Source organism: Eubalaena glacialis, chromosome 7 (genome assembly GCF_028564815.1).
Source record: "Eubalaena glacialis isolate mEubGla1 chromosome 7, mEubGla1.1.hap2.+ XY, whole genome shotgun sequence".
In the NCBI taxonomy this organism is placed as follows: Eukaryota; Metazoa; Chordata; class Mammalia; order Artiodactyla; family Balaenidae; genus Eubalaena; species Eubalaena glacialis.
Genome location: NC_083722.1, coordinates 109,317,356 through 109,452,401, shown reverse-complemented (window position 1 = coordinate 109,452,401; position 135,046 = coordinate 109,317,356). Strand labels below are relative to the sequence as shown.

Below are 135,046 nucleotides of genomic sequence, written 5' to 3'. Positions count from 1 at the left end.
GTATACACGTAGCACCTCCTCTTTATGTATTCATCACTCGCTGGACTCTTTGTTTTTGTGTCTTGGCGATTGTAAATAGTGCCGCAATGAACGTTGGGGTGCATGTGTCTTTTTGAATTAAGGATTTTCCCGAGTAACCCCCAGGAGTGGAACTGCAGAAGGGTAGGGTCGCTCTCTCTTTAGTTTTCTAGGAACTGGGATACAGTGCTTTCTAGTGGCGGTTACCAACGTACTTTCGCACTCCCCGACTGGGAAGGTTCCCTTTTCTCCACACTCATTCCCCATCGATTGTTTGTAGCCTTTTTGATGCTGGCCATACTGCCTGCTGCGAGGTGATGCCTCATACTTTTGATCTGCATTTCTCGAATATTGAGCGATGTTCCGCATCCTGTAGTGGTCGGGGCTTTTTTTTTTTAAACAGTGTGAGTAAACTTTCCCTCTTGAAATTTTGCTTCTTGAAAGTCTGTGTGTTTTGAGTTTTTTATCGGTTACCTAACCCAGGTCATTTTTGAGGACACGTGTCATTAAAAGCCCCACAGACTTTGTGAATATGAGGTGCCCTGTAGCACCGGTTGTAAAGTTGTTGTTACGGGAAACGTCCACAAGGCGGCAGCATTTCTTCGTGTCCGACTCTGGTTCCTCGGCAACCAAAAGCTTTGGGAAGAGTCATCTTACTGGGCTGTGAATTAGAGGGGAAGGTGCTAGAGGCAACACCCACGGGCTTGTGTGTCACTCTCTCTTCCCCGCTAAGCTTCACGCCCCGGAAAATTCCAAACCCTGGCTAATCCACCCTGCTGGGGTTGCTGCGGTGTGTAGGTGGGGTGACTCCTAGCAAGGAGGCAGGATGTGGGAACCCCACCAGCAGCAGCCGTGGAGGCTCGGTCACTTTTTAAAATTTATTTATTTGTTTGTTTGTTTGTTTGTTTATTTATTTTTGGCTGTGTTGGGTCTTCGTTTCGGTGCGAGGGCTTCCTCTAGTTGCAGCGTGCGGGGGCCACTCTTCATCGCGGTGCGCGGGCCTCTCACTATCGCGACCTCTCCTGTTGCGGAGCACAGGCTCCAGATGCGCAGGCTCAGTAGTTGTGACTCACGGGCCGAGTTGCTCCGCGGCATGTGGGATCTTCCCAGGCCAGGGCTCGAACCCGTGTCCCCTGCATTGGCAGGCGGATTCTCAACCACTGCGCCACCAGGGAAGCCCCTGTTTGTAGACTTTTTGATGCTGGCCATTCTGCTGCTGTGAGGCGATGCCTCGTTACACTTTGGATTTTTATTTCTCCGATAATGAGCGATGTTCTGCATCCTGTCCTGGTGGGTATTTTTTGTCTTTAAACAGAGTGAGTAAACTTTCCCTCTTGAAATTTGGTTTCTTGAAAGTCTGTGTGTTTCGAGTTTTTTTTCGGTTACCTAACCCAGCTGATTTTTGAGGGCACGTGTCATTAAAAGCCCCACAGACTTTTTGAATATGAGGTGCCCTGTAGCACCGGTTGTAAAGTTGTTGTTACGGGAAACGTCCACAAGGCGGCAGCATTTCTTCGTGCCCAACTCTGGCTCCTTGGCTACCAAAAGCTTTAGGAACATTCATCTTACTGGGCTGTCAATTAGAGGGGAAGGTGCCAGACGCAACACCCAAGGGCTTGTGTGTCACTACTTCTTCCCCGTTAAGCCTCACGCCCCCGAAAAATCTGAACCCTGGCTATACCACCCTGCTGGGGGTGCTGCGGGGTTTAGGTGGGGTGACTCCCGGCAAGGAGACTGGATGTGAGAACCCCACCACCAGTAGCCGTGGAGGCTCGGTCACTTTTTGAATCTCCTACAGCCAGATGGTCCCCCTTGGTTTCGGTGCACTTGGCTTTCTTTTAGCTCTAGGAAGGCCCACCTGGATTCAGAAGTTTTGGTTCCACCCAGAAAGGAAGAGACGCTACAGCTTTAAGGGGGTGCATTTGCAGGCACATCCTACTCACCTCTCTCCGCTCCACCTCAGTGCTCCCTTGGGACCCTAGGCTGCTCAGGCTGCGGGGATGTGACACCAGCGCATATCACGGAGGCCGGAGGCGAAAAGCGTACCCATTTCTCTCCTTTTGCGTTCATAGTTACTTTAATTCTTATGGTATGTTGCAGTAGAGGTGATTTACAGTGTGGTGTTTGGTGTAGGTGTACAGCAAGCTGATTCAGTTACACATGTAATATATCTACTGTTTTGCGGATTCCTTTCCCATATAGGTTATTGCAGAACGTTGAGTAGAGGTCCTGGTGTTGTACAGTAGTCCTTGTCGAGTGCGTGTTTTATATGTACGTTTATAGGTATTTTACTGTCTATGTGTTCATGTGAACCGCCTAGCTTATATCTCCTCGCCACCTTTCTTTTTTGGTAACCCTAGGTTTACTTTGAAAGTCGGTGGGTCTGTTTCTGTTTTGTAAACTAGTTCAGTTGTATGTATGTTTCCATTCCTCCTATAAGTGATATCATATGCTCTTGGTCCACCTCTGCCTGACTGAGTTCACTCAGTATTTTGGCATCCCAGGTCCATCCGTGTTGCTTCCAATGGCATTATTGCATTCTTTCTCCTGGCTGAGTAACAGTCCCTTGTATACACGTAGCACCTCCTCTTTATGTATTCATCACTCGCTGGACTCTTTGTTTTTGTGTCTTGGCGATTGTAAATAGTGCCGCAATGAACGTTGGGGTGCATGTGTCTTTTTGAATTAAGGATTTTCCCGAGTAACCCCCAGGAGTGGAACTGCAGAAGGGTAGGGTCGCTCTCTCTTTAGTTTTCTAGGAACTGGGATACAGTGCTTTCTAGTGGCGGTTACCAACGTACTTTCGCACTCCCCGACTGGGAAGGTTCCCTTTTCTCCACACTCATTCCCCATCGATTGTTTGTAGCCTTTTTGATGCTGGCCATACTGCCTGCTGCGAGGTGATGCCTCATACTTTTGATCTGCATTTCTCGAATATTGAGCGATGTTCCGCATCCTGTAGTGGTCGGGGCTTTTTTTTTTTAAACAGTGTGAGTAAACTTTCCCTCTTGAAATTTTGCTTCTTGAAAGTCTGTGTGTTTTGAGTTTTTTATCGGTTACCTAACCCAGGTCATTTTTGAGGACACGTGTCATTAAAAGCCCCACAGACTTTGTGAATATGAGGTGCCCTGTAGCACCGGTTGTAAAGTTGTTGTTACGGGAAACGTCCACAAGGCGGCAGCATTTCTTCGTGTCCGACTCTGGTTCCTCGGCAACCAAAAGCTTTGGGAAGAGTCATCTTACTGGGCTGTGAATTAGAGGGGAAGGTGCTAGAGGCAACACCCACGGGCTTGTGTGTCACTCTCTCTTCCCCGCTAAGCTTCACGCCCCGGAAAATTCCAAACCCTGGCTAATCCACCCTGCTGGGGTTGCTGCGGTGTGTAGGTGGGGTGACTCCTAGCAAGGAGGCAGGATGTGGGAACCCCACCAGCAGCAGCCGTGGAGGCTCGGTCACTTTTTAAAATTTATTTATTTGTTTGTTTGTTTGTTTGTTTATTTATTTTTGGCTGTGTTGGGTCTTCGTTTCGGTGCGAGGGCTTCCTCTAGTTGCAGCGTGCGGGGGCCACTCTTCATCGCGGTGCGCGGGCCTCTCACTATCGCGACCTCTCCTGTTGCGGAGCACAGGCTCCAGATGCGCAGGCTCAGTAGTTGTGACTCACGGGCCGAGTTGCTCCGCGGCATGTGGGATCTTCCCAGGCCAGGGCTCGAACCCGTGTCCCCTGCATTGGCAGGCGGATTCTCAACCACTGCGCCACCAGGGAAGCCCCTGTTTGTAGACTTTTTGATGCTGGCCATTCTGCTGCTGTGAGGCGATGCCTCGTTACACTTTGGATTTTTATTTCTCCGATAATGAGCGATGTTCTGCATCCTGTCCTGGTGGGTATTTTTTGTCTTTAAACAGAGTGAGTAAACTTTCCCTCTTGAAATTTGGTTTCTTGAAAGTCTGTGTGTTTCGAGTTTTTTTTTGGTTACCTAACCCAGCTGATTTTTGAGGGCACGTGTCATTAAAAGCCCCACAGACTTTTTGAATATGAGGTGCCCTGTAGCACCGGTTGTAAAGTTGTTGTTACGGGAAACGTCCACAAGGCGGCAGCATTTCTTCGTGCCCAACTCTGGCTCCTTGGCTACCAAAAGCTTTAGGAACATTCATCTTACTGGGCTGTCAATTAGAGGGGAAGGTGCCAGACGCAACACCCAAGGGCTTGTGTGTCACTACTTCTTCCCCGTTAAGCCTCACGCCCCCGAAAAATCTGAACCCTGGCTATACCACCCTGCTGGGGGTGCTGCGGGGTTTAGGTGGGGTGACTCCCGGCAAGGAGACTGGATGTGAGAACCCCACCACCAGTAGCCGTGGAGGCTCGGTCACTTTTTGAATCTCCTACAGCCAGATGGTCCCCCTTGGTTTCGGTGCACTTGGCTTTCTTTTAGCTCTAGGAAGGCCCACCTGGATTCAGAAGTTTTGGTTCCACCCAGAAAGGAAGAGACGCTACAGCTTTAAGGGGGTGCATTTGCAGGCACATCCTACTCACCTCTCTCCGCTCCACCTCAGTGCTCCCTTGGGACCCTAGGCTGCTCAGGCTGCGGGGATGTGACACCAGCGCATATCACGGAGGCCGGAGGCGAAAAGCGTACCCATTTCTCTCCTTTTGCGTTCATAGTTACTTTAATTCTTATGGTATGTTGCAGTAGAGGTGATTTACAGTGTGGTGTTTGGTGTAGGTGTACAGCAAGCTGATTCAGTTACACATGTAATATATCTACTGTTTTGCGGATTCCTTTCCCATATAGGTTATTGCAGAACGTTGAGTAGAGGTCCTGGTGTTGTACAGTAGTCCTTGTCGAGTGCGTGTTTTATATGTACGTTTATAGGTATTTTACTGTCTATGTGTTCATGTGAACCGCCTAGCTTATATCTCCTCGCCACCTTTCTTTTTTGGTAACCCTAGGTTTACTTTGAAAGTCGGTGGGTCTGTTTCTGTTTTGTAAACTAGTTCAGTTGTATGTATGTTTCCATTCCTCCTATAAGTGATATCATATGCTCTTGGTCCACCTCTGCCTGACTGAGTTCACTCAGTATTTTGGCATCCCAGGTCCATCCGTGTTGCTTCCAATGGCATTATTGCATTCTTTCTCCTGGCTGAGTAACAGTCCCTTGTATACACGTAGCACCTCCTCTTTATGTATTCATCACTCGCTGGACTCTTTGTTTTTGTGTCTTGGCGATTGTAAATAGTGCCGCAATGAACGTTGGGGTGCATGTGTCTTTTTGAATTAAGGATTTTCCCGAGTAACCCCCAGGAGTGGAACTGCAGAAGGGTAGGGTCGCTCTCTCTTTAGTTTTCTAGGAACTGGGATACAGTGCTTTCTAGTGGCGGTTACCAACGTACTTTCGCACTCCCCGACTGGGAAGGTTCCCTTTTCTCCACACTCATTCCCCATCGATTGTTTGTAGCCTTTTTGATGCTGGCCATACTGCCTGCTGCGAGGTGATGCCTCATACTTTTGATCTGCATTTCTCGAATATTGAGCGATGTTCCGCATCCTGTAGTGGTCGGGGCTTTTTTTTTTTAAACAGTGTGAGTAAACTTTCCCTCTTGAAATTTTGCTTCTTGAAAGTCTGTGTGTTTTGAGTTTTTTATCGGTTACCTAACCCAGGTCATTTTTGAGGACACGTGTCATTAAAAGCCCCACAGACTTTGTGAATATGAGGTGCCCTGTAGCACCGGTTGTAAAGTTGTTGTTACGGGAAACGTCCACAAGGCGGCAGCATTTCTTCGTGTCCGACTCTGGTTCCTCGGCAACCAAAAGCTTTGGGAAGAGTCATCTTACTGGGCTGTGAATTAGAGGGGAAGGTGCTAGAGGCAACACCCACGGGCTTGTGTGTCACTCTCTCTTCCCCGCTAAGCTTCACGCCCCGGAAAATTCCAAACCCTGGCTAATCCACCCTGCTGGGGTTGCTGCGGTGTGTAGGTGGGGTGACTCCTAGCAAGGAGGCAGGATGTGGGAACCCCACCAGCAGCAGCCGTGGAGGCTCGGTCACTTTTTAAAATTTATTTATTTGTTTGTTTGTTTGTTTGTTTATTTATTTTTGGCTGTGTTGGGTCTTCGTTTCGGTGCGAGGGCTTCCTCTAGTTGCAGCGTGCGGGGGCCACTCTTCATCGCGGTGCGCGGGCCTCTCACTATCGCGACCTCTCCTGTTGCGGAGCACAGGCTCCAGATGCGCAGGCTCAGTAGTTGTGACTCACGGGCCGAGTTGCTCCGCGGCATGTGGGATCTTCCCAGGCCAGGGCTCGAACCCGTGTCCCCTGCATTGGCAGGCGGATTCTCAACCACTGCGCCACCAGGGAAGCCCCTGTTTGTAGACTTTTTGATGCTGGCCATTCTGCTGCTGTGAGGCGATGCCTCGTTACACTTTGGATTTTTATTTCTCCGATAATGAGCGATGTTCTGCATCCTGTCCTGGTGGGTATTTTTTGTCTTTAAACAGAGTGAGTAAACTTTCCCTCTTGAAATTTGGTTTCTTGAAAGTCTGTGTGTTTCGAGTTTTTTTTCGGTTACCTAACCCAGCTGATTTTTGAGGGCACGTGTCATTAAAAGCCCCACAGACTTTTTGAATATGAGGTGCCCTGTAGCACCGGTTGTAAAGTTGTTGTTACGGGAAACGTCCACAAGGCGGCAGCATTTCTTCGTGCCCAACTCTGGCTCCTTGGCTACCAAAAGCTTTAGGAACATTCATCTTACTGGGCTGTCAATTAGAGGGGAAGGTGCCAGACGCAACACCCAAGGGCTTGTGTGTCACTACTTCTTCCCCGTTAAGCCTCACGCCCCCGAAAAATCTGAACCCTGGCTATACCACCCTGCTGGGGGTGCTGCGGGGTTTAGGTGGGGTGACTCCCGGCAAGGAGACTGGATGTGAGAACCCCACCACCAGTAGCCGTGGAGGCTCGGTCACTTTTTGAATCTCCTACAGCCAGATGGTCCCCCTTGGTTTCGGTGCACTTGGCTTTCTTTTAGCTCTAGGAAGGCCCACCTGGATTCAGAAGTTTTGGTTCCACCCAGAAAGGAAGAGACGCTACAGCTTTAAGGGGGTGCATTTGCAGGCACATCCTACTCACCTCTCTCCGCTCCACCTCAGTGCTCCCTTGGGACCCTAGGCTGCTCAGGCTGCGGGGATGTGACACCAGCGCATATCACGGAGGCCGGAGGCGAAAAGCGTACCCATTTCTCTCCTTTTGCGTTCATAGTTACTTTAATTCTTATGGTATGTTGCAGTAGAGGTGATTTACAGTGTGGTGTTTGGTGTAGGTGTACAGCAAGCTGATTCAGTTACACATGTAATATATCTACTGTTTTGCGGATTCCTTTCCCATATAGGTTATTGCAGAACGTTGAGTAGAGGTCCTGGTGTTGTACAGTAGTCCTTGTCGAGTGCGTGTTTTATATGTACGTTTATAGGTATTTTACTGTCTATGTGTTCATGTGAACCGCCTAGCTTATATCTCCTCGCCACCTTTCTTTTTTGGTAACCCTAGGTTTACTTTGAAAGTCGGTGGGTCTGTTTCTGTTTTGTAAACTAGTTCAGTTGTATGTATGTTTCCATTCCTCCTATAAGTGATATCATATGCTCTTGGTCCACCTCTGCCTGACTGAGTTCACTCAGTATTTTGGCATCCCAGGTCCATCCGTGTTGCTTCCAATGGCATTATTGCATTCTTTCTCCTGGCTGAGTAACAGTCCCTTGTATACACGTAGCACCTCCTCTTTATGTATTCATCACTCGCTGGACTCTTTGTTTTTGTGTCTTGGCGATTGTAAATAGTGCCGCAATGAACGTTGGGGTGCATGTGTCTTTTTGAATTAAGGATTTTCCCGAGTAACCCCCAGGAGTGGAACTGCAGAAGGGTAGGGTCGCTCTCTCTTTAGTTTTCTAGGAACTGGGATACAGTGCTTTCTAGTGGCGGTTACCAACGTACTTTCGCACTCCCCGACTGGGAAGGTTCCCTTTTCTCCACACTCATTCCCCATCGATTGTTTGTAGCCTTTTTGATGCTGGCCATACTGCCTGCTGCGAGGTGATGCCTCATACTTTTGATCTGCATTTCTCGAATATTGAGCGATGTTCCGCATCCTGTAGTGGTCGGGGCTTTTTTTTTTTAAACAGTGTGAGTAAACTTTCCCTCTTGAAATTTTGCTTCTTGAAAGTCTGTGTGTTTTGAGTTTTTTATCGGTTACCTAACCCAGGTCATTTTTGAGGACACGTGTCATTAAAAGCCCCACAGACTTTGTGAATATGAGGTGCCCTGTAGCACCGGTTGTAAAGTTGTTGTTACGGGAAACGTCCACAAGGCGGCAGCATTTCTTCGTGTCCAACTCTGGTTCCTCGGCAACCAAAAGCTTTGGGAAGAGTCATCTTACTGGGCTGTGAATTAGAGGGGAAGGTGCTAGAGGCAACACCCACGGGCTTGTGTGTCACTCTCTCTTCCCCGCTAAGCTTCACGCCCCGGAAAATTCCAAACCCTGGCTAATCCACCCTGCTGGGGTTGCTGCGGTGTGTAGGTGGGGTGACTCCTAGCAAGGAGGCAGGATGTGGGAACCCCACCAGCAGCAGCCGTGGAGGCTCGGTCACTTTTTAAAATTTATTTATTTGTTTGTTTGTTTGTTTGTTTATTTATTTTTGGCTGTGTTGGGTCTTCGTTTCGGTGCGAGGGCTTCCTCTAGTTGCAGCGTGCGGGGGCCACTCTTCATCGCGGTGCGCGGGCCTCTCACTATCGCGACCTCTCCTGTTGCGGAGCACAGGCTCCAGATGCGCAGGCTCAGTAGTTGTGGCTCACGGGCCGAGTTGCTCCGCGGCATGTGGGATCTTCCCAGGCCAGGGCTCGAACCCGTGTCCCCTGCATTGGCAGGCGGATTCTCAACCACTGCGCCACCAGGGAAGCCCCTGTTTGTAGACTTTTTGATGCTGGCCATTCTGCTGCTGTGAGGCGATGCCTCGTTACACTTTGGATTTTTATTTCTCCGGTAATGAGCGATGTTCTGCATCCTGTCCTGGTGGGTATTTTTTGTCTTTAAACAGAGTGAGTAAACTTTCCCTCTTGAAATTTGGTTTCTTGAAAGTCTGTGTGTTTCGAGTTTTTTTTCGGTTACCTAACCCAGCTGATTTTTGAGGGCACGTGTCATTAAAAGCCCCACAGACTTTTTGAATATGAGGTGCCCTGTAGCACCGGTTGTAAAGTTGTTGTTACGGGAAACGTCCACAAGGCGGCAGCATTTCTTCGTGCCCAACTCTGGCTCCTTGGCTACCAAAAGCTTTAGGAACATTCATCTTACTGGGCTGTCAATTAGAGGGGAAGGTGCCAGACGCAACACCCAAGGGCTTGTGTGTCACTACTTCTTCCCCGTTAAGCCTCACGCCCCCGAAAAATCTGAACCCTGGCTATACCACCCTGCTGGGGGTGCTGCGGGGTTTAGGTGGGGTGACTCCCGGCAAGGAGACTGGATGTGAGAACCCCACCACCAGTAGCCGTGGAGGCTTGGTCACTTTTTGAATCTCCTACAGCCAGATGGTCCCCCATGGTTTCGGTGCACTTGGCTTTCTTTTAGCTCTAGGAAGGCCCACCTGGATTCAGAAGTTTTGGTTCCACCCAGAAAGGAAGAGACGCTACAGCTTTAAGGGGGTGCATTTGCAGGCACATCCTACTCACCTCTCTCCGCTCCACCTCAGTGCTCCCTTGGGACCCTAGGCTGCTCAGGCTGCGGGGATGTGACACCAGCGCATATCACGGAGGCCGGAGGCGAAAAGCGTACCCATTTCTCTCCTTTTGCGTTCGTTGTTAGTTTAATTCTTATGGTATGTTGCAGTAGAGGTGATTTACAGTGTGGTGTTTGGTGTAGGTGTACAGCAAGCTGATTCAGTTACACATGTAATATAGCTACTGTTTTTTGGATTCCTTTCCCATATAGGTTATTGCAGAACGTTGAGTAGAGGTCCTGGTGTTGTACAGTAGTCCTTGTCGAGTGCGTGTTTTATATATGTTTATAGGTATTTTACTGTCTATGTGTTCATGTGAACCGCCTAGCTTATATCTCCTCACCACCATTCTTTTTTGGTAACCCTAGGTTTACTTTGAAAGGTGGTGGGTCTGTTTCTGTTTTGTAAACTAGTTCAGTTGTATGTATGTTTCCATTCCTCCTATAAGTGATATTATATGCTCTTGGTCCTCCTGTGCCTGACTGAGTTCACTCAGTATTTTGGCATCCCAGGTGCATCCATGTTGCTTCCAATGGCATTATTGCATTCTTTCTCCTGGCTGAGTAACAGTCCCTTGTATACACGTAGCACCTCCTCTTTATGTATTCATCACTCGCTGGACTCTTTGTTTTTGTGTCTTGGCGATTGTAAATAGTGCCGCAATGAACGTTGGGGTGCATGCGTCTTGTTGAATTGCGGATTTTCCCGGGTAACGCACAGGAGTGGGACAGCAGAAATATAGCGTTCCATTCTCCTTAGTTTTCTGGGAACTGGGATACAGTGCTTTCTAGTGGTGGTTACCAATGTACATGTCCACTCACCGAGTGGGAAGGTTCCCTTTTCTCCACCCTCACTGCCCCATCGATTGTTTGTAGACTTTTTGATGCTGGCCATTCTGCTGCTGTGAGGCGATGCCTCGTTACACTTTGGATTTTTATTTCTCCGATAATGAGCGATGTTCTGCATCCTGTCCTGGTGGGTATTTTTTGTCTTTAAACAGAGTGAGTAAACTTTCCCTCTTGAAATTTGGTTTCTTGAAAGTCTGTGTGTTTCGAGTTTTTTTTCGGTTACCTAACCCAGCTGATTTTTGAGGGCACGTGTCATTAAAAGCCCCACAGACTTTTTGAATATGAGGTGCCCTGTAGCACCGGTTGTAAAGTTGTTGTTACGGGAAACGTCCACAAGGCGGCAGCATTTCTTCGTGCCCAACTCTGGCTCCTTGGCTACCAAAAGCTTTAGGAACATTCATCTTACTGGGCTGTCAATTAGAGGGGAAGGTGCCAGACGCAACACCCAAGGGCTTGTGTGTCACTACTTCTTCCCCGTTAAGCCTCACGCCCCCGAAAAATCTGAACCCTGGCTATACCACCCTGCTGGGGGTGCTGCGGGGTTTAGGTGGGGTGACTCCCGGCAAGGAGACTGGATGTGAGAACCCCACCACCAGTAGCCGTGGAGGCTCGGTCACTTTTTGAATCTCCTACAGCCAGATGGTCCCCCTTGGTTTCGGTGCACTTGGCTTTCTTTTAGCTCTAGGAAGGCCCACCTGGATTCAGAAGTTTTGGTTCCACCCAGAAAGGAAGAGACGCTACAGCTTTAAGGGGGTGCATTTGCAGGCACATCCTACTCACCTCTCTCCGCTCCACCTCAGTGCTCCCTTGGGACCCTAGGCTGCTCAGGCTGCGGGGATGTGACACCAGCGCATATCACGGAGGCCGGAGGCGAAAAGCGTACCCATTTCTCTCCTTTTGCGTTCATAGTTACTTTAATTCTTATGGTATGTTGCAGTAGAGGTGATTTACAGTGTGGTGTTTGGTGTAGGTGTACAGCAAGCTGATTCAGTTACACATGTAATATATCTACTGTTTTGCGGATTCCTTTCCCATATAGGTTATTGCAGAACGTTGAGTAGAGGTCCTGGTGTTGTACAGTAGTCCTTGTCGAGTGCGTGTTTTATATGTACGTTTATAGGTATTTTACTGTCTATGTGTTCATGTGAACCGCCTAGCTTATATCTCCTCGCCACCTTTCTTTTTTGGTAACCCTAGGTTTACTTTGAAAGTCGGTGGGTCTGTTTCTGTTTTGTAAACTAGTTCAGTTGTATGTATGTTTCCATTCCTCCTATAAGTGATATCATATGCTCTTGGTCCACCTCTGCCTGACTGAGTTCACTCAGTATTTTGGCATCCCAGGTCCATCCGTGTTGCTTCCAATGGCATTATTGCATTCTTTCTCCTGGCTGAGTAACAGTCCCTTGTATACACGTAGCACCTCCTCTTTATGTATTCATCACTCGCTGGACTCTTTGTTTTTGTGTCTTGGCGATTGTAAATAGTGCCGCAATGAACGTTGGGGTGCATGTGTCTTTTTGAATTAAGGATTTTCCCGAGTAACCCCCAGGAGTGGAACTGCAGAAGGGTAGGGTCGCTCTCTCTTTAGTTTTCTAGGAACTGGGATACAGTGCTTTCTAGTGGCGGTTACCAACGTACTTTCGCACTCCCCGACTGGGAAGGTTCCCTTTTCTCCACACTCATTCCCCATCGATTGTTTGTAGCCTTTTTGATGCTGGCCATACTGCCTGCTGCGAGGTGATGCCTCATACTTTTGATCTGCATTTCTCGAATATTGAGTGATGTTCCGCATCCTGTAGTGGTCGGGGCTTTTTTTTTTTAAACAGTGTGAGTAAACTTTCCCTCTTGAAATTTTGCTTCTTGAAAGTCTGTGTGTTTTGAGTTTTTTATCGGTTACCTAACCCAGGTCATTTTTGAGGACACGTGTCATTAAAAGCCCCACAGACTTTGTGAATATGAGGTGCCCTGTAGCACCGGTTGTAAAGTTGTTGTTACGGGAAACGTCCACAAGGCGGCAGCATTTCTTCGTGTCCAACTCTGGTTCCTCGGCAACCAAAAGCTTTGGGAAGAGTCATCTTACTGGGCTGTGAATTAGAGGGGAAGGTGCTAGAGGCAACACCCACGGGCTTGTGTGTCACTCTCTCTTCCCCGCTAAGCTTCACGCCCCGGAAAATTCCAAACCCTGGCTAATCCACCCTGCTGGGGTTGCTGCGGTGTGTAGGTGGGGTGACTCCTAGCAAGGAGGCAGGATGTGGGAACCCCACCAGCAGCAGCCGTGGAGGCTCGGTCACTTTTTAAAATTTATTTATTTGTTTGTTTGTTTGTTTATTTATTTTTGGCTGTGTTGGGTCTTCGTTTCGGTGCGAGGGCTTCCTCTAGTTGCAGCGTGCGGGGGCCACTCTTCATCGCGGTGCGCGGGCCTCTCACTATCGCGACCTCTCCTGTTGCGGAGCACAGGCTCCAGATGCGCAGGCTCAGTAGTTGTGGCTCACGGGCCGAGTTGCTCCGCGGCATGTGGGATCTTCCCAGGCCAGGGCTCGAACCCGTGTCCCCTGCATTGGCAGGCGGATTCTCAACCACTGCGCCACCAGGGAAGCCCCTGTTTGTAGACTTTTTGATGCTGGCCATTCTGCTGCTGTGAGGCGATGCCTCGTTACACTTTGGATTTTTATTTCTCCGGTAATGAGCGATGTTCTGCATCCTGTCCTGGTGGGTATTTTTTGTCTTTAAACAGAGTGAGTAAACTTTCCCTCTTGAAATTTGGTTTCTTGAAAGTCTGTGTGTTTCGAGTTTTTTTTCGGTTACCTAACCCAGCTGATTTTTGAGGGCACGTGTCATTAAAAGCCCCACAGACTTTTTGAATATGAGGTGCCCTGTAGCACCGGTTGTAAAGTTGTTGTTACGGGAAACGTCCACAAGGCGGCAGCATTTCTTCGTGCCCAACTCTGGCTCCTTGGCTACCAAAAGCTTTAGGAACATTCATCTTACTGGGCTGTCAATTAGAGGGGAAGGTGCCAGACGCAACACCCAAGGGCTTGTGTGTCACTACTTCTTCCCCGTTAAGCCTCACGCCCCCGAAAAATCTGAACCCTGGCTATACCACCCTGCTGGGGGTGCTGCGGGGTTTAGGTGGGGTGACTCCCGGCAAGGAGACTGGATGTGAGAACCCCACCACCAGTAGCCGTGGAGGCTTGGTCACTTTTTGAATCTCCTACAGCCAGATGGTCCCCCATGGTTTCGGTGCACTTGGCTTTCTTTTAGCTCTAGGAAGGCCCACCTGGATTCAGAAGTTTTGGTTCCACCCAGAAAGGAAGAGACGCTACAGCTTTAAGGGGGTGCATTTGCAGGCACATCCTACTCACCTCTCTCCGCTCCACCTCAGTGCTCCCTTGGGACCCTAGGCTGCTCAGGCTGCGGGGATGTGACACCAGCGCATATCACGGAGGCCGGAGGCGAAAAGCGTACCCATTTCTCTCCTTTTGCGTTCGTTGTTAGTTTAATTCTTATGGTATGTTGCAGTAGAGGTGATTTACAGTGTGGTGTTTGGTGTAGGTGTACAGCAAGCTGATTCAGTTACACATGTAATATAGCTACTGTTTTTTGGATTCCTTTCCCATATAGGTTATTGCAGAACGTTGAGTAGAGGTCCTGGTGTTGTACAGTAGTCCTTGTCGAGTGCGTGTTTTATATATGTTTATAGGTATTTTACTGTCTATGTGTTCATGTGAACCGCCTAGCTTATATCTCCTCACCACCATTCTTTTTTGGTAACCCTAGGTTTACTTTGAAAGGTGGTGGGTCTGTTTCTGTTTTGTAAACTAGTTCAGTTGTATGTATGTTTCCATTCCTCCTATAAGTGATATTATATGCTCTTGGTCCTCCTGTGCCTGACTGAGTTCACTCAGTATTTTGGCATCCCAGGTGCATCCATGTTGCTTCCAATGGCATTATTGCATTCTTTCTCCTGGCTGAGTAACAGTCCCTTGTATACACGTAGCACCTCCTCTTTATGTATTCATCACTCGCTGGACTCTTTGTTTTTGTGTCTTGGCGATTGTAAATAGTGCCGCAATGAACGTTGGGGTGCATGCGTCTTGTTGAATTGCGGATTTTCCCGGGTAACGCACAGGAGTGGGACAGCAGAAATATAGCGTTCCATTCTCCTTAGTTTTCTGGGAACTGGGATACAGTGCTTTCTAGTGGTGGTTACCAATGTACATGTCCACTCACCGAGTGGGAAGGTTCCCTTTTCTCCACCCTCACTGCCCCATCGATTGTTTGTAGAGTTTTTGATGCTGGCCATTCTGCTGCTGTGAGGCGATGCCTCGTTACACTTTGGATTTTTATTTCTCCGATAATGAGCGATGTTCTGCATCCTGTCCTGGTGGGTATTTTTTGTCTTTAAACAGAGTGAGTAAACTTTCCCTCTTGAAATTTGGTTTCTTGAAAGTCTGTGTGTTTCGAGTTTTTTTCGGTTACCTAACCCAGCTGATTTTTGAGGGCACGTGTCATTAAAAGCCCCACAGACTTTGTGAATATGAGGTGCCCTGTAGCACCGGTTGTAAAGTTGTTGTTACGGGAAACGTCCACAAGGCGGCAGCATTTCTTCGTGCCCAACTCTGGCTCCTTGGCTACCAAAAGCTTTAGGAACATTCATCTTACTGGGCTGTCAATTAGAGGGGAAGGTGCCAGACGCAACACCCAAGGGCTTGTGTGTCACTACTTCTTCCCCGTTAAGCCTCACGCCCCCGAAAAATCTGAACCCTGGCTATACCACCCTGCTGGGGGTGCTGCGGGGTTTAGGTGGGGTGACTCCCGGCAAGGAGACTGGATGTGAGAACCCCACCACCAGTAGCCGTGGAGGCTCGGTCACTTTTTGAATCTCCTACAGCCAGATGGTCCCCCTTGGTTTCGGTGCACTTGGCTTTCTTTTAGCTCTAGGAAGGCCCACCTGGATTCAGAAGTTTTGGTTCCACCCAGAAAGGAAGAGACGCTACAGCTTTAAGGGGGTGCATTTGCAGGCACATCCTACTCACCTCTCTCCGCTCCACCTCAGTGCTCCCTTGGGACCCTAGGCTGCTCAGGCTGCGGGGATGTGACACCAGCGCATATCACGGAGGCCGGAGGCGAAAAGCGTACCCATTTCTCTCCTTTTGCGTTCATAGTTACTTTAATTCTTATGGTATGTTGCAGTAGAGGTGATTTACAGTGTGGTGTTTGGTGTAGGTGTACAGCAAGCTGATTCAGTTACACATGTAATATATCTACTGTTTTGCGGATTCCTTTCCCATATAGGTTATTGCAGAACGTTGAGTAGAGGTCCTGGTGTTGTACAGTAGTCCTTGTCGAGTGCGTGTTTTATATGTACGTTTATAGGTATTTTACTGTCTATGTGTTCATGTGAACCGCCTAGCTTATATCTCCTCGCCACCTTTCTTTTTTGGTAACCCTAGGTTTACTTTGAAAGTCGGTGGGTCTGTTTCTGTTTTGTAAACTAGTTCAGTTGTATGTATGTTTCCATTCCTCCTATAAGTGATATCATATGCTCTTGGTCCACCTCTGCCTGACTGAGTTCACTCAGTATTTTGGCATCCCAGGTCCATCCGTGTTGCTTCCAATGGCATTATTGCATTCTTTCTCCTGGCTGAGTAACAGTCCCTTGTATACACGTAGCACCTCCTCTTTATGTATTCATCACTCGCTGGACTCTTTGTTTTTGTGTCTTGGCGATTGTAAATAGTGCCGCAATGAACGTTGGGGTGCATGTGTCTTTTTGAATTAAGGATTTTCCCGAGTAACCCCCAGGAGTGGAACTGCAGAAGGGTAGGGTCGCTCTCTCTTTAGTTTTCTAGGAACTGGGATACAGTGCTTTCTAGTGGCGGTTACCAACGTACTTTCGCACTCCCCGACTGGGAAGGTTCCCTTTTCTCCACACTCATTCCCCATCGATTGTTTGTAGCCTTTTTGATGCTGGCCATACTGCCTGCTGCGAGGTGATGCCTCATACTTTTGATCTGCATTTCTCGAATATTGAGCGATGTTCCGCATCCTGTAGTGGTCGGGGCTTTTTTTTTTTAAACAGTGTGAGTAAACTTTCCCTCTTGAAATTTTGCTTCTTGAAAGTCTGTGTGTTTTGAGTTTTTTATCAGTTACCTAACCCAGGTCATTTTTGAGGACACGTGTCATTAAAAGCCCCACAGACTTTGTGAATATGAGGTGCCCTGTAGCACCGGTTGTAAAGTTGTTGTTACGGGAAACGTCCACAAGGCGGCAGCATTTCTTCGTGTCCAACTCTGGTTCCTCGGCAACCAAAAGCTTTGGGAAGAGTCATCTTACTGGGCTGTGAATTAGAGGGGAAGGTGCTAGAGGCAACACCCACGGGCTTGTGTGTCACTCTCTCTTCCCCGCTAAGCTTCACGCCCCGGAAAATTCCAAACCCTGGCTAATCCACCCTGCTGGGGTTGCTGCGGTGTGTAGGTGGGGTGACTCCTAGCAAGGAGGCAGGATGTGGGAACCCCACCAGCAGCAGCCGTGGAGGCTCGGTCACTTTTTAAAATTTATTTATTTGTTTGTTTGTTTGTTTGTTTATTTATTTTTGGCTGTGTTGGGTCTTCGTTTCGGTGCGAGGGCTTCCTCTAGTTGCAGCGTGCGGGGGCCACTCTTCATCGCGGTGCGCGGGCCTCTCACTATCGCGACCTCTCCTGTTGCGGAGCACAGGCTCCAGATGCGCAGGCTCAGTAGTTGTGGCTCACGGGCCGAGTTGCTCCGCGGCATGTGGGATCTTCCCAGGCCAGGGCTCGAACCCGTGTCCCCTGCATTGGCAGGCGGATTCTCAACCACTGCGCCACCAGGGAAGCCCCTGTTTGTAGACTTTTTGATGCTGGCCATTCTGCTGCTGTGAGGCGATGCCTCGTTACACTTTGGATTTTTATTTCTCCGGTAATGAGCGATGTTCTGCATCCTGTCCTGGTGGGTATTTTTTGTCTTTAAACAGAGTGAGTAAACTTTCCCTCTTGAAATTTGGTTTCTTGAAAGTCTGTGTGTTTCGAGTTTTTTTTCGGTTACCTAACCCAGCTGATTTTTGAGGGCACGTGTCATTAAAAGCCCCACAGACTTTTTGAATATGAGGTGCCCTGTAGCACCGGTTGTAAAGTTGTTGTTACGGGAAACGTCCACAAGGCGGCAGCATTTCTTCGTGCCCAACTCTGGCTCCTTGGCTACCAAAAGCTTTAGGAACATTCATCTTACTGGGCTGTCAATTAGAGGGGAAGGTGCCAGACGCAACACCCAAGGGCTTGTGTGTCACTACTTCTTCCCCGTTAAGCCTCACGCCCCCGAAAAATCTGAACCCTGGCTATACCACCCTGCTGGGGGTGCTGCGGGGTTTAGGTGGGGTGACTCCCGGCAAGGAGACTGGATGTGAGAACCCCACCACCAGTAGCCGTGGAGGCTCGGTCACTTTTTGAATCTCCTACAGCCAGATGGTCCCCCATGGTTTCGGTGCACTTGGCTTTCTTTTAGCTCTAGGAAGGCCCACCTGGATTCAGAAGTTTTGGTTCCACCCAGAAAGGAAGAGACGCTACAGCTTTAAGGGGGTGCATTTGCAGGCACATCCTACTCACCTCTCTCCGCTCCACCTCAGTGCTCCCTTGGGACCCTAGGCTGCTCAGGCTGCGGGGATGTGACACCAGCGCATATCACGGAGGCCGGAGGCGAAAAGCGTACCCATTTCTCTCCTTTTGCGTTCATAGTTACTTTAATTCTTATGGTATGTTGCAGTAGAGGTGATTTACAGTGTGGTGTTTGGTGTAGGTGTACAGCAAGCTGATTCAGTTACACATGTAATATATCTACTGTTTTGCGGATTCCTTTCCCATATAGGTTATTGCAGAACGTTGAGTAGAGGTCCTGGTGTTGTACAGTAGTCCTTGTCGAGTGCGTGTTTTATATGTACGTTTATAGGTATTTTACTGTCTATGTGTTCATGTGAACCGCCTAGCTTGTATCTCCTCGCCACCTTTCTTTTTTGGTAACCCTAGGTTTACTTTGAAAGTCGGTGGGTCTGTTTCTGTTTTGTAAACTAGTTCAGTTGTATGTATGTTTCCATTCCTCCTATAAGTGATATCATATGCTCTTGGTCCACCTCTGCCTGACTGAGTTCACTCAGTATTTTGGCATCCCAGGTCCATCCGTGTTGCTTCCAATGGCATTATTGCATTCTTTCTCCTGGCTGAGTAACAGTCCCTTGTATACACGTAGCACCTCCTCTTTATGTATTCATCACTCGCTGGACTCTTTGTTTTTGTGTCTTGGCGATTGTAAATAGTGCCGCAATGAACGTTGGGGTGCATGTGTCTTTTTGAATTAAGGATTTTCCCGAGTAACCCCCAGGAGTGGAACTGCAGAAGGGTAGGGTCGCTCTCTCTTTAGTTTTCTAGGAACTGGGATACAGTGCTTTCTAGTGGCGGTTACCAACGTACTTTCGCACTCCCCGACTGGGAAGGTTCCCTTTTCTCCACACTCAATTCCCATCGATTGTTTGTAGACTTTTTTTTTTTAATTTTTCTTTTTTTAATTTTTATTTATTTATGGCTGTGTTGGGTCTTCGTTTCTGTGCGAGGGCTTTCTCCAGTGCGGCAAGCGGGGGCCACTCTTCATCGCGGTGCGCGGGCCTCACTATCGCGGCCTTTCTTCTTGCAGAGCACAGGCTCCAGACGCGCAGGCTCAGTACTTGTGGCTCACGGGCCCAGTTTCTTCGCGGTATGTGGGATCTTCCCAGACCAGGGCTCGAACCCGTGTCCCCTGCATTGGCAGGCAGATTCTCAACCACTGCGCCACCAGGGAAGCCCCTGTTTGTAGACTTTTTGATGCTGGCCATACTGCCTGCTGCGAGGTGTTACCTCTTTATACTTTTGATTTGCATTTCTCGAATAATGTGCGATTTTCCGCATCCTGTCGTGGTCGGGGCTTTTTTTTTGTAAACAGTGTGAGTAAACTTTCCCTCTTGAAATTTTGCTTCTTCAAAGTCTGTGTGTTTCGAGATCTTTATCGGTTATCTAATCAGGTCATTTTTGAGGACACGTGTCATTAAAAGCCCCACAGACTTTGTGAATATGAGGTGCCCAGTAGCACCGGTTGTAAAGTTGTTGTTATGGGATACGTCCACAAGGTGGCAGCATTTCTTCGTGTCCAACTCTGGTTCCTCGGCAACCAAAAGCTTTGGGAAGAGTCATCTTACTGGGCTGTGAATTAGAGGGGAAGGTGCTAGAGGCAACACCCACGGGCTTGTCTGTCACTATCTCTTCCCCGCTAAGCTTCACGCCCCAGAAAATTCCAAACCCTGGCTAATCCACCCTGCTGGGGTTGCTGCGGTGTGTAGGTGGGGTGACTCCTAGCAAGGAGGCAGGATGTGGGAACCCCACCAGCAGCAGCGGTGAAGGCTCGGTCACTTTTTAAAATTTATTTATTTATTTGTTTGTTTGTTTGTTTGTTTATTTATTTATTTATTTTTGGCTGTGTTGGGTCTTCGTTTCTGTGCGAGGCCTTCCTCCAGCTGCGGCGAGCGGGGGCCACTCTTCATCGCGGTGCGCGGGCCTCTCACCGTCGCGGCCTCTCTTGTTGCGGAGCACAGGCTCCAGACGCACAGGCTCAGTATTTGTGGCTCACGGGCCTAGTTGCTCCGCGGCATGTGGGATCCTCTCAGACCAGGGCTCGAACCCGTGTCTCCTGCATCGGCAGGCAGACTCTCAACCACTGCGCACCAGGGAAGCCCCTGTTTGTAGACTTTTTGATGCTGGCCATTCTGCTGCTGTGAGGCGATGCCTCGTTACACTTTGGATTTTTTTTTCTCCGATAATGAGCGATGTTCTGCATCCTGTCCTGGTGGGTATTTTTTGTCTTTAAACAGAGTGAGTAAACTTTCCCTCTTGAAATTTGGTTTCTTGAAAGTCTGTGTGTTTCGTTTTTTTTCGGTTACCTAACCCAAGTCATTTTTGAGGACACGTGTCATTAAAAGCCTCACAGGCTTCGTGAATATGAGGTGGCCTGAAGCACCGGTTGTAAAGTTGTTGTTATGGGAATCGTCCACAAGGCGGCAGCATTTCTTCGCACCCAACTCTGGCTCTTTGGTAACCAAAAGCTTTAGGAAAATTCATCTAACTGGGCTGTCAATTAGAGGAGAAGCTGCCAGAGGCAACACCCAAGGGCTTGTGCGTCACTACCTCTTCCCCGTTAATCCTCACGCCCCAGAAAATTTCGAATCCTGGCTAAACCACTCTGCTGGGGTTGCTGCGGTGTGTAGGTGGGGTGACTCCTGGCAAGGAGGCTGGATGTGGGAACCCCACCACCAGCATCCGTGGAGGCTCGGTCACTTTTTGAAGCTCCTGCAGCCCAGACGATTCCCCCATGGTTTGGGTGCACTTGGCTTCGTTTAGCTGTCGGAGGACCCACCTTCAGCTGGAGATTGTTGTTTCATGGAGAAGTGACAGACAGTACAGCTCTGTAGGATTCTCCTTTGTGGGCACATTCTCTCCTGCTCTCCCACCTCCACTTTAGTCCAGCTTTGGGACCCAAGTCTCCTCATGCTTAGGGTATATGATACCAGCCTAGATCACCCAGGCCAGAGGGGTTGTAGTAGGCATTTCTTTTCTTTTTTAATTTAACATTTATGGTATGTTGGTATATAGTTGATTTTCAATGTGGTGTTTGTTGTAGCTGTACAGTAACCTGATTCATTTATACGTGTAGTTATATCCTTTTTTGTTTTCTTTCTCATATAGGTTTTTGCGGAACGTGGAGTAGACTTCCCTTTGCTGTACAGTAAGTCCTTGTTCATTATTTTTTGTATATTATTGTGTATACATTAATCTAAAAGTCCTTATTTATTTCTGCCCCTGGGCTTTCCTGTTTGGGAATCCTAAGTTTGTTTTCTAAATCTGTGAGTCTGCTGTGTAAATAAGTTCATTTGTATCATTTTTTTAGATTCTAGCTATAAGTGATATCATATGCTATTTGTCTTCCTCTGACTGACTTCACTTAATTTATGATCATCCCTGTTCCATTCATGTTTCTTCCATTGGCATTACTTAGTTCTTGTTTATGGCTAAGAGTCCATTGTACACAGGTACCACATCTTTATCCATTCATCTATATGTGGGTATTTTGATTGTTTTTGTCTTGGCTATTGTAAATAGTGCTGCAGTCAACAGTGGGGTGCATGTGCCTTCTTCAATCATGGATTTCTTTGGAAATACACCCCCATGTGGGACTGCTGGAACGTAGGGTAGCTCTCTTTTTAGTTTTATAGGAATTTCGATACTGCCCTTTATAGTGGCTGTTACCAATGTACATTCCCACGAACAGTTTAGGAGGATTCTTATTTCTCCACACCGTCTGCAGCATTTAGTATTTGTGGACTTTTTGATGATGGCCATTGTGACTGTAGTGAAGTGGTAGTTCCTTGTAGTTTTGACTTGCATTTCTCTAATAACTAACTAGTGATGTTGAGCATCTTTTCACGTGTCTGTTGACCAGCTGTACGTCTTCTTTATGAAATGTTTATGTCTTCCTATTTTTTTATTGGGTTGTTTTTTTGTTGTTGATTTTTATAAGCTGTTTGTATATTTTGGAAATTAAGCCTTTGTCGTGAGATCATTTCCAAATATTTTCTCCCCATCTCAGGTTGTCTTTTCGTTTTGTATATGTTTTCCTTTGCTGTGCAAATGCTTTCAAGTTTTGTTTAGGTCCTATTTCTTTGCTCTTCCTTTTATTTCTATTGCTTTGGGAGACTGGCCTATGAAAACATTATGTTGTATGTCAGGGAATATTTTGCCTATGTTCTCTTCTTGGAGTTCTGTAGTGTCATGTCTGTCTCATATTTAAGCCAATCTGAGTTTATTTTTGTGCATGGCGTAAGGGAGTGTTCTAATGTCATTGATCGATCAATTTACATGCAGCTGTCCGACTTTCCCAGCACCACTTGCTGAATAGACTGTCTTTTTCTCCATCGTATAGTCTTACCTCCTCTGTCGAAAATTAATTGACCATAAGTGTGTGGGTTTTTTTCTGGGCTTTCTATTCTGTTCCATTGATCCATATGTCCATTTTGTGCCAATACCATGCTGCTTTGATTACTGTAGCTTTTTAGTGTTGTGTAAAGTTTGGCAGGGTTATCCCTCCAGCTTTTTTCTTTTTCCTCAGGATTACTTTGGCAATTCTGGGTCTTTTGTGGTTTGATAGAAATTTTAGGATTATTTGTCCTAGTTTTGTGAAAAATGTCACGGGTAATTAGATAGGTATCACCAGCCTATGTTTTTTTGTTTTAAAAAGCAGACACACTAATCCAAGTACTTTTAAATAATTTTATTTAAAAAGATCATCCCAACAGCACCCCCCGCCCCCCACTCCCACGTCACTGCAAGTCAGTGGGGCAAATGTACACGTGGGCCCCAAGGAGACCCCAAGTGGCCTTTACAGTGCCACCCCTTGGCATGTTGTGCTTCCCGAGAGCCCTAAGAAAACCCCATGTAGAAAAATACTTTACAAGGAATATGCTCCAATCTCAGCCAGAGAAAAATACAGCTTTTGGGGGGTGGAAGGGGCATGTCCCCAGGGCTGTACCCAAAATGCATAGGCAGGCAGGACGCTCACTGGGGGACAGGTGTCAGGAGGTGTCAATTCTGGGGTGAACAATCCCCATGAGAAGACAGAGGAATATTGCATATGAGAAGGCCGACGTGGCCAGGAGATTCACCCACCAGGCCTGGTTGCATACGTCTGGGGGACTCACAGAGGCCTCAGCCCGAGGAGGGCAGAACACTGTTCAGGGTCAGGATGCATCTTCCTCGGCTGCTGTCAAGCGTAGCTTTCCCAAGCCCAGCAGGCAGAGATGGTTCTGCCCTGACAGGCAGGCCAGTACCTGCTCAGAGACTGTCAACCCCTTAATTGTCCAGAGGGGTTCACACAGCAACAAGCAGTGACCCAGGGTGAAAGGAACAGACGTCTTGACTCCCTATCGAGTCCCTTGAGTGGAAGAGCCTTTTTCAGGCCTCCAGGGGATTCAGGGGTAGAGGAGGATGAAGGTGGGAGTGGGTGCCCCCTGTTTTCCTGAGACCCTGTTAAGAGCTGGGCAGGGGCAGAACAGGTCCCAAGACCTGGCTGAATCCTTTCTGCCCACCTCCATCTCAGGGGCCACAGCCCAGACCACCAGGTGGAGACCCCGGGCCCTTCTCAAAACCAAAAGGGTTTCTGGACTGCAGAAAATGAGGAAAGCGATTTTAAGGGATGCTGGTGCTTCCAGGTTTCAAGTGAGAATCAACTTCCTTGAATGACCACTTTGGACACTGTCGCTGCTGGGCATGAGAAAGAATGGCCTGTCTCCCCTGCCTGTCTGTCTGTCTGGCTCTGCTTCTCTCTCCTCCTTCACTGATTTATTTGGCTAGGAGCTCTATCATCTTACATATCCTATTTATTTCCATGGTTTTCCCATCTTCACTGTAATAGCAGCTGAATGGAACCCCCTGGGTCTTTTGTCCTGAAATGACTCCCACCCACCCTGAGGGGCCTGGGCTAAGACGGGTATACTCATATGGTCCAGTGGCCACATGTCCTACTAAAGCAGCAGGAGGGGCTGACAGCCCAAAGCCTGACACCAAGCTCGCCCAACGGGCCCAGAACTGCGGTCTCAAACGACAGAGGCTTCGACCAGAGTCTCAGAAATGAAAGAACCCCTCAAAGGGCCTGTGCTTCCTGGGAATCCAGACACTCCAGTTCAGAGTCTCCTAAGTGGGGATGCTGGTGAGCCCTGAACACCAGACTCTGGAGAAGGGAAGCGGCTGGCCTCTTCCGCTGAGCAGCCTCCTTCCTGGTGGGAGGCTGTGCAGATGAAGTAGCCCCCACCCTCCCCATAAATGCTCCCCCGGGGGACGCTAACCACCTGAGCCCGCACGACGCATCGCCGGGAAGCTGCACACTCCTGCCTGCGACCGCACAGGTGGGATCAGGTCCCGCTTGCTCACCTCCTGAGACAGGGCGCTCCCTCCTCCCTCACAGCCACTCAGGCCCCATAGCTCTTCTGGGAGAACGCTCCTTACGTGAAGCTGAGCCGTCCCCGCACTAGACGCTCTTCCCAGGGGTTCTGCAGGGACTTGGGGCAGCCCCTGTACTCACGGCTGAGCAGCCTGCCTTGATCCCTACTGGGCAGGCCCCGCACTGGGCATCTTGGAGGCCCAACTGGAGAAAGACCTCGATATCACCGCAACTGGGCCTGGCCCCCCGTTGCCGCAGACGTGGAGAAGAGAGTCTGGTCAGAGCCTGCCAGATGACAGATGGACGAGTGGGTGGCCACTTCTTCAGCCTGGCTGCAGGTGTGGGCGCCAGGATCTTCCCAGGTGTCCAGACCACGTGCTGACTTCACAGCATCCGTGGGCCTCTGGGGCCCGGTGCTCGTGGGGCCCGGCTGCTCTGGGCCAGCGGGTTGCGGCTGATGACCAGCTCCACGACATCGCCTGCCTCGGCCAGGAGCGGCACCGTCAGGCAGCAGTCAAGGTCCCGCGTGCGAACGTGGTTGACCTGCACATGCACAGCCATGGGGCAGATGGCGTCAGCTCAGCCTGGGCTGAAGTGGGTGAGAATTTCTTCAAATACAGACCCTGCCCAGCCCAGACACAGGGTGAATCTGAACACTCACACAGAGGAAGGCACTCTCATTTCAGTCTTTCAACCCTTCCATGCATCCTTCACCCTCCAGCACCTGCTTGTCTCCATTTTTTTTTCTCATCCGAAAAATCTAATTTTATTCATTTGTTAAAAATGTTTTTTTATTGTGGTAAAAGTCACATAATATAAAACATACTATTTTAACCATATTTAACTGTACAGTTCAGTGGCACTACGTACATTCACATTGTTATGCAACTCTCACCATCATCCATCTCCTGAATTTTTCACCTTCCTAAACTGAAACTCTGTCCCCATTAAACACTAACTCCCCATTCCCCCCCAACCACTGGCCCCTGGCATCTACCAGTGTACTTTCTGACTATATGAATTTGGCTATTCTAGGTACCTCATATAAGTGGAGTCAAACAGTATTTGTTTGCACCTCCTGTATATTGGAATGCATTTTTAAGGTTAACTTAATATATGTCCTGCAAACAGACTGGACCTTTTTTTTCCCCCATGCTATACAGTAGGCCCTCACCAGCCATCTACTTCATATATAGTAGTGTACATACATCAATCCCAATCTCCCAATCCATCCCACCCCTCTCCCCACTTGGTGTCCATATGTTTGTTTTATACATCTGTGTCTCTATTTCTGTTTTGCAAATAGGTTCATCTCTACCTTTTTTCTAAATTCCACATATATGTGTTAATATACAATATTTGTTTTTTCCTTTCTGACTTACTTCACTCTATATGACAGTCTCTAGGAATAAACCTACTAAGGAGGCAAAAGACCTGTACTCAGAAAGCTATAAGACACTGATGAAAGAAATCAAAGATGACACAAACAGATGGAGAGATATACCATGTTCTTGGATTGAAAGAATCAATATTGTGAAAATGACTATACTACCCAAAGCAATCTACAGGTTCAGTGCAATTCCTATCAAATTACCAATAGCATTTTTCACAGAATTAGAACAAAAAATTTTACAACTTGTATGGAAACACAAAAGACCACAAATAGCCAAAGCAATCTTGAGAAAGAAAAATGGAGCTGAAGGAATCAGGCTCCCTGACTTCCGACTATACTATAAAGCTACAATAATCAAGACAGTATGGTACTGGCACAAAAACAGAAATATAGATCAATGGAACAGGATAGAAAGCCCAGAGATAAACCCATGCACCTGTGGTGACCTAATCTATGACAAAGGGGGCAAGAATATACAATGGAGAAAAGACAGCCTCTCCAATAAGTGGTGCTGGGAAAACTGGACAGCTACATGTAAAAGAATGAAATTAGAACACTCCCTAAAACCATACACAAAAATAAACTCCAAATGGATTAAGGACCCAAATGTAAGGCTGGACACTATAAAACTCTTAGAGGAAAACATAGGCAGCACACTCTTTGACCTAAATCACAGGAAGATCTTTTTTGATTCACCTCCTAGAGTAATGCAAATAAAAACAAAAATAAACAAATGGGACCTAATGAAACTTAAAAGCTTTTGCACAGCAAAGGAAACCATAAATAAGACGAAAAGACAACCCTCAGAATGGGAGAATATTTGCAAACAAATCAATGGACAAAGGATTAATCTCCAAAATATATAAACAGCTCATGCAGCTCAATATTAAAAAAACAAACAACCCAATCCAAAAATGGGCAGAAGACCTAAATAGACATTTCTCCAAAGAAGACATACAGATGGCCAAGAAGCACATGAAAAGCTGCTCAACATCACTAATTATTAGAGAAATGCAAATCAAAACTACAATGAGGTATCACCTCACACCAGTTAGAATGGGCATCATCAGAAAATCTACAAACAACAAATGCTGGAGAGGGTGTGGAGAAAAGGGAACCCTCTTGCACTGTTGATGGGAATGTAAATTGATACAGCCACTATGGAGAACAGTATGGAGGTTCCTTAAAAAACTAAAAATAGAATTACCATATGACCCAGCAATCCCACTACTGGGCATATACCCAGAGAAAACCATAATTCAAAAAGACACATGCACCCCAATGTTCATTGCAGCACTATTTACAATAGCCAGGTCATGGAAGTAACCTAGATGCCCATCGACAGATGAATGGATAAAGAAGATGTGGTACATATATACAATGGAATATTACTCAGCCATAAAAAGGAACGAAATTGGGTCATTTGTAGAGACGTGGATGGATCTAGAGACTGTCATACAGAGTGAAGTAAGTCAGAAAGAGAAAAAGAAATATCATATATTAACACATATATGTGGAACCTAGAAAAATGGTACAGATGAACTGGTTTGCAGGGCAGAAATTGAGACACAGATGTAGAGAACAAATGTATGGACACCAAGGGGGGAAAGTGGCGGTGGGGTGGTGGTGGTGGTGTGATGAATTGTGCGATTGGGATTGACATGTATACAGTGATGTGTATAAAATTCATGACTAATAAGAACCTGCTGTATAAAAAAAAAAAAAAAAACTACAATGAGGTACCACCTCGCACCAGTCAGAATGGCCATCACCAAAAAAATCAACAAACAATAAATGCCAGAGAGGGTGTAGAGAAAAGTGAACCCTCTTACACTGTTGGTGGGAATGTAAATTGACACAGCCACTATGGAGAACAGTATGGAGGTTCCTTAAAAAACTAAAAATAGAATTACCATATGATCCAGCAATCCCACTCTTGCGCATATACCCAGAGAAGACCATGATTCTGAAAGATACATGCACCCCAATGTTCACTGCAGCACTATTTACAATAGCCAGGTCATGGAAGCAACCTAAATGTCCACCAACAGATGAATGGATAAAGAAGATGTGGTACATATATACAATGGAATATTATTCAGCCATAAAAAGGAACGAAATTGTGCCATTTGCAGAGACATGGATGGACCTAGAGACTGTCTCCATTTTTTAACATCACAAGCAGACCACACGCTGAGCCTCCTGCCTAGAATGTGGGGCATGGGAAAGGGTGTGCCAGGGACGCCCCACAGCTTCTATCTGCCCACTCACATTTCCCAGGCTCCCTTGCTGTTAGTGAGATCACGTGACTTAGTTGCCATGGAGTCCGAGGCATTTACTAGAGGGTGGAGCCTCCACCAGTGCAGGTGGAGCAAGGCCCACACTGGCCCACAGTGGACATATCGTATAAGTGATAAATAAATGTTCATGTGTATTAAACCACTGAGATTTGGGATTGTTTGTTCCTGCAGCATAACTTAGCCTAACCTCACCAATACAACTGTGTTGTCATTCCCTTCTCTCAGATGAGAAACCTGGGGCTCAGGGCTTCCCTGGTGGTGCAGTGGTTAAGAATCCGCCTGCCAATGCAGGGGACACGGGTTCGAGCCCTGGTCCGGGAATATCGCACATGCCATGGAGCAGCTAAGCCCGTGTGCCACAACTACTGAGCCTGCACTCTAGAGCCCGCGAGCCACAACTACTGAAGCCCGCGCACCTGGAGCCCGTGCTCCGCAACAAGAGAAGCCACTGCAATGAGAAGCCCGCGCACCACAATGAAGAGTAGCTCCAGCTCACCGCAACTAGAGAAGGCCCATGCACAGCAATGCAGACTCAACACAGCCAAAAATAAATAAAAAAATAAATAAAATCTATAAAAAAATAAAAAATAAAGGATTATTTAAAAATAAAAAAGAAACCTGGGGCTCAGAGAGGGGAGGCAACCTGCTCAAGGCCACTCAGCCAAGGTAGAAGTCAGGCTTTCTCCCCACTCTGGGGCTAGGAAAGGCCACTCCATCAATAGTGCCGCCACCCAGCATTACCTGGAGGACTCTGTCAAAGGGCCGGAGACCCCCACGTTGAGCTGGCCCATCAGGGCGCACAGTGTGGACATAGACGCCCTTCTCCAGGAGGCCATCTGAGACACTAAAACCAAAGTCACTCCGTACGGGGTCCTTGTGCAGTGTCACCTGGGAACAGGAGGAGGAGGAGACCTCTGGAGCCCTCGATCTTTCCCCCTAGCCTCCCACAGTTGCCTAAGCCCCTTGGTCTGGCATCTGATGCCTCCGGGACCCAGCCCTAGCCCACCTGGCTGCTCTTCCACATGTGTTACTGCCTTGGCATCGTGTCTAAGCCTTGGCTTCTGGAGCACCCCCTCCCCTCCACCTCCGCTGACCCTCCATCTACAGCACTCAGTCACAGTGGAAGCTGTAGGAAAAGGAGTTCCTTTCAGTTCTTTTTCAATCTTCCTGCTTCCATTCCAGGAGAAAGTCTCAGTGGGGTGGCCATGTGTTCTCACCACCCTTTGACACTTCCCATCTCCCCGTCCACCAAAGAGCTGGCTTCAGGTTCAGAGCCTTCTGAAGGCTATTATGGGCCGAGAGCTCTTTTTTCTCTTCTGTGTTTTGTTTTCCTAGGCGGTAGCCTATAGATGGCAAAAATGCTGGCCTCTCATTTAAGGTACTGATATGCACGCACACATACATATATATACACACATATTATAAGCCTTTATATTATACACGCACACGATAACTTAAGTGGGGAAAAAGTGAGTCTACTTAAAGTATCGTGTGTGCGTGTGTCGCCCAAATAGCAGGAGTTTTGGAAAACTCTACCTTCTACAAAATCTGTGTTTTATTGGTGAAGGAGAATGAAGCCCAGGGAGGAGCGGGGCCCATCTGGAGCTATGGCGAATACCCACAGCATCAGGACATGCATCCAGGCCTCCTGTACTCCCCAGCACCCACCTTGTGCATCTCCAAGGGTGTCGGCAGCAGCACCTCCTGCATTTCTTCTGGGGAAGCTCGTATCTCCTGGTTCCTCCTCCAGGGCCGGTGGCCAGGCCTGCCCTCGAGGGCCACGTTCTGCACGGTGCCTGTCATGATGGATGCCTGTAGGGACACAGCTCTTCACTCAGATGCTTCCCGCTCTGTGTGCGGTCAACATCTATGGACACCTACAGTGTGCCAGCCTTCAAGGTCACAATGGTGAACAGAATAGATGAGGTCCCTGCCTAGGGGACCTAGGGGACCTAGCCTAGGGCTCTCAGCCCAATGATAAGCAATCAGAATAATAATCATTGGCACTGAATTATTAGCATTTATACTGCGTTGGACTCAGTCCCAAGCACTTTATACACAGAACTCATTTTATGCTCTACAATATTATGAGCCAGGCAAATAACATTCCCCCCGACCCATTTTACAGATGAGGAAACTGAGGCTTAGAAAGATTAAGATTTGAACTCAGAGTCTGGCTCCAGGGTCGAGGGTCTTAACCACTCTGCTAACTTGCTAGTCATAAAAATAAAGAAGATGGAATTACGCATGGCAGTAAATGTCACAGAGGCCAGGGTACACAGAATGTGAGAGGCTGGGACAGTGAACCTGGTCAGTGTGACGGATCAGGGAAGCTTCCGGAGCCGAGATCTGAAAGATGAGCAAGAAATGGGGAGGAAGGAGAGTCCCCGGCAGGAAGAGGGAACAGCATGTGCAAAACCCCAGCGATGGACAGATGTGGACGGAGGCCCTGCATTTGAGAGGGTGCACAGGATGGGGCTGGGAGGGCAGAGGCTTAACCCTGCAGCACGTCCTCGGTGGCAGTGCTGGGGCTCCAGGGCAGTGGTTGGTGCCACGGAATGGGGGGGAAGACGCAGTTAGGGGCAAGCGGGACTGTCAGTGGCCAGCTAGAACAGGGGCAGATGACATGGGGTAGAGAGCGGTGACACAGGACGCCTGGGAAGAGAGACAGACAGACGGAGAGACTGGCGGGGGGGAGATCCATGGTGCAGCCCGAGAGGACAGTATTAGGAATTGAATAGACCATAAAAGTACAACTTAAAGCCTGTGGGAGGCAGGTAAGTGCTTACAGGTAAATTCCTATCTTTAAACCCACGATGTTAGGGAGCAAGAAAGACTGAAGACTAAGGAGTTAAGAAACCAGGAAAAGTATCAGGATTCAAACACAAATAAAGTAGAAGGAAAGGAATATCGAAGCTAGACATAAGAAAGAGTAAGATAGGAAACAATGAAACATGAGACATAGTTAACAAAAACAAAACTTGGTTCTTTGATGAGCCTAGTAATTGGCAAGGCTGCTAGAGAAAAAAAAAGGCTCAATCAATAATTTTAGGAACAAAAATAGGCAAAAGCACAGATAAACAGAGTGTAAATTACTGCTCTCAGAATATGAAGGAGCTTCAGAATTGACCCAGTGAGATCCTCCCTAGGTATCCCCAGGCAGCCTTTTCCATCGTGGGCAAGGCTGACCTCACAGAAAGCCGCATTCACCTCTCGGCCTCTCATGTCCCATGCTGTTACTGATGTTGACATCCACAAGCTTCCACTGGGCATGCTAACGAAATGCACACACAGACACCAAAACTGCCCTTATGCATCCAAATGTGTACACTGACACACGTGTTGTGACAATACTCAGCATTGTGCATGCATGAGCGTGCTCACCTGCATGCACACACACGTGCTCCCAGTGCGCACACACACGTTTTATGCCAAACATGCTCACATGTGCACACACCCCAATTAACGTGCCACGCCACGGTGCTCTCAGTCACACTTGCACACGGGTCCATCCACAGTCTGTATGCATTTGAAGGCACCTTTACACGGAGGGTGCCAGGAGAGTACCCTTGTACGCGTTACACAAGAGCACAATGCCATCAACGTGCCACCTCCCACAGGGGCCTGGTGGGGGGGCAGGGCGTACCTCCAGCTCCCTCAGCAGCTCCGACTGACCACATGACTCCAGGTCTTCGAGGGCTTCCCCGAACATGCGCCAGAAGCCCTCCTCGCAGGCGGGGCCAGGGGTGGGGCTGTAACGTAGGAACCAGAGAGCGTCAGCTCCTGGCGGGCGGGCTGGGGCCTGAGGAGTCTTCCGGGCCCTGGGGCCCTGCGTTGGGCTCAAGGGGCCATTGGGTGGGCGGGCGGGCAGAAAGGCAGGCGTCCTCGGTGGCAGTGCCGGGGCCCCGGGGCGGTGGTTGGTGACACGGAATGGGGGGAAGACGCAGTTAGGGGCAACCAGGACTGTCGATGGCCAGCTAGAACAGGGGCAGATGAGACGGGGTGGAGAGCGGTGACACAGGACGCCTAGGAAGAGAGACAGACGGACAGACAGACAGACACGAGATCCATGGTGCAGCCCCAGAGGACCCCAGGCCCCACCCAGACACAAGGCATTGCAGGACAGTGACAGGGACAGAGCTGGAGCTGGCAAGGACACAGATGGATGGAGACGATGGAGTATTAGGGCTGGGGAAAGGGCTGCGCCACCCTATAACTTCCATCACAGGAGGTATGGCCCGTTATCAGCTCTAAAATCGGGTCTCACCAGAACGGTAACAAGCCACGTTTTCACGCTTCACTGTTTACAAAGCCCTTTGCCGTCTACAAAGCCCTGGACGTTATCAAGTGTGCTGTGGTGTGCAAAGCACTCTCACGAAGGCACGCAGGCTTTCCTCTGAAAGGGAGCCTCCAGGACAGTGATGCAAATTAGGTGCCTCCTTCCCTTCCCATTTCAGAGATGAGAAGACTGAGACTGAAGGCCATTTGCTCCATTCAAGTCAGTTCTACAAATGTTCTGAGCCAGGCCCTCTCCTGGGCACACGGCTATGGAGGTGAATAAGGTGAAGGCCCTGTTCTTAAGGAGCTGAGGGTCACTCATGGAGTGCGTGTGAGCAGCTACTGGATGCCTGGCTGAGCTAGGGATGCCAAGTAGAAGACACGACAGCCAGGTGATTAACAGGTAGACCCAAGGAGGCCAGTGCCACCGGGAGGCTCACGTGAGCAGCTGTGGGTACCAGCAGAGGGAGGGAGGATCAGGGAAGCCTTCCCAAGGCAGGGGAGTCTGAGGCTGGTCTAAGGGATGAGTAGGCATTGGCCAGGAGAGGGGAGGGGACAGCATTCTAGGCAGAAGGAACTGCCCGACCAAAGCAGAGCCGTGGGAAGCTGGTGGCTGGGGTCGCACGAGGAGCAGCATTTCTCCACCGGGTGTGCTCCCCGCAGGAGCATCTGAATTCACCACAGAACCCACCATGTCCCCAGCCCAGGGCTGGCGCTCGTGACCATGACCCGAGGGCCCCTGCAGGAGGCCATCACAATCTGGGCCAAGTCGGGAGGGTGTGGGTCCGAGCCCTCAGTGTCTGGGAATAGCTGATCACCAGGCGTGGGGAGGGCTGGCCAGGCTGCCTCTCCAGCCTCACACCTTTGCACCTGCTGTGCCCTCCGGCCAGCGTGCCCTTCCCCAGCCTCAGCCTTCTGAGATGGCTCTGCTCCACACTTCCTCTCCTCTCCCAGGAGGTGCCCTCCTGAGGCCAGACAAGACTTGCCCATCACCCCCATCGCCTTGGCACAGGGACCGGCTCCCCGCGCCCGTCCTAGCCAAGAGGGCGAGCCGGTCTCCCTCGTGGAGTCCCCGCCACAGACCTAGCTGCTGGCTCCCAGTCCTCCTCCTCTTCCTCCTCGGGGAAGCTCTCGTCGGCAGGGGCTGGGGTATAGCTCGTCCTCCGGGGCTCGGTGGGTGGGGGACTGCTTCTCAGCCGGCTGCACCGCCACTCCTGGGGGGTCATGCCCCGGGCTGCCGCCTGCGGAGTGTAGGAACCTGGCAGGTGGACAGAGGGGGCGCCTATATCCTCTCTGTGCCCTTAGCTTGCCCTCCTTCCTGCCCCATCTCTACCTGTGCTGGGTGGCCCAGGAGAGGTCTTTGCCCTCTCTGGGCCTGCCTGACTACCCAGAGTCCCCTGAGGACCCCTGCCACCCGGACCCCTACCCCAGAACCCCCTGGATCTCCTGATCAACAGCAGAGTTAATGCTGGGGCTCCAGGATCCTGTCCCAGCTCCACGGGGCTCGGCTTGGCCGACCCCTGCCTGAGAGGGAGGTCCACTATGTTAACCATCCCCGTCTCCCTGCCACGGGGAGCTCTGGAGGTCTTGCCCCAGGGGGTGATGCTGAGAGATGCTGACCCAGTTCTGGAGATGGAGAAGCTGAGACCGAGATCAGGCAGATATCCAGTGAGTGAGGACCAGGGCCGAGGGCCACCTGAGGCTACCTAGAGGCCTCACTCCACTACTCCCTGAGCTGGGCCTTGGGGAGTCCCTGTGGTTCGGGGTCACAGAGGCCAGAAGGCCAGCCACCAGATTCAGATGCCCCCCAAGGGCACCCATGGGTCTCAACATGCATAGGCAGGGGAGCTTGTGTCCTTGGGGGCGCCCTGGGGGTGTCCACCCAAGAGGGTCTCACAGGATGGGGTGGGAGGGGGCTTTCTGCCTTCCTGTCTTCGATGGGATGCAATCAACACTGAGCACTTGCTGTGTGCTGGCCATCGGGCTGGGAATGAAGGAGGCAGAAGTAAGACCACTTGGTCCCAGGCCTCATGAGGGGGATCTGAATGGGCAGCTGCAGTGCTGTGGATGCCAATCAAAGCCCAGGAAGGCCTGCAGTCCACACTCTCAGGAGTGAGGGGCCCTAAGAATGGCTAATGGGGCCCAATCAGGTCTGCCTTCAGGAAGTGTCCCTAAAGGATGGGGCTAGCAGAAGGGGAGCAAGAAGAAGGGTTAGGCAGAGGGAACAGCCCCTACAAAGGCCCACGGAGAACATGGTGCTTGTCCAGGGGCCCGAGGTGTTACCTGGGCCCCCAAAGCCACCCTCAGTGGCCAAGCTGCCCCAGGACTCTACTGCGCTGTCCACACTGGGCACAGTGGATGAGGATCGGGCTGCCAGCAGGCCACCTTTCAGCGCCTCTGGCGGGTCCTCATCCGCGTCGCTGGTTTCGCTGAGGCTGCCCGATTTGCGGGGTAGGAGGGGGCCTGGGAGGAAAAGCGGGTGTCACTGCCACTGGCTTCTGACCTTGGAGACAGAGGTGCTCAACCAGCCTCAGTTTCCCCACTTCAGCCTGGTTTGGGAACTCACAGGCCCTGGGCTCCCTGAGCCTCCTGCTGGGCAAGCTGACAGGTGAGATGGGAGGCACGCCAATAGGCAAACCCGTTTCAGAGATGTGAAAACTGAGGCTCAGAAAGGCTGCACAGCATGCCCAAGGTCACATGGTGAGCAACAGTGGAGCCCAGATTAGAAGGAAGGCTCTAAAGCTCAGGCTCCATCCACTCCCTACCAAAGCATGGGGGACAAATTCAGGGGAAACTGAGGAATGTGTGAGTGATGGCCACAAGGCAAAACAAGCAGGCACCTCAAGAGGCAGGAGGTGATGAAGAGCATGGTTCAGGCCCAGAGGGCCCCACACTGGCTGTATGACCTCGGGCCCATCGCTCCCATCACTCTGAGCCTTGTCTCCTCTGTCTCCACTGTCCCAGGTACCCTCCCACCTCCACGGGGTGAGCAACAATTCAGTGAGGTTGGGCCTCACAAAGCTTGGCACAGAGGCTGAGGGATCTCTCTTCCTAAATGGGCTGGACAGCACCCAGGTGTGGGGTGAGGCTCACGGTCTAGCTGCTTCTTGATCTTCAGGGTGACGGTCTCACCAGCCACCTGCAAGAGGTGGATGGCCTCACTCAGTGGCCGGCCCTTGAGGCTAACACTGTTGATGGCCAGGATACGGTCCCCAACGTGGATAGCGCCAGTCCTGGGGAAGGGGCACAGGGTAGAGGATGGGAGTTAGATGGGCCTTGAAGTGGGGGTCTGCCCTTGGGGAAGTCAGGAGCCCCAAAGCACAAGCCTGGCTGACCCCAGTTAAACCCACCTGTGGGGGGGTGGGGGGGGGGAAGCAAGTGTGATTGTATTAACAGAAGTATGAAGACTAGCATCTGGGAGGGGATTTTCCTGCTCGACTCTAAAAGTTAGGTTCTGGAACCAGCGTCCAGCATGAGTTTTGAGGATGGTTTGAATGCCACATACTAGCTGACAAATGCCATGTGGTCTTAGGCCAGTTCCTTAACTTCCCTGAGTCTCAGTTCTTTCATCTGTAAAGTAAGGGTGATAATACTTATTTTATCAAATTATAATTGAAGGATGGATGGGTGGAATGAATTCACATTTCCCTCCAGCTGAAATCCATGTGTAGCCTTTCCCTCTCCCTGGGCCTCAGTTTCCCCACCTAGAGAATGAGCCTAATCCCCAGGGTCCAGCTGACTTCACAAAGGAGTATGGGGGGGCTGAAGAGGCCAAGCAGACGCAGTGTACTAGCCCAGTGGTTTTCTACCTAGATACCATTAGAATTACCTAAGGAGCTTTTTTAAAAGTGCAGATGCCTGGCCCCGCCCCCTGACCAATGAAATCGTACCTCTGGGACCGGGCCAGGGAAGGTGATTCTGAGGAGCAGCCAGGGCTGAGGGTGGGGAGGGGGGTTGCAGCAGGTGCTGAGAATGCACCTGACCTGGGTGGGGGAGAAGGAAGCAGAGGACTGGAGTGGTGGGGGTCCTTAAACTCTAAATGTGGATTTTGCCCCCAGGTGGGAGCTCACGGAGGGTCAAGCCCCTCCACGCCCAGCATTGCCCAGCAAGCTCCCTGAGGGCCTGGGGGAGTGACTGAGTCAGAATATGGTGGATTTGGGGAGGAAGGCCAGAGCTGTGCCGTCCAGTACGATGGCCACCAGCCACATGTGGCTACTGGGCTCCTGAATTGTGGCTGGCCTGAACGGAGACGTGCTGGAGGTGTAAAATACACACCAGATTCTGAAGACATAATACGAAAGAAGAATGTAAAATATTTTGTTAATAATTTTTATACTGATGACATGTTGAAATAAATACATATTTAAGATCTAAAAAATTTCTTTTTACTCTTCTAATGTGGCTGCTAAAAAGTTTATAAATAAATTTGTGGCTCACATTATACTTCAGTTAGACAGCGCTGACCTAGATCAGCCAGGCAAAGGCAGACAGGTTGTCTCTTGTGCCCCGTAGGGCTGGCACACAGTAGGTACCCAGAAAATGCCAGAGTGGATGAAGACATTTGAGGTCAGAACCGGTCCCACTGGCCTCTGCAGTCTGCTAGACACCTAGCAGGGGGCGATCCAGGAGCACAGACGCCAACAGGTTGACACCTCAGCCCCAGAATACCTCCCATCCTCCTGCACCACCCCACCATGGTTTGGCCCCTTGTGCTGTGTCCTCCTCCAAGGGCCCATTCTGCCCGCCAGGCTGGGCAAGGCTTCCCTTTTACAGAAAGCTCTTCTCAGTGCCTGGAGCTCACTGCAAAGCTGTCCAGAGAAAGCCTGTCTCACCCACACTGGGATTGCCTCCCTGTGACCCCCGTGGGGACCAGTTCCACTTCTGGGCCCAGATCCACCTGCTTCCCCCTCCAAACTGGACAGCCTGGACGCCCCTCTTCTCACATCTCTCCGTTCTGCCACAATTCCAGGAAAACTTTCTAGGGGAGAGGATAGCAGGGACCCCTGCCCCAATGCCTCAAGAGAGGTGCCAGCCTGTGCTGGGACCCAGGTACCAGGGACATGGCCCCTGTACTATGAAGGCACATAGCAGGTACTCCAAAAAGACTCACATGCTGACTTTCCGGAAATGGGGTGATCTCCAGGTTTGGGGGAGTAGAGGGATGAGCATACATTTACCCAGCACTTACCTGAAGTCAGGAGATCTGCCAGGGGCTGGCCTGCATCTGAGGAACTGAGGCTCAGAGAGGGATGGGACAGGCCCCATGTCACCCAGGCATCGATGTTGGAACAAAGGTAAGATCCAGTTTGGCTGATCCCAAAGCCCAGCTCCTGCCCCATGGGGTCCCTGGGCTCACCTGTGTGTCCCCACAGAGCCCCGGCTCACCTCTCAGCCAAGCCACGCTTGGTGAGTCCCGAGATGACAATGGGATCGAAAGGCTCCTCTGTGCCTGAGATGGTGATGCCCAGGGGGCCCCCGTAGCGTTTCAACTCCACCGTGTAGCTGATGGCACCCGTGGTCTCCTGTTCATCTGCAGGGGGGGTAAGCATCAGGGCTGGGGGACACCCATCACGGGTAGGCCGTAGGAATGGGCACTCCCAGAGCCCCGCCAAGCTTTAATGCACTTACACTCATCATACTCATCCATTAATTCACCCATTCCCTCAGCCATTAGTTCAACCATTCTCTCAGATTTAATTCAGCCATTCCCTCAGCCATTAATTCATCTATATCCCTCTGCCATTAATACACCCATTGCCTGAGCTATTAGTTCACCCATTCCATTATGCCAATAATACACCCATTCCGTCACCCATTAATTCATTCATTTCCTAAGCCACTAACAAACCCATTCCCTCAGCCAATAGTTCACTCTTTCCTTCATGTCATTAATACACCCACTCCCTTAGCCTTAATACACACATTCTCTCAGCCATTACTTCACCTATTTCTTCACCATTAAGCCTCCATTTCCTCTTATATTAAATCACTGATTCCCTCATCCAACAATACACCCACATTCCCTCAGCCATTAATATACCCATTCCCTCATGCCATGAATTCACCCATTTCCTTAGCCATTAATTCACCCATTCCCTCAGCCAATAATTCACCCATTTTATAAGCCATTAATACACCCATTCCCTCAGACATTAATTCACCCATTCCCTCAGGCATTAATGTACCCATTCCCTCATCCATTAACTGACCCATTCCCGCATGCCATTAATAGATGCACTCCCTCAGCCATTAAATCACCTAATCCCTCAGCTATTAACACACTCATTCCCTCATGCCATTGATTCACTCCTTCACTCACCTATTAATATACACATTTCCACATCCATTACTTCACACACTCTCTCCCATTAATTCACCTATTTCCTCGGCCATTAATACACCCATTTCCTCATACTGTTAATTCACCCATTTCCCTCAGCTCTAATACACATATTGCATAGTCATTAATTCACCCCTTCCCTCAGCCATTAATTCATCCATTCCCACAGGCATCAATACACCCATTCTATCATGCCATTAATACAACCATTCCCTCCGCAACTAATACACCTGTTCCCTAAGCCATTAATTCACCCATTCTCTCAATCATTAGTTCACCCATTCACTCATGCTAATAACGCATCCAATCCCAAAGGCACTATCATACCCATTACCACAGCCATTAGTTCACCCATTCTTTCATGGATTTAATACACCAATTCCCTCAGCCATTAATTCATCCATTCCCTCAGCTATTGATTCTCCATTCTCTCAGCCATCAATTCACCCATTCCATCACCCATTAATTCCCCCATTCCCCCAGCCATTAATTTACTCATTTCGTCAGCCATTAATTCACCCATCAACCAGGCATAATACACTAATTCCCTCATGGCATTAATACACCCATTCCCTCAGCGATTAGTTCACACATTCATTCATGCCATTAATAGACCCATTCCCTCAGCCATAGTTCATCCATTCCCTCAGCCATTCATTCAGTCATTCACTCTGCAATTAATTCACCTCTTCCCTCAGCCATTAATACAATTCCCTCATGCCGTTAACACCCATTCCCTCACCAATTAGTTGACCCATTCATTCATTCATGCCATTAACAGACCATTCCCTCTGCCATTAACATACCCATTCCCTCAGCCATACTTAATCCACTCCCTCTGCTATTATTTCACCAGTTACTTCAGCCATTAATTCACCCATTTAATCAGGTATTAATTCACCCACTTCCGCAGCCATTAACACACTCATTCCCTTTTCCTTTAATATATCCATTCCTTCATGCCATTAATACATCCATTTCCTCATGCCATTAATTCACACCTCTCCTAGCCATTAATTCACCTCTTCCCTCAGATATTAGTTCACCCATTTCTTCATGCCATTAATACACTCATTCCCTCAGCCATTAATTCACCCATTCCCTCAGTGTTTAATACACACATTGCCTCATGCCATCATTTCACCCATTCCCTCGGCCATTCATTCAGCCATTCCCCCAGCCATCAATTCACCTATTTCCTCAGCCATTAATTCACCATTCCCTCAGCCTTTAGTTCACCCTTTCCTTCATGCCATTAATAGACCCATTCACTCAGCCTTTAATTCATCCATTCCCTCAGCTATTAATTCACCCTTTCCCCCAGCCATTAATTCACCCATTCCCTCAGCTATTAATTCACCCTTTCCCCCAGCCATTAATTCACCCATTCCCTCAGCCATTATTTCAGGCTTTCCCTCAGCCATTAAAACACCCATTCTCTCAGCCATTACTTCACCCATTCCCTCAACGATTTTTTTTCAAAGCACTTTACTTTTATTAAACTCACATAACCCTCATAACAACTTTATGATACAGGTGATATTTTAACCTTCATTTTGCAGATGAAGAAACTGAAGCACTGAGGTAAGTTGTTCACAGCCACAACTTAGTAAATGGTGCAGTTACAAGCAATCTGGCTCTAGATTCTGTGCTCTGAAATAGAAGACTCTTGCCTTTCTGGAATATATGTAATCTGGGAGCTCTTACATTAGGTGAAAATTTCAAGTTATGTCATTATTGGGGTAAAATTGAGGATTTTTTTTTTTTACAGTTTCTAAGGATCAGATTTATCAAAGCTGCATTGAATATCTACTGATATCCATTGTTCCTGTTCTTACAGAGACAAAAAAGCAACTGTCCCCTGGGATAGAGAGCCAGGAACAGCAGTGAGAAGACACCTAACCAAACAAACACAAATCAGCAGAGTAACATAAGAAAACTGCTGGGTCCAGCCCTGCCTAACAGCCTCATTAGTGCCCCTACCTAAATATGTCTTATTTTCACTAATAACTTAGAAAATATCTGGTCAGATAGAATGGCTTGCCTTTCAGAGCAGTAAATAGGTATATCTACCAATTATATATATCAGGAGAAACAAAAACATTTCAAAATACATCACTTTTGAAAATCTCAACAGTAATATTTCCTTGTCAAATAGAAATAATCTAATATTCATTTCTTCTATTTTTTTTCATGGAAAGGCACTTTATTATTTTTTTTAATTTATTTATTTAATTACTTTTGGCTGCATTCGGTCTTCATTGCTGCACGCGGGCTTTCTCTAGTTGTGGTGAGCGGGGGCTACTCTGTTGCAGTGCACGGGCTTCTCACTGCAGCGGCTTCTCTTGTTGCGGAGCACGGACTCTAGGTGCGTGGGCTTCAGTAGTTGTGGCACGCAGACTCAGTAGTTGTGGCTCGCGGGCTCTAGAGCTCAGGCTCAGTAGTTGTGGCGCACAGGCTTAGTTGCTCTGCGGCATGTGGGATCTTCCGAGACCAGGGCTCAAACCCGTGTCCCCTGCATTGGCAGGCGGATTCTTAGCCACTGCGCCACCAGGGAAGCCCGGAAAGGCACTTTATTTTAAATATAGCAGTGTGTACATGTCAATCCCAAACTCCAATCTATCCCTTCCTGCCCACCATCCCCTTTGGTAACCATAATTTCGTTCTCTAAGTCTGTGAGTCCGTTTCTGTTTTGTAAATAAGTTTATTTGTATCATTTTTTTGTATTCTGCATATAAGCAATATCACATGATATTTGTCTTTCTCTGCCTGACTTACTTCACTTAGTATAATATTCTCCAGGTCCATCCATGTTGCTGCAAGTGGCTTTATGTCATTCTTTTTAATGGCTGAGAAATATTCCATTGTATATATGTACCACATCTTCTTTATTCATTCTTCTGCTAATGGACATTTAGGTTGCTTCCATGTCTTGGCTATTGTAAACAGTGCTACAATGAACATTGGGGTGCATGTATCCTTTTGAACCATGTTTTTCACTGGATATATGCCAAAGAGTGGGATTGCTGGATCATATGGTAGTTCTATTTTTAGTTTTTGTTAAGGAACCTCCATACTGTTCTCCATAGTGGCTGCACCAATTTACATTCCCACCAACAGTGTAGCAGTGTTCCCTTTTCTCCACACCCTCTCCAGCATTTATTGTTTGCAGATATTTTGGTGATGGCCATTCTGACTGGTGTGAGGTGATACCTCATTGTAGTTTTGATTTGCATTTCTCTAATAATTAGCGATCTTGAGCATCTTTTCATGTGCCTGTTGGCCATCTGTATGTCTTCTTTGGAGAAATGTCTCTAGGTCTTCAGCCCATTTTTTGATTGGGTTGTTTTTTTGATATTGAGCTACATGAGCTGTTTGTAAATTTTAGAGATTAATCCTTTGTCAGTCGCATTGTTAGCAAATATTTTCTCCCATTCTCTGGGCTGTCTTTTTGTTCTGTTTATGGTTTCCTTTGCTGTGCAAAAGCTTTTCAGTTTAATTAGGTCCCATTTGTTTTTGTTTTTATTTCCATTACTCTGGGAGATGGATCGAAAAAGATATTGCTGCAATTTATGTCAGAGTGTTCCACCTATGTTTTCCTCTAAGAGTTTTATGGGATCCGGTCTTACATTTAGGTCTTTAATCCATTTTGAGTTATTCTTGTGTATGGTGTTAAAGAATGTTCTAATTCCATTTTTGTACATGTAGAGGTCCAGTTTTTCCAGCACCATTTATTGAAGAGATTGTCTTTCTCCATTTTATAGTCTTGCCTCTTTTGTTGTAGATTAATTGACCATAGGTGCGTGGGTTTATTTCTGGGCTTTTTATCCTGTTCCCTAAATGATTAATTCACCTATTCCCTCAGCCATTAATACACCAAGTTCCTCATCCCAGTAGATCCACTGCCTCAGCCATTAGTTCACCCATTCTCTCGTGCCATTAATGAACCATTCCCTAATGGGTCACCAATTCCCCCATGCTATTAATATGATTCCCTAAGCCATCAATTCATCTATTCCCTCAGCCATTAATACACCCATTAATTCACTCCTTCCCTCAGCCATTAATTCACTCATTCCCACAGCCACCAATACACCCATTCCCTCAGCCATTAATGATTCCATTTCCTCAGCCATTAATTCACCCATTCCGCCAGCCATTAATTCAGCCATTCCCTCAGCCATTAACTCACCTATTCCCTCAGCCATTAACTCACCTATTCCCTCAGCCATCAACTCACCTATTCCCTCAGCCATTAACTCACCTATTCCCTCAGCCATTAATACATCAATTCCCTCATGAAATTGTTATACCCAACTGTCAGCCATTAGTTCACCCATTCATTCATGCCATTAATAGACCCATTCCCTCTGCCATTAATTCACCCATTCCCTCAGCCATATTTCAAACATTGTCTCAGGCATTAATACAGCCATTCCCTCTTCCTTTAATAAATCCATTAGCTCATACCATTAATACATCCATTTCCTCATGCCATTAATGCGCCCATTCTCTCAGCCATAATACACACATTCCCTCAGCCATTAATTCACCCATGTCACCAACTACTGATTCACTATATCCCTAAGCCATTAATTCACCCATTCGCTTAGTCATTAATTCACCCATTCCCGTCAGCCACTGGTTAACCTTCCCTCTGTTATTAAAACACCCGTTCCCTCAGCCATTAATTCAGCCATTCCAACAGCCATTGATTCACCTTTTCCCTAAGCTATTGATTGAGCCATTCCCTCAGCCATTATTTCAAACATTCCCTCAGCCATTGTTTCAAACATTCCCTCAGGCATTAATTCAGCCATTCCCTCAATTATTAACACACCCATTCCCTCAGTCATTAGTTCACCCATTCCCTTAGCCATGAAAAACCCACCCCCTCAGCCATTAATACACCCATTCCTTCATCCATTAGTTCACCCTTTCCTTCATGCCATTAATACATCCACATCGTCAACATTTAATTCATCCATTCAGTCAGGCATTAATCACCCATTCCCTTATGCCATTAATTCACCCATCCCTCAGCCATTAATTCACCCATTCCATCAGCCACTAATTCACCCATTCCCTCATGACATTGATACACCTATTGCTCGGCCATGGTTCATTTATTCCCTCAAAAATTAATACATGCATTTCCTCAGCCGTTAATTCACCCATTGCCTCAGCCGTTAAACCACACATTCCCTCAGCCCTTAATACACCCATTCTTCAGACATTAATTCATCCTCTCCTTCAGCTAATAAACCCATTCCCTCAGTGACTAATGCACCCATTTCTTCATGTCACTAATTTACCCATTCCATCAGCCTTTAAATTACCCATTCCCTGTCCATTAATTCACCACACCTCTTAGCCATTAATTCATCCATTTCTTCACACATTAATATATCCATTGCCTCATGCCATTAAAATACCCATTTCCTCAGCCATTAATTCATCTATTCCCTCACCCATCAATACACCCATTCCGCCATCCATTAATTCACCCATCCCGCCATCCATTAATTCACCCATCCCTCAGCCATTAATTCAGCCAATCCCTCAGCCATGAATTCACCCACTCTTCTGCCATTAATTCACGCATTCCCACAGCCATTAAAACACACATTCCCTCATGCCATTATAGCTCACCCATTCATTCAGCGATTTTTTCACACATTCCCTCAGCTATTACTTCAACCATTCCCTCAGCCATTCCCTCATCCATTAATACACCCATTCCTTACGCATTTAAATCACCAATTCCCTCAGCCACTGATTGTCCCATTCTTTTAGCCATTACTCAACCATTCCCTCAGCCATTAATTCTGCCATTCCCTGAGCCTTTGAAACACCAGTTGCTGCAACCATTAATACATACATTCCCCCTTCCATTAATTTACCCATTCCCTCAGCCATTAACTCAGCCATTCCCTCAGCCATAATTCACTTATACCCTCAACCATTAATACACCTATACTTTCAGCCATTTTTACACTAATTTCCTCATGCCTAATACACCCATCCCCTCAGCGATTTGTTCACCCACTCCCTCAGCCACTAATTCACCACTCCTCTCAGCCATTAATTCACCCATTCCCTCACCATCAGTTTACACCTTCCCTCAGCCATTACACACCCATTCCCTCTCTCATTAGTACACCTATTCCCTCCCGCATTAACCCATTCTTTCCACCATTAGTTCACTCATTCTCTAATCCACTAATTCACCTAGTCCTTCAGGTATTAATTCATCCATTCCCTCAGCCATTAGTCACCCATTCCCTCAACCACCATAGAACCATTTACTAGGCCTCTAATGCACCCATCTCTCAGCCATTAATTCAACCATATTCTCAGCCATTAACTCAGTCATTCCTTCAGGCTGCCATACACCAATTTCCTCAGCCATTAATACACACATTTCTCCATCTGGTTTAATTCACGCACTCCCGCATCCATTAATTCACCCATTCCCTCAGCTATTAATTCAGGCATTCCCTCACACATGAATTCATCCAGTCCCTACACCATTAATTCACCCATTTCTTGAGTCATTAATTCACCTAAACCCCCAGCCATTAATACACTAATTTGCCCATGCCTAATACACCCATCCCGTTAGTGATTAGTTCACCCATTCCCTCAGCCATTAATTCACCCACTTCCTCAGCCACTAATACCTCCATTCCCATAGCCATTAAATCACCCATTCCCTCAACATTAATTGATCCCTTACCACAGCCATTAATTCACCCATTCCCTCAGACCCCAATACACCCATTCACTCGGCCATTAATTCTCCTATTCCTTAGGCACTAATACACCTATTCCCTCAGTGATTTGTTCACCCATTCCCTCATGTCATTAATAGTCATTAGCTCGGCCATTAATTCACCCATTTCCTCAGCCATTAATACACCCATTTCCGCATGCTATTAATTTACCCATTCCCTCAGCCCTATACACACATTCCCTCAGCCTTTAATTCACCCTTTTCCCTAGGCCATTAATTCAGCCCATCCCTTGGCCATTAATTCACCCATTACCTGAGTCATTAAATCACCTATTAATTTAGCCATTAACACACACATCCCCCCATCCATTAATTTACTCATTCCCTCAGACATTAATTCAGACATTCCCTCAGCCAATAATTCAGCCAATCCCTAATCCATGAATTCAGCCAGTCCCTCAGCCATCAATTCAGCCACTTACTTAGCCTTTGATACACCAATTCCCTCAACCATTAATGCAGATTCCCTGATCCTTTTATCACCCATTCAGGCCTCCATAATTGACCCATTCCCTTAGCCATTAATTCAGGCATTGCCTAAACCATTAATTAAGTCAATCCCTCATTCATTAATTCAGCCCATCCCTCAGCCTTTAATTCCCCATTCCCTCAGCCATTAATTCACCTATACCCTCAGCCATTAATTCACCCATTCCCCCAGGCATTAATTCACCTATTCCCTCAGCCCTTACACCACCCATTCCATCAGCCACATTCACCAATTTCCTACGACTTAGTTCACCCACTAGTTCACCTGTTCCCTTAAACTCTAATACTCCCATTCATTCAGCCATTAACTCACCGTTTCCCTCAGCTATTTAACTAAGCCATTCCCTCAGCCATTAATTCAGCCATACTCATCACCATTCAGTAAGCCATTTTCTCTTCCATTATTTCACCCATTCTTTCAGCCACTAATACACTTATTCGGAAGCTATTCACTTATCCATTCCTTCAGCCATTAATTCACTAATTCTGTTAGGAGTGTAGTTCACCCACTCCCTCAGCCAAAATTCACCCATTCCCTCAGCCTTTAGTTCATCCATTTCCTCAGCAATTCACCCATTCCCTCAGGCAATAATTCACCCATTAACTCAACTATTAATTCGCCTTATCCCTCAGCCAGTAATACACCTATTGCCTTATCTGTAATACACCCATTCCTTCAGTCATTATTCATCTATTCCCTCAGCCATTGATACACCCACTTCCTCACGGAATTAATTAACAGATACCCTCAGCCCTAATACCAACTTTCCGTCAGCTATTTTTAAAAATTAATTAATTAATTAATTTTATTTTTGGCTGCTTTGGGTCTTCGTTGCTGCGCACAGGCTTTCTCTAGTTGCGGCGAGTGGGGGCCACTCTTCGTTGCGGTGAGTGGGCTTCTCATCGCGGTGGCTCCTCTTGTTGGGGAGCTCGGGCTCCAGGCGCACGGGCCTCAGTAGTTGTGGCGCTTGGGCCTCAGTAGTTGTGGCGTTCGCCTCTAGAGTGCAGGCTCAGCAGCTGTGGCGCACGGGATTAGTAGCTCCGCGGCACGTGGGATCTTCCCGGACCGGGGCTCGAACCCACGTGTTTCACACCGGTAGGCGGATTCTTAACCACTGTGCCACCAGCGAAGTCCTAATTCACCCATTCTTTCTGCCATTAGTTCAGTCATTCTCTAAGCCACTAATGCACCCAGTCCTTCCGGCATTAATTCACCTATTACCTCAGCCATTAGTCCACCCATTCCATCAGCCACATTCACCCATTTCCTAAAAAATTAGTTCACCCAATCCCTCAAACAGTAATACACCCATTTTCTAGGCGACTAATGCACCCATTCTCTCAACTATTAATTCACCCATTCTGTCACCCATTAATTCAGCCAATGTCTGAGACATTCTCTCGGCCATTCATTATACTATTTCTTCAGCCTTTCCCCCATTCTCCCAGCCATTAATACACCCATCCCTTCAGCGATTAGTTCACCCATTAGCTCAGCCATTATTTTACCCACAACCTCATGCCGTTAGTTCACCCACTCCTTCAGCTATTATTTCAACCATTCCTTCAGCCATTAATTCAGCCATTCCTTCAGCCGTTAATTCAACCAATCCCGCGGCATTATTTCGGCCATTCACAAAGCCTTTGATACACCAGTGCCCTCAACCATTAATACCACATTCCCCCATCCATTACTTATCCATTTCCTTAGCCATTAATTCAGGCAATCCCTCAGCCATTAATTCACCCATTTCCTCAGCCATTAATACACCAATTCTTTCTTTCCTAATACACCCATTCCCTCAGCCATTAAAACACACATTATTTCATCTGATAATTCACCCATCCCTCAGCCATTAATTCAGGCAATCCCTTAGCTCTTCATTCACCCATCCCCTCAGCCATGAATTCACCAATTCTTTTCGCCACTAATTCACCTATACCTTCAGCCATTTATACACCAATTCCCACAGGTCTAATACATCCATCCCCTCAGCGATTAGTTCACCCATTCCCTCAGCCATTAACACACCCATTCCCTCATGCCATTACTTCACCTGTTAATTCAGCGATTATTTCACCCTTTGCCTCAGCTATTATTCAATCATTCCCTCAGCCATTAATACACCCATTCCATCCCCATTTAAATCACCAATTCCCTTAGCTGTCATTACACTCATTGCCTCAGCCACTGATTGCCTCTTTCTTTAAGCCATCACCCAACCATTCCCTCAGCCTTTGAAACACCAGTTACCCCAACCGTTAATACACACATCCCCCCATCCATTAATTTACCCATTTCCTCTGCCATTAATACACTCATTCCCTCAGCCATTATTTCACCCATTCCCTCAGCCATTAATACACTTATTTCCTCATGCCATTAATTCATGCACTCCTTCAGTCCCAATACAACCTTTCTGTCAGCTATTAATACTTCCATTCTCTCAGCTATTAGTTCACCATTGTCTCAATTATTACTTCACAGATTCCCTCAGACATTAGTTTAGGGATACCCTCAGTGTTTAAAACACGCATTCCCCCAGCCATTAATTCATCCATATCCTCAGCTATTAACACACCCATCACCCCAGGGACTAATACACCCACTTCCTCAGTCATTATTTCTCCCTTTCCCTCAGCCATAGTTCACCTATTCCCTCAGCCATTAAGTCACCCAACCCCTTCACCATAAATTCACCTATTATCTCAGCTATTAATACACCCATCTCCTGAGCCATTAAAACACCCTTTCCCTCAGCCATGATTCACCCATTTCTCAGCCATTAATCTACCCATTTCCTCAGGCCATTAATTCACGCAATCTGTCAGCCCTAATACAAATTTTCTGTCAGCTATTAATACATCCATTCACTCAGCCATTAGTTCACCTGTTCTCTCAACCACCAATACACCATTTCTGGGAGTCATTAATTCACCCATTTTATTCCATCAGTAGTTTACTCATTGTCCAAGGCATTAATGCACCCAGATCCTCAGGCATTAATTCAGACATTCCCTCAGCCCATAATTCAGCCAATCCTGAAATCATTAATTCAGTCATTCCCTCAGCCATTAATTCACCCATTCCCCCAGACATTAATTCACCCATTCCCTTAGCTGTTATTCAACTATTCCCTCAGCCATTTACCCAGCCATTCCTTAGCCTTTGATACACCAATTCCATCAGCCATTAATACACACAACCCCCACATCCATTTATTCTCCCATTCCCGCATCCATTAAATCACTCTTTCCATCAGCCATTAATTCTGGTATTCTCTCAGACATTAAATCAGCCAATCTCTCAGCCATTAATTTACCCATTCCCTCAGTCATTAACTCACCTATTCCCTCAGCCATTACTTCACACATTCCCTCAGCCATGAATTCACCCATTCTCTCAGCCATTAGTATACCCATTTCCTCATGCCATGAATTCACACAAGCCCTCCGTCCTAATACGAACTTTTCGTCAGCTATTAATACATCCATTCTCTCAGCCATTAGTTCTCCCGTTCTCTCAGCCATCAATACACCATTTCCGGAAGTCATTAATTCACCCATTACTTCTGCCATTAATTCACCCATTCTTTCTGCCATTAGTTTACTTTTTGTCCAAACCACTAATGCACCCAGTTTCTCGGGCATTAATTCATCTGTTCCCTCAGCCATTAGTTCACCCATTCTGACAGCCATATTCACCCATTTCCTAAGACATTAGTTCACCCATCCCTCAACCACTAATACACCAATTTTTCAGCCACTAATGCAACCATTCTCTCAGCCATTTATTCACCCATTCCCTCAGCCATCAATTCATCCATTCCCTCAGCCATTAATACACACATTTCCTCAGCCACTACTTCACACATCCCCTCAGTCATGAAATCACCCATTTCTCAGCCATTAATATACCCATTTCCTCATGCCATTAATTCATGCAATCCATCAGTCCTAATACCTTTTCGTCAGCTATTAATACATACATTCTCTCAGCCATTAGTTCAGCCGGTTCTCTCAGCCACCGATACACCATTTGAGGAAGTCATTAATTCACCCATTACGCCTGCCATTAATTCACACATTCTTTCTGCCATTAGTTCACTCACTGTCTAAGCCACTAATGCACCCAGGTCCTCAGGTACCGATTCACCCATTCTCTCAGCCATTAGTGCACCCATTCTGACAGCCATATTCACCCATTTCCTAAGACATTAGTTCAACCATTCCCTCAAACACTAATACACCAATTTTTCAGGCACTAATGCAACCGTTCTCTCAGTCACTTATTCACCCATTCCCTCAGTCATTAATTCAGCCAATCCCTCTGCCATTATTACACCCATTCCCTCAGTCATTAATACACCAATACTTTTATGCCTAATATACCCATTCGGTCACTGAGTAGTTCACCCATATCCTCAGCCATTAATTCAGCTAATCCCTCAGCCATTAATACACCCATTCCATCTGCATTTAAGTCACCAATTCCTTCAGCTCATCGCGTTGGCTCCTCTTGTTCGGGAGCTCGGGCTCCAGGCGCATGGGCCTCAGTAGTTGTGGCTCTCGGGCTGTAGAGTGCAGGCTCAGCAGCTGTGGTGCACGGGCTTAGTAGCTCCGTGGCACGTGGGATCTTCCCGGACCTGGGCTTGAACCCACTTGTTTCACACTGGTAGGCAGATTCTTAGCCACTGTGCAACCAGCGAAGTCCTAATTCACCCATTCTTTCTGCCATTAGTTCAGTCATTGTCTAAGCCACTAATGCACCCAGTCCTTCTGGCATTAATTCACCTATTACCTCAGCCATTAGTTCACCCATTCCATCAGCCACATTCACCCATTTCCTAAAAAATTAGTTCACCCATCCCCTCGAATTGTAACACACCCATTTTTTATGCGACTAATGCACCCATTCTCTCAAGTATTAATTCACCTATTCTGTCACCCATTAATTCAGCCAATGTCTGAGACATTCTCTCGGCCATTCATTATACTATTTCTTCAGCCTTTCCCCCATTCTCCCAGCCATTAATACACCCATCCCTTCAGCAATTAGTTCACCCATTAGCTCTGCCATTATTTTACCCACAACCTCATGCTGTTAGTTCACCCACTCCTTCAGCTATTATTTCAACCATTCCTTCAGCCATTAATTCAGCCATTCCTTCAACCGTTAATTCAACCAATCTCTCGGCATTATTTCGGTCATTCACAAAGCCTTTGATACACCAGTTGCCTCAACCATTAATACCATATTCCCCCATCCATTACTTATCCATTTCCTTAACCATTAATTCAGGCAATCCCTCAGCCATTAATTCACCCATTTCCTCAGCCGTTAGTACATCAATTCTTTCTTTCCTAATACACCCATTCCCTCAGCGATTACTTCACCCATCCTCAGCCACTATTTCAGCCATTCCCCCCAGCCTTCAATACACCAATTCCCTCACTCATTAAAACACACATTATTTCATCTGTTAATTCACCCATCCCTCAGCCATTAATTCAGGCAATCTCTTAGCTCTTCATTCACCCATCCCCTCAGCCATGAATTCACCAATTCTTTCCGCCATTAATTCACCTATACCTTCAGCCATTTATACACCAATTCCCACAGGTCTAATACATCCATCCCCTCAGCGATTAGTTCACCCATTCCCTCAGCCATTAACACACCCATTCCCTCATGCCATTACTTCACCTGTTAATTCAGCGATTATTTCACCCTTTGCCTCAGCTATTATTCAATCATTCCCTCAGCCATTAATACACCCATTCCATCCACAATTAAATCACCAACTCCTTTAGCTGTCATTACACTCATTGCCTCAGCCACTGATTGCTTCTTTCTTTAAGCCATTACCCAACCATTCCCTCAGCCTTTGAAACAGCAGTTACCACAACCGTTAATACACACATCCCCCCATCCATTAATTTACCCATTTCCTCAGTCATTAACTCACCTATTCTTCACCCATTTCCTCAGTCATTAATACACCAATACTTTTAAGCCTAATGTACTCATTCGGTCACTGATTAGTTCACCCATATCCTCAGCCATTAATTCAGCTAATCCCTCAGTCATTAATACACCCATTCCATCTGCATTTAAATCACCAATTCCTTCAGTTGTCAATTCACTCATTCCCTTAGCCACTGATTCTCCCTTCCCTTTAGCCAGTATTCAACCATTCCCTCAGCCTTTGAAACATCTGTTCCCGAAACCATTAATACACACATCCCCCCATCCATTAATTTACCCATTTCCTCTGCCATTAATACACTCATTCCCTCAGCCATTATTTCACCCATTCCCTCAGCCATTAATACACTTATTTCCTCATGCCATTAATTCATGCACTCCTTCAGTCCTAATACAACCTTTCTGTCAGCTATTAATACTTCCATTCTCTCAGCCACTAGTTCACCATTGTCTCAGTTATTACTTCACAGATTCCCTCAGACATTAGTTTAGGGATACCCTCAGTGTTTAAAACACGCATTCCTCCAGCCATTAATTCATCCATATCCTCAGCTATTAACACACCCATCACCCCAGGGACTAATACACCCACTTCCTCAGTCATTATTTCTCCCTTTCCCTCAGCCATAGTTCACCTATTCCCTCAGCCATTAAGTCACCCAACCCCTTCACCATAAATTCACCTATTATCTCAGCTATTAATACACCCATCTCCTGAGCCATTAAAACACCCTTTCCCTCAGCCATGATTCACCCATTTCTCAGCCATTAATATACCCATTTCCTCAGGCCATTAATTCACACAATCTGTCAGCCCTAATACAAATTTTCTGTCAGCTATTAATACATCCATTCACTCAGCCATTAGTTCACCTGTTCTCTCAGCCACCAATACACCATTTCTGGGAGTCATTAATTCACCCATTTTTTTCCGTCAGTAGTTTACTCATTGTCCAAGGCATTAATGCACCCAGATCCTGAGGCATTAATTCAGCCATTCCCTCATCCATCAATTCATCCATTCCCTCAGCCATTAATACACCATTCCCTCATGATAATGACACACCCAACCCTAGGTTTATTTACTTCCTCAAAAAATAATACATGCCTTCACACAGCCATAAATTCACCCATTCCCTCAGCCATTAATTTATCTATTCTCACAGGCATTAATACAGCCATTTCGTATTGCCATTAATTCACCCATTCTCGAGTTCCTCCCATCAGGAAGCTTGCAGGAGCCTCTTAGATAGCCTCATCCACCAGAGGGCAGACAGCAGAAGCAAGAAGAACTACAATTCTGCAGCCTGTGGAAGGACAACCACATTCACAGAAAGACAGACAAAAGGAAAAGGCAGCGGACTTTGTACCAGATGAAGGAACAAGATAAAACCCCAGAAAAACAACTAAATGAAGTGGAGGTAGGCAACCTTCGAGAAAAAGAATTCAGAATGATGATAGTAAAGATGATCCAGGACCTCGGAAAAAGAATGGAGGCATAGATTGAGAAGACTCAAGAAATGTTTAACAAAGACCTAGAAGAATTAAAGAATAAACACCTAGAAGAATTAAAGAACAAACAAACAGAGATGAACAATACAATAACTTAAAGGAAAAATACACTAGAAGGAATCAATAGCAGAATAATTGAGGCAGAACGGATAAGTGACCTGGAAGACAGAATGGTGAAATTCACTGCTGTGGAAAAGAATACAGAAAAAAGAATGAGAAGAAATGAAGACAGCCTAAGAGACCTCTGTGACAACATTAAACGCAACAACATTCGCATTATAAGTGTCCCAGAAGGAGAAGAGAGAGAGAAAGGACCTGAGAAAACATTTGAAGAGATTATAGTTGAAAACTTCCCTATCATGGGAAAGGAAATAGCCACCCAAGTCCAGGAAATGCAGAGAGGCCCAGGCAGGATAAACCAAAGGAGAAACATGCTGAGACACACAGTAATCAAACTGAGAAAAATTAAAGACAAAGAAAAATTATTGAAAGCAGCAAGGGAAAAACGACAAATAACATACAAGGGAACTCCCTTAAGGTTAACAGCTGATTTCTCAGCAGAAACTGTAGAAGCCAGAAGGGAGTGGCACCATATATTTAAAGTGATGAAAGGGAAGAACCTACAACCAAGATTACTCTACCTGGCAAGGATCTCATTCAGATTTGATGAAGAAATCAAAAGGTTTACAGACAAGCAAAAGCTAAGAGAATTCAGCACCACCAAACCAGCTCTACAACAAATGCTAAAGGAACTTCTCTAAGTGGGAAACACAAGAGGAGAAAAGGACCTACAGAAACAAACCCAAAACAATTAAGAAAATGGTCATAGGAACATACCTATCGATAATTACCTTAAACGTGAATGGATTAAATGCTCCAACCAAAAGACAAAGACTCGCTCAATGGATACAAAAACAAGACCCATATATATGCTGTCTACAAGAGACCCACTTCAGACCTAGGGACACATACAGACTTAAAGTGAGGGGATGGAAAAAGATACTCCATGCAAATGGAAATTAAAAGAAAGCTGGAGTAGCAATGCTCATATCAGATAAAATAGACTTTAAAATAAAGAATGTTACAAGAGACAAGGAAGGACACTACATAATGATCAAGGGATCAATCCAAGAAGAAGATATAACAATTATAAATATATATGCACCCAACATAGGAGCACCTCAATACATAAGGCAACCGTTAACAGTTATAAAAGAGGAAATCGACAGTAACACAATAATAGTGGGGGACTTTAACACCTCTCTTACACCAATGGACAGATCATCCAAACAGAAAATTAATAAGGAAACACAAGCTTTAAATGACACAATAGACCAGATAGATTTAACTGATATTTATAGGACATTCCATCCAAAAACAGCAGATTACACTTTCCTCTCAAGTGCACATGGAACATTCTCCAGGATAGATCACATCTTGGGTCACAAATCAAACCTCAGTAAATTTAAGAAAATTGAAATCATATCAAGCATCTTTTCTGACCACAATGCTATGAGATTAGAAATCAATTACAGGGGAAAAAACGTAAAAAACACAAACACAAGGAGGCTAAACAATACGTTACTAAATAACCAAGAGATCATTGAAGAAATCAAAGAGGAAATCAAAATATACCTAGAGACAAATTACAATGAAGACATGACAATCCAAAACCTATGGGATGCAGCAAAAGCAGTTCTAAGAGGGAAGTTTATAGCAATAAAAGCCTACCTCAAGAAACAAGAAAAATCTCGAATAAACAATCTAACCTTACACCTAAAGGAACTAGAGAAAGAAGAACAAACAAAACCCAAAGTTAGTAGAAGGAAAGAAATCATAAAGATCAGAGCAGAAATAAATGAAATAGAAACAAAGAAAACAATAGCAAAGATCAATAAAACTAAAAGCTGGTTCCTTGAGAAGATAAACAAAATTGATAAACCTTTAGCCAGACTCATCAAGAAAAAGAGGGAGAGGACTCAAATCAATAAAATTAGAAATGAAAAAGGAGAAGTTACAACAGACACTGCAGAAATATAAAGCATCCTAAGAGACTACTACAAGCAACTCTATGCCAATAAAATGGAAAACCTGGAAGAAATGGACAAATTCTTAGAAAGGTATAACCTTCCAAGACTGAACCAGGAAGAAATAGAAAATGTGAACAGACCAATCACAAGTAATGAAATTGAAACTGTGATTAAAAATCTTCCAACAAACAAAAGTCCAGGACCAGATGGCTTCACAGGTGAATTCTATCAAACATTTAGAGAAGAGCTAACACCCATTCTTCTCAAACTGTTCCAAAAAACTGCAGAGGAAGGAACATTCCCAAACTCATTCCACAAAGCCACCATCACCCTGATACCAAAAGCAGACAAAGGTACTACAAAAAAAGAAAACTACAGACCAATATCACTGATGAATATAGATGCAAAAATCCACAACAAAATACTAGCAAACGTAATCCAACAACACATTAAAAGGATCATACACCATGATCAAGTGGGATTTATCCCAGGGATGCAAGGATTCTTCAATATACACAGATCAATCAATGTGATACACCTTATTAACAACTTGAAGAATAAAAACCATATGATCATCTCAATAGATGCAGAAAAAGTTTTGACAAAATTCAACACCAATTTATGATGAAAACTCTCTAGAAACTGGGCATAGAAAGGCCATATATGACATAATAAAGGCCATATATGACAAACCCACAGCAAACATCATTCTCAATGGTGAAAAACTGAAAGCATTTCCTCTAAGATCAGGGATAAGACAAGGATTTCCACTCTCACCACTATTATTCAACATAGTTTTGGAAGTCCTAGCCACAGCAATCAGAGAAGAAAAAGAAACAAAAGGAGTACACATTGGAAAAGAAGAAGTAAAACTGTCACTGTTTGCAGATGACATGACATGAAACTATACATAGAGAATCCTAAAGATGCCACCAGAAAACTACTAGAGCTAATCAATGAATGTGATAAAGTTGCAGGATACAAAGTTAATGTACAGAAATCTCTCGCATTCCTATACACTAACAACGAAAGATCAGAAAGAGAAATTAAGGAAACAATCCCATTCACCACTGCAACAAAAAGAATAAAATACCTAGGCATAAACCTACCTAAGGAGGTAAAAGACCTGTTCTCAGAAAACTATAAGACACTGATGAAAGAAATCAAAGATGACACAAACAGATGGAGAGATATACCATGTTCTTAGATTGTAAGAATCAATACTATGAAAATGACTATACGACCCAAAGCAATCTACAGATTCAATGCAACCCCTATCAAATTACCAATCTCACTTTTCACAGAATTAGAACAAAAAATTTTACAACTTGTATGGAAACACAAAAGACCCTGACTACCCAAAGCAATCTTGAGAAAGAAAAATGGAGCTGGAGGAATCAGGCTCCCTGACTTCAGACTATACTACAAAGCTACAATAATCAAGACAATATGGTACTGGCACAAAAACAAAAATATAGATCAATGGAACAGGATAGAGAGCCCAGAGATAAAACCACACACCTAGGGTCAACTAATCTATGACAAAGGAGGCAAGGATATACAATGGAGAAAAGACAGTCTCTTCAGTAAGTGGTGCTGGGAAAAGTGGACAGCTCCATGCAAAAGAATGAAATTAGAACACTCCCTAACACCATACACAAAAATAAACTCAAAATGGATTCGAGACCTAAATGTAAGACCGGACACTATAAAACTCTTAGAGGAAAACATAGGAAGAACACTCTTTGACATAAATCACAGCAAGATCTTTTTTGATCCACCTCCTAGAGTAATGGAAATAAAAACAAAAATAAACAAATGGGACCTAATGAAACTTAAAAGCCTTTGCCAAGCAAAGGAAACTATAAACAAGACGGAAAGACAACCCTCAGAATGGGAGAAAATATTTGCAAACGAATCAACAGACAAATTTACCCATTCCCTCAACCATTAATACACCCTTTCCTTCAGTCATTATTACATTCATTCCCTTAGCCACTAATACACCCATTCCACAGCCACTAATTCACTCATTCCCTTAGCCATTAATTCACCCATTTCCTCATGACACTGATACATCCATTCCCTCATGACATTGATACACCCATCGCTCAGCCATTGTTCATTTATTCCCTCAAAAACTAATACATGCACTTCCTCAGCCTTTAATTCACCCACCGCCTCAGCTCTTCAGTCACCCATTCCTTCAGCTATTAATTCACCCATTCCCTCTGCTGTTGATAAACCTCAGCCACTGACATACCTATTCCTTCATGCCATTATTCACCCATTCCCTTAACCCTAATAATGATTCCCTCAGCCATTAATTCACCCATTCCCTCAGCCCTAATATAGACTCCCTCAGCTATTCAGCCATTTCCTCAGCCATTAATCCATCCACTCCCTCAGCCACTAATATATTCATTCTCTCAGCCATTAATTCACCCATTTCCTCATGCCATTAACTCACCCATTCCCTCGGCCCTCAAACAAGCTTTCCGCCACCTATTAATTCATCCATTCTCTCAGCCGTTAGTTCGCTCATGCTCTCAGCCACAAATACACGATTTCCGTACATCATGAATTCACCTATTCCCTCTGCCATATTTCACCCATTCTTTCCACCATTTGTCTTTCCACTCATTCTCTAAGGCACTAATGCGCCCAGTTCCTCAGGCATTAATTCACCTATTCCCCAGCCATTAGTTCACCCACTCCATCAGCTACATTCACCAATTTCCTAAGACATTCGTTCACCCATTCCCTCAGCCACTAATGTACCGATTTCCTAGCCTGCTAATACACCCATTCTCTCAGTCATTAATTCAGTATTCCCTCAGCCTTTAATTCACCCATTCCTTCAGCCATTAATTAACCTATACCCTCAGGTGTTAATTCAACCATTCCCTCAGGCATTAATTCACCTATTCCCTCTGCTATTAGTTCAGCCATTTCGTCAGCCACATTCACCCATTTCCTAAGACATTGGTTCACCCATTCCATTAGACTCAAATACATCCATTCACTCAGCTATTAACTCACCCTTTCCCTCCGCTATTCCCTCATCCATTAATACACCCATTCCCTCATGCCACTAGTTCACCCATTCCCTCATCCACTAATACAGCCATTCCCTCCACATTAATTCACCCATTCCCTCAGCTGTTATGACTCATTCCATCAGCCATTAATTCACCCATTCTGTCCACCATTAAGTCAGCCATTTTACCACCCATTATTTCACCCATTCTTTCAGCCACTAATACACCTCTTCCTGCAGCTATTCATCCATCCATCCCCTCATCCATTAATTTACTGATTACTGTAGGAATTAGTTCACCCATTCCCTCAGGCAATAATTCACCCATTAACTCAACTATTAATTCACCTTATCCCTCAGCCCTTAATACACCCATTCCCTGAGCCATTAATACACCTATTCCTTCATCTATAATATACCCATTGTCTCATGCCATTAATACAACCATTCCCTCAACCACTAATACACCCATTTTCTAGGCCACTAATGCACCCATTCTTTCAACCATTAATTCACCCATTCCATCAGCCATTAATACACCAATTGTTTTATGCCTATACACCCATTCACTCAGCAGTTAGTTCACCCATATCCCCGCCATTAATTCAGCCAGTCCCTCAGCCATTATTTCATCCATTCCCGAAGCCTTTGATACACCAATTCCCTCAACCATTAATACACACATTCCCGCATCCACTAATTCACTCATTCACACCTCCATTAATTCACCCATTCCCTCAGCCATTTATTCAGTCTTCCCTCAGCCATTAACTCAGCCAATCCTTCACCCACTAAATCACCCATTCCTCAGCCATTAATTCACCCATTCTCTCCAACATTAAGCCAGCCATATTCTCATCCACTGTTTCACCCATTCTTGCAGCCACTAATACACCTCCTGTAGCCATTCATTCATTCATTCCCTCAGCCATTAATTCACTAGTTAACTTAGGAATTAGTTCACTTACTACCTCAGCCATTAGTTTATCCATTCTCTCAGCCATTAATTTACCCATCCCCTCAACCATTAATTCACCTACTCCCTGAGCCTTTAATACACCCATTCCCTGAATCATTAATACACCTATCCCCTTATCTATAATATACCCATTCCCTCATGCCATTAATACACCCATTCCCTCAGCCATTAATACATTCACTTTCTCTTGGCATTAATTAATGCATACCCTCACCCCTAATACAAACTTTCCTTCAGCTATTAATTCATCCATTCGCTCAGCCACTAACCAACCATTTCCGTAAGTCATTAATTCACCCATTCTTTTCTGCCATAAGTTCAGTCATTCTCTAAGCCACTAGTGCACCCAGTCCTTCTGGCATTAATTCACCTATTACATCAGCCATTAGTTCACCCATTCCATAAGCTACATTTGCCCATTTCTTAAGAAATTAGTTCACCCATTCCCTCAAACAGTAATACGCCCATTTTCTAGGCGACTAATGCACCCATTCTGTCACCCATTAATTCAGCCAATCCCTGAGACATTCTCTCGGCCATTAATTAAACTATTTCTTCAGCCATTCCCCCATTCTCTCAGCCACAAATACACTCACATCTTTCGGCCATTAATGCACCCATTTTCTCAGGTATTAATTCACCCATTGTGTCAGTCATTAATACAGCCAATCCCTCAGCCATTATTTCAGCCATTCCCATAGGCTTTGATACAGCAATTCCCTTAACCATTAATACACACACTCCTCCATCCATTAATTCACCCATACCCATCTGTTAATTCACCCATCCCTAGCCATTAATTCATCCATTTCCTCAGCCATTAATTTACCCATTCCCTCTACCATTAATTCACCCATTCTTTCCGCCTTAGTTCACCCGTACTGTAATCCACTAATCCACCCAGTCCTTCAGGCATTAACTCACACATTCCCTCTGCCATTAGTTCACTCATTCCCTCAACCACTAATACACCCATTTACTAGGCCTTCAATGCACCCATTCTCTCAGCATTAATTCAACCATTCTCTCAGCCATTAATTCAGCCATTCCCTTAGCCATTAATACACACATTTCTCCATTTCATTTATTTTATTTTATTGTTTAAAAAAATTTTTTTGATGATGACCATTTTTAAGGTCTTTTTGAACTGCTACAATATTGCTTCTGTTTTATGTTTTGGTTTTCGGCTGCGAGGCATGTGGGATCTTAGCTCCCCGACCAGGAATCAAACCTGCACCTCCTGCATTGGAAGGTGAAGTCTTCTGGACTGCCAGGCAAGTCCCTCTCCATTTCATTTAAATCATCCACTCCGGCATCCATTAATACACCCATTCCCTCAGCCACTCATACACCCATAACCTAGGTCACTAATGCACCCATTCCTTCAGCCATTACTTCAACTAGTCCCTCAGCCATTAATACAGCCATTATCTCAGCCTTTGATACACCAATTCCCTCAGCTATTAATACTGTACACACATTCCCACGTCCATTAATTCACCCATTCCCGTATCCATTAATTCACCTTTTCTCTCAGCCATTAATTCAGGCATTCTCTCAGCCATTAATTCACCCATCTCTAAGTCATTAACTCACCTATTCCCTCAGCCACTAATACACTCATTCCTTTAGTCATTACTTCACACATTCCCTTAGCCATAATTCACCTATTCCGGCAGCCATTAATACACCAATTCCCTAATGCCTAATACACCCATTCTCTTAGCAATTAGTCCACCCATGCCCTCATGACATTAATACACCCATTCCCTTTCTCATTTATAAACCCATTCGCTCAACCACTAGTTCACTGTTATCTCAATCATTAGTTCACAGGTCCCTGCGCCATTAGTTTATCCATTGCCTCATCCCTTAATACACCCATTCCTTCAGGCACTCAATCACACTTTCCTTCAGCCACTAATCCTCAGCCATTATTTAAGCCATTCCCTCAGCCTTTGATACACCAATTCCCTCAGGCACTAATACATACATTCCCACACCCCACCCATTAATTCACTCATTTCCTCAGCCATTAATTGAGACAATCCCTGAGCCATTAATTCAGGTGTTCTCTCCACCATTAATTCAGCCAATCCCTCAGCCATTAATTCACCCATACCCTGAGTCATTAACTCACCTATTCCTTCAGCCATTAATACACTCATTCCCTCAGTCATCACTTTACACATTCACTCCGCCATTAATTCACCTCTTCCCTCTGCCATTAATACACCAATTCCCTCATGCCTAAAAAACCCATTCTCTTAGCCATTAGTTCATCCATTCCCTCATGCCATTATGGAGCCATTGCCTTGACCATTATGTCACCCATTCCTTAAGCCATTTATTCACCTATTTCCTCATGCCATTAATTTACCCATCCCCTGAGCCCTAATACACACATTCCTGCAGCCTTTAATTCACCCATTCTGTCTCCATTAATTCACCACTCCCCTCAGCCATTAACTCATCCATTCCTGAACTCATTAATATATCCAATGCCTCAACCAATAATATATCCATTCCATCATGCCATTAAAACACCTATTCCCTCAGCCTTTAGTTTACTCATTCTCTTAGCCGGTAATCACCCATTCCCTCATGCCATTAATTCACCCTTTCCCTCAGCTCTAATGCAAAGATTCCCTCAGACATTAATTCACCCATTCCCTCAGCCATTAATACACCCATGCCTTCAAGCCATTAATTCACCCATTCGTTCATGCCATTAATACACCCATTCCCTAAGCCATTAATTCACCCATTCCCTCTCCATTAATTCACCACTCCTCTCAGCCATTATTCCATCCATTCCTTCATCCATTAATACACCCATTCTCTCAGCCATTAATTCATCTACTTCCTCAGCCATTAATACACCCATTGCCTCCTGCCATTAATTTACCCATTCCCTCAACCATTAATACACCCATTTTCTCTACCATTAGTTCAACCATTCCCTGATGCCATTAATACACCCTTTCCATCAGCCTAATTCATCTACTCTCTCAGCCACTAATACACGCATTCCCTCAGCCACTCATACACCTATTCCTCCAGCCATTAATACAGCTATTCCCTCTGCCATTAATTCACCCATTACCTCAGCCATTAATTCACCCATTCCCTCAGCCATTAATTCAGCCATTCCCTCATGCCCTTACTCCACCCTTTCCCTCAGCCATTATATCATCCATTCCTTTTGCGACTAATACACCCATTCTCTCATTCATTAGTTCACCCATTCTTTCATGCCATTAATACACCTATTTCCTCAGCAATTAGTTCAAACATTCTGTCAGTCATTAATTCGCCCATTCCCCCCGCATTAACACATCCATTCCCCCATGCCAGGACTTCAGATGGCACCACCTGAGGCCATCTTCTGCTTCCAGAAATGTCTCCTTAAACCCAAACAGCTATTCTAAAAAGAACAGAAATGTGGAAGCAGCATTTTATAATAAAGATTTCACACACCACACAAAATAACAAGGATATGGTGGTGATGATAATATGGATAAGAAGACCCCAGATTTCCAGTTTTTCTTTAAAAAATTTGAAAGCAGCCCACAAGTGATCCTCTTTCCCAGGGTAGGAGCTGGCAGCTGCCCCTCTGAACAAGAGATTCTCTCCCCTTCCTTCTGTCTACCCAAACTGTTGTCATTTTTCTTACCTTCAGCCCAATTCACTCACTCCTGTCAGCTGTCCAGCCTCAGATGTGTCTGAGTTTGCAGCCTCGGCTTACTCACAGCCACCCATGCAGTGGTATATCCCCCAGCCCCACCCCCACCCCCACCCATTCATCATCCCACCCAGTCATTTGCCCACAGCGGCTTTGCACAGGGCTTGTTGGATCCAAGCTGCCGTCAAACTCCAGCCAACCTCGCAAGGGCCCATGGAGAAGCCCAGACCCGGGGCTAGGGAGAAATCTGCCGTCCACCCCTCTGCATCTTCATTCAAGGGGTCTCCACCAGCAGCCCCTGGGTGGCACCCACCACGCTCCCTCCTTGGCCGCAGGGAGCCCCAGACTGCCAACTGGGCACTGTCTGGTCCGTGCGGGCAGGGTCGGGGGCTGGTGGTGGAGCGGTCGGAGCCCTCACCGGAGTTGTCCTCGTCCTTGCGGATCTTCAGCTTCACCAGGTCCTCACACTGGCGCAGGATTTGTACAGCGTCCTCCATGGGGCAGTTGTCCAGACGGATGTTGTCGATGGCCAGCAGCTTGTCGCCCGGCTCGAGGGTGCCAGTCCTGCAGGAGCAGGGTGGGGACAGGAAGGAGCCTGGCACATGCAGGCCCCGAGCCCACCCTCATGGGCCAGCCCCCCGCCCTGCCAGGGGCTCCCCTACCTGTGTGCCACGCTGCCTTTCTTGATGTCGGAGATGACCAGGGGCTCCCCTCGCTTCCTGCTGGCCGCTGGAGGGAAGGAGCCATGAAGCCCACCTTTGGTCACCTCAGCCTTGCGGGGCCCAGGAGCTGGGCGTAGACTTGGAGCCACGCGCCCTGCTCCCACAGCTCCCTGGCTGGGTGACTGTGGGCCGATCAGCTCCCCTCTCTGTGCCTCAATTTCCCCTCTGTAAAATGGGGATGAGGCCACAGAGTTCACGGGGACATCAGAGATTAACTAGACAAAGTGGGACAACACCTCCCATGCTCAGCCCACCTCCCAGCAAACAGAGCTCCCTGAGGGGCTGTGTCTGGCTGGTGTCTGTGCCCCCAGCACCTGGCACAGGGCCAGGTCCCAGAACTAGGTGACTTCAACAATTGAATTCTTCCTTCCCCCGCTGCAGAGAATGCTGGCTGCCATGGCTCACAGCAGGATCCTGCTGGGGAATGGCTTTTGGCTGAGGGAGCAGTCTCACCCAATAAAATGCCTGCACCCAATGACTGGTTCACACAGTGGTGCCAAGGCATGGCTCCCAGCCTCAGCTCAGGACAACTCCCGTGGCCTCCCCAGCAAAGAGCTCCCCGTGGGATTGGCCGAGCCCTCTGCTGGGACTACATCGCAGCACAGCTCCTCCCTTTGCCTGGTCCTGAGGCCTCCTCCGCCCACAGGTGTTGATCCTGAGAGCCCTCCTCAATAAGGCCCCTGCAGGTAACTCCCAGCGTGAAAAGCTGTTTCCCGGGGAGCATGATCTAAGACAATGGGTGGCTGAGTTTTCCTGCAGAAAGAATCCATTTGGGCTAATGGGTTTTTCCATGAGTGACCAGGTGTAAGGTGGTCCTTCTAGCCCATGCAGCATCTTTGCAAATGAGACAAAGGTGCCCCTTCTAATTAGTCTGTTGAGAAAATGTTACAAAACTGTAAGTGGGGCTTCCCTGGTGGCGCAGTGGTTGAGAATCTGCCTGCCAATGCAGGGGACACGGGTTCGAGCCCTGGTCTGGGAAGATCCCACATGCCGCGTAGCAACTGGGCCCGTGAGCCACAACTACTGAGCCTGCGCGTCTGGAGCCTGTGCTCCGCAACAAGAGAGGCCGCGATAGTGAGAGGTCCGCGCACCGCGATTAAGAGTGGCCCCCGCTCGCCGCAACTAGAGAAAGCCCTCGCACAGAAACGAAGACCCAACACAGCCAAAAATAAAATAAAATAAATAAATAAATTTAAAACAAAACAAAACAAAACAAAAAAACCGTAAGTGTACCTTGAATGGGCACCTTGTGTCCTGTACAACCTGGGCAACTGCACCTGGCAGCCCTGCCCAGAGGTTCCTGGGCTGGAAGAAGCTTCTCCCCCTCGATTGCTTAAACTCCCACCGCCACTGACTGCAGGGTCCGGGGCAGGAAGGAGCTGCAGCAGCAGCCCTTTTGGACAGTTACCCCTCTGGGGCGTGATGCAGAGACGGCAGGAGATGAAGTCAGAGGACTTCGGCTTTTCCTGAGTGAGATGCAGGCTGGGGAGGGTTCTGACTGTTCCCATGCTATGTATTCTACCTTTCTCTTTCCATTCTGCAGTCCCTCACTTTCATTCCTTTGACAAACATGAATTAAGCACCTACTGTGTTCTAGGCCTTTTCTGGGCCCTGGGAACACAGAGGCAAACAGAAAACTAAACCTGGCCTGTATGTCTGGCGCCTTACAAACCACTTCACTACCCCTGGAGACTAAAAAGGCCAGGAGATTCCCATTGTGCAGAATGGGAAACCGAGGCCTTGAGAAGCCTTGTCTAAGGACACACAACTGGGCACTGCGGTGGAGGGAAGCCACGTCAGCCAGCCCTCCCTCCCACCCAGAGCCTTCCCTCCCCGCCAGGTGCTGGGCGTTTTCTCGGGGCAGGCAGAGAGCATGCGGGGAGGGGACTCACAGCTGATGGTGATGCCCAGCTCCACGCCACGCCTCTTGGGCAGCTTCACGTGGAAGGTGCCGCTGCTCGGGATGACGGACTCTGGGTGCAAACAGACACACACCCACGTGAGACTCAAGGGAAGGGCCTCAGGGAGTCCCTGCCCCACACGCATTCTGGTCCAGTGGGGAGGGACCCCAAACAACCCCATCCTGCTTCTCGCACGCACAGATGAGGAAACTGAGGCACGGTGCAGTGACTTGTCAGAGACAAGCACCCACCGGGTCGGAGCAGAGTCAGGAAAAGAACCCAAACTTTATGGCTGCCGCCCCGCCGGGGGCCCCATGGCCCAGCCCAATCCGTTCGGATCCAGCAAGGACTGACTGGGCGCCTCTCACGGGCCGGGCCTCAGCTGGTGCTTTCACACGCTTTATCTCATCTAATCTGAACAACGCCGCTTGTGATAGAGGATTCTGTTCACTATTTTACACTGGGGGGAACTAAGGGTGGGGGAGGAAGGGTCCTGTCCAAAGTCACACAGTGTCCAAATCACAGAACCAGAATTCTAACCGAGTTGTTTGGGGGTCTTTGCATAAACCCTCACCCCACCCCGCCCCCCAGCTCCTGTTCCACTGCAAAAACCCTCATCAACCCTCACACTGGCATGTGCAATTCCTTCCACCTTGGCCAGTGCCTTTCTCCCACCATTAGTGCTGGGGACACATTGCAAATGCGGGGAGAAGGATCAGGGCAGGGCGGGAGGTTGCGGGGAGCAGGGTAGTGAGAGGAGGGAGCACAGGGTCCCGAAGGAGAGGAGGACGCTCGGGGCACCCACTCACCGGCAACGTCAAACTCCACCTCCAGCACGACCTTGTGGGCCAGCGCCGCGTCCCGCAGCAGCTGGTTGGCTTCCTCCATCGTCCCGTCCTCGGTGGCAATGCCACTGATGGCCAGGATGCGGTCCCCTACCTGCAGCAGCCCACACCTGAACCGGGCAGCCCGGCAGAGAGAAGAGGCCCCATTGGGAGACAGGAACATTGCGCGGGAGCAGGGCCAGGCCCAAACCTAGGCCCCACCTCCCGGGCGGGGGTGGAACGCTCAGCTCCTCCCTGTGCCAGCTGTAGATCCTCAGGCAATTTACCACAGGACTCTGGCTAAAGTGTGACCTTGCTGGGCCTCAGTTTCTCTGTCTGTCCAGTGCGGATGATGCCATGCCTTAGGAGATGTATATAGAGGACTCTGACTTCAGACACACAGGGGTTCACGTCCTGGGTCACTCGAGTTGCGTGACCCTAGGCAGGTGAATCAGCTTCTCTGAGCCTCAGATTCCTCATCTACAAAATGGGGCTGGTAATGGGGTTGACGTGATAGTTGATGAGATCCAACTGTGCAGCCAGGCTTGGTGTGTGACTTGGTTTCCCTGGCTGCCCGTAAGCCCCCCACCCCCGAATTGGAGAGTGGTAGGCCCAGTCTGTTGGGGGCAGTAGGCTCACCTCTCCGCCGGGCTGTCAGGCTCAATAAAACGCACGAGGGGTGGGGAGGACAGGGTCTCGGTGGCGAAGATGCCTCCCTGCAGCTGGAGACCGAAGCCGCTGAGGGGGTCTCCGCAGAGCACGACCTCGGTGGTCTCTGTGTGCACAATCTGGCCGCCTGGCCCCACGGTGCTGGAGGCCAGCGACACTGCGGGGCAGGCAGGCATGGCGCTCAGGGCACAGCCCCAGGGACGCATTCCTGCCAAAGCCCATCCTCCCTCGGCCCAGACACCTGAAGTCAGAGAGGTGAGTGAGCGGGAGGCCTGACTGGCCCGGGGTGGGGCGGGGCAAATCGAGGCCCATTCTGAGCCTTGGTTTCCTCACCTGAGCAATGGGATCATGAGTCCCACCTGGCAGAGCTGTGGCAAGGATTAAGGAATACAGCTCCCGGGACGGCCGTGTTGTAAAACAGAGGCTCCGAGGGTCGGTGATATTATGTCATGTCATGTTGTGTGATGTTATATTTCAACTTATTTTATTATTGTATCATATACCAAATATCACATTATATTACTATTAGATATGATAGTATATATTATGCCATTTTTGGTAACAGCTTTATTGAGATACCATTCGGCTACCACAGTATACACCCACAGAGTGTACAATTCAACACTCTGTTTTTAGTATATTGAATACTTAGTATGTTCAAGCTGTACAGCCATCCCCTCACTCAATTTTGGGACATTTTCAATCCCTCAAAGAAACCCTGTTTCCTTTAGTTAATCACCCAAATCCTCCCATCTCTTCCAGCCTTAAGCAACCACTAATCTACTTTCAATGTCTTTAGAGTTGCCTATTCTGGACATTTCATATCAATGGAATCATACTATACATGGTCTTTTGTGTCTGGTTTCTTTCAATCAGCATAATGTTTTCAGGATTCATCCATGTAGCACATATCAAAATTCCCTTCCTTCTTGAAGCTGACTAATATCTCACTGTATGATGATACCACATTTTTTTAATCCATCCATTGATGGACATCTGGGTTGTTTCCACCTTTTGGGTATTATGAATAACACTGTATAAACATGTGTAAATATGTTTTTGGGTGAACATGACATATGTTTTCATTTTTCTTGGGCATTTACTTAAGAGTGGAATTTTTGGGTCATATGATAACTCTGTTTAACTATTTGATATGTTATTTAATATATTTTATTTTACATTCCATATATAAAATACATTTGTATTATTAATATGGATAAGGATATCAATAAGGATATCAATTATTAAATAAAACTTATTATATTTCATTCTATTAATTATACTGTTGTGTCTTTATATATTATTTTCTTATACTATTATATATTATATATACATTACAATATATGTAACACTTTATTGTTGGGTATATTGTGTTATTATATTTATATTCATTATTTTTTTCACTATTGATTTTTTTCACTATTTCATTATTTTTTCACCTCAATGATAAAAATTGTACCTGGAACATTGGAGGTGTTCAAAAAATTTTATTTAACTAATTAATTGTTATCATCAAGGAAGGAGACAGGTAAGGGGTCCCAAGAGTCCCCAGGCTCCATAAGCTCCTGCCTGTGAACGACACTTCTGAATCTTTTCACCTACACACCCCCTGCTTCAGTGGGTGACAAAGGTGGCTGGTAAAGGTGTATTGTATCTCTCATCTGACTCTGAATTCTGTTTCCCTTTTCACCTTGGCTGCCAGGAAGCTTATAACCATATTTAGCTCCTTTCAGGTGCCAGATGACTTATATTTCTCTCTTCCCTCACCTGGTTCAATCCTAAATGGCCCAGTCTGACCTTCCATTCTTTCTGGAGGCCTCCCCAACTCACATGGAAGGAGGCTGGGAACACTTTCAACATCAACAAAGGAAAGATTCTTCCCAGGAAAGATTTTAAAATTCTGGGCACTCTTGTGACTTTTGCTACTTCCACATGTTTCCTGCATTATCATTCATTACTATTTGTCTTTACATTTATTCATTTTTAAAAATACTTAAATACCTTCATTTCAAAAGGAACTACATATAGTGATCATAAATAAAGAGAAATGTTTATAAGCAAAAGTTAAGTAGAAATATATATCTAATAAAACTAAAAATTACTACATTCTGGATGGCTAGTTTCAGGCCTGTGTGTCTCTTTCTTAGGGAAAATTAACAAATGTCAGAGAGGTGGTAAAGACAAAGTAACCACACCCTGGAATGGATCAGAGGGCTGAAGGAGAGAAAAATGAAATGGAGTTACTGTGAGACCTTCGTGCAAATCTGAAAAGGCATCCTTTCCTCAAGACACTTTGCCACCACCTGCTGGGAATTTTTCATAATAAAAATACAAGACAAAGTGTACAAAGTAACTGTCACCCCTCAGGTGTGCCCTTGTGCAGTGCACAACCTGCCCAACCATCCACAGCAGCCTGGTGTACCACGCATGCTATTTAATGCCCCCCACCCACCCCTGGCCCTGCCCCAAACACCTCATACCCTTTGGCAAATCTCTCTCTCAGGCACAGAGGCAGCCCAGAGGGGAGGGAAGAGACCATGGCTTACATGAGCTCTTGTGTTCTCTTCTTCGCTGCCTCCTCCGCCCCATTGTGGTCCGGGGGCTCATGGGCTGGGATCCGCGAGGAAGGGTGCTGGGATTGGTGCAGGGAAAGGCGTGGTTCAGGGTCGGCGAGGAAAAGGGAGATGAGGACAAGGCTGGGGGGAGATGAGAGCACAGAACCATGAGCCCCAGCAGAGCCCTCCACCCTGCCTCAGGGAGACACGGGATGCCTTCCCCCCTCCACCATGCTCGCTGTGTGACCTCTGAGAGCCAGTCTCTCCCACTCTGGGCCTCAAAGCTTGCAGGGTTTTCACAGACCTGGTGAAACCCAGCTGCCAGACAGGGGCCCATCTCGTCACTAATGTGTCAGGTGATGCTGCGAGGGCCCCTGACTTCTCTGAGTCTTGGCTTCCTTCCCTATAAAGCAGGCTCAAGCCCCTCCCTAGGAATAGGGGAGAGTGACAGCGGGGAGGGCACTTTACATCGGCTCTGGTCCTGGCTGGCAGGGGTGCCCCAGGTGGGTGTCCTGCAGTGGCCGGGCCGGGGGCTGTGGCAGGAGGGCACACAGGGGTCCCAGCGATGTGGCTGCTCGCTCCTCTGCACCTTCACTGTGGCGGAGAAAGAGGAGGGACAGACGTTGGGGGCTGAGCAGGTCTGGATCACCACACCCCTGAAGGATGAGCTCCTGTCCGCACAATGAGGGGAGGAGAGCAGGAACAGAAGATCCAGAGTTTCCCGAGCCAGGCCAGGCATTCGAGATTTTGCCCACACGTCCTGGATGCCCACCGTGTGCCGGGCACTGTGCTCAGGGCTCAGCCCGAGAGGCAGGGACAGGAGAGGGAAAGCTGGCCCAGACCAAGGCCCACAGCTGGGAGGTGCTGGAGGAGCAGGACGTGAACCAGGCTGACTGGCTTTGGAGCTTAAGAACTGACCGGTCAGCTCTGAGGAGTGCAGTTTGCAGACGGTGACCAGCTGCAGCACCTTCGGAGTCTGCCGCAGTGCTGCAGCCTGGGCCGGGGGCTGAGCACGCAGGGCACCAGGGCCTGGCATTTCTGCCCCACGCTGGGCTCTCGGGGGCCACCTGGGTCCCTGTTGGGTTGGCCCAGGCCTGCCCGGACCTGCATCGTGGTCTGAGGCTGTTGCCGCTTCCTCCCCTCCACCTTCCACAGGCCTCAACCCCAGCGAACTCTTTACTCCAGCTAAACATCTGCTTCCCAGGGGACCCCGCAGACCCTCGACCAGATCCTGCCCCCCCTCACATCCCCAGCCTCCCCCTCCTCCCCGCTGCCCCAGGCTCTGTACTGGTTCTTCCTTCTGCTGCAGGACTTGCGGGGGGGGATGTCCAGCCTGGTGCAACATGTTCTTGGAGGGATGGGTGAGGTCCCGGTGATCTCAGCCCATTGACTCTGCCTCCCTGTTTGGTGCCCCCAACCCCACCTGGGGGCTGGGCCACTTCTGGGACCAGCAGCCGGGTCCAATCCTGGCTCCATCACTGACCGGCTGTGGGACTGGGACAAGCCACTTAGCCCCCCTGTGCCTCACTGTCATATCTGTAAACTGGGACAAAGACAGTGGCTACTTCCTAGGGAAGCTGGGAGATCAGAGTGAGTTAGCACGTGTGACGTGCTTACAGCAGTGCTGGGTGCTTAGCAGAGGCTTGTTCCGTGAGAGCCAGGGGGACTGTCAGCAGCTGTGTGCTCTCGGAAGGACCTGCCCTGCTGGGAGCCTCAGCGCCTCTGTGCCAACCTTGTAGACTTGTCACGTGGGTGAACCCAGATGACCCATGGAAAGCCCAGGCACCACAGCAGTGGGTAGGGGAACAGATGACGGTACTTCAAGCCCCAAAGCCTCCTCTATCAGCCCCTGCTGTGGCTTGTCGGGATCCTTACCGACCCTGGCAGAGACCAGAGATGCCGGTCCCCACACATCTGATCTGCAGAATTTTTCTCTTCTGGAAGATTGGGCTTGCAAAGGGTGGGGCAGGCAGACTCCATCCTTGCCCCCCTCCCCCACTGTGCCCCAAGGGCTGGAATTCACAGCCTGACCACCTTGACCAAGCCTGTGCACTCGGGGTCCTGACGCCTATTTACAGATGAGGCAGCTGAGGCTCAGAGAGGCAAAGCACCTGTCCAGCTCTTAGGGACGAAGCTGGGATGTGAAGTCAAAACCCAAGGGTTAGGCTGCTGGAAGCACTTGCCTGCCCTGAGCAGGAGGCTGCCTTCCTACGACCGCCCTCCCCCCTGCCCCAGGCCCCCACTCCGCCCTCTGGAGCCCCAGACCATCTGCTCTCTCTGCTCTTAGAACTGCCCAGCGCCTAGGCCCCTGGTCCAAGCTGGGAGCCCCCGACTCCTCTCAGGGGTGGCTCTAGGCCCTCCCTGACTGCTTGGCTGCCTCCTCTGGACCTGCCGAGGGCCCTGAGCTGAGTCCAGGGTCCAAACTCTGAGTAGCACAGGGCACAGAAGGACTGTCCCCTCCCTTGTTCTAGCCCTTATACTTCTATTAATGTAACCAGTGATGGAACTAGCTTTTGGGCCATCCATGCCAGCAAACTGTCAAATCAAACACCCAAGTTGTTTATCTGCCCCACCTCCCCACCCTTAGCTGCTGCACTTGACAGTTCGAGCTTCCCTGTGGGAATGGACATTTGTTCCAGTAAATTTTAGCCTGCCCGGGGCTTTGGTCCGTTAGCCTTCAGGTTTGAGCTCTGAGGTCTGCCAAGGGGACCCACCTGCCTCTGAGGGCTTCAGGGGCCGCCGACTCTGGGGCGCAGGTAGGATCTCCAGCTGCACTTTCTCCGACACACCAGCCAGGAGCTTGGTGGCCTCAAGCAGCGAGCAGTGTTCAGTGCTGGTGCCATCGATGGACAGGATGCGGTCTCCGGCATGCAGGGCCCCACTCCTGGCCGGGTCAGGGAGCAAAGGGGGAGGCTGGTCCAGCCGGATAGAGCTCTGGGCGGCTCTCCCCCTGCAGCCCCCACGCCGTGGCAGCTCTCAGTGGGTGCCCACCTGTCCACCACACTGGCTGGCTTGATGCGGTCGATGGTGATGACTGGCTTGTTCCGGTGGGAGCCGGTGGTGAGCGAGATCCCCAAGGCGGACCCTGGCGTCTTGGTTATTTCCACTATCAAGGGCCCTGAAGCGTTGGCCACTGTGTCTGGTAAGTGGAAGGAAAGAAGAGTTTGAGATGCAAATATTGAGCACCTTCCTCCATCTCGACTTAATCCTCACTGCCAGGGAGGGATCACTGCACCCACTTTATAGACAAGAAAACTGAGGTGCGTGGAGGCAAAGACCTCGTCCAAGGTCACACAGCCACTCAGAAGCAGATGAGGGGCAGGAATTCAGGTCTCAGGGGCTCTGAGCCCAGGCCTTTGCTGGACAATACTAATTTGCTCGCATATTATTCGAGAGCCGACTGAATACACGGAACTGTGGGTTTTACTACGAGCCTTCCCCCTTCCAGAAAATGGCATCCCATTCACCCACCCAGTGGCGGGAAAACAAAACCCAGCTCCTCCTACTCTCACCCCCACCCCCATGTCCAAACATCAGCAAACCAGGCCAGTGGACCTTCATTGTATTTCCCGAATCTGACCCCGTCTATCCCCCCGCTCAGCCCCTGGTCCAGCCACCATCACCTTTCTCTCACCTGGACGGCTGCAGATTAGAGGGCATCACCCAGCCTTCCCCATCTCTCTCCCTGATTTTTTTACACACTTATCATCATCTGACACACTCTATATGTGATTTATTCCATCTATTGTCGATCTCTCCCCACCAGAATGTCAGCCCCATGCGAATGGAGACCTCATCTGTGTTGTTCTCAGGTGGATCCCCAGTGCAACAAACAACGCCTGGCAGAGTATTACTACCCAGAGAGGCTCAGAGAGGCTGTGACTGGGCCAAGGTCACACAGCCTTTGCAGTGGTGAGGATCTGTACCCGCTACCCTCTGCCCTCTATCCCTGGGCCTCTTCCTGCTCCAACCCTAGCCCTTAGGCCCCCAACTCACCTGGAATGGCCACATCATACTCCACCTGGAAGAGTGCCTCGTGGCTGCACTGCCGCAGGGTGGCCAGAGCAGTGGCGTGGCTGGCCCCATGCAGCAGGATCCCGTCAACGCTGAGTAGCCTGTCCCCCACCTTCAAGGAGCCCTCCCTGCGGGGTAGGGCCCAGTCAGTCAGCCTTGCCCAGCGCGAGCCAGAGAACAGAGGGAGGGCAGGGAGCAGGTGAAGGAGAAAGGGACAGAGCGGATGAGGGAAGGAATGCACATGTGAGTGAAAGAACCAGGGAGGTTATGTGGAAGCAGCTGAATAACTGAAGCGGGCACTGAAGATGGGGGTCAGGTCAGCTCTGACCCCTCCCAGAGGTGCTTAATAAATTCAGTCCCAGCTCAGCCCTCCAGTGTCTGAGCTGGGGATGCCCTTCGAGGTCACCACCAGGGCCCCGACAGGGTCCCAGCCCTGCCGGGGCACTCAGCATCGGGGAGGGGGCAGTCTGGAGGCTTCAAGCTGCCAGCACAGCGGTCCCTGCCCAGGGTCCCCAGTGATTCTGGGCTGGTGAGAAACGCGCCTGGGAAGGAATTCCACTGGGCCCCAGGGGAGAGGCCTGAGGGGGTTCACCTTGGTTTGGGTCACATCCCAGCTCTGGAATGCCTGCCCAAACAGGTGGCCAAAGCTATTCTGGAAGGTTCTATGAATAACTCATCACAGACCCGTCCCAAGGACAGGTTTAGATTTCTGACAAGGCCATTCCAGGCGTTTCTTAAAATGGCCAGGAATCTCCCGCTGGGAGGTCATGGGGTCAGGAGCTGGGAACTGGGTGTGTTCCTACTCCACACCCTCTCCTCCTGGCGCTTCTGAGCTTCTGAGTGGGGCTCAGGCAGGGCCAGGCTGGCAGCGCAGCCAGGACTGGGGAAGCTGCATCACAGAGGACCACAGTGATGCCGGTCACCATGCCCCACACTTCCTTCACAGCAGCTTGTAGGGGCTGCACTATTGGACCCACTCCACAGACAGGAAAATGAAGGCCAGGGAAGGGGTAACATGAGGCTAAAGCTCACTCTCCATCCCCATCCTACCCCCTGAGACAGCAGGACCTTGGGGAAGAAAGAGCTTGGGGGTAGCTCTCATTTGGGGTTTAGCGCTGGCTCCACCAATAATCCGCTGAGCGACTCTGGGCAGGGGTGTCCCCTGTCTGGACCTCAGTTTGCTCATCTGGAGAATGTGTATGATGTCCCTTCTGCCTTCTTCCTAGGGGAGCTGGGGGAGGGCAGTGCAGGGTGAGGCTGTAAGCTTCATCCCGGCTCAGGCTCACCTGTCGGCAGGGCCGCCGGGCCGCACGTAGGTCAGGACGAGCGGCCGGGACTTGTGCCCGTCTTCATGGGCACCTCCTGGACAGAATTCGACAGTCATGTATCCACTCCCTCCCTGGCGCCCGGAGGCCCCAACCCAGACCTTAAGCAGGCTTCCTTAATTAAATCTGCTTGAGGATCCTGTCCTTGCTATTCATAGTCTCTCCTATGAGATATCAACCGTAAATCCCACCCAGAGTTCGGACAAAAAGTAGGGAATAGGACCAAAGTCCTCTCTCTGTTAAACAGCTTGCTTCCTTTCCTGCGACCTCATCCTATTTCCCTTTTTCCCCTGGTTGCTAGGCAGCTCCAAACTTCATTTTCTGTTACAACTTTTCCCTCTCACTCCCCCCAATCATTTGTTGCTTGGCCAATTTTTCCGTTTAATACTTGATTTTAATGGTTGCTTGGCCAATTTTTCCGTTTAATACTTGATTTTAATGGTTCTTAAAAGTCAGAAGGAAGATTATACACGTATGTAATTCATTAGAGCAAAATAGAACATACATAGAATTGGCATTAGCCTTCCCGTCCCTTGACCCCAAAGGTGACTCTTACACTGACCTCTGAGGACAAAGCCAAAGCTATTGCCCTCCTTGTAGAGGGAGACATCCACTGTCTTTGAAACGATCCCTGGGTTGTTCTCAGGGGCTGGGGAGAAATGGAGGACTCCTTGAGTCCTTCAGTTGCATCACCAAGCTGGCAGATGTCCCCAAAGCTCATTCCAGGAGAGTTGGGTGACCAGTCAAAGACATTACAGGAAGGGTAAATTCCCCTTGCCCCATTTTACGGGTAGGACAAGTGAAGCTTAGAGGCACCCTCTTCCCTAAAACCCACTCAGTCCACCACTTAGAGAGGGGAAAGGGCAGGCCCATGCTCCCACAGAGATAATGGCAGAACTCAGGCTTGAGCCGATGGCTCGCAGTCTTAGGCCAGAGCTGAATTCCAGACAGTTACTCAAATTTCAAGACTTCAGACCAACTTTGAAAATTCAGAGCTAAGCTAAACCCTAGGCCACTGTACTCTGTGCAGCATGGGAGGGCGGGGAGCAATTTATTCAGCGACATTCCCAAAACCTTCCCTCCTAAAGGAGAAGCATCTGGAAACTAAATATGCAGGATGACAAGGGGTTATAAGCAGGTCCCTACCACCTCCTGGTGACAGCGTACTGCAGTTGTAGATAAGGCCCCAGGTGCAGCATGGGTGTTTGTGGCCAGTCTCCAGGTCCAGCCCACCCCAGCTGGCATGATCCCCACCCACCACCCAGGTGTTGGCAAGGAGGCAGCCTTGTCCACCCATGACCAAGGCAGTGGAGAAAGTTCCCGGTCCAAGGGCACCCACCGGGCGGGGGCAGCTCATACTCCACCTCCAGCACCACACGCTCTCCCACATTCTTGAGCAGAGTGATGATCTCATCGTGGCGGAGCCTGGTTAAGTGGATCCCATTCACTGACCGAATGTAGTCGCCCACATTCAGCAGGTCACTCCTGGGAGAAAGGAGGCCAGAGCACATGCGTGGTAACAGGTGCTGGCATTTCATATCACCCCTCCCACTGAATCCTTATGGTCTCTGGATCCCCATTTTACAGATGGGGAAGCTGAGGCTCAGAGAGGTCAGACATGTCCAGGGTCAGACAGCGAGTGAGTTAGGAGACTGGGGATTCTAACCTAGACCTGCCTGACACCCAGGCCAGCTTTTCCCCTGATGCTGGTCTGCCTGCTTTCCCTCCTGCTGAGGTGTCACCCTCATAGTTATAGCTCTAACCGGCCCCAGACAGCCCACAGAGTGGCCAGATCATCACCTCCTTTGCTATTCCTTAATGCTCTTCCTGGGCCCAGAGGGGCAGTGATAGAGAGGCTAACTCCTAGGTTTCATGGAACTCATGGTCCAAGGGAGCCCCAGAGGTAAAATAATAGGTGCAGGCAGTGTGTGCAGAAGTGGCACACAGGGCTGTGCCAGCAGAGCCGAACGCCTGCCTCAGCCTGGGGTGCTGGGGGCTTCCCAGAGGCAGTGTGGAGGGATGAATAGGAGTCTGCCAGGAGGATGCCTAGGGAACGGGCCTTCTAGGCACAGGAAACTGCATATGCAAAGGCCTGGAGGGCCCGAGAGCGGTGAGCATGGGATGCTGTGGCCGAGCTGAGTCAGCTCTGGTGTAAAGGGAAAGAAGCAGCCGGGGCCTAGAATCCCAGCCTCCACTGGGGGCCTTCCCTCCACAGACACCAAGCTCTTAGGTGCTCCAGGAAACAGCTGTCTGATTGCTCTGCCGAAGGCCCTAGTACCCTCCCCCACTGCCCCCTGGCCCCCTTCCTGCTGTCCCCACTGAGCCCACTTCTCACCTGGCTGCGAGCCCCCCAGGCCTCAGGTTGGAGACCCTGGGCTTCCCATCCTTGTCGGTGCCACCCGAGATGGTCAGGCCCAGCGTGCTGCCTTCCTTCTTGGTCAGCTCCACCATGGTGACCCCTCGGAACTCTTCTGCTGACAGATGGGGGTGAGTGGGCAGCGTGGGGCAATTCTAGGCCCCCAGCTCCAGGACAAGTGAGGTCAATACTTGGTAAGACCCCTCAGTACCCTTGGCTGCATGACACTGGGTGAAATCATGTCCTTCTTACAAAGGAGGATCAGAGAGGTTAAGTGACTAGTCTAAGGTCACAAAGTGAGTTAGCTGCAGAGCCGATGCTGTCTGACCCCCACCTGGAGCTCTCTGTGCTCCAGGACAAAGAGGGGGAAGGAGAGGAGGCTGGTTACCTGGAATGCTCTGCCTGCGGCACGCCAGAGCCACATCAGCCCCTGCTGCGTCCTTGCCTCCTTTGGAGTAAGGCCCATCGTCTGCAGGAGAGAAAGAGAGGAAAGGCCCTGAGTTCCGCTGTCATTTCCATCAGGCAAAGCCCTCCTGCCTTGGGAATCTTCTGCTTCGTGGATGTGGCCTGTTAGAAGGGTTCCTTCCTGCCACCAGCTCCACCTGAGTCTCCGCTGGGGGAGCCTCATGGCATCTCCCCACAAGGGCAACTCTGTCTGTGCTCTTGAGTAACGCTCTTTGGAGCACCCACCACAGACTGGGCTCTTCGCGACGGTCCAGGGATTAACCATCTCCACAACTACCATTCCACGTATACAGAAAGCAGCTGAGGCTCAGAGAGGGACAACTCGTGCCCAAGGTCACACAATCCTTGGCCAAGGCAGCCTCTGCAAATAGCCAGGACCAGACCCCAGGCGCCTCTGCCCATAGCCAGGACCAGACCCCAGGCGCCTCTGCCCACCCTGCCCCATGCTCCAGGCTCCCTTGACCAGGTTCTTTTTTTCACATTCCTTCTCCAAGTCCCTTCTCAGACCTGGACTGAGATGGGTAAGGTCAACTGGCAAACGGTCAAGCGGGCCGGCTCTCCCATGCTGCCTCTGGGGCCACCCCTGCCCCTCCAGGCACCTGTACACCCCCAGGCTTCTGCTGCTGTCTCAGGCCTCACCCAAGCCTACACCCCGCCCCCCTCCCCGCTCTGCCCCCACCCCCATTCACCATTCACCAGCTCTGGGCAGGCCACTCCCTCCCCAGCCCCCAGGCCACAGCAAGGCCTCACTCACAGGACTGTCCCCCTCCTCACTCTTCAGAGGAGGGGGAGAGAAGGGGCTAGGGAGGAAATCAGCCCCAGCAGGGGGGCAGAAGCCTCTTATCCCATCCCAGCCATATCCTTTTCACAAGGTGGGGAGGGGCTCAGATTAGCGTTCAGCCAGAGGTGGTGTCAACCTGGGTCAAGATCAGGACACAGCCTGGCCAAGGTCCGGGCTCAGTCAGAACCAGGAATCTACAATCTACAATCTACAGCAGGTTTCTCAACCTCGGCACTATTGACATTTTTTTTTGCTGGATGCTGTACGATGTTTAACAGCACCCCTGTCCTCTAACCACTAGATGACAATAGCATCCCACCCCAGTCACCACACCAAAAATGACTCTAGACAACCCACATGTGCCCTAGGGGAGCAGTACTGTCCCCCCAACCCCCGCCCTGCCCCTCATTGAGAATCACTGTTTTAGAGTCAGGGGTGGGGCTCAGGCTGGGTCAGGGTCAGGTTCAGCTTGGGGTCAAGGCTGTAGCTCAACCTGGGTCCAAGGAAGCCTGAGAACCTTCACCACCTGCAGCTCTAACCATTGAGAAATGGCTTCTCCAGACCGGGGATAGGCTGCCTTAGCTTTGCCAGAAGGTGGGAAATAACGAATCATTTCCAGGACCCCGGGAATTGGCCCCCAGCAGCTTTGCTCACCTCCTCCACCCCCAGGCCCTGTGTTCACATCCGCAGCCACGGATTCAGGCAACACCCATTAAGTATAATGCCTCCTATTACGGTTCCCTAATTCGCACCTCATTTAGATTCAACAAGGCGTTTCTGAGCTAATAAAATCAAAAAGACTGGGTTCTATCAACTGTGCGACAGTGAACATCTCTGGTATTTCATGTGAGCAACTCTGGAATTAAAATCTGTCTTATCCCATGCAAATTAGACTCTGCCACTGGAAAATCCTTCTCTCCCGGGCTATCCTGGGAAGACCAGAGATAAGCTTGCTGGCTCCAAGTTTAGGAGTCTGGAGGTGGGGGAGGGGGAAGATTATCTCCTAAGGACAAGAAAGCAGAGAATCAAGTTTGCCAAATTCAGAGCCGTAGAATCCCAAAGAATGGAGGGGAACAGCCGTGGGTTAATGCTGATTCTGAAGTAGAGGGTGCGGGATGTTGGCTGCTGAAGCAGAACACCCATTTCCTGGGGTGTCTCTGTGGTGTGTCTTCAGCACTACCTCTCTGCCCCTTCCTCATCCCAATATTAAAATTTTGGTCCAGTGAATGACACGGTGCCAAATTGGGCTGCGATGGCACACTTGGCACAGCTGAGATGTGGGGTCTGCTGCCTTTGGGCTCAGCTGTCGGACAGGCCTGACTGTGTGATAATGCAAACCAAGACTCGTACAACTGTGCGCAGAGTCAGTGGGCAATAAGCGAGGACTTGAGAGACTCTTCTGTAGAGAAGGCACGTGCATTTTAGGGTGTGGACTTGATGACCTCTCTTGGCGGTAGAGGCCGCTCAGGATAGCTGATGGCCAGATAAGGGGCTTCTGGATATCTAAGACCCCTGCCACATTCAGAAAGGCACCCATAAGGAATGTTACAATGTCTGCTGATGCTTGTTCAGAGGGGACAGTGCCCCACTCTCACAAACATCCTCAGGTCAGGGGGAAACAGGCAGCATTCAAACCAAGAACCAAGGCAAGGACAGAATTACTAGTTAACCGTGTGACTTGAGTCTCTGTTTCTCTATCTGTAAAATGGGGGTGTCTCCCCCTATCGCTGGCTCCAACCAGCCCAGGCATGAGAATTTGGGGGAATTATTTTATTTATAGAAAACCCCAGGAGGGTTCGGACCCCAGTCCTCCTCCCTCGGAGAACATGCCTGCTCGCTCCCGCTCTGTTTTTTGTTCTGGGACCTGGTAATTATATGCTTAGAGATGAAGGCTTTTCAAAAACATCTTTCCCACCAATTTTCAGCTGGAAACGTGCATAAAAAACAGAGATATTTTTATCCGAGTGGTTTTTTTCCTGTCTCCTCCTTCCAGCAATGGGCAATTATGAGCTTTTGCCTTCAGTCAATCTGTCCTGTAAGAACTCGCTTCAGAGGGAAAATCATTCCGCAGCAGTGCCAGACCATCCGGCAGACTCAGGCTGGGCAAGTCGGGGGAGCAGGAGGGAGAGACGCCGTGCTGAGCACAGACCGTACACCTGGTCCCCGGCCCCCAAGCTGCAGCCCGGGTGGATGGGTTTCTTTTTTATTTTATTTCTCCTGAAAGCATTGCTAATTTGCCTTCATTACCTCTGTTTCTCTGGAGCCCCAGGGAGCCACTGAGCTTTGAGAAAGGGAAAAAGGAAGTCAGCCCCTGGCCAGGCTGCCTTTGTCAGGGTCCTGCCTAAGCAGGACAGGGGCTTGGGAAGCAGGGGCTGGGGAGGGCCGTCGATGGGGGCGTGACTGATGCCTGGCTCTGCGGGCCTCCAGGAGGGAGCGTTCAGCATCTGAGAGGGGCCGCTGGGAAAACCAATGCCCGGAGGCTCAACTTGGGCTGAAGAGAAAATAACCGCTTGACAGAAAGCCAGCAGCAGGGCCAGCCGGCCCGAGTGCCGCTGGGGAGAAGGGGGTCCCCAGTCGCCCCTGGGTCCAACCACAACTGCACACAGCGGCCCATTGCTGCTTGCACTCCTACAAGTGATCGGCCAATCCTGGCTGGGTCGGCCCCACCTCCGAAGGCATCTCTGGCTCGATGGAAAGGGAAGGATGGGCTTTGGATCCTAAATCTGCTGCCGACCGGCTAAGGGATCTGGGACAAGTCACTTCTCCTCTCTGAGTCTCGGCACAGTGGGCGGGCTAGTGCCCACCTCATGGGTTGGTGGGAGGCATCAGCGAGGTTATGTGGTACACAGAGCCAGGACACATGGAAGTTCTCTCCCTGGCCCTTTTACTCACCTCGTTAGAAAGATTTTCCCATTAGTAATGGTAACAACTCCTCCTGATTAAGTGCCGGTGCTGTGCTAGGTGCTTCACAAGCTTTGTCTCATGTATCCCCATCACCTTCTGAGGTGGGATGATAGTTATTTCCATTTTACAGATGGTGGAGCTGAGGCACGGGCAGGTTAGGTGACTTCCCATTGTAAGGGGCAGGGGCAGGATTTGAACCCAGGCCATATTCTAAGAAATTTTAAATTATTACCACTTTATCCTCATGATAATCTTACGTCGTGGGTGTCATGATCATCCCCACATTACAGATGAGGAAACTGAGGCACAGAGAGGTTAAGGGAACTGCCTAGGGTCACATAGCTCCCAAGTGGCGGAGCCATGGGCCCCCTCCTGCCTTCTCCCCCCACCCCATGACAGTCCTGGGGGGACTCAGGGGTAATGCCTGTGGCCCTCCTGGCAGCAGTCCCGGCTCCTTTGGGCACTCCTGACCCACTGAATGATCGCCCTCTGGCCATGGCGGGCTGGACCGGGTCAGACAGCTGGATGGAGAGGCATCAAAGCCGGTGGCAGGCTGACCTCGGAGTGACAGCTCCGATTTCTGTAGAAGACAGGCCTCCCCAGAAGCCGTGAAGAGATCGGCTCGGCCACGGGGTGACCCTTGTTCTGTTCAATGCACGTTTTTAAGGGAAACAAAAAGAAATATATCAATAGATTTAAAAAGCAGACGCCTGCTTCACTTGGTGCCAAGGACTGAAAAAAAAAAAAGACTGACAAAGGAGCCCGGGGCTTGGCCCGCCCAGTGCCAGGCCTGCTCCAAGCACTTGACCAGCACTGCCATGTTTAACTCTTCTGCGAGCTCACTAACAATCCCATTTTACAGACAAGGAGACTGAAGCTCAGACAGGCCACTCAGCTGGGGAGCTGCAGAGGACAGACTGGAATTGGTCTTTCTGGCCCCCAGCAGACCACATCCTTAATCCTCAGCTCTGCTCTCTCCCTCCAAACACAAGGGCAACAGACCCCAAAAGAGGGGTACCCAGGGAGGCAGCACCGGCCCCCAGGAGGCCCATGTTAGCACTCGGGCACCCACAGGCTGGACACGACCAGAGAGGTTGCCAGCCCTGCAATCCCTCTTCCACAAGGCGTGCGGGGCTCCCGGCACTGGGCCCTGAGCCCACGCTTGGGCTGACACCCCCCTCCATGGGACCACGATGGCCCCAACGTCAGTGGGGTGGGGATGCAGGCTCCAGAAGGGCCGTGGCCTTTTGGGTCTGTGCTCTCCCACGTCCCTCTCAAACCCACAAAACTGGGTCACCAACGGAGCAGTGAAGACTCAGTTCACCCGGCGGAGAATAATATCAAACGTTCTCCCCACAACTGACAGTCCCCGGGCCTCCCTGACCTCACCTCCTAATGCTCTTTCCTGGGCTGCCTCCACTCCGGTGTGCTGGTCTCCTCGCCGTTCCACACACCAGACTCAAGCTCACCTCAGGGCCTTTGAACTGGCTGTTCCCTCTGCCAAGAATGCTCCTTCCCAGACACCCACAAAACCCCCTTCCTCACCTCCTTCAGGAACCTGTGGAATCTTCACCTTCTCATCTTTCCCAAGTGGCCTGTTTGAACTTACACCTGCACTCCCAACACCTCCAGCACTTCCCATCGCCTTCCTTACCTAGCAGACCTCACTTTTTTTTTTCTTTTAACTTAGTGATCTTATTTCCTATCTGCCCCTTCCCACTATCATGTCAGCCCTGGGGGGCTGGTTTTTTGCCTGTCTGTTCACTGCTGTTTTTGGCATGGAGAGTCTGGCACACAGTAAATTCTCAGTAAATCATGTGAAATTCAATTCCCACTTACAGATTAGGAGAATGGGGATCAAAGAAGTGGAATGAGTTGTTCAAGGTCGTAGAATCAGGAAGAGGCAGAGACAGGATGCAAACCCAGGGCTCCCTGGGTCTGGAGGCCTTGGCCTCCGTGGTCTGGGAACTGGGGTTTCTCCCACAGCCATGGCCCTGAGGAGGTCAGCCCTGCCAGAAGGTCCAGGTGGTTCTGGTGAGGGCCCCCCGGAGGAGTGGGCAGCTCAGGCCATGGCAGAAGTACCCTCCCACCCACCCCGACACACACACACCCTGTCTGAGCCTTCCCAGGAGCTGGGAACAAAGACCACTTTGTGGCCAGGAATCAGAGGACAGTGGACACTGTGGGGCGTGGGGGTTTCCTGCCCAAATCTGCTTTCAAGCCTACTGTGCGCCCCAGCCCCGGTCACGTCCCTTCCTGCAGGGGCTCAGGGTTAGCAGGGTGAACAAGCCTCCCAGGACCAAGACAGCATGGCCAGGGCATGGGCCTGAGAAAGGACTCGTGCTGGCAGAGTCCATCGGGGAGGAGAAAGGGCCCTGGGCACTGTGCCCCACTGGCCCCAAGCCCCAGCCTGGCTCTCTCTGAGGAGCACTGCATGTGGCCTGACTGCTCAGGGTCTCAGCCTGCTCTGTGAAATGTGGAGGGTGCAGGGAGTGGCCACCTGTTGGGGACGTTTGCTGAAACTACTGGAAACAGGTTCTCTTTCCTTGAGGAGGATCAAGCTGTCTGACCATAAGCTCTAAGGTACTAGGGGCCCTCTGGGAGCCTCAAGGAGAGGAGTCTGCCTGGAAATAAAGCTCGCCTGAAAAGAAGCAGAGACCTGGAGTCCTAATCACGCTGAGCACCTGGATCCCACTGTGCCTGAAGCTCCATCTTTAGACTTTTCTTTAAAAAAGCCTCAGTGTTGACACCAAGTGAGACAGGTGTGATCATGAAGCTCTGTGACCTGGGGAGGAGACTAGGGTGGGGACTACAGGGGTGAGGGTGGGGGTCAAGGAAGTCATCAGAGAGAGAAAAAGCCAGGGAGATCACGAAGGGCCTTGAATGCCAGGATAAGAAGCTGCGATCAAACCTGAGTTTTTAGCAAACTCCCTCCTACAGCAGCATGGAGGGGGTGGGGTGCGGTGGGGGGTGAGGGCCAGGAAGCCAGGGAGGAGACTGGGGCTAAGGTCTAGGCAGGCGATGCTGAGGCCTGAGCCTGGGTAGAGGGGGCAGCACCATGAGGAAGAGGAAGACAAAGACACTTCCTTGGCGGTGCCCCAGGTGAGGTCTCCAGGGCACTGTTGCCCTTGTGGCTCTGACCACTGCAGGACGAGGTGACCCCACTTCCTGGGCCTGACGTTGAGAGGACAGATGTGCCCAAGCCAGGAGGGCAGTGGAGTCGCCAGGAAGGGGCAGGGGCAGACCGCATGGGGTCAAATCCCAGCTGTGCTACTTCTAGCTGTAGCCTTGGACAAGTCACTTAACACCTCTGTGCCTCAGTTTCCCCAACTGTAAAATGGGGAGAATAACAGTGCTGAATACACAGTGGTGTGAGGATTAAATGAGAAAATGCACAGAGAGAGCTCCGAACAGAGCCTGGCACAGAGTAAGGTCTCAACAGCTGTCAGCTACTATTATTAATCACATTATTATGATCTGGGGACCTAGGGGTAACCCTGTCTCTGCCCTTTGCGACAGGCGGGGAGGTGGGAGCCTAACTTCACGGGCCCTCGGAAGCATGGTTGGGGGAGCTCTGCTATAAAAGTCATCTGGGGCCAATCCCGGCTCAGCCACCATGGGCCTTGGTCAGCCACTGGCCCCTCCGAGCCTCAGCTTCCCCATCTGTCTGTCCACTGGGACCACAGTCCATACCCTTGGAGCTGCTGCAAGGAGGTAACACCAGGAGTACATCGACTATGGGAAGGCATTGACGGGACGGCCCAGGACACGGAGTGAAGGGTGACCTAGCCTGCCCCAGAGCCCTTCCCAGGGTCCCAGCCCTGGGCCCACCCAGGAATGTGGCAGCTGAGCAACACCTGTCCCCTCTGCATTCCCAGAGCCTGAGGCTCACCGACCAGACAGCACCAGGCCGGGGCCTCTGCCTCCTGCCATGAGCCCATGTAGGAGCTCCCCCCAGAGCACCCTGACCAGGGAGCCAGCGCCCACAGCTCACGCAGGGGCAGGACGCGCCTCCCTGGGGCACGCCTGAGGCAGGAGCGCTGCCCTCTGGCCGTGTCGTGCAGGACAGCCCAGCAGACTCAGTCCCCGCAGCCACGGTCAGACAGACAGCCCTCTCCCCTGTCCACTGGCCAGGTGTCCCACGCCTGCCCTCCCTCCAAGCTCTGGGTCTGGGAGTGGCTGTCCCAGGCTTCGCCATCCCAGGCCCCTCTCTGGGTGGCAGTTCCAGAGGGTTCGGCCCCGCCACTCTGCCTACTGGTCCCCGTTACTCACCCGCCTCTCCAGGGGTCTCCCGGCTGAGCCCACACAGCATGTCTGCTCTTGTCTCCCCGGTGCCACTGACTCCCTTGGGAGCCAGGGAGGGGCTATGGGAGGGGAGCTCAGAGCTCCCACTGGCTGGGCAAGAGTCCACCCACTGCAGCGGGCGGCTCTCTGCTTAAAGGGGACATGGCCCTTGTCACGGCTGATCCTTGGATGGGGTTCAACACCCCCCCCCAGCCTGAGTCTGGGCAGGGGTCTTTGAAGATGGCAGGCCTCCCCCAGGGCCCCCAGGCAGACAGACCCCTGAGGCCAGCTCTGCCCCTAACTCGCCCTGGGTCTTTGGTAAACGATTGCCTCCCAGCCCAGACTCAGTTTTTCTACCTGGAAAAGAGGAACAGGGCCTTCCAAACTTTTTTTTCCCCTTTTTTTAAGTAGCAGATTCCAACAGAATCTTGCACAGAATTCCCAGGACATAAGCCAGATAAAACGCAGCCGTGGAACGATGCCAGGGTGTGTCTCAGTTTAGAAATCCTTGCACTCGGAGTCCCCTGGGCCCTTCCACTGACGTTCCAGCTACCTCTCCCAGGCCTCGGTTTCCTTTCCTGTAAGGTGGGACTTGGGGAAGATCAGCCCAGCACCCTGTTATCCAGAGCATCCCCCAGCTCTGTGGGAAGACAGAGCAAGCTGTGCATCCCGGGTTGATGGGCAGGGGCAGCTGGTCACAACGCCAGCCCCAGCTGGGCCTCAGCCCGGCACACTCCTAGCTTCCCCCACACTAGCTCAGGATGACCCTGACGGACACCCAGGGCCCCTCCTCCAGCTCTCTAGCTGCTCCTGCTCTCCACCCACCAGTGCGTGTTGGTACCAGCTGAGAGCCAGACACCGCAGAGGTGCTGGGGAGAAGGATGGGCGATAGTGACTCAGGGTGTCAACAGCCTGTACAACTAACTACTTATTGCATCCAGCTGAACGCAGCAGAGAACGAGACAGATGAGGTCCCAGCTCCCATGGAAGCTCTCAGATGCATGGGAAAAAGGGGGCTCAAATTCACCTCTCTCCTGCAGCAAATGGGAGGGTGCAGCCCCGTGGTTAAGGACCAGGGACTGTATCTGAGTTACTTCCTCAGCGGGGATGCCCACCGCAGAGTCCAGCCCACAATTCCTGGGCTGCCCATGCTGGCTCCTGCCAGCCCCACTAATGGCACATTCAGAACAATCCAGGCTCTGAGTATGGGGTGGGGTCTTTTGTACCCCTGTATCCACAGGTCATATTCCTTGCCCCCCTCCCAAGGGTGCCTTCCTCTTCGGATGATTTCAGGTATGTCTCAGGGGCAGGGGCCCTTGGGCCAGTAGTGAGGTCAAAGGTCAAAGAGAGATGCAAAGGTCTCAGCCATGGGAGGGATGGTGAGCACTGAGTCAGACAGGGGGGACCTGAATTGGGAGGCATTTGCTGGGAGAATCGGGCCAGGCAGGAAGGGAGTGCAGACTCTCAGTGTGGTCCACGGTGCCCTGCAATGGTCCCAACAAGGCTGTTGATGAAGACCCTGACAATCCCCAGGGCACTGAGAGCCACCTTGGAGCAGTCCCAGCTCCACACCAGGTAGGAAGGGACACAGCTCTTAACAGACCCTCGCCCTCTTTCCCCCCATTTACAGCCCCTTCAGGGAGGAGGGCTGTGTGGTGCACAGGCCTTTGGAGTTCCATCCACCCCCTCTCGTAAGAAAATATTTGCTCTCTGTACAGACGCATTTAAATGAGCGATTAAGACGGAAGATCCAAAACCTTGCCGTGGTTCTGTCTCTCTCGCTGCTCCTTTGGAATTTACTTTTGTGGACGAGAAGCTCCTGGAAAGGTCATGCCATGGGTTATGGGAGAGCTTCCACGCAGCGTTTCTCTGAGCACCTGCTGTGCCAGGCAGAGGGGACCGAGACACCGGGAGACAGGCGAGGATCAGCATCTTCCCTCTGTCCTCTGTTCCTGTTAGCCCGCCAAGCACATTTTCACTTCATTCATTTTATCCAAAAGTGGGTTTGGAAGCAACTGTTGGTCCATTCTGGAACAAGGTAGGGTTTAAATAAATATTTGGCACAGAAAGGTTAACTGACTTGCCCAAGGTCACCCAGCTGTAAGTGTGGAGCCAGGTTCACACCTAAGAGGTCTGTTCTTAAAGGCGCTGCTATGTGCCTCTCAAGATGAAGGGGTCTGGGAGTGCAGATGAGGGGCAGTCAGCTCTGTCGGGGGTCCACTGAGGAGGTGTTTGTGAGCCTGACTTTGAAGGATGGGAAGGAAGGTGCCATGAACACAGTCCCAAGTGACAAGTGAGGAAGAGACCAGGCAGGAGACGCAGCTGGAGCCAGGCCACAGACGGCCCGGCCACCCTCGCTCCCCCAGGGGCGGTCTGAGGGCCAGCGGCACTGCCGGGGGGTCCTCACAATGCCGGCTCTCAGGCCCCACCCGGACCTGCTGAATCAGAACCTGCATTTTCACCAGCTCCCCAGAGGATGCATACGAAGTTTAAGAAATGCTGTATTATGGGTTTGGCTTTCATCCTGTGGGCAACGGGAACCACAGATGGTTGTAGAGCAAGGGTGTGAGAGGCTCTGCAAGGACCTCAGACACAGAGCACCTCTGAGGGAGAAGGGAGGAGCGCCTGGGAATGAGCAGCAGAAGCCCCTTCTGGGAGCCGAGAGTGGGTGAAGCTGCCGCTGGGCCCTGCTCCAAACACGACCCCTCTCGCCCAATGCGGCCAAACCTTGGGGAAGTAGAGGAAAAGGGGGACAGATTGCCGGGCCTGCACTGTGGCTAGAAGCCAGGTTTGCTAGGGGCCCGGGCTACCAGCAGCTCCTGGTCACAGAGTTTGAGTGTTCTACATTTCCAACACTGTGGATGACAGTGACGGGGACTGGGCCGCCTGGGGAAGGTGGCAGGGCCACTGAGCTGACAGGCAGCCCCTCCATGGTCAGGAGAGGCCCTGACACCTCCACGTCCTCAGGTTTTATGAGACAACTGAAAGATGGATTGCTGTATGACCTGGGGCATGTGTCCAAACCTCTGTGGACCTCAGCTTCCTTAGCTGCACAATGGGAATAATAAAAGCACCACCTTCTAGGGTTAGGGAGTCCACATATTGGGTCAGGAAGCATTTATCCATCCACTTTCCTGCCAAGAGTCTCACACCAATGCCTTGGATGGATCCAGGCCAGAAAGGCAGAACTACAAGGTAGAGGAGCACACTGGCCAGATGCACCCATGTTCAAACCCCAGCCCTGCCACGCAAGAACCTTGTCATTCCGGGCAACTCACTTCTTTCTGCCTGAGCCTCTGCTTCCCCACCCGTGAGGAGTGAGGGCGAAGAGACCTCGGAAGGTCTGCCCAGCACACACTCTTGCCCTCTTCCCCACATGTGGCCAGGCCTGCAGGGCCTTCTCACAGTCTCTTAATGGGGAGCCACTGGCACCACTGCTGAGCGGGCTGTCCTCACACTGCAGGACACCGGCATCCCTGGCCCCGCCCCCCCAGGGGTAGTGACCCCTACAAGTGGGAACCGACCCCATGCTGCACAGATGGGAAAACCGAGACCCAGAGAGGACGGTGTCTGAGGCCCCCCCAGAGCAGAGAGGGGCCTGGACCCTGGCCTCTGTCCTTCCTCTCAGGCCCCAGGGCTGGTTAGTCATAAGCACAGCAGACCGTGTCCCGAGCTGCCAGGGACCCTGAGTGACAACCGGAAATGAAGTCTGGGTGGGAAGGACGCAGAAATGGCGATTCGATCACAAGAGATAAACCCTTTGTTGCTGTTCTGCTGCTTTCCCTCCCTCCCTCCCTCCCTCCCTCCTCACACCACACCGAGGGCCAGGCCAGGACAATCCCTCCCCTCTCCTGGTTGTAAGACAGTCCCATGGGGTGGGCACTGTTGCCCCCATTTTACAGACGGGGACACTGAAACCCAGTCTGTGATGCCACCAGCCACAGGTGAGGGCCACGAGGTGACCCCGCCTTAGGGGGTGCTGTTTGGCTGTGGCCCCCCCACTCCACCAAGCTGCCCCATAGCCCCAGCCCCATGGCCCGTCACCTGACTGCAGAGGTAATGCCACATCAGTGGGCTGTACCCAGGCTAGGCCCCCAGGCCCACACCTGCCAGTTCCCAGCGCCCTTCACCGCGGCTTTCCTCCGGCCCTGGAGGGCACAGGGGCAGGCAGGGCCACGGGGTCGCAGGGGGCTGCAAGAGCAAAGAACAACAGGCTGTGTGCAGAGAGGAGGGAAGGGCAAGGCTCGGGGGGGAGGTGAGAGGAACCACAGCTGGCTCTTTACACAGAACCTCTGTACCAGGCCGTGTTCTCAGCATTTTCCAAGTATCTTCTCATCGCATCCCCACCTCAGAGACGAGGAAACAGGGGCCCAGAGAGGTGAAGCCACTTGCTCTTAGTCACACAGAGTGTGAGGCATGAGCGGGGATTTAAGCCCAGGCCCTGCTGACGCCATCTACACAAGCACCCCATCCACAGCCCCCTGAGAAATGCACACTCACGGATACGGGAAGAAAGAGAGGGACTGTTGGGGGGCGGGGTCCCCAAGCTGCTGCTCCTGGGGAGTCTCTCTGAATCCTCTGACTAGGGAGGGCCAAGGGGCCGCAGGCCCAGGCCTGGCCACAGATGGGGCAGCTCCTTGGGGCTCCCTCTTGGCCTCCACGCTTGACACTTGCAATGGCTTCCCTCCTGGAGGGGAAACGTGGGGCCATAACCGTGCAGGGGGCCTCTCTGAGCCCCAGGTCCCTCCTCTTAATGATGAAGATGTCTGTCCTCACAGGGTTTTGTTGAGAAACTCGGTGAATAAACAAAATGCCTGAAAAACTGTAGAGTGCAGGGCCCGTGGAGGTGGTCAGTGTGAACACGGCCTTGCCCTACCTCTCTGGTCACTCAGTCACCCAAAAGCACCCACTACCTGCCAGAAACTAAGCTGGGCACGAGGTTTCCAAGCGGGCAAAGCAGATGTAGAGCCTGCCTCTCAGGCTGCTGGTCTAGGAGAGGGACAGAGATCAAAGGAGAAAAACCAGCAAATACAGATAAGTCATGGAGACGGTGCGGAGGGCGACGGGGGCCAGGCCAACACGAGGTGGGGGGTCGGGGAGCCTCTAAGAGGAGGTGCCTCTAGGCTGAGACAGGATGGGAAGGAGCCAAGGGCGGCTGCAGGAAGAAGTCTCCAGGCGAGCGTGGGCTGTCTGGGGAGCAGGCAGGAGGAGGAGAGAAGTTGGGATTCTGCTCCAGATGCAGCACCAGGGGAGACACTGGAGGGTTTTAAACTGGGTCCTGTGTGATCTGACTTGTTTCCAAATGGCAGCAGGAGGGGATGGGCTGCAAGGGTCCGGACGGCATGGGGGGACCAGAGGCAGTGGGGAGGGCCAGGCACCTCAGGGGCAGGAGACCTGGAAGCCAATTTTCTCTGTGCCCCGGGCCTGTCCCTTCCTGCTCTGAGCCTGTTTCCTTTCTGATGACGATGGCCAGCAGTGCGAGTTTGGGGACCTGCCAGGGGTAGAGGTCAGAAGCATGGAGTCAGGATGCATCGCGATGCAAAACAAGAAGAAAAAGGAAAAGGGGCATGACGATGAACAGGCAGGGCACCAGGCGTGAAGGAAATGGCCCCAAATTCATGCAGAGCCGGCTCCACTCACTGGTAAGCAGAGAAGTGAAGGGGAAATGATACTTCTCCCACTTGACTCTTCAGGGCAGCAAATATGAGAAATGCAGGCAAGACCAGGTGCTGGTGAGCATCGCTGAGATGGAGAGGCAGGGGAACTGCTGGGGGGGTTGGTAAACTGAGGCAGCCATGAGCAAGCCAGCGCCCTCCCTCCTGGTAGTTATCCTTGGGTGACTCCCCCCACGGATCCCTAAGGGGCAGGAATAGGAATGTCATTGGTGAAGATGACCTGCATCTCCATCCTGGGGGAGGGGACAGGTAATGCGATGGCCACACCCCATGGAGGACAACCGGGCTGAGAAGCACAGCCATGTGGATAGGTTTAGAGACACGGTGTGAGTTAAAGGGGGAAAGGAAGGGGGGAGGAGGAAGGGGAAGGGGCAGGGAGAAGGGAGGGAGGACAGAGCAGGGAAGAGAGGAGGCAGGGAGAGGGCAGGAAAGAGAATGATATTTCCCTGTAATATCACTTATGTAAACTAAAAACATACATAAAGCACTACATGTGCTGTAAGGGCACATACATGTGTAAAGACCTGTTTCACAGAGTGATGGTTTCGAGGGAGGTAACTGGGAGTGGGGGTAGGGCATGAAGGAGACAAAATAAGATAAAACAGCCAGAGCAGGTGCCAGCTGGCTCAGGACCATGTGTGCCACACACTGAGGAATTCAGCTCACCCCCCAGGGCCTGGGATTAAAAATAAAAAATAAATAATTGCCTTGAATGGCATGTTAAGAAGTCGAAGCTCTCTCCTGAGGATACTGGGGAGCCGTGGAAGGGTTTAGAGGGAGGGAGGAATGAGGACAGCCAAGTTCCTTAGAAAAATAACTGAACTGGGTGCTGAGAGAGCCCCCTGGGTGGGGGTGGGGGCCTTGGCTGACCTCAGTCAACCTCAGCCACCCTCCTCCCCACGGGGATCACTCAGACTCTGCCCACCTGCCCTCTTGGTGCCTGAGCAAAACGGGAAAATAAATGGGCAGGCTGTCAGGGCTCAGCCCCGTCACGCGTCCTCATCTCAGGGTGCCAAGGACACCATGGCAGTGCCCTCCCCAACCCCCCCACATGTCCAGCCCTAGAGAGAACCCTGGGCTGGGGGTCAAGAGACCCAGGTTCAAGGCCCAGCTACTGCCCACACAGGACCAACTCTGTGCCAAGAACATCACACATGATGCAGAACATCAGTGTCTCTTGTGGAAAGGACTACACTCAACAAGGATTCACTACGAACCCAAACAAAACAAAGGGGGCCAAAGAGTCAGGCCACTCAGGGAGGCATCAGGGAAAGCTGCCCGGAGGAGGCGGTATCTAAGCTAAGTCCTGATGGACATAGGAACCAAACCCTCCAAGATGATGCAGGGAGGGAATTCCAGGCAGAGGGGCAGCCTGGGCAAAGGGTGAGAGGGGGAAGGTGCGCAGTATGGTAGGGAGATGCACCAGCCCGCATGGCTGGGGTCGGAGGTCCCGCAGGAGCAGGTGGGCTGGGCAGGCATGGGGGTGGGTCCTGACAGATGGAGACCTGCTTCGGGGGAGAAAATGCACTGAATGGGGCGTCCCGGCACTGTGGCCGCCTCATGGATGACATTTAAGGAGGGGCGGGCTCTCCTGAGCCCCCTCGATGAGATGCTGGCAGGGTGACACATGGAGGGCCTGGGCAGCCACACGACTGAGCTGTCGGGAGCAGGGCAGGAGTGGAGCACACAGGAGCCTGAGGACAGCAACGCCCCCTCGCGGCTGGTGATCGATGAGGCTTTGGGAGCGGCAGGCGCAGCCCTCATCCTGTGCCCTCGGCATCCAAGTGGAGCAGGAGGTTGGACTCAGGTTCAGCCTGTGGCCAACACTGTCCCTGGACTCCCACCACCCACCCTCTTGATCAAGCATTACCCTTTGGGGCTTCCCTGGTGGCGCAGTGGTTAAGAATCCGCCTGCCAATGCAGGGGACAAGGGTTCGATCCCTGGTCTGGGAAGATGCCACATGCTGCGCAGCAACTAAGCCCCTGCTCCACAACTACTGAGCCTGTGCTCTAGAGCTCGCAGGCCACAACCACTGAGCCCACACGCCTAGAGCCCGTGCTCCACAACAAGAGAAGCCACCACAATGAGAAGCCCGCATGCAGCAACGAAGACCCAATGCAGCCAAAACAATAATAATAATAAATAAATTTTTTTAAAAAAGCATTACCCTCTGTGTAAATGCCCCAGAAAAAGGGTATTTACACAAGGTTTTACCACTTTATTGAGTCAGTGTCTCATGGAATCTTTCAAGAGGTAGGCATTGCTGCTCCTGTCTTACAGAGGGAAAACTGAGGCCCAGAGAGGGGAAGGGACTTGGCCAAGGCCCCCAGCTAAGATGGGCTGAGGGTCAGATCGTCAGAATCAGGTGCTCCCTCCTTGGGTCATTTACATGGGCTCTTCCTTTTTCCTGGAACCCCCTTCCCCCTACATCCTTAGAGCCCGACCGAAATGCCACCTCCACCAAGAAGCCTGCCCTGACCACACCAGGTGGGTCCCCTTTACCCTCTCCCAGCCTTTCCTCCAATGCATTTGCTCACCTGTTCTTTTCCACCAAAGAGGGGACCCTCAACTGTCTTGCTCATTGATTTTGACCCTATGCCCAGGGCTGGGCCTCACACACAGTAAGCGCTAAATAAGTGTTTGCCGAATGAATGAATGAGAAATAAATGATGACTATACATCACCTCTGGATTGCTATACTGGAAAGAAACCAATAATTCATCCCTCTTCAATCTGATGCAGGAATCCTTTCTGTCTGGTAGAGCTTGCATACCTCCACAAACAGGGAGCTCACCACCTCCTGAGCAGCCCACCCTATTCCTGAACAGTCATGAGGATGGGAGTCACTCCATTATCCTGAGCTGGAGCCTGTCTCCCTGTGGCTCCTCCAGGCCCCTGCCCCAGGACCAGCCTGCAGAGACTCAGTGGCCGTGCCTGGACCCAGGTCATGGCCTCTGAGCCCTGGAGGGAGAGGCCACAGTTCAGAGTCTGGATGTGGCTCCAGTGGGGTCCCACCAGCTCCCCTCCCACCTTGAGGCCCTCTCCTAGCTGTGTGGCTGGAAAGAGCAGGTGGCCATCCAAACCGCCCCCTCTACCCCCGCCCAAGTCTGGGGCCAGGCTCTTTAATCCCCTCTGGACGTCAGTGTGTTTTTAACTTCCAGTGGCATTTGCTTCAGGCCCATGAGGCTGGCACAATCACCTCCTTTTACAGACGAGGAAACTGGAGTCCAGAGGCGCGGGAGACAAGAACCCAGGTGTCTGGCTCCAAAGCCTTAATCCCAGCCCAACAGACACACATTCTCAAAAGGGCTTTGTGTGATAGTCTTATTTTTTGTCCTCCTGGTGGACTATTTGAAAGAGAACCCTGCAGTTGTGGACTCATTAGTGGTAGAAGCTCAAGCAGGGAGAGAATTTGGGAAGGCCCATCCAAGGAGCCCATACAGCCCAGCTGAGACTATACCAATAAGATCCAGGCAGGAGGACCCCACTGGTGGAGGTGGGGGGCAGGGGCTGCAGGGCTGGGGTGGGCCCGGGCAGAGGCTACTTATTTGAGGACAAGGCTTGACCCTGAGATTTCTGGGCCAGTGCCTGCTACCTGAGGCACCCCACATTCCACGGCCCCCTCAGCACCATTTAGGAAGAATCCTTGGGAAGTCGCCAACTGGTGTCCAAATCTGGCCACCCTCCTCTGCAGCCTCGGCTCCCTCCATTCCCAGCACCCTGAGCCCATTCCCAGCTCCAAGCCTTCACACTCTCAGTAACCCAAGAATGCGCTGGCCCTAATCCCTCCTCTGCCCAGCCAAATCCTGCAAGTCCCCCAGGGTTGCCCACTGTCACCTCCTGGGGGGTCCTCTAGTTGGTGTCCCATCTGTGTTTCCAAAGCCCTCGGGCATCCCTCAGTCCCACTGTCAACTCCCCGGACATCCCCCTCTGCCTTGCCCTTCCATCCCCGGATAAGCCTGACTCCTAAGTGGTGATGAACATTCCACGTTGCCAGCACCGCCCCCTCTAGCAGTGGCAGCATGGGGGCCTGAGAGGGGACCCTGGGTTCAGGTCCTATCTCCACCCCTGACTGGCTGGGTGACCTTGAGCAAAACTGGCCTCAACCTTCTCATGTATAAAATGAGGGTGCATGCGTGGGCTGGGGCAGGAGCAGGACCTGTAGTCTCTGGGGGCTGCTTCAGCTCCAACCTTGCCAGCCTGGGACACCCTCACCTCTGTCCCCAGCTTGGGCTCCAAATGACCCAAACCTCAAACAAACTTTCCTTAACAGACTATTTTGCAAACGGGGTACCAAGACTCAGTGAGGGGCAGGGACTGTCCTCAAGGTTACCTGCAGGGACCCCAGCTGCCCCAGTTGTGTGGCTGTACGAGGTTGCTGGGTAGGTGCCCGCTCCCCTTGCCCGCTCACCTGCCCACACATCTGCTTATGAGTCACCGTCACCTCGGCCAAGTCAGCGAAATGCAGGGGCTGGAGAGACAAGGTCAGCCGAAGGACAGCGATGGGCAGACGGGGAGGAGGGTGCGGAGGCTTCCAGCCACGGGAGAGCAGGGTGGGGGCACAGAAGGGAAACTGAGGGGCAATTCCCAGGAGGAGCAGGGAATTGCTCCAGGACCACGGAGAGGGGGGTTATCCATCCAGCCCTGTCTGATAGATGTTCTTTCTGCTCCATCAGCCCATCTCCCCAGGGAGGAGACAGGTCCGGCAGCCTTCACAATTATCTGGGCAATTAAGACAGGCAGATGGTCCTGCTGGACTGAACATTCAAGCCGACGAACGGAGACAATGCTGGAATGTTGGCTGACAAGATCAGCACTGGTGCTGGGGATGACACGGCTGCTCAGCCTGGAGGGGGAACCCTGGGGGACCCCATCGCTGTTTCTGTAGGGCTGTCCTGGGGCGGGGGGAGCAGAGGGAGGACGGATAACCTTGGGGGAGCCTGGGGAAGACAGACCAGTAGCTACACGCTGGGAACGCAACAGAGGGGTCCCCTGCTCCTGGTGGGGAGGCCAGATAACTGACCACTGAGAAACACGCCCGTGGTGAAATGTTTGGACTTGGAAGTCAGACGGCCTGGGTGGGTGGGTGGGTGGGTGGGTGGGTGGGGCGGGGCCGGTGCACAAACTCCACCAAATCCTTCCTGGCTGTGTGACCTTGGGAAGTTGGAAAGTCACTTCCTCTTTAAGCATCAGTTTCCTCACTGGTAAAATGGGGAGATTTAGTTCATGGCTCATAGGACTGTTGTGAGGTTGAGAAAGTACACATGAAGTACTTAGCACAGCACCTGGCAAACAACAAGTGCTTAATAAACGCTTGGGAAACAAAGAACAGGTCCGGAGGTTCACTCCAGGCTGCTGGGATTCCAGGAATTATTCCAGGGATGAGAGTTTACCCTTGGCTCCTTGATAAAAGGAGAAGCCCTGGGGTTTCTAGACACCATAGCTGATCTGAAATTCTGGTGCTCCCAGCATCAAGGAGGGCAGAGGCCGGGGAAGTGGTTGCTGTCTAGGCACTGGTGGGAGGGGGCTCGTTTCCACATGGAGAGTCAGATCTGAGACCCCAACACAGCTGCCGCAGTGTGAGAAATGCTGGGAGCCGGATGTGGAGGAGAGAGGCAGACAGAGGAGAGTCTCATTACGGAGGGGAAGGAAGGAGTGAATAATTCAACACAGATGTGCGCCACGGAGTGGGGGCAGAAGGAGAAAGCTTGGGAGGGCCCGCGCAGGAGACCCCACTCAGCCGGCGGGGGGATTACTATCCTGAATAACCTCGTCACTGGGCTTCCCTGGTGGTGCAGTGGTTAAGAATCCGCCTGCCAATGCAGGGGACACGGGTTTGATCCCTGGTCTGGGAAGATCCCACATGCCGCGGAGCAACTAAGCCCGTGCGCCACAACTACTGAGCCCGCGTGCCACAACTACTGAAGCCTGCAAGCCTAGAGCCTGTGCTCCGCAGCAAAAGAAGCCACCACAATGAGAAGCCCGCACACCACAACGAAGAGTAGCCCCCGTTCGCCGCCAACTACAGAAAGCCCGCGCGCAGCAACGAGGACCCAACGCAGCCAAAAATAAATAAATTAATTTAAAAAGAAAAAAAAAAAGGTCGTCATCCCTAAACTGCCCATGGCTCCTCCAGAAGCACAGGGGCCAGACCAGAGGTCCCTCACCCACCCTGCTCCAGCCTTGCCAGTCTGGGGACACCCAACACGTCCACCGCCCCAGGGCCTTTGCGCTGGCTGTGGCCTCTGCCAGCCGCATTCTTCCCCTGGATAGCCACCTGGCTCCCTCTCCCACCTCCGTCAGGGCTTCGCGCTAATGTCACCTTCTCAGTGTGGCCTTCCCTCAACACCCCATTTGAAACTGTACCCCACTACTCACACACCCCATGCCCTCTCCCTGCCTCATCTTTCTTCACAGCATGTGTCACTACCAATCTCCTAATGGTCACTGCAATCTTGGGAGGGTGGCTTCTCTTGGGTAGATTTTACCAATGAGGAAACTGAGGTTCTGAGTGAGCCACACAGGAAGAAAGAGCCAGGGGCACGATTTGAATCCAGATCTGTTGGGGAAAATACAAGCACTTCCTGAATCTCCAAGACCCAGAACCTGATTCACGGCATGTAGTTGGCTGTTCTCCATATCCTGGGGAACACTCAAATCAGAAGCAGGTCAGACTATCCCTGCATGTGTCTGTCTATCCCTCCAGCATGGGAGGATTCCACTGGGTTCTCTGGGGCTGTGGACCTGAACAGGAGGATAACAGTCTTGATGGGGGAGGGGACTTCTCTCTTGGGGACAGTCCCAGCACAGGGGTCCCTGGGAAGCCCCAAGGGAAATCCTGTTCCTAATGCTCTCCAGGCATCAGCTACTCTGTCCCCAGGGAAGGGGCTTCCGGGGACCTCTGGGATGTCAGACCACCAGCTGTCCGTGGCCAGTGCATGGTCTAGAGCCCTCTGTCATCCCACAGACCCTGCTACCTCTTGACCACTCCTGAAGCAGCCCTTCCCCCCATGTAGGTCCCTCAGTGTCTAGAAAATGCTCATGGCAGTTATAAGAATTGGCTTGAGAAAACCTCTGGATGTCAGCTGTGTGGCCATGGGCAAGTTACTTAACCTCTCTGTGCCTCAGTTCCCCCCGTGTACATTCAGGATAAGGACAGGGCCAACCTTGCAGGGCTGTTGTGAGGAATTAATGAGTTAGCACAATGCCTGGCACACAGTGGCACTGAATTAATGTCAGTTAGTCTTGTTCTTATGAACAGTACAATTATTCTTAGTTCTGAGGCCTGAAGCATAGAGGCTGCGAATCCACCATCTCCCGCCACCCCATGCTGCAGATGAGACCGCAGCACAGGCAGGCCACAGCTGAGACCTGGGGTCACAGGGCCTGGAGGGCTGGACTCCCTGCTCTAGACACTCCTCCCTATCCCCCCTCCCACCACAGCCTCGCCTCCTTCAGGAGCCCCCTTCTGGGGCCCAGGCACCCAGGTCCAAGTCCTGCATTTGCCCACGGCCCCCTGCCCCAGCTCCCCACCTCACCCTACACACACACACACACACACACACACACACACACACACACACACACACACACACACACACACACACACACACACACACCCGTGCTGCTCCAGCTCCACCCGGACAGCCCCATGCCCTGAATCAGGAGAAAAGGAAAGGCCACCAGGGACATGCCATGCGAGGGGGCGATGAAGGAGACGGTGGCAAAGAAAAGTAGAGAGCAAGGGAGACAGTCGCAGAAAGAGCAGGAGAGGACAGACAGAGACAGGGAAAAAGAGAGCAGGACAGAGCGGGAGAGAAGACAAGGAGCAGCAAAGGTCAGCTCAGAGACAGAGAGGTGGCGGGAGGAGAGCGAGAAGCAGACAGAGAGAGACAGAAAGAGACAGAGGTGGAGAGAAAGGTGAAGAGATGGAGTTAGAGAGACTCAGACAGACAAAGAGATGGAGAGATGGGGAAACGGCCAGGGCAGAGAAAGGAGTCACACGCACAGATTCAGGGACAGAGACCCAGAACCGAGCGGCACACAGGCAGATAGGGTCGAGGCGGAGCAAGGGGTAACAGGGCGGGGAGGGGAAGCCGGGACTCCCCAGGGCCTTTCGGCCACCGCCCTCCATCCGGACCCGGTCCAGCCCCAGCCCCCGGGGCCCCGTACCTTTGGGCCGCCGCCTCACCACGCCCAGCCGCCACTTGAGCGACACGGCCAGCATCACGCTGCCTGCCCTTGGGGCCCAAGACCCAGCTGCCCGAGACGCCCGGCGCTGCTCCGCGTTCCTCGGAGCTGCCTGCGCTACTGGCAGAGGCTGGGCGCTCCCTGCTCCGCCCTCCCCAGTTGCTAAAATAGATAATCCTCCCCGGAGCCAGCAGCGGTGGCATCAGTAGGGCCCTTCCTCCCCCACAGCCCCGGCCTGGGGAGTGCGGTTCCCGGCTCCCGGCTGTACCAGACTCTGTGGTAAACCTCCACCGTCCCGACCGGGTCCCTTCCTCCCAAAGTGCTCGCCTCGCCCACCCCTTCTTTTGCCAAAAATCTGCCAATCCCCCTCCCTCCTCCCTAGGCTGGGCTGTTTGATGCCCCCAGGCCTTTGCACTGCAGGCCCTCCCCCTGGAATGCTCCCCCTCTCCGGCTTGACGCCTTGAATTTCTCTGCACAAGGAGGCTTGCTCAGCCTTCAGAGATCCCTGCCTGCTAGAGTCCTCGCCTGCTGGGTCTCAGTAATGCTTTTCATACTAGGTTGAGATTGTCTGACCCCCTCCAAGCCTGGAAGCCCCTGCAGACAAGGACAGGGTCCCCTGAGGTCAGCACAGGCATCTCAGGGGCCATCAGTGTAGAATGCTGAGTCCGAGGCCCTCCCGCTTCACCCCCAATTGCCACATTTACCCCGGTTTGTAACACAGGATAATGAGAGAATCCCCACCCAAGTGGCTGGGTGGGTGGAGTCGATGGATACCTATGAGTGCTCCAGGCATCCAGCAAGTGCTCAATAAATGCATCTGGCGTCCCTTCCTGTCTCACACACAGCTAGCCTCCTTTCTGACCCCACCCCCACCCCCCATCCCCCCGCCTAGCCCCTGAGGTGGGCAGGACAAGCAGCATTACACTCAGAGACAGGCAGGGGCGGCAGGGGGCTCAGGGTCATGGAGCAGATGCGTGGCAGAGGTGGACCGGATGCCAGGCTCTGGTCCCTCCCCACCAGGGCAGCTCATGCTTCCTCGTCCTTTCTCCAAACCACTGAGGCCCCAACAATGGATCAGGCCACAGAACTCCTTCACGGGGAGGGCCAGATGCCCTCTCGGGAATCACAGCGCCACACAAATCAGAGTTCGTGCTTGAACCAGCAGCTGGGCCTCCATTCAGAAAGTCGGAGATTTCTCCCACACGCAGACTTCCTGCCAATTCCTGTCACTCTGCAATAATCCCACCTCCAGGCCTTGGCCCCGTGTTCACCAAGGTGCAGGATCCCTACTATGGATGGAGTGCAGGGCAATTTCAAGTAAACAGATCCAGCAGTTACTAGAAATGAATTACACAGGGAGACACTGATTCCCTCCTCACTGATCTCCCAGTCCTTCTCAGTTCACCCAGGAGTCTCCATTTGGTTCTGTCACGCCATAATGCCTCCCTGAAGTTTGCAGATCAACCTGTTTTAACAAAGAGAGCAGGCCCTAGGCTCAGAGTGCCTCCCCAGCGTGGATTCCAGCCAAATGCATTGGGAGACTCTTGCTGGCAGAGGTCGGGCTTGGGAAAGCCCTGCTGGGGCGACTCAGTGAGGCCAGCATTCCTGGGTCCCTTCTACTGACTCCAGTGGGGAATTCTGTCCCTTCATCCTTACGGCGAGGGTGGCAGGGGCCACTAGGGGGCAGCCCAGAAAGATGGAAGCAGGCACCTGAGATCACACAGCTCCTTCCCGAGACACGAGACAGGGTGTGGGCCACCCCCATCCCAAACCTACCCACTCCACCGCAAGCTCTCCCAAGGGAAGGGAGGCCCAGCGTCTTGCTGAACAGCAAATCTCCAAGAGAGCTGTGCAGAGTGAGGGGAAAATCAGAGAACACAAGCCTTCGAGGATGGGCAGGCCTGAGTTTGAATCCTGACTCAGTGTGCCCCACTGAGCTTCAGCTGACTTGTTTCCCAACTCTTCCCAAGTTCAAAGTGCCGTGGGTTGTCTCCATCTAGAGGGGCACAGGATCCACTCAGAAGTCACTCAAGTCCCGCCACTCGGAGCTGATTTGGGAGGTGGCTCCCTGGGTGCCAGAAGACCCAGGTCCTACCAAGAAGCTCCCTGGCACTGTGTCAGGTGCTACCCAAGGAGCAGAGCGAGGAGGACGTGGTCCCTGTCCTCCAAGAGCTCCCAGCTGAGGAAGTTTCCCCATCTGAACCCTGGGGACAGGAATCTGCACTGCACGATGATTTTACATATTGGAGCATCTGCATACAGTAGGTGCTCAACGCTCACCTCCTCTCCCCATGCGCAGTCCAGCTTCTCCTCTAGACCATGAGCTCCCCGAGAACTGGCATCTGCACGGACCCCTGCTCTTTCTGCCTCCTGTTCCCTCTTCTTCTGGCAGCATCATCCCACTTTCCTGGGGGAGCTGCTCCTCCCCTGCACTCAGGCTGGGTGGAGCTCAGCCCCCCAGCTCCGGGAGGGCCCTTGACCCAGAGCCCGCAAACCAGCACACTCCCAGCCCGGCCACGGTGATGGGCTCAGGGACAAGCACACAACCCAAGTCAACCCAGTGAGAGACGATCCCGGGACTCAAACAAATGCCTGGGAAGGGGAATTCTGTCCACTGAGGGGTGCAGGGAAGTGGCGTCATGCTGGAGCTGCTAGTGGCCACTGTGACACCAAAACAGAAGGGGGCTGGCGAGAATGATCACATCCTGATGATGAGGTCACCTCAGCACCTGGAGCCCACCGTGCCTGATGTCAGTAATATCCCTTTTCTGTTACTGTAGCCAATAAATTCCCTTCTTTGCTTAAGCCAGTTGGGTTGGGTTTTTGGTAACGTGGACCCCCAAAGAGTCTTCCTCATCTCAGGTTCCAGTGCAGAACAGGGGCTCAGCAAATGCAGAATGAATGAATGAATGAACGAACAAGTAAACAGAACATAGATTGATATGCTCCTCAAACTCTGCCTTCAGTGGTGGTCCCAAACCCTGGACTTGAGTTGAAGGAGGCCACAGCTGGATGATGGGTTCCTTGCTGGCGCAGGAGTCCTGACTGGCAGGGCTTGAGAAGGGAGATTGGGGGTTCTGGTTTCCAGCCATCGAGAGCTTGCCTGTTATCTGAGCTGCATTTGCCAGGTGCTCCACTCCATGGTCCCCAGATTTTCACAGGGCTCCTTCTGCAGAAATGGTAGCTTCAGGGAGAGTGTGGGAGAGTACAAGACCCCCTCAAGGAGATGAGACCAGGGATAAATGAGCAGATCAGCCCAGGCAGGGAGCCAGGAGGCCTGAGTCCAGGTCCCAGCCAGCCCTGGGCTACAGGGTAGCCCCAAGCAAGTCCCTGCTGTTCTCTGGCCTCATGGGCTATAGTCCATGGTCTTCCCTGGGTTCACCCTCCCTGTGAGTCTCACTTCCTCTGCCCCGAGGCCCGGAGATGTTCCTCCCATCACCTAAGGTCACACAGCCACTGAGGCAGCCAGGCCAGGATTCAAACACAGGGCCACCTGACTTCCCTCCAAAATGAGGTGACAGAGCCCAGGAGATGGGCTAAGAGAAGAAAACCAGCCACAGAGGGATCCAGGCCAGGCTCCACCCTGGATTCTGCTTTTCCATCCCTGCCTCAGCCTCACAAAGCCCCAGAGGCCACGGGTTGTTGCCACCCCTACCTGCTTCCCGAAACAAATCAGCATCTCATCAGACGTACCTTTCATCTTCTCAGCCTGGCCCTTTCTTCCCCCTGGCCCTTTCTTCCCCATGGGCCAAGTGTGACATTTCTGCTGCCCAGCTCTGCTGATCTGAGTAAGACAGAGGCCCCCAGGCTCTGCAGGTGGAGGAGAGGGGGTGGGGGGCAGACCTCTCTTAACCACTTCTCCAGGCTTGGGGAGGGAGAGGACAATGGCCATCTATCCATCCATCCATTCACTCTTTCAACAAATGTTGTTTGTTTTTGTTTGGTTGGTTTTTTTAAAAATTATTTTATTTATTTATTTTTGGCTGTGTTGGGTCTTCGTTGCTGTGCGCAGGTTTCTCTAGTTGTGTCGAGCGGGGGCTACTTTTCGTTGTGGTGTGCAGGCTCCTCACTGCGGGGGCTTCTCTTGTTGCACGGGCTCTAGGGCTGTGGGCTTCAGTAGTTGTGGCACATGGGCTTAGTTGCTCTGCGGCATGTGGGATCCTCCTGGACCAGGGCTCGAACCCTAGCGTTGGCAGGCGGATTCCTAACCTCTGCATCACCAGGGAAGCCCCTCAACAAATGTTTCATTAAGTGCCTTCTGTATGTCAGGCTGGGAGGTACAGCCACAAACAGAACCAAGCCTTCACAGTGCTGATATTCTAGTGGGAAGACAGAGAGTAGATGACCAATGTAAGAATCAAGTAAATGTCACAGGATGTTAGAAGGTGAAATATGCTAGAAATAAATGGAGCGGAGTGAGGGGTATCTGAGCACAGAGGGAGATGTTGCCAATTCTAAAGGGGGTGGTCTCCTCAGAACCCAGACGGTGGTCTCTAAATACCTTTTCCCACTAAAAGGGTCCCCAGGGCTCCTCCGAGAAGAGGCTGATTCCAGGACTGGTGCAGGGAACGTACAAGACGAGCCTGGCACATATTGTGTTGCCATAAAGTAAGGACATGCTTGAAGGCTGATGGGGAGGGTTGAAAGAACACAGAAGCCAGCTTGAAGGGCTCCCACCGGCCACATGTGGGCCAAGTTGAGCATCAGAAAGAATAATGACTGCAAAACTGTAAAAATCCATGTGTTCAAAATTCTCAAAAGAAAGAAAAACCTCCTTGGTTCCTTTGGAGGTAGTCCAGGCACCAACTGAGTATTCTATAAACAGAAAATGCAGGCAAAGAATGAAGCATTTATCCTGTCTTCCTGTATGAACAGTATTTTAGAGGAATCTAATAAGGGAAAGTCATTCTTTACAGAAGAACCACTGCAAATAGGTGCAGAAGAAATAACAGAATTGTAAATCCTAATGAAATAAAGGATCCAGCATTGGACACCAATGGAATGAACAGAACTATATGACAGAGGGACCAGGCAGACCGCACTTGAACCCCTGGACTATCTTAGCATCACCAAAAGTGGAACATGCTGGCACATGTGTGTCTTGATAGGATGTGGAAGGAAGCCCAGAGCACCACCTGTGACATAGCCTTGCCTGCAAAATCGGACCTGAATTAAATCCAGCTCTAGATCCAAATCCTAGTGGACAGAAAGTACAGGAGACAGAAGAATATATTAATGACACCGTGAGACCATTCCACAGGACAAATGACGGGTTTTGCCAACAAATAATTAGAGTGGAAAAAAAAAAAAAAAAGAGGGAAAAGGCACTGTTACAGATTAAGAGAGATTTGAGAGACTGATCAACCAAATGCAATTCTAGGACCTTGGCTGGATCCTGATTTGAATAAACCAAGTGTGAAAAGACATTTTGGGAGACAACGGGGGAAACTGCACAAGGACTGAATAGGAGGCAAGATTAAGAAATATGGTGAATTCTGTTGGGTTGATGCTGTTATTTTAATTATATATATAAAAAAAAGTCTTTATCTGTTGGAGATACAGACGAAAGAAAAAAAGTTCATGATTTGCCCTTAAAATGCCTCAGGGGTATTCCTGGGTTATATGTGCCATTTAGAAGTAAATGAAACATTGAAATATAAAATAAAAAGAAATAGGGGGGGTCCTAAAAGGCCTCACTTAGTGGGGGGCATTTGAAGAAAGGCTGAAAAGAAGAAGGGGATCATGGGGGGTTCTCCAGCAGGGAAGGGCCAGAGACAGCCTGGAGTATCCAAGGAGGAGGGGGTGCACTGGGGAGTAGAGGGGGTGTAAAGCTGGGCCTCCTAAGGACGCTGGCTTTTCCTCTGGGGAAGGTAGGAGCCACTGCAGTGTACAGAGCAGAGGAGGGATGTGGCCTGACCTGTGATTTAACTCCATCCTGTAGCTGCTGGAGGGAGAAGGGACACCAGGTGGCGAGGGTGTAGGTAGGGAGACCAGGGAGGGGATCCCTGCACAACTTGGGGGAGGGCCAAGGGTCTCTGGCCCCAGGTGGGGACAGAGGAAGTGAAGAGATGGGTGGAATCTGGTTTCTTTTGAAAGTCACAAAGACTTTGTCTGCCAGGGTTAAACATTTGCAGAATGGGAAACAGCCTTCGGAGTGTGAGCTCGGGGGTCCAAAAGGCCTGGCTCAGAGGCCAGCTCTCCCCCCACTCTCTGTGTGGTTGCTTCCCCACTCTGGGCCTCAGTTTCCCCATCAGTATAATGAGGAGGATGATTAAGAACTCAGACAATCATTAAGCTGCTCTGTGGAGACAAAGGAGGTGAAAATGTCCTGCAAGCTGGTAAGGGCTGGGCATGCGTTGCCGAGAGGGCAACAGCCTTTATTGGGCACCTACAAGGTGCCAGGCACAGAGTTCAGGGCTCCGAAGGCATCGAGCCTCACCTTATCACAGGTGATATCACCTGGGGAGCTTAAAACAACTATGGCTGAATCAGAAACATTTCGGGTGCCAGGATGGAGAATCGCTGTCTCATTGCCACCCTGTAACAAAGTCAGGGCACGGGTTTTCAGACAGGGAAAGTGACTGCTCCAGCATCACACAGCTTCCAAGTGGCAGAGGAGGGATTTCCAACACAACCCAGCCTACTACCCTCTCTGCCCATCCCCTGCCGTCCACCCTCATCAGAGCTGCTCTGAGCAGAAGCAGCCCCACGGGAGGCGCAAAGGCCACCAGGCGAGCAGCTTATCCATCTGATGGTTCTGAAACTTTCCTGAGCCAGAAACAAAATGCCATCAAGCATTTTCCGAGTGGGCCAGGACGGCTGTCTGACAGGTGTACCGACAGGGCCACCTGCCAGGAAACAGGTGGCATATGCCTGTTAATAGTCCTGGCGCTGCCTTCACAGTGCAATAATTAGGAGCAAGCGCCTGGGCAGGCACACTGAGTATGCAGATTAAGTCCTGGGGCCCTTGGGTGGAGGTGACGGAAATGCTGCAATTATAGTAGGTCCCATGTGCCACAGGGGCTCCCCACTAGGCACGCCTGCACCCACGCCTTCCCCACTCTGACCCCCAGGCCTCTTGCCCACTGAGTCCCCAGGAGGGGACGGCCTGGAGCGGGGAGGTTTAGAGTCCAACAGCACTGGGTTCAAATCCTGCACTTCCCTCATCCATGAAGTGGGTATGACATCGCCCAAGCATCCCATGGTTGTAACAGCTTCACGAAATAACACAGGTCTGGGGCTGGCCAGGGCTCTGTGAAAGGGACCTGCCTTATTATTACATGCCAGGTGTTTGCTCTCATACTACAGTTTCCTTGTCTGAAAAATTGGGATAAAAATAACTAAAGTTTGAGTTTTCCTCTACAGTAGACACTCCCCAGCTTTTGCATACAGCAACCCTCCCCATGACCCCATGACGTGGGGCTACGATTAGTCCCATGTACCTAGTAGAGACCTAGGCACGTGGAGCAGGGTGGAGGGCCAGGGGTGCGTGGCTCTGAGCCTGAAGCCCACAGCTAGGCTCCAGGCCCACCCTCACACCCACTCCGCTGTTCCTTCCAAACACAGATGCCTCTGTTGTGGTCCCTGCGAGAGTGTGTGGGTGCGTGTGATTAAATACATCAAATGTGGCAAAATGAGGACCAGGGGCACAGCCCACACCAGGGCCTGGGCGAGCTTCCAGCCTCTGTGCCCTTCCCACCTTGTTTTCTACCGTGTGGCCGTCCCTGAAGGCGGGCAGCTCCGGGGCCTGCGCTTAGAGGCAGACCAGGGCCGGACCATCCAGGGCTCTGACCAGCCGTGTGACCCTGGGCTCCACCTCCCCTGGGCCACCGTGGGGCTATCACCCGGCATTTCGGGAGGTTCGGAAGGCTCGCCTGGGTCTGCCCGTCTGCTTTAAGTGGACACAAGGCTGCAGGGTGGACAACACCACAGCCTGGGGGAGCCCGTGGGAGGACCCCGGAGGGAGCCATGTCCCAGCATCGCCCTTCCTGGGGTGGCCTGCAGGTCTGTATCCCCCAGCCGGGCACACAGAAGACCAGGAGCCCTCACAACACTTTGCTGGGTACAAGCACAGGGGCTTGTACCCATCCACCTCATCACCGGCACGGTCCCCATCCTGCCGTGCATTTCACCCCAAATCCCCAACATCAAGCACAGAAAAAGGAGGAGGTCCAAGGTTGCATAGCTCGTCAGTGGCAGCTACAGACTGAATGCTTGTGTCCCCCCAAAATTCTTAGTAGGAGGTGGGGCCTTCAGGAGATGATTGTCATGAATGGGATTAGTGCTCTTATAAAAGAGACCCCAGAGAGGTCCCTTATTGCTCCCCCTGCGTGAGGACACAGCAAGAAGGCGCCAGCTATGGAAGTGGGCCCTCACCAGAACCTGACCACAATGGTGCCTTGATCTTGGACTTCCAGACTCTAGAACTGTGAGAAATACATTTCTGGTGTTCATAAGCTACCCAGTCAGGGTATTTCGTTACAGCAGCCGGAATGAACTAAGACAGTGGCACAAGTGGGGCCAGAAATACCAATGCCTGTTACCCCACCCCCAACCCCTGCAGGTAGCATCCACACGCTCCAGCATCCAGAGGTGGCCCTGCCGGGGGCCCCAGATAAAGAAAGGGAGAATGTGTCCCAACGGAGCCCTCTGGGCTCTCCTCAGAGAGACTGGCCCAGCTGCAGGATGGCCTCTGTCTGTCCACTTGTCCTCAGGGCAGCAGTGTCAGCGATCTGGACTAAGTCTTGGGACGCTGGCCATTCAAACAAGCCACCACAGTGTGGGAATCAGAGCCCAGGCCAGTAGGAAACTGGGTGATAGCCCACGAGGGCACAGAGCTCCCAAGGATGGGGACACAAAGCCACACAACCACAGGGGACTGGATAATCGTCCATGAAGGCACACTAGATTGAAACCCTGGAGCCCCAGAATGCTAGTCTCACGGAGCTCCAGGATGGTGGGTCCAGAACCACAGAGCACTTATCATGGACCACACCACACTGGGACCTGACCACAGGCCCCTGGAACAGCAGCAGACAGTGTCAGAGTTACAGACACAGAAGCCACGGTGGTGAGTGAACCCAAGCCACAAGTCATTAAATTTAGGGTGGAGACAGGGTAGAGGATGGCATCGTGGGACCCCAGGCCATGTCCAAAGGGACAGCATGAGTTATTGGTTTCTTGCCAAGCAGACTATAATCTCCCAAAAGTTCCTTTCCACAGCCCCTGACCCCTCCAACCTTTCCCTCAGTCCCACCAAACTCCTCTTCCCAGGGCTTTGGGTGACAGAGGCAGTCACATGGCCACTGTGTGACCTGGGACAAGTTCCTGTCTGCTCTGGGCCATTTCCCCCACTGTAAAATTAGGGAGTTGGCCCTCTCTGAGGGTCAGTTCACCACCAATAATCTATGAAATGATCATCACTCTTCTCTCCCTTTGGATAAGCTTCTGTGGTTCCCAAAGGACCTCATTTGAATGAATGAATGAGTGAATGAATGAATGGACAAGGCACCCTCCTGAAGTCTGACCACTGCGCTTATCTGGGCTCACTTCCCGTGCCCCTGGATCTCAGCCTCTACTGTCTGTCCCCTAGATAAACCACATCCTTCTGCTTTTCTCCTTCGTTTACTGCATAGTCACCTCCTTGGAAGGCTTCCTCTCCACCTTCTTAAATCCCCTAGACTCTGCCGGCCTATTCATGGGTCACCTCCCCCAGGAAGCCCTCCCTGACTCCTCTGGCCCTGGCTAACTTCTCTACCCGCACTGCTGGAACAACCGAACACTCCTCGGGACCCCACAGCTCCCTCCCCGACCCGTGTCCAGCCGTCAGCTTCGCTCTCCTGGACAGCAACAGCAGCCTCCTCAATGATCTCCCTGCCTCCACCCCCACCTTTCCTAACCCACACTCCTCATGGCAGTCAGAAATCAGATCTCATCTTTCCCCTGCTTATACCCTCCCATGGCTCCCAGGACACTGGATGAAACCCAAATTCCTCAAAAGGACTACAAGGTCCCATGTGATTGGTCCCCCGTGACCTCTGGCCTCATCTCTTGCCACTCCCTTCACACTGGCGTCCCCCCCACCCTGTTTCTCAACCACAGGGCCTTTGCACCTGCTGTGCCCTCTGCCTGGAACACACCTCACCCTTACCCTCCACTCCTGCTGTCTGCACAGCTCCCTCCCTCCCTCTCCCCTTTAGGTCCTCATTCAAAAATCACCTCCCCATGATTCAGTGATTCAGCTGGGTTCCATCTGGGAGGCAGTCAGCCACAGTGAGGCTATTAAGCGCCAGGCCCTTCCCTGGGGACAGGCGAGCCTCTGGGCTGAGGTGTCACATGGTGTCCTGGGAACCAGGAGAGACAGCAAGAGGTTAGGGATGACGCTACCCCAGAGATAAGGAACACCTGGAGTCAGAGTGAAGTCACCATACTCCTGGAGCTGCCGGGGGCCTCTTCTCTGCCTGAGGCTTGGGCAGCAGAGGCAACGAGAGAAAAAATAATGAGGACAACAACAGTGATAACCGAGTACCATTTATGCCCAGACCCCATGCGTTCGGTTGTACCCTAGCAGTCATTCACTCACTGAAGAGATGCTGAGCAGCTCTTATGCGCCAGCAAGGAATAAAACTTGTAGCCCTTCTATTCCACTAGGAGACAAAGACAGCAAGCAGAACAGGGCTTCCCTGGTGGCGCAGTGGTTAAGAATCCGCCCGCCAATGCTGGGGACACGGGTTCGATCCCTGGTCCGGGAAGATCCCATATGCCACGGAGCAACTAAGCCCATGTGCCACAACTACTGAGCCTGTGCTCTAGAGTCCGCAAGCCACAACTACTGAGCCCATGTGCCACAACTACTGAAGCCCACGTACCTAAAGCCCATGCTCCACCACAAGAGAAGCCACCGCAATGAGAATCCCACGCACTGCAGTGAAGAGCAGCCCCCACTCTTTGCAACTAGAGAAACCTGCGCGCAGCAACGAAGACCCAACACAGCCAAAAAATAAATAAATAAAATAAATAAATTTATTTAAAAAAGCAGAACAAAGAAGCAATATAATGTAGGTGGAAATAAGCACACTGAAGAAAAAAAGAGTGGCATGAGAGGATTGTGTGGGGGAGGAGGCTTCTCTGAGCAAATCTTCACACAAATGAAGGAAGTGGGGGACCCAGCCATGCAGATCTCTGAGTGAGGCAGAGGCTGCAGCCAGTGCAAAGGCCCTGAGGCAGGGCTGCACCTGGTGTGTTTGAGGACCAGGAAGGAAGCCAATGTGGCTGGAAGATGAGTGAGCAAGCGAGTAGATGTCTCAGGATGTCAGAGGTTGTACGGCAGACCGCAGAAGGCTGGGGTGGCTGCAGGGAGGACTGTGGCTTTCCCTCTGAGGGAGGTGTGGGCCACGGGAGGGCACTGAGCAGAGGAACAGGGGCTGTGGCAATGGGGTGAAGGTGGGGAGAAGACTTTAAGGACAAAGGTGTCTGACATTCAATTAGAAGATGTGTGAGTTTGTGCAGTGAAACCCCCTCCACTGCTTCCTCCTGGCCAGCATCTTAGTCAAGTCTGCTGTTCCATGTCACTCTCTAAGGCTTACTGTGTCTCAGCCTGAACCCAGATGGGCATTGTGGGGGCAGAGACCAACCAGGTGGGCAGGGATGTGACTCTTACACTGAAGCAGCAATAGCACGAGGACAGAGCCAGGGGCCGCGGAGGGAGGCTGCCCTGGGTGCACAGAAATCTTGGAGGGTATTTGGACCACGTGGGGCTGGGATTGGAGATGTTGAGGCAATTACAGCCCAGCCAGATCGAGAGTGGAGCTATGCGAAGTGCAGCCTGCGGACACAGGCCTGCCCTTGCACTATTTCTTGCTGGACAGCAACAGAAAAGTTCAGAAACAATAAACGGTTAGCAATTCGACATTGCCACAATACTCAAGCTCGTGATCAGTGGCTTGTGTTCTTCATGTCTTTCTTGTTTTACTTCATTTTTCAAGAATTCATTGCTAATGTACTTTTCAAGTGTATCAGTCTCCAGTAGATAAAAAAGAAAAATAAAATACTGGCCCTTCACCAGACAGTCCGAGAAGCAGTGCTTTGGAGGAATTAACCAGTGACAAGAAGCTGGCACCTGGCCTGATGTGTAATTCAACATAAAGTCAAGCTGCAAAATAAAAGTTTAGCTTTTGAAATGACACAAAACTTTTACGTGTGCTGAAACGGAAGCAGCTTTATCAGATCAGGGTTTCTCAACCTCTGGGACTACTGACGTTTTGGACTGGATAATTCTTTGTGGTGGGGCTGTCCTATGCATCCTAGGATGTTTAGCAGCATCCATGGCCTCTACCCACTAGACGTCAGCACACCCCTCCCCAGTTATGACAACCAAAAATGTCTCCAGCCATCGCCAAATGTCCCCAAGGAGGCAAAATCGTCCCCAGTTGAGAAATGCTGGCTTAGATGTTCTGATTCTGTGTGTGTGTGTGCGCACGCATGCATCTAGGTGAATGTTTGTATGTGTAGGTGTGCTTCTGTGTACACATGTATGCATGTGTGTGTGTGTGTGTGTGTGTGTGTTTACCCCTGGCCCCCCTTCCTCACTCACAGGGCCAGCCTGCCTGGCCCCTATAGCCAGGGCATCTGAATCTGCAACCCCTAGTTTCACCCATTACTCTAAGGGCTGCCTGTCGGATCTCCCCTCCCTAAAGTTGGCCCATGGATGAGGCATGGCTACCACTGAGGACCAGTCTGAGACGGTTGCCATGGGAACCTCAGAGACGCAGTCCACACAGGAGTAAAGCTGCCTTTAATGCTTCCTATACCACCTCAGCTCCCAGAGCCCAGGGGCAATAGATCAGCAGCTGCACAGAAACCATCGCCTTCAGGCAGAGGTTGAGACCGAGAGAAGTGGTCTTTGGGAACCATTGGTCAACAAGAAGCTGGATGGCAGCCTGGCAAGGGGCTGGTGGAGTAGAAACTCCTAAGGACACATCGGAGAACACAGCTTTCAAACCACAGGTGTCTGTGCTCCAGCCTGGGGTCTCTGATTGAGAGTGACCTGTGTGTGCTCTAACCTGGGGGTCTCTGACTCACAGTGACCTGGCAGGGACTCAGGGTCTGCATTTTTAAAGCCCACCAGGTGATTTAGATGCACAGCAAGAGTTGAGACCTCCCTCTGAGGGCATCAGAATCCCCTGGGAAGGTTGATAAAAATGAAAGAAAGGAAGAAGGGAAGGAAGGGAAGGAAGGGAAGGAAGGGAAGGAAGGGAAGGAAGGGAAGGAAGGGAAGGAGGGATGGAGGGAAGAGAGGGAGGGAGGGAGGGAGGGAAGGGAGGAAGGGAGGGAGGGAGGAAGAAAGAAAGAAAGGAAGGAAGGGGAAGGGAGGGAGGAAGGAAGGAGGGAAGGAAAGAAGGAAGGAGGGAAGAAAGGAAGGGAGGAGGGAAAGAAAAAGCAGGCAGGGAGGGAGGGAGAAGAAAGAAAAAGTCTGACAACAACAAGTATTGGTAAGGATGTGGAGCAACTGGAACTCACACATGGCTTGGGGCAACATAAAATGGTACAACAACTTTAGAAAGAAGTTTGGCAGTATCTCTCCAAATATGCATATCCTAAAACATAAATCAATAAAGCTGTTAAGAATATGCTTACCCTGGACTTCCCTGGTGGCACAGTGATTAAGAATCCACCTGCCATGACATGATACTATATATACATAGAGAATCCTAAAGATGCCACCAGAAAACTACTAGAGCTAATCAATGAATTTGGTAAAGTTGCAGGATACAAAGTTAATGCACAGAAATCTCTCGCATTCCTATACACTAACAACGAAAGATCAGAAAGAGAAACTAAGGAAACAATCCCATTCACCATTGCAACAAAAAGAATAAAATACCTAGGAATAAACCTACCTAAGGAGACAAAAGACCTGTACTCAGAAAACTATAAGACACTGATGAAAGAAATCAAAGATGACAGAAACAGATGGAGAGATATACCATGTTCTTGGATCGGAGAAATCAATATTGTGAAAATGACTATACTACCCAAAGCAATCTACAGATTCAATGCAACCCCTATCAAATTACCAATCACATTTTTCACAGAATTAGAACAAAAAATTTTACAACTTGTATGGAAACACAAAAGACCCTGAATACCCAAAGCAATCTTGAGAAAGAAAAATGGAGCTGGAGGAATCAGGCTCCCTGACTTCAGACTATACTACAAAGCTACAGTAATCAAGACAGTATGGTACTGGCACAAAAACAGAAATACAGATCAATGGAACAGGATAGAAAGCCCAGAGATAAACCCACACACCTATGGTCACCTAATCTACAACAAAGGAGGCAAAAATATATAATGGAGAAAAGACAGTCTCTTCAATAAGTAGTGCTGGGAAAACTGGACAGCTCCATGTAAAAGAATGAAATTAGGACACTCCCTAACACCATACACAAAAATAAAACTCAAAGTGGATTAGAGACCTAAATGTAAAACCGGACACTATAAAACTCTTAGAGGAAAACATAGGAAGAACACTCTTTGACATAAATCACAGCAAGATCTTTTTTGATCCACCTCTTAGAGTAATGGAAATAAAAACAAAAATAAACAAATGGGACTAATGAAACTTCAAAGCTTTTGCAAAGCAAAGGAAACTACAAACAAGACAAAAAGACAACCCTCAGAATGGGAGAATATTTGCAAACGAATCAATGGACAAAGGATTAATCTCCAAAATACACAAACAACTCATGCAGCTCAATATTAGAAAAACAAACAACCCAATCCAAAATTGGGCAGCAGACCTAAATGGACATTTCTCCAAAGAAGACATACAGATGGCCAAGAAGCACATGAAAAGTTGCTCAACGTCACTAATTATTACAGAAATGCAAATCAAAACTGCAATGAGGTATCATCTCACACCAGTTAGAATGGGGATCATCAGAAAATCTACAAACAACAAATGCTGGAGAGGATGTGGAGAAAAGGAACCCTCTTGCACTGTTGGTGGGAATGTAAATTGATACAGCCACTATGGAGAATAGTATGGAGGTTCCTTAAAAAACTAAAAATAGAATTACCATATGACCCAGCAATCCCACTACTGGGCATATACCCAGAGAAAACCATAATTCAAAAAGACACATGCATCCCAATGTTCATTGCAGCACTATTTACAATAGCCAGGTCATGGAAGTAACCTAAATGCCCATCGACATTTAGGATATTTAGACGAATGCACAAAGAAGATGTGGTACATATATACAATGGAATATTACTCAGCCATAAAACGGAACGAAATTGGGTCATTTGTAGAGACGTGGATGGATCTAGAGACTGTCATACAGAGTGAAGTAAGTCAGAAAGAGAAAAACAAATATCGTATATTAACTCATATATGTGGAACCTAGAAAAATGCTACAGATGAACTGGTCTGCAGGGCAGAAATAGAGACACAGATGTAGGGAACAAACGTATGGACACCAAGGGGGGAAACTGGAGGGGGGGGTGGTGGTGGTGGGATGAATTGGGAGATTGGGATTGACATATATACACTAATATATATAAAATAGATAACTAATAAGAACCTGCTGTATAAAAAATAAATAAAATAAAATTCAAAAATTCAAAAAAAATAAAAAATTAAAAAAAAAGAATCCACCTGCCAATGCAGGGGATACGGGTTCGAGCCCTGGTCCGGGAAGATCCCACATGCCGCGGAGCAACTAAGCCCATGCACCACAACTACTGAGCCTGCGCTCTAGAGCCCGCGAGCCACAACTACTGAAGCCCATGCGCCTAGAGCCCGTGCTCCGCAACAAGAGAAGCCACCGCAATGAGAAGCCCTCGCACCACAACGAAGAGTAGCCCCCGCTCGCCGCAACTAGAGAAAGCCCGCGTGCAGCAACAAAGACCCAACACAGCCAAAAATAAATAAAATAAAATAAATAAATTTATTTTAAAAAAATGTTTACCCTATGGGCTGGCAACTGCACTTGAAGGTATACACGCAACAGAAATGTGTGCATCTGGCTCCCAGGAGGCAGGTTCAAAAATATTCAGAGCAGCATTTTTCATAAAAGTCAAAAATTGGTAACAATCTAGAAGTCCATCAATAGTAGAATAGACGAATAAAAATGGTGGTGCAGGGACTTCCCTGGTGGCGCAGTGGTTAAGAGGGCTTCTCATTGTGGTGGCTTCTCTTGTTGTGGAGCACGGGCTCTAGGCGCATGGGCTTCAGTAGTTGTGGCACGTGGGCTCAGTAGTTGTGGCGCACGGGCTCTAGAGCGCAGGCTCAGTAGTTGTGGCTCACAGGTTCTAGAGCGCAGGCTTAGCAGTTGTGAAGCACGGGCTTAGTTGCTCCGCGGCATGTGGGATCTTCCTGGACCAGGGCTCGAACCCGTATCCCCTGCATTGGCAGGCGGACTCTTAACCACTGCGCCACCAGGGAAGTACCTATTTTACGATTTTAAGTTGAAGGGAAACTAAAGTGTTGCCATCCCACTCCCAGCAATGCTGATTCCTCAGGCTTGGGTTGGGGCCTGGGGATGAGCATTTTAAACATGCCCCCACCCCCTGGAGATTCTGATTCCCAAGGTCCTGTGGCTATACCAGGGTCTAAAACATCCACTGAGCATGTGTCGGGATGAGGAGTCCAGAAAGCCAGCTTCCAGTTGACAAGCTGGACCATTGCTGGTAAGAACCCAGAGGACCGCCAGCACCATGGCCGGCCCACAGCAGGTCCATTTCATGCCGGTGCCCTAAAGAATGGCCCTGTGGGCTTAACGAAGGAATTCTTACTGGTGGGTGCCGCTCTGGATGCGGGTGATACTGGAAGGGAGGGCGGGACACAGCTGATGAGTCACTGAGGGGGTGGCAGAGGGGCTAGCAGCCTACTGTGTGCACTCTGGGGGCCAGGCTGGGCGACAGCCCTTTAAGGAAAACAAAAAGGATGGGGTGGAAGCAATTAAGAGGCTGTCATCAGGGAGGCAGCTGGCATCTGCTCGGGCATCTGCCGAGACTCGTTCTGTCTCTTCAGAGCCCAGGTGGCAGGGGGGCGTTGGGGGGGGGACGGTACCGGGGAAGCTTCAGGCCCACCCTCTGTGTGAGAGGCCATGGAAGACAGAGCTGCATGGATGCTATGAATCCTATCAGCCACGGGTGGCGCTGGCGAGTCTCAAACCCACCGCCATCACCACCAGAGGGAGTGGGCTACCGCCCAGCAGCCCCTGAATTGCTGATCGCCTGCTAAGTGCCAGGCTCTGGGGCAATGCTGGGGATAGAAGGAACCAGCCAGCAGCTGTAGGGCTCAGGGCGTGAGAGGGTGTAACAGGGAGCAATGGGAGGCTTTCCTGCAGAGAGGATGCTGGGCCGAGGTCCACAGGATTAGTGGGGAGTAACCAGAGAAGCCCCCGCCAGCCCCCGATGCAGAGAGAACAGCGTGGGCAAGGTCCTGGGATGGTAGTAAGAATGAACACCCCTGAGTGCTCCCCTGAGGAGCAGGCTCGGCTCTGTGGCTTTCCTGCATTAACGCAGCTTATCACATGATGACACTCTCAGGCAGGCGCTACTATTCCCATTTTACAGATGAAGAAACACAGAAAGGTTAGGTAACCTGCACAAGGTCACACAGCTCATAAGGAGCAGAGAATGAATTTGAACCCCCCGTGCTACGCTGCCTCTCATTTGGCTGTTTTCCTGCAAGAATGGACAGGAGGCCAGTGTGGCTGGAGCCCAGAGATGGCGGAGGGAAGCAGTGAGAGTGAGGGTGGAGAGGGTGGTAGCGGTGGGCCGCATGGGAGGATGCTGACCTTGATCCTGGCAGCAGTGAGGGGCCACTGAAGATAGAAGGAAGTGAGGGCATCAGACACAGGTTTTAAAGGTGCTGTCTGGCCAGGGTACAGCCAAAGTCGAGCAACGTTGGACCGTCCACAAACACCTCCTCTCTTGTTCTGCATTAACTGAGCACTTGAAGGCACCATGGTCTTTCCTACAGATGTCATGGTCTATATTGACCCCTGTTAGATGGCAAGGACATCTTGAATACAAATGCACAAATTTTACAACTTGATGAACGTGAGGAAGCACTTTCTGGCACGAGCCCCAAAGACCCCATTTAAACCTTTGTTTAATCCTCTACAAAGCGCAGTTAAGCCACTTCCACGGTTTCCGTTGCCGTTTTTGTTTTATTGAGGTCGATTTCACTGAAATGGAGTCGTTCCTAATTAAAATTTGCAATGAAGATTTGACTCATCAATCAGTTCCTTTGCCCACAGCACACACACCACCAACTGCAGCAACTTCTGCCACCACGGATTCCCTGTTCCAGCCGTGATTTCTGTCAATTTCAATTCTCTCGGATCAGATTTTTGCAGATCTTAATGTTGGCATGGAGATTTGAACCTTCTATCAATTTCTAGATCAATAACTATTTTTACTGTGCACAGTTTTAGCCAATGTCAGTTTTATTTTGTGTTGGTTATTTCTACTGGTGATGTTCATGACAGATTGGATTGGAGACAAATGGTCCGTGATTCCTTCTTAGGGAATCTGTGACAAGTGGAAACATGCTTGCAAACCAGAAAAAGAAAAGGACTCTGAAGACAGAGACCACAGATAGAGGCTGCCAGGAAGAGAGAGAAAGACACAGAGACAGAGACAAACAGGGGGAGGGAGACCTGTGAAATGACAGTTTAGCTCCTGACAGCTCAGCAGAGTCCAAACTAGTGGCCCACACTGCCCTGCTTCCTCTCTAGCCCCAGTCTGAACTGCCCCACCTCCAGGCTGTGGTCCTGCCTGGGAGGCCCTTCCCTTCTTGACACTCAGCTCAGGGTTTGCTCATCCCACTTCTCAGTAAAGCTTTATCAAAATAAGAATAAAGGTCACTCGGATTGTATCCCAGCAGACAAGACCTCTGGGCAGATACTGACCAGCTAACAACATCCCAGGTCCAAGTAAAACCAGGTCCAGGGCTTCCCTGGTGGTGCAGTGGTTAAGAATCCACCTGCCAATGCAGGGGACACGGGTTCGATCCGTGGTCTGGGAAGATCCCACATGCCGCAGAGCAACTAAGCCTGTGCGCCACAACTACTGAGCCTGCGCTCTGGAGCCCGCAAGCCACAACTGCTGAAGCGTGCGCGCCTGGAGCCCGTGCTCCGCAACGGGAGAAGCCACTGCAAGGAGAAGCCCGCGCACCGCAACGAGAAGCCCGCGCACCGCAACGAAGAGTAGCCCCCGCTCACCGCAACTGGAGAGAACCCGCGCGCAGCAGCAAATACCCAACGCAGCCAAAAATAAAATTAATTAATAATAAAAAAAATAAATTAAAAATAAATAAATAAATAAAACCAGGTCCAGCCCTTGGCCTGGAGCCAGGGAAGTCCCAGCAAAAGGAGGACTGCGGATGTGGCAGAGGGAGCTTGGGCACTGGGTCAGGCAGGCCTGGGTTTGAGTCTGACTGTCTCTTCTTCGTTTCTAGGCCTCAGATCTCAGCTGCCTCATCTGAGAATGGGAGATAAACACCCAGCTTGCAGGGCACATGTCAGACCTGGGCCTCATATGAAGCACGTAACAGGCCCCTCTGCCTGGACGCCCTCTCCAGCCCCCACCCAGTTGGCCTGGCTGGGAAGGTGCAGACCCGCACAGCTCCAGCTTCAGAGCAACGGCCCCCTCCTCGCCCCAGGCTGTGGGGCGAAGAGGTTCTGAGCTTGGAGTCCTTTCTGGCTCAGCCTTTGGCTGGGAAGGGCCCTTCTGCCGGGCAGACCTGGACTCTGAGATGGGCCAGGGTCAGGGCTGGCTGTGGTAGCTCTTCTCTTGCCTGCCTTCCCGATCCATCACGAGTGGCTGCGTGGAGCTGTGTTAAAAAAGCCTCCGAGGCTGAGTCAGCAGGAAAGACTGCAGTGATCAATTGGCAATGGGCTGGGGAGTGGGGTCTTGTGTTCTCTGCATCTCAAGTTGGTGCAATGAAAGACCAAGGGCCTAGAGATCTGAGTTTGAGTCTCACCCACACCGTCACCTCTCTGGGCCTCTGTTCTTCATCTGGGAAATGGGCATAATACTATGATTGGTCTCATAGGAACTGTTGTGAGGATTAAGTGAAATAAATGGTGTACACATAGGTGCTAATAAACATTATGAATGAAAGGGTTTTTTTCTTTCTTATTTATTGGGTGAGTCAATGATGAGGTAAGAGAGCCCTGGGCTGGATTGTCTCGCATTGGGTGAGCCACGTCAGCTGCTTTCTCTCTCTGACCCTCGATTTCTTCATCCATAAAATGGGTCTGCTTCTTATAAGTTAAACATACACTTGGCCTGCAACCCCGTAATCCCACTCCTGGGTATTTAGCCAACAGAGATGCAAATGTGCGTTCACACAAACCCTTTTCTATAAGGGCACCTGGCAGCTTAAGTCACAGCAACCCAAGACCAGGAACCACCCAAATGCCCATGAACAAGAGATTGAATAAAGACACTCCCTGGATACACTCGGCAAGAAAAAGAACGAGGTACCGAGACAAAGCAGCATGCGGGGATCTCAAGACACGCTGAATGTGCAAAAACTATACACGTATGATCCCATTTCTATGAAACTCTAAAAAAGACAAATCGGGACTTCCCTGGTGGTCCAGTGGGTAAGACTCCGTGCTCCCAATGCAGGGGGCCGGGGTTCGATCCCTGACTGGGGAACTAGAGCCCGCATGCATGCCGCAACTAAGAGTCCACATGCTGCAACTAAGACCTGGTGCAGCCTAAATAAATAAATAAATAAATATTTTTTTAAAAAGACAAATCAAATTTATATTGATGAACAGCAAATGGGTGCTTGCCAGGGTCTGGCAGGAAGAGGAGGGGCACAAGATAGCTTTGGTGGGTAACGGGAACACTCTAATTATGCATGGATTGGGGCAGTGGTTACGCAGGTGTATACATCTGTCAAAACTTTCAAACTGTACACTGAAAATGAGTACATTTTACTGTATGTAAGTTATACCTCAATACAGTTAATTTTAAGAAGGTTCCCGAGACAACCTTCTTGCAAACTTTCCTGGGCCGGTCTGTGATCGGATATCACGTGCCAGTGGACAGGCCACACTTTGTCACCCTGCAACGAACTCTACAGGTGGGAGGGACTGGGGACATTTCTTTGGGTGGTACCAGAAAAGGAGCCCAGGGCGGCGGCTGCGTTGGGACTCCCCCATGAAGGTGACAATGCCACAGCTCCGGGATCAGGCTGACATGGCCTGGAATCCAGCCTCCCGCCTTCACCAACCTGCTATGCCACCTGGGGCAAAGTAGTTTCTCTTCCTGAGTCTCAGTTTCTGGAACATTCCTCTGGGTCAAGGTGAACAGAGCTCCTGGCTCTGGGCTGAACACCAGGCATGCAGTCAGCCCTCATCAAAACCGGGAGACCAGCACAGAGAGGGAGAACCTCCCCAGAGGCTCCGAGCTCCGCAGTGGCAGAGGTGGCCAGAAGCTCTTCCACACCATTCCTCTGGGCAGTGAGGCAGGCCTGTCCATCGCATGCATAATGGTCTCCTCTGCCACTAACTACCATAATTCTCCTGTCAGTGTCACATCATCCCCCTTTCCTCCAGCATAGCGGCTGATGGCTAAACCACCTCACGTCAGGGCACTCAGAGAGCTGCTGACCCCACCATGGGACTTCATGCCGGATGCAGGAGCTGCTTCCCCAGCAGCCTGGGGGACTTCACAGGGTGAACTGCATCCCCTGCCAGCTGGAGGACCCTGCAGGACAGAGCTGGTCTGGCCACCCCTGCACCCCAGAACCCAGAGCAGATGTGAACCAACACCTGTTAATGAGTAGGGAATGAAAACCACACCCAGTTCCCGGTGGCCCCAGAAGGTTCTCCTCCCCTCTCCCTCTGCTGAGGTCATGTGGCCTCTCCTGTCCTTCCCTCAATGGTTTCTCCCAGCCTCAGGTGAGAAGGGGACAAATACATCTTTACATTGCCACATGGTGCTTATTTAAATAAGCACCTTTGTTGCTCTGTGATGGTTCACTTTATGTGTCAACTTGGCTGGGCTATGGTGCCCAGCTGTTTGGTCAAACCCCAGTCTAGACATTGCTGTCAAGATATTTTGTAGATGTGATTGACATTTACAATCACCTGACTCTGAGTGAAGCAGATGACCCTCCATTATGTGGGTGGGCCTCACCCCATCAGTTGAACATCTTAAGAGCAAAGACCGAGGTTCCCCCCAGAAGAATTCTGCCTAAAGAGTACAGCGTAGAAACCCTGCCTGAGTCTCCAGCCTGCCTGAGCTGCCCTATGGATTTCTGTATGCCAACCCCACCATCACGTCAGCCAATTCTTTACAATAAATCTCTCTTTTTTGATAAATATATAAATATATAGATCTCTTATCCATTCTGTTTCTCTGGAACTAATACACTCCGAGCCCACTCTCCTCATCCAAATGAACTGAGCCCTCCACCGTGGACGTCAGTTGTTTTTGCTCATCCAACATCTAGACTCTGGTCTTCTGGTAATAACACTCTAATTTTGCTCTGGGGAGACGCCCTCCCCCACCCTCTGTCCATGCAGTTCATGGGGCTGACCTTGCCTCCAAGGCGGGCATAGCCATGTGTAGCCAGTCAGAGCAGTTCATTCTCCAGGCCACAGTGACTGGCTGAGGAACAGACATATGACCCAACACTGTCCAGTGGGGGACAGCCCCAGGACTTTTGCTGGAGTCATCTGTGCATTCTTTTTCCAATGGACTGTAGAATGGTATGAGTCTGGAGCAAAGCCATCAGCACAGAGAAAGAAAGACAGGGAATAGAGAGACAGAGCTCTGATGTCATCCTTTGAGCCCCTGGATTCAGCCCTTCCTGAAGCTGTTATGAGCATGTAAGTTCTCTTTCTTACTTGTGCCAGTTGGGGTTGGGTTTCTGTCATTTATAACCCAAAGCTTCCTGCCTGATACTGCCTCCTCTGCAGGCTTGAGAGTGAGCAGGTGGCCATGGCTCAGCTGAGAGGGCCTGGTTTGTTTTGGACCCTGGTGTGTGCAAGCCTGAAGCAGAGCTGATGAGCAGAGCGGCCAAGGGAAGGCTGAGGAGGGAGGAGTGGGAAAAGAGACCCAGCACCGGGCTGCCAGGGAGACAGGCTGGGAGAGAGGAGATAGCAGTTGGTGAATTTATCCCGTGTTGCTGTGGGTGTGATATACCTGCACTTCCTCTCTCCAGGGAACCTGCAGTAAAGTGACGTTTCCACTCCCACCCTCAGTGCATGATGGTCCCACTGCTCCACCTCCACACAGACACTCAGCAGTTTCAGCCTTTTCAACATGGGCCCTCTGATGGGTACCTCTCTGTGGTTTAATTTCCATTTCCCTCTGTGAGATGCTGCCGAGCACCTTTTCACACATTTACTGATCATTTGGATCTCCTTTGTGAAGTGCCCGTTCAGGTCTCTTGGCCAATTTGCTATTAGGTTGTCTGTCCTTTTCTTGTTGATTTATAAGAGCTCTTTATATATTCTGGATGAGTCCTTTGTCTGCTGGCAATATATGCTACATATGACTGCAAGGTGGGCACAGAGAGAGACCACAGGCCATTCACAAGACTCAGGCTTATTCAGGATGAGTCTAAAAGAGGTCAAGTTGCGAAGCTTAGATATTTTAGGAATCTCTGACCCTCACACCTTGATTACATGAAGGACTCAACCACAGGCCAGGGAAAGCAAGAAAGCAGGAGGGCAGGGGAAGGAGGAAGAGGACCAACAAGTATTTGCCCTGTGCCAGGCCCTATGCCAGAGGGGTCACTTGCTTCACCTCATGTGCCTGTGCAGCCCTGGCCTTCCCAGAACATGCAGACCTGTCTGCACCTCAGGGCCACTGCACTGGCTATTCCCTCTGCCCGTGCAATTCCCTGCAGAGCGGGCTCCTTCTCATCGTCCAAGTGTGTGCTTGACCGTCACCTCCTCAGAGCAGCCTTCCTGAGGACCACAGCTGAGGGGGGTCTCCACCCCCTGAACACTCTGCCTTGGCTACATTCTCATTTCATGGCCTGTCACTAGAGTGGACATCCATTTGTTGACAAGGTGCTTGGCTGGCTCGCACACTAGGACGTAAGGTCCATTGGGCAAGGTCCTGTCTGTCTTATTCACACTGTCCCTGCAGGGCCTAAGGCAGTGTCTTCACATATCAGCTGCTCAGCAAACATCTGTCGAACAAACAAACGAACAAGTCTCATGACGAACCTGTCAGGTAAATACCAACACTGTGCCCATTTCACAGATGAAGACACTGAGACTCAGAGGAGTTGGGTAACTTGTCCAAGGTCTCAGAAGGAGTGAGGGGAATCCCAGTGCTTCTGGAGTCTGCAGGCTGCCCCTGCCCCCTGCCCACTCCACGTTTCTTTCAGCTCTGGGGGTGGCAGTTCCCCGAATTGTTATCCTGTCTTATAACTGGATTTCCTGGCTCCCAGATGAGCTGGGTGAGGGGAACAGAAGAACTGAATGCAGTGGGGAGAATGTGAGGCTGGGGCCCCTGTCAAGATGCCAGTGCACGAACCAGAAACAAGTCAAGTTTGCAAAAACTCGGCCCATCAGAGTGGCCAAAGCATCTCCAGAGATGTCCCGGGAGTCCCCCAGCCCAAACCCCACCAGCCTTGACGGGGAGCTCACCCCCTCCCAGGGCAGTCTGGTCCAGTCTGGCCCAGTTCAGAGGGGAGCAAGAGGTGTTGGGGCCTTCCTTAACCTGAGCTTAGCTGGGAAGCCTGGAGGGGATGCCCAGCACTTCCTGAACTGGGAAATCTGAGCGCTGCTGGACACATGGCAAGAAATTAGGTTAAAGCAGGAATAATCAGCTCATTAACCCCCTTGCTAGACTCCACACACACACAGAGCCTGCCTCAGGGCGACGCTGCCTACTGTTGCTGTCTGCCTGGATCTGGGTGGAACAGTACAAGTGAGATATTTTATTTATGTGTCGTGCATATTTATTAGGAAGAAGTAAATAAATTAGCTGCTTGCCATCTGCAACCACCAGCCCACATTACGTTCCCTCCCTCCTCCTCCGCCTCGGGAGGGGCCACACCAGCAAAGTCCAGGTCCTGTAAAGAAGGGGCTCCTTTCTAGTAAGATTTTTCTCCAGAGTTTGAGCAGCCCTAGAATTACAATTTTTCTGAAAAGAAATTGATATTGGGTACTACTCTAGGCCATTTGCAAATAGCTGATCCTCCCACCAAGCCTGGGAGGTGGGCATACTGTAATCCTCATTTTAAAGATGAAGACACGGAGGCTCAGAGAGGTCAGGTCACTTGTCCAGAGTGACACAGCAAACGAGTGGAGGAGCTGAGCTCAAGTCAGGGGAGGCTGAAAGACTTCTGCAACGTACTGGGGAGAAAGGCTGGACCAGGAGGCAATTATATTCTGGTTCTGTTGCTAGTTGCTGTGGGGTCCAGCCTGGTCCCTTAACTCTCCTGGCCCTTCTCTGTTGAACGGGAAAATGAAACACAATAGGACAGACTTCACATGGGGGAAAGGCAAATCGCCCCCCGTTGAAAACCTGAGTGGCCTTCAAGCACACCACAGAGGCTCCTGACTCCCCCCCCCTTAAAGGGGCCAGACAGCCCCCCACACCTGCCCCAGACTTGCTGTACAGCTCTGGGCACATCAGTGAACCTCTCAGAGCCTCAGTGTTCTCCTCTGTAAAATGGAAAAACAACTGGGTTGGGGAGGGCACAGGCTGTGGGGAAGAGGATCTCATGGATATGGAAAGCCTCGTAGGTCTGGTGGAGGCAGGCAGCAGGCTGGGGCCAAGGACAGAGGGGCAGGAGGGAACCCAGAATGCCTGATGGTGCTCCAGAGCCCAGAGACGGGCTGTGACTTGCCCAGGGCCACACAGCAATCACAGCCATGGGGAGTCTCAGATCATCTGCCTCCCAGGCTGCGGAGACAGCCCAGGGCACTGAGCCCAGCACCATCCAAGCTCAGTCTGGATCTGAATGTTTTATGAAGCGCCATAAATCTCTCCAGAATCACTCCTGCCCGCAGCCCGCAAGCCCTGCCTCACTGCCTCTGCCTCTGCCTGCCTGCAGGCCCTTTTCATTAAATTAAGTGCAGAATCCAATGCAACTGCTTTTGATTTTCCCAGAGCGGCCACCTGCCACCTCCCTCCAGGGTGCCCGCAGGGCCAGGGCTGCTGCAGGGCGCTCACACATACCCTCACAGACAGTATAGAGATCTCTAGATAAAAAATAATTTTTTAAGATGTTTGATTTAGTATCTTCACAGCTGACGTCAGTGAGCCCCCACTAGGTGCCAGCACAGCCCCCTGAAAGCCCCAGGAGGCAGAATCAGCCCAATTCACACAGAGGGACAGTTCAGAGCAAACACAGGCCCACAGGGTCCCCAGTTCCTGGACCGAGGGAGTTAGGGGGTGGGGAGCTGCAGACATGCAAAGCCAGCTCGTCCTAGGGCCACTGTCAGAGAGAACAGGTGTGAGATGCAGCAGGAAGGAAACAGGTCAGACTCGAAGGAGGCCAGACGGCAACTCTGGTGCACTCTGCATCGAGCAAGTCTCAGCCCCCGACTCCTTCACGAGGAGGGAACAACAGTAACAGCAGTTGTTCAACTGGGCACATAATGTGGGCCAGGCCCTGCAAAGGCTTCCCAGGACTCTCCGAAGAAATCCAGACTCCTCCCCTCGGCCTGCGGGGCCCTTCTGAGCCCTCCGGCCTCACCCCACTCCACTCTCCTGCACGCTGGCCTCCATTCCTCAAACACACCAGGCACATTCCTGCCCCAGGGCCTCTCCCTGCTCTTCCCTCTGCCTGCAGAGCTTCTCTCCCAGGTCTTCCCTTGGCTGGTCCCAGCACAAATGTCATCTCCTTCAGAAGGCCCTCCTTGACCACCTCGTCATCCTTTATCATCTCATCCCATTTCCTTGTCTTCCTTTGCTTCTGTGAACTCTTATTTATTTGTTCACCTATTCATGGCCCACCGCCCCGGCTCCGTAAGGACAAAGACTGTCTCGTTCGCTGCTGTAGCCCCAGCACTTAAGAGCAGTGACTAGCACCTAACGGGTCGCGGTTAAACAACTGAAGAATGAATGAAAGCATGGAAGGAAAGAATCAGCCCACATGGGGTCTGGTGCTGGGGCCAGGACACAGGCAGGAAGGAGGCAGCAAATGCCTGGGGTCCTGAAAGATGATGACAGCCCCTTCCCTGCCCCCACCCCCCAAGGTTAGTTCCCTGAATCCAAGGTGCTCAGGGGAGGGGGTGGCTTCCCAGAGGGAGCAGGGAGACCTCATGGGATACAGAGAGGGAGAAATGGTCTAGAACATGAGGAATCGCAACACTCCAGGAGATTATGTAGCCATTAAAAATGACAAGTGTGAGAAATAACATCTGCAGAGGAAAAAGCCCAAGCAGAACTGCCTTACAGGCTGATGACAACCACAAGTAAGCTGAGTCTCACTGCGCCTCAGCAAAATGCTGGAAACAACTTTGTTATCCAACTTGCAGGGGAGAGGAGCAGGTAAATAAACTATGCCCCATACAGCCCCTCGATGGGGCATTCTGCAGCTAGAATAATCCAGGGAGATGCTGACCCTACAAAGCTAAGTGACGAAAAAGCAAAACATAAAATGGTATATGTCATATGATCTAAACAAAAATAGACAGTGGAAAAAAGACTGGAAGGAAATGCACCAAAGCGTCCCTGGATAGTGAGTTGATAGAGGATTTTAGTTTTCTTCTTGGTCTCTATCCTTCTTTTCAAAATGGTCTACATTTAACAATAATTGCATGCTTAATCAGGGAGAAAGTAACTCAATTTAAAAGGATACTCTTATTATTATTTTTTAATGAAAGCAAGAGGCCAAAGGAGTGTGTATTTATCAGTGCTGCATGGGGTGGGGGGCTCTGCAATGTCTTTTTTTTAATTGATATTGCTGTGTTTAATTATTTTAAATAGTTTGAATGCCCAACAAACATTTTACAAGATTTCTTTTTTGGAAATATAGACAAAGGAAGAACCAGGAAACTGGTCAACAGGAGGGTCAGGAGGCCAGTCCCAGCTCAGGGACCAAGTGGGGCCTTCTCCCCTCTGGGCCTCAGTCTCCTGGTCTGTAGAATGGGGTTAACCATCTTTGCCTCCCATTGTTGCTATAGGATCCAGGCCTCTAGAGAAGTGGTGTGCCTGCGCCCAGCACTTAGCAGATGCTCAGTAAATGCTGGTCCCCTCTGCCCTCCAAGCAAGGGAGACCCCAGCCAGGGTCCTCCCTACTGCTACACTCCCATCAGGTCGGCAGGGAGTGGTCCCCAAACCCTTTTGATCTTGCATTCCCACCTATAGAAAATGTTTGTACATTCCTCTGCAGTAACATATGCATATTATTTATGTAATACCCATGTTTCACTATATCTCTGTATCACATCATACAATACACACATAGAAAAAATTAAATTGTGATAAAACATAAATGTAAAGCAAAACTCTCAATATTTTTTCCATCTTCCTCCTCAAGAAATGTCCTGGGTGTGGCAGCCACACCCCACTATGGGACCACTAGCTGAACCTGTGAGCTCCTGCAGGGCAGAGGTCATCGAGGGCTCAAGCAGCAAATTGTCCCAGCAAATTGTTGATGCTCACGCAAGAGCAGTTTGGAGGGAGGTTCAGGCTGGTTTACATTTGAAAGAAACGAAACAACCGCAAAAAGTAAGTCACTCAAACCAGAATCTGGCCCCTCCACCAAGAACCCGAGAGAGCTGGACCAGGTAATCTCTGAGGGGGGTCCTTCCTGCTGTCCCCAGGCATCACCCCCCCCAGCCCCTCCCCACCCACTTGAGGGAGGTGGCCTCTCTTGGGAGGCCGGGAGGCCACAGTGATTTACACCCTTCTAGGGCCCAGCCTCACTATAAAATACAGCTGCCCTCCAGGACTCCTGCCAACCCAGAGCCAGCTGCCCATAAACCCCAGACGTAAATCTCGAGACCCAGTTCTGTCAGGACAGAAGGCAGACAGTAAATTCATGGCTCCAGGGCCTCTGGCAGCAGACCCTCCTGGGAGAATTCATTTTTCACCCTAGGATAAATTACCCTTGCTGGAGGGGAGAGGTGAAGAATTTGTTTATTCGGTTGAAAAAATGGTTGTTTGAAGGGCACCCCCATGGGGCTCCCCAACGGGGCTGCCAGCTCCCAGGGCTACGCAGCCAGATGCCTCCAGGACTGGGGTCTCTCGGCAGGCCCCTCCCACTCAGCGCCCTAAAACGCATTCCTGCACATCCCCCAGCTCAGTGAAAGATACCAGCATAACCCCCCAGGCCCTGAGGAATCCCAGTCAGGAAACCCTGAGCGTCACCAGGTCGGCCAGGTCCCCCGCATGGTCCTCTGCCATGTCTGGCCTATTCCGCTGCCTGCTTCCCTCTGCTTGGGGCTTCAGCCTCCACCCTGCTGGACAGACAGGCCTGAGGCCAAACCAAAGCCACTACCTATCTAGCTTGGGGACCTTGAACAAGTAAAACCACCTCAAATCTTTATCTTTTTTGTAAAACCACACAAATTCCCTACGGGAGTATATGTCAGAACAGCCATTTTGGAAAGCCGCGTGGCCTCGGGGCTGGGAGTGATCTATTTCTCGTCCCCAGTCGGAGGTATCACCGATCGCTTTATGTTGATCTTTTAAAAGTACCAATGTTTGAGTCACTCTTCTTTGTGTCCAATATATCTCCTTATAAAAGAGCAAAGTGCAGAAATGCATGGTAGCAGGCCACCACTTTTGTAAAACAAGGGGAAAGAATAGGAATGTATAGTTGCTTATTATGCATGGAAGAAACTTCTAGAGGGATACGCTAGAAACAGATGATGGTGTTTACCTCCTGTGGGAGAGGCGGGGACTTGGCAAACAGAAGACAGACGCTGGAGAATGACTCTTCGCTGATGTGTTTTGAGGTGTTTTTTTTTTTTTAATCTGAACCATGTGACCCTTGAGTTCTCACGCCAGTCCCCTATTGATGGACAGCTGGTTTATGCCCTTTGGTTTTCTTCATTAACACTGCAATGAACGTCCTTATCCACTTTGCTTTATGCATCTATGTTAGATTTGTCTTGAGAATACTTAGAAAAGGGATGGCTGGCTCAAAGGATGTGGGCACTTTCCATATTGACAGGTTAAGTGTCATCACTGGCCCCCAAAATGACCCTACCCCCTTGTTGCATACATTAGTCTCCACTCCCCCACGGTCTCACCAACAGTAGACGCTACCCATTTTTTCATTTCCCCTCAAAATTGATATTGTGCTGTTGTTTCTATGAGCATTTTCCTAATGCTAACAGAATCATCCCCTGAGATGGTGAGGTTGACCATCTTTTCATTCACTTTCTGGCCATTTGTGTTTCTTCATCTGGTAACTTCATGCTTGCATCCATTACATCCTCCTAGACTGCTTATCTTTTCTTATTGATTTGCAGACCTCCTTGCACTCTGGATACTATTCTTTATCAGGGGTGTATGTTTTAAAGACTTTTCCTCCTGGTCTGTGGCTTGTCTTTGAACCTTGTGAATGGTTTCCTTGGTCATACAAAAGTTTTACATTTTTATGTGGTCCAATCTCTCCATTCTTTCTTTCATGGCATCTGCTTTTGGAGCTTCTATTTCCTCATCTGCTAACCTGGCCTTGCAGGGTTGATACAAGGAGTGAATAAGGCATCCAGCAATGCTGAGCAAATGCTCCTAAAAATGACAAGGATACTCATTTGGGGGGGGGGTCTCCCTGCCTCACCCTGCCTCCCAGCCCCCTCACAGCCAGCAGGAGCTTTTCAAAGATAATCACTCTCCTGCTTGAAACCTTTCAGCTACCTAAAGAAATGATGCTTAAACTCCTTTAGTGGGTGAGTTCAAGGTCTCACGCACTGGGCAGGTACGTGAATGTGTCATCGGTTGGATGGGGGCTGTGGTGACCACACTCCACAAGGAACAGCAGAAACGCAAGCCCAGGGTTGCCAGATCCTCTGAAGAAAGCTGCACATCTGTTTTTCCTATGTGAAATCTCCCCCTGCCTTCTCCCTTCTCCCACACACACTTAAAATTTAATGGCAACTAATTTTTTTAAGCCACTGCCAGCGTCAAGCGAGGTCTATTTATGAGTTGTATGTGGCCATCTCTACCCTCACAATCTAGCCCCAACCCACCGTTCCCGAATTGTGCCCACTCCCCGCACATATACCTCATGCAGCTGACATGCAAGCCACACTGCACAGCTGTGGACACAGCATGTTTTTTTGAACTCTGTTTTGCACATGCTGATCTCTCGGCCTGAAATGCCCTTTCCTGCTCCTTTCCTTCCTGGACAACTCACCATTGCTCTTTGAAACTCAAGTCAGATGTCAACTTCAATTCCCCAACCCAGACAGAATTCCATGCTCCTTCCTTGAACACCCCATCACTCATGATTCTTGGGACCGGAATTCCAAAGGAAGCAACCTGGGGTCACAGACAGAGCCCTGGCTCGGGAGAAAGACATTCCTGGGATGAAATTCCTGCTCTGCCACGTCCCAGCAGTACATTGTCGGGCAAGTGACTTAACCTCTCTGTGCTTCAGGTGCCCAACTGTGAGACAGAGATAATGAGCCCTATACGTGGTTGGGTTTCTGGGAAGAGAAAATGAAATGGTAGAAGAGAATGACACGGCACATAGTAGGGACTTAATAATAGTTTGCGGAGTGAAAGAATAAACTTTAAAAACGAACAAATAGTGCTCTCTTCGGCAGCACATATACTAAAATTGGAACGATACAGAGAAGATTAGCATGGCCCCTGCACAAGGATGACACACAAATTCGTGAAGCGTTCCATATTAAAAAAAAAAAAACGAACAAATATTTCCTCAGAAAGCTCTGAACTCAGCACATGGAAAAGTTAGCTAATTTTCTGGAACGGAGCCTGGGGGTTATCTAAACTCCTGTGCCTGCCCTTTACTGCCATCTCCTGATTTCAGAGAAGGCCGTGGACCACCTACCCCTCAGTGGCATGCACTCTGAGGAGCCATTCAAGGCCAAGGACTGCAGAGGAGTGAGTCCCTGGAGTGTAAACTGAGGCAGACCAGCCAAAGGAAGAAGGGTGGGCACATCCAAGCCCCCGGTGTTTGGGAAGCACAGCAAGAGGCAGCAGCCCACAGGGCTCAGCCCCACATCTGTATGCTCCGTGAGATCAGTGGCCTTCTTGGTCTTCAGTACTGTGTGCTCACGTCTGGCATACAATAGGTGCTCAAAAAATGTCTGCTAATTGAATGGATTATTAATTAAATAATACAAATAAGGATGCTTTGCAAAGCATAAACTGCCGTACAAATGCAGTTCCCTGTGAGCGGGGTCCCTGCCGCCTCCACACTCAGGCCTGTGCTGGCCTGCTCCCAGGTTGGCGTCCCTGGGCTGGTTACTGCAGACCCACAGATGGATGGGATGGGGTTTCTGACCCATGGAGCTCTGAATCTAGCGGAGGAGACAGATGAACAAACACGCAGTTATCCTCCAACGGGAGAGGGGCCAGGACAAAAACATGGTGGGAGACAGGGGGAGGGGGCAACAGGAAGCTGCACCTTGGCCTGGTCTCAGATCGGAACTAGAGGAAACGATATTTGCTGGGTGAAGAAGAGGGCAGGGGAGAGGCACTCCAGGCAGAGGCAGCAGCCTGAACAAAGGCTCAGAGGTGGGGCAGAGCAAGGTCTGTGCACACTTAAGGAGGAAAGACAGGTTACTGCAGCCAGATCCCAAAGGGCTTTGAATATCAGAGGTCTCCAGCTTCAAAGGGAGTGTCGTTTGACCCGTCAGAGTGCGTTTGAATTGGTGTTCAGCATTTTAAAGTTGGCAGGTGGTACGTCAAACTCTGGTTTTTTAGCTTCTCTAGAAAAAAATCAGAAGATCTGGTGGGCTGAGCCAGGGCTCCTATAAATTCTTAACTCTCTGGTTCAACTTTGTCCCCCAGGCCCATTTCACTCCCTTTGCCCACAAATATTTATTCAGCAACTACTACGTGTCAGGCAATGTGCTAGTTCCTGAGGATACAATGAAGAATAAGACAGGCATAGTCATAGCCCTCATGGTACTTACATATTGGTGGGAGAGAAAGGCAATAAACAAGAACATAACATAAGGTCAGGCAGTACAAAGAGCTGGGAAGGAAAAGAAAGGTACAGGACTAAAGGGTGCAATTTTAGATGGGATGGCCGGGAAGGCCTCTGTGAGGAGGAGACAGTTGTGCAGATCTAAGTGTAGTGAGTGAACCATACCCATATAAGGTGAAAGATCAACCCAGAAAAAGGAACAGCGAGTACAAAGGCCCTGCGGCCTCCTTCATCTTTTGGGTCACTTGCCTTGCCCCTTTAAGCATTTAAGTGTGAGACCCCTACTCTAGGTAATGGAGCATAATGGGTAACGGGTAAGCAGGTGTAAACCACCCCCAGATGCGTGTATCAGATAAAACACTTCTGACCCGTGGTGAGGGAGGCATGGGAAATAGGGATATGGGTGGAAGGCATTGTATGGTTTTTTCCCGTTGGAAAAAAGTAATAGGATGACAAGGAAAAGGCAGAGAAGGTTCATCGTACATGGCACATTCAAACTTGAGCCCAGGACAGAGAAGCCAAGAGTGAGAGCAGGGAAATCCCCATTTCCTTCCTCACCAGCTGCATCACCTGCCAAGCCCTGCAAAGTGGGAAGCAGGGGTGGGAGGAGAGAGACGGATAATGATAAATCTCCTGCAGCCCTGGAGATGTTTGCTGTTGTTGTTGTGGTTTTTTTCCCCCAAGCCTACCTGGGCTGCTGCTCTAGAAAGTCAACTGCAAAGCAAACACTTTGATGGGGTTTTGTTTTTTTGTCTCCCCATCCCCTTTCTGAGAAAAATTAAAGTGTAGATTCCTTGTCCTTTTGCCCACAAAGTAAAAGAAAAAGAGATACTATTGTTTTAAAAGAGGAGAGGAGAGAAAAACCCTACAATCTTATACCATTCTCCTTGGCTGCGCCAGGGGAAGGAGGCGATTCTGCACACTGACATCACAGTCTGTGTCACGGGACATAACTTCCGCCACTCAAAGCTTTATGTGCATTTTTGGAGGTACAGGGAAATGTTTAAAATCGGCTTCAGTGTTGACACTGCAGTTATTAAAACCAAACAAAAGATCCTTTCCCAAGTCTGGATGGTTCTTCTTAAATTTATCTGGGCCCTCACTACCTGATTTAAGGCAATGAGCAGATGTTTCACAGCAGGAAGCGCATTAGCTCCAGATGCCGCCACTTTGTTCAAGAGGTGCACATATATATACTGGCAGACACACACACACACACAGACACACACACACACACACACGGAGGACTTGGGGCAGCAAACGTTCGCAGCTCCCCTGCCAGCACTTGGCATGCCAGCATGGACCATTTGTAACCTCTGCCTGCAGTTCTGACAGAGAGATGAGCAGCGGGAGTAAGTAGCCAATCAGATCCCACCCCATCGTCTTCCCGTTGTCTCCTAGGTAACAGGCAAAGGGACACATCAGCTAGCTGGATACCACAGGGACTGGGACACACACACACACACACACACACACACACACACACACACACACACACAGATCCCCTAAAAGTCCATAATTGCAGAGCCGCTAACTGTGCCTGTCAGAACCCTGGACAGTTCCCCAAAGGTATTCAATGCCTTTGGTTCTTGCGCACCCGGCAGCCACAGCTCCTACAGCTTTCCCACCTCCGCCCCTTTACGCATGCCATTCCTCTGCCGGGCATGCCTCTCCCCACTGCCATCTCCATCACTCAAAACCTTGCTCATCTTCGGATCCATCCCAAGTCCTTGGTCAAGACTTCCAATGGCTCCCATCACAGCATAAAATCCACGCTCCTCCCCTATGGTGATCTGGCCTTTCATGATCTGGACAAACCTCC

The 135,046-nt window shown here is 50.2% G+C and overlaps 1 protein-coding gene and 1 non-coding gene across 2 annotated transcripts; one reads left to right on the top strand and one right to left on the bottom strand.

The window, feature by feature from the left end:
• Nucleotides 1-24,913: 24,913 nt before the first annotated feature.
• Nucleotides 24,914-86,298, bottom strand: GRIP2 (glutamate receptor interacting protein 2). Its single transcript, XM_061197325.1, has 24 exons — nucleotides 86,259-86,298; nucleotides 78,225-78,305; nucleotides 77,816-77,951; nucleotides 76,820-76,965; nucleotides 76,043-76,129; nucleotides 75,442-75,517; nucleotides 74,138-74,283; nucleotides 73,133-73,280; nucleotides 72,856-73,025; nucleotides 70,610-70,735; nucleotides 70,133-70,282; nucleotides 67,557-67,743; nucleotides 66,903-67,048; nucleotides 66,085-66,165; nucleotides 64,133-64,199; nucleotides 63,889-64,034; nucleotides 37,996-38,140; nucleotides 35,704-35,843; nucleotides 34,894-35,073; nucleotides 33,694-33,868; nucleotides 31,979-32,084; nucleotides 30,001-30,144; nucleotides 29,074-29,220; nucleotides 24,914-25,182 (listed from the first exon to the last, which is right to left on the bottom strand). Exons 1-24 carry the CDS (start codon nucleotides 86,296-86,298, stop codon nucleotides 25,024-25,026), a joined length of 3,129 nt encoding a protein of 1,042 aa, XP_061053308.1. The 3' UTR covers nucleotides 24,914-25,023.
• A 45,558-nt stretch (nucleotides 86,299-131,856) lies between these two features.
• Nucleotides 131,857-131,963, top strand: LOC133095852 (U6 spliceosomal RNA). The gene has a single exon (XR_009701708.1). It is a non-coding gene; the product is annotated as a U6 spliceosomal RNA (small nuclear RNA).
• The last annotated feature ends 3,083 nt before the right edge of the window (nucleotides 131,964-135,046 follow it).

What these genes read in the sequence shown, in the direction of transcription:
- GRIP2 (XM_061197325.1), bottom strand. Translation starts at nt 86,298, where the DNA reads ATGCTGTGTGGGCTCAGCCGGGAGACCCCTGGAGAGGCGG. An exon ending in GTATGAGCTGCCCCCGCCCG is followed by an intron (nt 76,130 to 76,819) that starts GTGGGTGCCCTT and finishes ATTTCTCCCCAG; the next exon opens with CCCCTGAGAACAACCCAGGG. An exon ending in GCTGGGCATCACCATCAGCT is followed by an intron (nt 64,200 to 66,084) that starts GTGAGTCCCCTC and finishes CCTTCCCTCCAG; the next exon opens with CGGCCAGCAGGAAGCGAGGG.